Consider the following 125765-nt stretch of genomic DNA (forward strand, 5'->3'; position numbering starts at 1 on the left):
TATAGCCTACTAACTCTATCGCTGTGTTGGAAAGTAGGCTGTTTAAAGAGGGGGGAGGGGGGTTGTGGTTCTTTCAGTCTGGGCACTCAAATGAAAACATCACAGAGTAGAACCTTTGAAGGGACTCATTCTACGAGAACTGTTGCCCCAGAAGATGTCAAAGTTAGGAGGAAAGGAAGAAGGCGGGACTAGTATGGCATCTGTCTCCCCTCCAGCCACAAAGTAGACTTCAGCTTCTCCGATTCAGTAGCTTCATGAGAGTTTCTGCATAACTCCAGCTTGAAATTCTATGGGGCTGTGTGTCTAATTTGGTTCCCAGAAATATGTAGTATCCATCATACCTAACAAATACCATAGAAATTGATAGAACCCCCCAATTAAATGTTCTCTTTTATAAGTTACCTGGTCATGGTGTCTTCACAACACTAGAACAGTGACCAAGAGAGGTGCCAAGGCTTTGGTGGGAGATTAATAACAAATTGTTCAACTGTAGGATGTATAAAATGAGTGATTTTTTAAAGTCAACCAAAAGACAGTAAACTACAAACAAGTGCAGAAAGTTAGGAATAGAGCATTTAGGTCATTTTTTTTTTTTTGGCTTTCAAATGCTTGTTATTAAAATTGTAGCGTGCCTAGCTGATGAAGTATTACACATCCAGTAAAAATTTAGTGATACCATAGAAATTTATTTATAGAAAGAGGAAAGTAGATATTCATCTACTTTATTAAAATGTCGGCAAAACAACGCAAGCGTGGCCATGAATAAGAATGACATATTTTCTTGGGGTTTGTTTACCATGAATGACTTTTCATCCCTTTTAAAGGTTTCTAGATTGTTCCACTGTATCCTTTATTCTCACAATGAAAATAGACTAAAATGTGACAGGCTATCTAAAAGTACTAATAATGCTCTTCACTAACGGAGAGAGTATGTGTAGATAAATCTATATCAGAAATGCCCTTTGGATTTTAAGCTAAAATTATAATTATATGTAAATATCATCTAATTAACTTGGAACAGACTTTCTCAGGCTTCTACCAAGTCTACAAACCCCATTGTGCTGTAACTTCTGCTCTTTGCATTGTTGTTATTATTATTGCTGTTGCTATCATTTATTCATGTTTTTATTTTGTGGTATAGCATGTTTTATTTTGGTTTTGTTTGTTGGGACAGGGTCAACATGTAGCCAAGGTTGGCCTTGAACCCCTGATTCTCTCCTCTTCACTTCTGGAGTGCTGTACCATAATGCTTGTTCCGTAATACCTGCCTGTTTCTTTTGAGGGTTTTTCTGTTTGCTTGTTTGTTTTTTCGTGTTTATTGAATGATCTTGGTCTGTAGAGTTGCTATCCAATCCCCCCGTGATAAAATGACAAAAGCGTTTGGGAAGAGCAATGTTAAATTCATCTTCCCTTAGATCCTGCTGGCCACATGCGTCCTGGGACTTTTCGTGTTTTAGGGGGTTGTAGTTCAGTAACTGGGGTAAAGTGCATAGGCAGTGGCTGTGTCAGGGTTGTTCATGGTGAAGGAGACCAGAGCAGAGCAACTGCCACTCATCAGAATGGAGAACTCCATTCCAAGGGCCTTGGCGAGACTAACTGAGGGTTAGTCTCAGTTACACTTTCAAGCGGTCAGGCTCAATTTTTATTTAATCCCCGTAGAGTACTATTGGTATATCAACAGTGAATGGACGTAGGATGGTAGCCACTCTCCAGTTTTCTTTTTAAGAAGGAGACTGTAAGGCTTTTCTGGGTTCCAGACAACGCAGTGGGAAGAAGCTGTTTGTTTTTGTTTTTGGTTTTTTTTTTTTTTTTTTGGTTCTTTTTTTCGGAGCTGGGGACCGAACCCAGGGCCTTGCGCTTCCAAGGCAAGCGCTCTACCACTGAGCTAAACCCCCAACCCTTGTTTTTGTTTTTTAATTCCATTAACTTGATTGTGTGTGTAAAGCAGAGGACAGGGGAGCATAACCTAACCTCTGACTTCCAGCTATCAGCCATTGCAGCCGATTTCCTGCCAGGGCCAGCCTCCTCATATGCAAAGGTGGAAGAGAAGGGATGGTTTTTAATTTTAGAAGCATTAGAATATATCTATAATGTGTGTGTGCATGTATGTGTGTATGTGTATGTGTGAGTATGTATGAGTGTGTGTGAGTGTGTTAGTGTGTGTGTTAGTGTGTATGTGTGTGTATGAGTGTGTGTGTGTGTGTGTGTGTGTGTGTGTGTGTGTGTGTGTGTATAGCAGGACAGGAATCTTATATAACTCAGTAATTAAGAGAATTTGGAAAGGTGCTAGAGCTCATTAAAATGAGAAGTCAAAGGCTGTGGAAAAAAGGAATACTCAGCCAGGCAGTGGTGTTGCACACTTTTAATCTCAGCACTCAGAAGGTGGATCTCTGAGTGTGAGGTGTGAAGCCTGGTCTGCAGAGTGAGTCCCAGGACAGCCAGGGCTACACAGAGAAACCCTGTCTTGAAAATCCAAAAAAAATTACATATATAAAGTAGAAAGAAAGAAAGGAGTGAATTTACAGATTGTAACAAGCTGGATTTTTATACAATAAGAGGCAGGTAGAGAATGCAGTAGAATCCTAGGTTGGACAGAATTCATTTGCCTGCTTTAGACATAGTAAGTAGTCATTTTCCCCTACCCATCATTCCACACCCTAGCCCTCAGAACCTCTGATTTATTGTTATGTCAAAAAGGGAACTTATGGCTGCAGATGAAATGAAGATTAGCTCTTTATTGGACTTGATTGTAGGAGGATTACCTGGACCACTCAGATTAGCTCAGTGTAATCACAGGGATTTCTAGGGGAAGAGGGTGGCAGAAAAGAGAGCCCAGAGAGAGTTGTGACTGAATTCAGAACAGCCGACCTCGAGGACAGAGAAATGAGTCTAAGAACCGAGGAGAAAGTGCACAATGACAACTGGAAACCGTAGGGAGTGAGTTCTCCCTGGAGTACCCAGAAAGAAACGGAGCCCAGCGGAAATCTTGAGCATAGCCCAGCCAGCTCTGTAGGACTTCTCTCCAGTAGTACATCAGTGATAAATACAATGTTTGACGCCACCACATTTGAGGCACATTTTACTAGCAGAAACAGAACACTAACACGATAGAAAAGATGTAGTTACCTGCAACTTGGACTTTAAATAGAACACCGAAGGCCCAGCCGGGGAGGCTTATACAGTCCCTAGGACTTCAGTATCTCACTGAACTTATGCTTTGAAAAGTGGCGGTAGGGGGAGGGTTTATGCACAGAGAAACCGGGAAAGCAGATAACATTTGAAATGTAAACTTAAAAAGAATCCAATAAAAAAAGTGGCGGTAGATCTCATTTATTAAGACCCTCATATCAAGCTGCCTTGGCAGAGCCCACGGAGTTTACTTTGGCAGGCTGCTCAGAGGAGGAGGCGTGTCCAGCGAGGTGAGTGACTCAGCACTTAGCAGAGATGCTTTGCCCAGTACGGGGTGGCAGGGTTTATTAATCACCCCTGGGAGTAGGAATGGGCAAATTGATGACTTGACAGTTCAGTAGAACTATCCTCCACATTCCCCAGAAAACCAGGAAGAGCCAAGCCATCAATAACTCTGGAATCAATTCTTGCTCCCTCAGCCAGTTTCTAGGCAAAAGGAATAATGTCCTGTTGTAAAACAACTGCTTCCGTTTGTGGGGTGCGTTCCGCCAAGCTTTTCTTACCTTTGATTAAACTAAGCTGGGTACCCTGGTAACCCTTAGCCTGTGGGGAGGCTTATCAAGTAGGAAGTAACTGGCAGGCATTGAAAAATGAATTAAAAAAAAAACCATAAACTGAAAGTAAAAAAAAAAGTATAGCTTTTGCTTCCTCTGGCATCTATAGCTTGTCTTCGTAGGGACACTGTTGAATCATTCCATTCATTCCGCCTTGGTGGGTGACTGTCTCAAACTTTGCTGACTACGTTTTAGGACAAGTGGCTGGCTTAGGAATTTTGTAGGAATAAACTGGATGCCAGGAGAATGAAGGTTGGATGGTCATATAAAAGCACAGGCAAGGGCACTTTGCATGAGCTGGTCTTTGCTGAGCTGGTGGAGCATGGGATAATGTGGGCGAAACCAGTTTGACAGTGAAGTCACTTTAGGGGAGGCTGAGAGGAGACTAGGTCTCTTTGATGTTCTTTGAACTCTTGATTTACTGGTGACTAAGGAAGGGGCCACCTGCCTCGGCTTTGTCTCACAGTTGCTCTACCATGGAGCCTCTGATTTCTCCTATGTTGGTTTAGGGTTAATTTCTGTTATTGGATCTTCATTGCAGTCATTTTCCTCCTTGACCATGGAGGACACATTCCAAGGTGCTCAGTGGATCCTAGCACTGCAGTTAGTAGTACTACTTAATCCTGTATGTGTTGTATTTCTTATCTTCTTCATACGTAACTCTAATTGAGTTTAATTTATATAGCAGGCATAGTTAAAAAAAATGAGACTAAAATAGAAAAAAAAACCACAAGAATATACCTCATGAGTTATGTGTGTGTTCTCTCAAAATATCCTGCTGCACTGCACTATGTCTCGAGTGCCATGAGGCCCATAGGAAGCTAGGCTAGGTGTGGGGGCCATGCTTATAGTCCCAGCACTTGGCAAGCAAGGGCAGGTGGCACTTTGTGAGTTCCAGGCTAGCCAGTGCTACAGAGTGAGAACTTGTAGATAAAGAGGTGGAGTGTGTGTGTGTGTGTGTGTGTGTGTGTGTGTGTGTGTGCGTGCGTGCGTGTGTGTGTGTGAGACAGAGAGACAGAGAGAGACAGAGACAGAGAGAGAGAGAGACACAGAGAGACACACACACACAGAGACAGACAGAGAGAGAGAGAAGAGAGAGACAGAGACAGACAGAGAGACAGAGACAGAGACACAGAGAGACAGAGGCAGACACACACAGAGAGAGAGAGAGAGAGAGAGAGAGAGAGAGAGAGAGAGAGAGAGAGAGACAGAGAGAGAGAGAGAGAGACAGAGAGAGGGAGACACAGACAGAGACAGACACACACACACACACAGAGAGAGAGAGAGAGAGAGAGAGGGAGACAGAGAGAGAGGGAGACAGAGACAGATAGACACACACATACAGAGAGAGAGAGAGAGAGAGAGAGAGAGAGAGAGAGAGAGAGAGAGAGAGACTATGCCTGAAGATGAAATAAGGTAGATGAGGTAGACAGTATAAGGCGTTATTGACTTGACATTGTGACAGGTCAATACTCTTTGTTTTAAAGTGAGAGGACATCAATCTTGGTCATGTCACTCAAAATCTACCCCCGGAGAGTTTCTTTTTCCTTTTTAAAAACAAAATCCCACATAGCCCAGACTGGTCTTAAACTCACTGTGTAGCGGAGGATGACCTTATTAAACTCCTCATCCTCCTTTTCCCACCTCACCCCGTCCCCTGCCTCAAGAACAGGCATTACAGATGTGCACCGCCACGCCCTGATTCTTTTGGAGTTTCCAATCTAATTTTTTTCGACATGGTTGTCTACAAATTGACTTGCAGCTTCACTGAGTGAAACCTCAGATGAGGGGGATACTGCTGTGTTGGTAATCAAGAGAGTTCCAAGCCCACAAGGTGTATTTAAAAAGGTATCTTGGGGGCTGGAGAGATGGCTCAGCAGTTAAGAGCACTGACTGCTCTTCCAGAGATCCTGAGTTCAAATCCCAGCAACCACATGGTGGCTCACAACCATCTGTAATGGGATCTGATGCTCCTTCTGGTGTATCTGAAGACAGCTATAGTGTACTCATATAAATAAAATAAATAAATCTTTAAAAAAAATTGTCTAAAAAAAAAAAAAGGTGTCTTGGTCCATCAAGATGGCTCCTCAGTAAAGGTAGTTGCTGCCTAGCCTGACTACTGTTACGGGTCTGGGGTTACTCAGAGATTCACCACGGCCATGAATACATTTTAATAAGAAGAGGCTTATTATATAGGTACTGGCCCTCAAACCCAACACCAGGGTTGCACCTGAGAGCTCTCGCAAGCTGCAGCACCTAGCCCGTATCAGCCATGGCTTAGAAAGGCAAATCCCGTTTGAGTAGATGTATTTTGACTAGACACAGGCAGGTTCTGATTTTAATATACATGGCTTGCAGTTGTCCTACTTAATCTTTTTTTGAGCAGAGTTTGATTACAAAAGCAAAAAATAACAGTTACTCCTATGACCTGTTATCTTGCAAGAACAGAATATTTTACGAGCTCAGTCAATTTAAGAATCGTCTTCATTGCCTGGGATAAAGGGGGAAAGGGCTGGCAGGGTAAGGCCTGTGCACCCTGAGAAAGCTGTGTGTGTGTGTGCGTGTGTGTGCGTGTGTGTGTGCTGTAATCACATTTTATGTATGGGTTAGGGCAGGTGTGGCAAAGGTATGGAGGTGAGAGGACAGCTTTCAAGAGTTGGTGATCTGTCCTGTGAATTCTGGGCTCATACTCAGGTAGGGAGAGGGTTAACATTCCACTTAAGGTTTTAATTACTACGCTTACGGTGTGTACAAGTTGTCCTCTGACCTCCATACACCTGCCGTTGCCTGCCTGCCCTGACCCACACATAAAATGTGCTTAATGTAATTTTTTTGAAGTAGAAGAGCAGTGAGGATGAAAACATTCTCTGGGCAGAATCTTGGCTTTAGCATCTTAGCAGAGCAACTTCAGCTCGGACTGTGGACTTAGTGTATTTTCTACTGTCCCTAAATGACCTGGATCTGTATTCATGAATTAACTGAAACCGAAATGGCATCAGCTCGTACGGCTTTGTTTGAGCTTGAGGAAGGACTTAGAAATGAATGTCATTTGCCTTTGACATCTATGCTAGAAGAGATAAAAACACAAGGAGAAAATCTATTATTGAAAGAGGGAAGACTGAAGGTCTAACTTTAGAATAAATCCAATATGTTGTGATCTACTTATGTATAGCTACTGATAGGAAATTCGGGGAGTGCAGAAGAGGCAGAAGGAAATCAAATTCAGCTACTAAGATTAATAAGATCACTGATCTAGTCAACACTAAGTCTTAGAATGAAACCCATCTTGCTGAAAAAAATGGTTTAGAGTTCCCAGGTTTCTAGAACTGTAAGGAAAAAAGAGGGTGTGCTGTTTAAAGTACTCAGTCTGTTGTATTTGTTTTGACATCCCGAGTGAACCAAGATGCACATGTGTGCATGTGTGTGCACACGCACACACACATACTTACACAACACACATACATGGTGAGAGAGGCTACTAGACAGTGATAAGTATTAGAAAATAGGAGACAAATTATACACCAGTAATGCAGAGAAGGTAACATGTTAGCTGAGCTGGGGGTTAGGTAATCTATGCTGGAGATTGTGGGAACCCAAATGTGGACAGTGGCCTGAGAGGAAAAGTTTACAGCATTCTACAGAGCATCCTTTGACTCCTAGGCAGCAGTGACTGGCACCTGGGCTGCTAAGAATCATGGAAATGATTATACTTCTGAGAGAGTAGGAGCGATGCATGGCTCCAAAGTTGGAGTATGAGTTGTACTCTAGATCTGTAGTCAGACCCCTGTCCTCCACCTCTCTCTCCTGTTCTTCTTTTTCCTTTTTCTCTATGCTCTTCTCTGGATCTCAGCAGATGACACCCCTCCCTGGTGTACCTTGATCTAGCCAGACATGAAATCGTGGAAGCCACATTCAAGTCTTCTTTCCTTTTCTTTTCTCCCACACCATCACCACAATCCAAGATTTCATTGCTATCCCTAGTCGTGTGCAATGGCCTCCCCGTGATCTTTCTAATCCTGATGATGTCACACTTCTGCTTAAAGCTGTAGTTTGGCTCTCTAAGTTGCAGGGTTAAGTTCAGAAGTTTTGGCATACATGCAGGCAGAACACTGTATACATAGTAAATCTTTGTAAATATTTTTAATTAAAATATAACTTCATTTCTCCCCTTCCCTTTCCTTCCAACCCCTCCCACACCCCCCATATGATGTTTTTCTTAGCACACCCTGCCTCTCTGTGGTCCAAATCTTTCTTTCATTATCCATTCACAGTCAGCTCACACAGAACTGTGTCGACTATTCTGTTACTTTACATGCTCTGTTCCCTTATTTGGAGCCTCCTTCCCCTTTCATACTTCTCCATTTCCTTCAAGATTTACGGTCAGAATTAACTTTTCCAGGAACCCCTGAGTAACTCGGCTTATGGCCGTATTTTATACAACTTTTGCTGTGATTTCCATTTACTTTACTGTCTCTGAGAAGGTCAGTGCTATATTCATTTTTTTTTCCTCCATGCGTAATGTCTGTCACATTGCTGATTTCACTAGTGCTTGAGCTAGTGAAACTAAACCACAGGGTTTAGTGAATTCCTGTCTGGAGAGATCATAGATATTTCTGACGCTTCTGTATACGGAAGTAGAGAGATTTTTGAGGTTCGGAAGCCAGCAAAAAAAAATTGCCTGAGTCCTGGATAAAACGAAAATTGCCTCGCTGGTTTCATTTGTACATTTCCGTGCCAATTGGCTCTTAGGACAGGTGGAACAAGAAGAAAAACTGCATTTCCCGTCATGCCTCTGGAAACCACTCCCGGTGACTCTCAACGTCCCGCCCGACTCACGCGGAAACGAAAGGATCACTTCCGGTTTTGCAACCCCGGGAATCGGCGGCGTCGATCGGCCCTTTAAGGCCTTATTCCGAAGCTCCGCCTTCGCTTGGGTCTTTCTAGAAAGGCAGCTTTGGTCTGGACCGAGCGGGACAGGTATTATCCGGCCGCGGTAGGGGGACTTCTGCGGCCGTGTGCTGCACGGGGCTGGGAAGGTCCATTCCTCTGGGGGTTTGGGGTTCCAGCCGGCTCGGGAAACAGGTCGGAGGGTTGTCGCCTGGCACTGACGTTTTCCTCTTCTTTGCTGTCGCAGCGTCCCGGGCTCCTGTGTGTCTTCCATGGCAGATACGACCCCGAACGGCCCCCAAGGGGCGGGCGCTGTGGTAAGTAAGCAGCCTGGTGGCCCGGTTTCAGAAGCAAGAGTTGGCGAGGAGCAGGAAGTGTTGAGAGGGTTAGAGCGTTCTAGAAGCCTCTGCCTGCCGGACTGGGGTTAGGGAGTGGAGTGCGGGTGGAGAGGAGCTCTAAGTTTGTTTCAAAAGCGACCACAGGCAGTTCTGGAGCAGGTAGCCTTCACCTGTCAGCTGGGGATATTGGGCCTCCTTGCCCCTTCCCACACCCCGGTTTCCGATCGTCTTCAACCTAAGGTTGAAGCTACCATTTGAGGCAGAGGCTTCAACCCACACGCCTCGGGGTGCGTGTAGTGTTGCCCTTTGTACTTACTTTAGCCTTTTAAGAAATCTTGAGAAGGAGAGAGTGGTGTGTTTCTTCGGTTAGTCGTTTACTGGGAGGAATACTGCCCTTTTGTGAACTTTATAATTAAAGTTAGTTCTACAGTTAGACCCGGGGAATTTTTGTTCTTTAGTCCTTAAGTTGAAGTTTAGATTTTTTTTAAAAAGGCTTTTTACAACACCCCCTATATACATGCATTTACTTTGCTGACCCATTTGGAAATTCTTGCTAACCCACAAATATTTTAAGTATTGTTTTCTTCTTCACTACATTTGGGTAATTTAACATTGATGCATGTTAACCTAATTTGTAGTCCATGGTCAGATTTCCTTAACTGTCCCTTGCCTCTTCCTCTCTTTGGGACGCAGTCATTGCATTTATTTTTTATTTTTATTTATTTTTTTCCGGAGCTGGGGACCGAACCCAGGGCCTTGTGCTTGCTAAGCGCTCTACCACTGAGCTGAATCCCCAACCCCATAGTCATTGCATTTATTAGTCTTATCTCGTTACGCACAGTCAGTCAAAGGAAATTCCTCTATTCTCTCTCTCTGGGCTTTGGAGACACAGCTAGTTTCAAAGGTCTAGACCCGTTTTGCAGAAGGATCCAGAAACTGAAATTTCGTTTTGATTGTGCCCTTCTCAAGACACAAGAACCATTTTGTGTTGATTCTTTCGGGAATTCAGGGGTGATGTTTAAGGTGATATCAACTCACTTGCCAGTGTAAAAGTAGATTTTCCCCTTTATAATTAAAAAGTTATCTGGCCTAATACATTGAAACTGAATAATTTTTCCTCAAGGCTTGAGGCCAAATATCAATTAAAATGTTGTTGTTGTGGAACTATATATATCAGGCAGTTCACTCTAGAAAAACTTAAACCAGCCTTTTAAGCTTTTGTTGTGTAATAGAGTGTATATATATACAAAAGACCTAGATGAAGGGCCAGGCTCATGTTTATAAGTTAGTGTTGCTTTTGCAGAAGAACCTAGTTCAGTTCCCAGCACCCACATTAGGGAGCTTACGATCACCTGTAAGTCCAGCTCCATGGGGATCCTCTGGACTCCATAGGTTACTGTATGCACCTCACACGTACAATTAAAAATAACAAAATCAAATCCTTAAAAGTAGATGTCTGGGGGTTGGGGATTTAGCTCAGTGGTAGAGTGCTTGCCTAGCAGCCGCAAGGCCCTGGGTTCAGTCCCCAGCTCTGAAAAAAAGAAAAGGAAAAAAAAAAAGTAGATGTCTGAAATAGATAATTCAGTGGCTTGTTAAGGAATGAAAACCCTACACAAATACTTAATTTATTAGGGAGTATCCTGTATGGCAGTCGGAGGACAAGTTCTCTGCCTCTGTGGTGGTCTTAGGGTTTAACCTTCAGTCGTCAGTCTTGGGAGTGTGTCCTTTTACTGCTGGGCCCAGCAAATGGATTGTAAAGAGAAGGCTCTTAGCAAACTGAGCATGGAATCTAGATTACATCCTTTCATTTGGCTGCTGCTATTGTCAACTAAATTTAGTACCATCACAGTATCATAGCTGGGTCCAGATAGGATAAACTAGCAGCATATTTTATTCTTGAAATTGCTAGCATGTAACTAAAAGGCATGTAATAAAATACACTTGAATTTTTCCTAAAGAAAACTTTTCATGGACAAAAAAAAGGTGAAATTGCATAAAAGTAGTATTTAAAAACTTGAGATAGATGCATAAATGTGTTTCAAAATCATCTTATTAGACGCACCATCTAGAAACAAAACTCCACCACATTTAATGAGGATATGTATTGTGAGACTCCTTTTACTTTATATACTCATGTATGTTTCCGTATATTAACATCTTTGAGCATTGTAGTTAAGAAAATGAAAGCCTCTTTAGGAATTGGTATGAGATACTTGTTAGTGCTAAAGCAGATTTAAGTTCTTCTTTCATGATAAGCTTAATCTAGGGCCACTGATAGCAGGGTAAAACTTGTATGGAGCCTGTAGGGGATGCAGCGTAATATGATCTGAGAACCAGATAGCATTTCGTACTTGTCAGGCTTATTTCCAGTGCCTCGGCTGTGCTAGGCCCTTCAGAGTGTACATAGACAAATAGTCTACAGACTAATGAGTTCTGTGCCAACTATTGCAATGAGTTTTTGTTATGGATTATTTAAGACAAACCTAATATTTGATGCTTTATTCAGTTCTGAGTCCTATTTGGGTTTGAGATTTCTCTAAGAATAGACATCATAGTTCTCTTGAGAGCCATTAGTTGTTATTTAAAGTTGTTTTAAAGTAGATGGAGCCATTATTATAAATGTTGAAATAGCACAGAAAACTTTACTGTCCCGATTTTTGTTCTGGAGGGGCTTCTCATGCATATGTGTGACAGAGACATTAAGCAGCGTGAGTTTCCAATTAATGATCTACAAAAGCCAATGTTACAAAGGGTGGTTACGCAGTCCTTACAGGAATAAAAGTGCATAATTTGTCCTTAACATTATCTTTGGGCTTAATTTACCCTAATTTTCTTATTTTTTAAATCTAGCAATTTATGATGACCAATAAGCTGGACACAGCGATGTGGCTGTCTCGCCTGTTCACAGTTTATTGCTCTGCTTTGTTCGTTCTGCCTCTTCTTGGGTATGTATCATCAATTTCTGACTCGGTTGTTCAGTCGGCATCTGTGGACTGCTTCTTAGCTCTACAGTCATTAGACTGTCAATGGGATTAAGACCAACACAAAACCCGGTTAAGGCAGCAGTAATCCAGTAATACCAGTCAGGACGTTTTATTTCTGGTTTGTGTGACTACTTACTGAAGATCTGAGGGGACCTAGATGTCTTGGGTTGAGAAGTTCTTTTTAAGCTGACAAAAGAAGCCTGCTTTATCTTAATCAGTTGGATGTATATTTGAAGGACGTTTCCCAGAATGTGGAGTACATTTGTGTAATTTGTTTTCTATTAACAATTAAATGATTTAGGTGTTGTGCAATTATGATGCAATCCACAAAGGAGGAAGAGACGTGGTAGCTGTTGATGTCTTGATAGCTTTTCCTCTGGTCATTTGCAGGTTGCATGAAGCAGCAAGCTTTTACCAGCGTGCTTTGCTGGCCAATGCCCTGACCAGCGCTCTGAGGCTGCATCAGAGATTACCACACTTCCAATTGAGCAGAGCATTCCTGGCGCAGGCCTTGTTAGAGGACAGCTGCCACTACCTGCTGTACTCCCTCATCTTCGTCAACTCCTACCCAGTTACAAGTATCCTTTCAGAGCTGTGACAGTGGGCTTTCTCTGTTGGAATTCTGTCCCCAGAATTTGAAATGTAAACTCTGTAGAGCTGTTTTGTGAATTTAAACTTTATCTCGAATCTCGATGTTCTTGGCTCTTGTCGACCTAGACATTTAACAATTTCTATTCAAGGCACGCACATATACATGAATTCAAAATTTAAATTTTTATTTCATTGACTTAATATTTTGGTGGAAAGATGCAAATTTTATTTTACGTACATATATGAGTATTTTGCCTGTGTATATGTATGTGATCATATATGTGCATGATGCCAATGGAGACCAGAAGAGAATGGTAAAACCTACAACTGAAGTTGCAGGCAATTGTGAATTACTGTGTGGGTGATGGAAATCGAACTCAGGTCCTCTGAACAGCAGCCAGTGGTCTTAATCTCAAGCCATCTCTCCAGTCCTATAAATGTGTTACCTAAAAAAAATCTTTGGCTCACCCAGCTTCTAGTGAACTAGGCACAAAAATTAATCTAGAAATGACTTAGTAAAATAAATAAAGTGAAAGCAGTCTGCTATACGTAAAATAGAAAGGACATTTATGCCAAGTATAGTAGTATAGGCCTGTAATCCTAGGAGGCACAGGGCAGCCAAGGTTTCATAGTGAGACCTCGTCTCAAAAAACAAACAAACAACCTAGCGAGTTGACCCAGCAAATTAATTCTTAGGAGTCGGGAAGAGAAGTACTGAGTGGTGGCAGGAACATAAGCTAGTGGGGTAAGAAATGCTAATTAATTTATAAAAGAAAGGGGGAATTACGGCAGTGTGGAAAGGGGCCCAAAGGAGTCCTACATCTGTATTTGGGCCTTTGTTCTTAATGTGGTACATTGTCCCTGCCCTGTCAGTGACTGGCACTTAAGAATACAAGGGTAGCCTTTTCACCCCTTATCTTTTCTAAATAATTTAAAAGTGACATTGAACCAGGCATGTAATCGAAGCACTTGGAAAATCAAGGCTAACCCGGGCTTCTGTGAGATCCTGTCTCAAAAGCCAAAAATTAGAGAGAAAAAGAGTGACATCAGAAACTAAGATGACTGTTGTAAAGATTTGTGAACTGTAGGCAGTTAGGGATAAATTCCTCATACAAATCTCCTTGATCTCCGTGTAGCCATTTGACAGAGAAGGAAATGGCCTAGGAAGATGAGGTTTGTGCGAGAGCCAGGACGGGAACCCAAGGATCTTGGCTCCTAGCTGAAGGCTGTACTTTGGCATCGCCTGTTACTGAATTAGGCTTCAAGTTTGGCGGTGTCAGAGTTTAAGCTGAATTATTTAAACTTCAGCAGAGTTTCACATGGGCTTTTAAAAGGAGAAGTTTGTAGTTTTCAAGTTTTTAAGGAGTCTGATTCACTAAGAAGTTTTAAACCAGACATGGTGGTGTATTCCTGTAATCCCAGCCCTGGGAGGCTTCAACAAGGAGGAAGGAGAGTTTGAGGCTGGCGTAGGCTACAGGGAAGACACAGGTTTCTGTTTAGATTCTTCTAAGTTTGGGCAGAGATGCTTAGTGGCGATTGGAATGAGGTTTTGGATGCTAAGTAAATTAAGGTTAAAATGAATTTGATACTCAGATTATTAGCATTTAGCAATTTCCATCCATGCCATACCTTTACCTAGACAGAAAAATAGAATGATTCATTTCAAGTGCTGTTGTTATCGCAGAGAACATCTTTAAAGAAAAAAAGGTTTTTATGTATACAGTGTTCTGCTTGCATGTATTCCTGCAGGCCAGAAGAGGGCACCAAATCTCATTAAAAATGGCTGTGAGCCACCATATGGTTGCTGGGAATTGAGCTCAGGACCTCTAGAAGAGTAGACAGTGTCCTTAACCTCTGAACCATCTCTCCAGCCCTGTAGAAAACATCTTAAGGCTAGTTTTTTACCATTCATCATTGATAGTCTGTCATTTATTATTTGACAGGTTTTCTGTTAACAACCTAGCAAAAATTGGAGGAGATCTGTATCCACTGCTTTCTTCTGAAACACTGAATGAAAATTGTATATTTACCCACAGTATAAGGCCATACCATAGGACTTAATATAAAAATTCCTTGCTTATTATAATTAACTTGATAGGACCTGTGGTAGATTTTATGCAATCTGAAATATACAGTCTTTTTTTTCCAAAAAGTAGAGTTTCTCAAAGTAATGGGACTTAAGCCATTAACTTTTGTCCACAGTGTAGATTCATAAAAGCACTGTAGAAGACTGTGTTTAAGATCAAATGGTACACTAGAGAAATGGCTTGGCAGCTAAACGGTCTCACCGCCCCTGCAGAAGATCCAGGTTTGGTTCAAATACCTATAATTCCAGCTCCAAAGGATCCAGTACCCACTGGCCTCCTAAGGCACCTGCATGTGTGTGGTGAACATAGACTCATGCAGGCACACACAGCTAAAAGTAATAAATCCAAAAAAACCAAATGTCTATTGTGGGGTAAAAACTGTATTCAGTCATTTGAGGTGGCCTGCAGTATAGTTTTATTTAGGAAATATTTGTAGTACTTTATTAAAAAGGATTTGACTTTGCAAATGGAAAGATTTAGAAAGAAAGTTACTTCCTTCTAAGTGGCAAAACTTCATTTGATTCAAAGATGAAAGAAAAGCTAAACTCACAGTCAAGTGTTGATTCAGCTTTACTTTGCACATAATACATAGCTATGTGCATGTGTGTGCATGGTGCTCAGAGTCGTAAAGCATGTACACGTGTGAAAGCATGTACATGTGTGCACAGTGCTTGGTGATGTGAGGGCTTTCCTTAATGGCTTTCTCCAGTGAGTATTTTTCCAGTCTTGTTATTTTCATTGCTTCATGCTGCCACATACACTAAGAAGGTCCTGGATGTAAGTAAACTCTTTGTGTCTTTGGCTTGAAGATTGTACGTAGTTGGCATGAGCTTGAGTTTCAGACAGTTTGCCTCAAAAGTCCCTGTGTTCTCCACAAACTTTTGTAGATTTTTTTTTTAGATTTGAAGATTATATGGTTGAAATATAACAAAATTTTATTATTTTATAAAGTATTATTTTATAGAGAAAGGTTTGTTCTTAAAATTGCCTTCCAGTTCCCTGAAGTTTGAAATACGTATGTTCACTAAGGTTTGACAAGTTGGCAGAAATCTCACCTTCACTGTCACTAACTTATGCAGCATAGAACCATGGGAAGTGTGTGTATTGTAACTTTAAGAGTTGTTTTCCTGAATTTTATTTTATTTTTTGAGGCTGTCTCTTTATACAGAGTCCCTGGCTGTCCTGGAACTCTATGTAGCCAGACTGACCTTGACTCACAGAGATCCACCTACCTCTGCCTCCTGAGTGCTGGGGTTAAAGGTGGGCACCACCTTTTTTTATTTCTTTATTTCTCTAGCCACAGGAGCACTAAGGATTTCATAATCTGTAGTGTTAGTTATCTAAAGGTCACAGGTATTTTAACTATTGCTGGACAGTCAGATTTTTGTTACAAATGGGGAGAAGTAGCCACTATTTTTTGTGGGGAGAGTGGAATTTAACTTTTCTGTGGGAAATAAAGAATGACAAAATGTGTTGACATGTTTTGGGTTCTCTTAAGAAACGTAGACTAGGGGTTGGGGATTTAGCTCAGTGGTAGAGCGCTTGCCTAGGAAGCGCAAGGCCCTGGGTTCGGTCCCCAGCTCCGGAAAAAAGAACCAAAAAAAAAAAAAGAGAAACATAGACTAAAGCAGGGAAGTACAACGAGCAAGTTCATAAAAGTTACTTTGAAATCCTTGGCCTTTGGTTGCATTACCTGTTAAATATGCTGATTAAATAGACAGTGAGCCTTCCGTGTTCATTAGTTCTTGAGTTTGACCAACCATAAATCAGAAGTATTACCAAAAATAGCGTCTGTACTATACAGGCTTTTGGCACTCCCTGAGCAGTACAGCGAGACAGTGGCAGAGCTTTTGTGTCACACGAGGCTGTAAGTGAGGCAGAGAGGGGTCACTGTTAGAAGGTGAGTGCATTGTGTGTGCACGTGGTGCCCTGTTAGCGAGCACCCACACACATACTTTGGTGCTAGGGTGACTGACTGAGTTGTTAGAGATGCCTCGTTACCTCTAATGCTTGTTTTCTTTTGTTTTAGGCAAAGGGTTCAAATAGTTTACCTCTGTTGAGATCCGTCTTGGATAAATTAAGTACTAACCAACAAAATATTCTGAAGTTCATCGCTTGTAACGAAATATTCTTGATGCCCGCTACAGTTTTTATGCTCTTTAGGTAAGAATTCAAATATGCTGATTTTGAAGGATTGATAGTAAGTGAGCATAAAGATACCCACAGATTTCACTCACAGAATGTCAGCGCTGCCTTAGAAGAGTCATTGAGGGATTTGTGTTCTCCTGACCCCCAGGGTTTAACAGCCTTTAGAATTATTCTTTGACATTTTTATACACGTGTATATTATTTATACCGCCATGCCACCCCCATCACTCTCCTCTTTTCTCTTGAGATCCTTCCCCACAAGCCCACACTTAGATGTTCGATTATTAATTAAACATATTTGTTAATACTTAATGCATGTGTATAATACATGTGACCCACCTGTATTTCTCTCTCATCCTTCTCAATATCTGTTCCTCCCTACAAGCACCTTCCTGTATTTTTGTTTTGTTACCCACTGAGTTTAGACCAGGGCCATCTGTGCGCCAGAGCTGTGGAACTATCCACTGTGGCATGGCGGGCTCACCAGTAAGTGTACAGCTGAAGAGGATGGCTCCTCTGTCCGCAGCAGCCATGAGTAGCCCAGGGACAAGGACTTTGTCTTATATACATTGTGAATCATCATTTAACTCTTACAAATTAATTTTTGCAAATTAATTTTTGAAAAGTAATTTTAAAAATGCTACATTTAAAAGAGTTTTTTGTCTTAGTTGGGGTTACTGTCACTGTGATGAAATACCACAGCCAAAGAAAGCAACTTGGGGAGAAAGGGACTATTTAGCTCATGATTCCTTGTCATTGCTCACCATCAGGAAGTCAGGCAGGAACCTGGAGGCAGGATCTGATGCAGAGGCCATGGAAGGGCTTACTGCGGCTTCCTTAGCCTCTTTTCTTAAAGAACCCAGGACCATCAGCCCAGGGATGGCACCGCCCACCATGGGCTGGGCCCTCCTCCACCAATCACTAATTAAGAAAATGCCCTAAAGGCCTGCCTACAGCCAGATCTTCTAGAGGCATTTTCTCAACCAAGGTTCTCTCCTCTTGGATGACTATAGTGTGTATCAAGTTGGCATAAAATTAGCCAGCACAGTCTTGAACTCTAGTTCAGTTCATTCTTGGCCATAATTGAGAGGATATTCTTCTCTTAAACTAAAAGGAGACATTTTTAAAGTATAGTCTTACAGTGACAGTTGCCTACAGTTGTGAACATATTTTGTAATCTGGAAATAATGAGTGAATAAAGAAAGTTTTATTTTGAGAGGTAGAATATCACAGCCATGTTGGTCTCTCTATTGATAATTTTGCATTTAATTCTAACTGTGTCCATATCTACCTGGATGCTTTATAGATAAGCTAACAGGGATAGCTAACCTATTGGTTTTCTGGGCCGTGTTGTCATCTATGAACTCATGATTGATCAGAGAAAAAAGCCCTGCACAGGATTTAAATAAGGTCACAGTTGAGTGTGGACCGGATCTTCAGTCGTTGGCTGTGCTGTCCCACATATGGCCTCCCAGGCTGAGGATGAGCACGCATCTCTGCTAAGATAGCGTCCTACAATGAATTCTAGTCAGGCTCTGTCCTCTCTGGTCCACAGTAAGCGGTTTCATGTGTTTGCATGTGTAGTCCATTCAGAAAATACATGTCTGTAGAAAGCATACCTAGGGTGGGGTGGTGGAGGGTGTAGCTTTGTTCTTTTATTGTTTTTACTGTGTGCTGTGGTTACCATAATGCATGGATTATTTGCAGCTTGATTTTCAGTCAGGATGTATTTTTATGATCTATGTGTTGACATCTACAGTTAACGTTTGTTTCTTTGAAAGTATACATTGTTCCTTTGCGTTAGTATGTTCCATTTTATTACTTGGGGATGGATAGTTGTTCGAATTTTTAGTTTTTCAGATAATGATGCAAGAAACACCTTTCTTAGCTTGCTTATACGTGTGTACCACCAGTAGTTTTTTTCAACATAGATATCAGAATTAATTTTTCTGTCTTTGGGCTAAATGCACTTTGTATTTAATAGAACCACATCAGATGTTCCTTAAAATATCAATGAGCTTGTCCAGGCACTGGTCTGTAATCCCAGCATTAGGGAAGCTAAGGCAGAAGATTTCAAGTTCAAGGCCAGCTTAGACTGCATAGTAAGATTCTTGTCTAGGAAAAGAAATCTGTTTACTTGCTTTTCATAATTTTGTTACCAAGTATAAAATTTTATACTTTTTAAGTGTTGACTGACAATGAATTTTTTTTTTTTTTTTGGTTCTTTTTTTCGGAGCTGGGGACTGAACCCAGGGCCTTGCGCTTCCTAGGCAAGCGCTCTACCACTGAGCTAAATCCCCAACCCCCAAGTTTTTATATATTTAACTGTCTCCTTCTGTCCGTCCGTCCTCCCTCCCTCCCTTCCTCCCTTCCTCCCTTCCTCCCTTGTACTGAGGGTTGAGCCCAGGCCCTGGCATTACTTCATAAGCCACTTCATATGCCACTGAGCCACAGCAGCCTCAGTCCATTTTTGGTTGTTGTTGTTGTTGTTTTTTCTTATTTTAAAACAAGGACTCACTAAATTGCCTCTGCTGGCCTTGAACTTGCAACCTGTATCATCTTCCTAAGTAGCTAGCTACAAGCCTGCACCAACAAGACTCACTTTCTTTAGTAATCTCTCTTCATACCTCTTACAGATTTTTCTATAAATTCGTCAGTTCGTCAGTTTCAGTTTTCAAAGTTACTCTTTTCTGAAGGATGTCATACAGGTGAAGGCAGGTACAAGATCAAAAAGGCTTGTCATTGGACAAGAAGGAAGGATGGGTGGGAGAAGAGTTTTAGAGGGAGGGGGAGACTGGAGTGAGGCAGGAGAAGCCACCAGGAGAACATGGAGGCTGATGTTAAGATTCCTCTCTACACATTTACAGGTTGTTATAAAATATTCTTAAGGGATGGATGTGTACAGGGTTTTGAGGTCTAGATTAGCAAATTATATATTATCAGTTGGATCAGAGGTTATTGTGTCGTGTGTTCTTTCATATGGCGATTTAAGTTTAAGAGAGTTTGTAGTAGTGGAGACACTGGGCTGCCGTGGAATTGAGATATACGTTTCTGGCGTGGTGGCAACCTGCCTTGGGAACTAGATAGGTAGAGAGATTGTTGCCAGGCTCAGAGGGAAGCCTTGGGCAGTGTGATATGGGATGGAGCAGAGTGGGTGAGACACTTTGCTGACTGAGGTGAAGCTATCTACCAGATATCTTGGGGCACTATGGTACTGGACCTAGTACGGGGTAAAAGACACCATTTTTTTTATAATTTTACAGCAACACTTTTCTCTGTGAATTCTAAGGTTGCCATATGCTGCTCAAGTTGTGGCTCTCAATAGTACAAGGCTTAGAATGATAGACTAAAAGTTTTCATATATATATTTGTTTAAGACAGGCTCTCTATGTAGTCGACTATCCTGTAGCTTACCGTGTAGACAGGGATGGCCTGAACTCACAGAGATCCTCCTGCCTCTGCTTCCCCGAGAGCTGGGATTTAAGTTTGTGCCACTATACTTGGCTATAAAAATTTTGTTAATAGGTGGTGCTCTGACCTAGACTTTAGTTGGTAAGACTTTTACTTGTCTCTGAGCCTTGAATTTTCTCATTTAAAAGGAGATACTACCCAGCATATGTAAGGCTTTGTGTTTAATTTCTAGCACTGTATTAATTGAAACAGATAAATAACAAATTCATTTCCTAAATGTGTACTGGATGTAGCCACATTTATCAATTATTAGCTCCAAAGCTTATACCCTAAAACATGAAGTCTTAGTTTAGAATTATAATAGGATTTAACCTCATTGAGAACAACTCAGTTGAGCTCATTAAGGCATTTATTTAACACTGTGGACCAAGATATCAGCATCTTAATTGTCAAGAGTTTACCAGAAATATTCTTAAAGATAATTTTTCACTAGAATGTATTCCTTTAATCAACTAGTGTGTGTGTGTGTGTGTGTGTGGTGTTATACATGTGTGTTTTATGTGTGTATAGATGCTAGAGGTTGATATTGAGTGTCTTCCATTATCACCCTCCAGAGTTTCACTGAACTGAGAGCTCACCATTTTGCCTAGACTGGCTAATAGCAAGCCCCAGGGCACGTGAACTCGGGTCCTGACGAATGTGCAGCGAGCACCTTAGCCACTGTTTCTGAGCCCTCTCCCTCATCTGTTACCCTTTGGCTCCCAGCTTGTCCTCTTCCCTCCCAGCCTCTGGGATTACTGTTTACTCTCTTCTTTGAATCCGCTCTCGAGCCACTGCATTTGAGTGCGTGTTTAATCTTTCTGTCTCAGGTTTGTGTACTTTATGTGTGTGAATGTTTTATCTGCATGTATGTGTACTGTGCCTGGTGTCCACAGAAGCCTGAAGAAGCCATGGGACTGGATTTATGGATAGGTGTGAGATGCCATGGACGTATTTTACAAGAGTAGCAAGTGCCTGTAACTGTTGAGCCCTTTTTACAGCCCCACTTGTCATTTAATATCCTGTTGAGTTCCGTTCATTTTTTTCACTAAAGATGATAGTGTCTCATTCTTTAGGACTGACTATCATCGAACCATGTGTGTGTGGTATGTATAGTTAGGACTGTGTGGCACATTCCTTGTCCGTGCATCTGCTGCTAGACAGTGCATTGGAGCCTGTATCCTGGCTGTGATGAGTAGTGATGCAGTAAGCATGGAGTGCACAGGTGACATTGACGCTGCTGCTCTCATTTCCTTTGGATGCTTGCCCAGAACTGGGGTGGCTGGATCCTGAGGTCCTTGCATTATTTGTCCCCTTTCCATGGTGTTGGGACTAGTGCACATTGTCACCTGCCACACACTCATGTATTAGTTTTTCTCTGCATCCTCACCACCACTAGTTGTTTTTTGTTTGTCTGTTTTTTTGGGGGGGGTTTTTTTGCTTTTTTTTCATAATCCCTGATGGATGAATTTGTAAACTGCTTTGAGTAACATGATGTTTTAACAATACTATTTTTCAATGCATAAACATGGAAGACTTCTGGTTTCTGGTTTTGTGTGTATTTAATGTTGTTCATCAGTATTTTATAATTGTAATTACTTTATAAAGTTTATTTGTCTTTGGGGATCAAGTCCACAGCTTTGACAGGGCTCTACCACTGAGACACCTTTCATGTGCAACATTATATTACATATAGAATACTTAATAATTTAGTATGTAACTTAAATATTACCCAAACCATAAAATTAAAGTGACCATGCTATCACTACTCTATATGCTGTCTTCATGGCAGACACACTGATTAATAGAGGCTGTATTACTTAGAGCTCTGTATTTAAAGATAAACTACAGTCTGAGTTTATCTTGTACGTGCATGCACATATGTGCAAAGACAGATAATCATTGTAAGTTTGTTTGCTTCTCTTCATTCATTTTAGTTCTTCTCTTCTCTCTTCCCTCTTTCTGCTTCCCTATGTTACTCCCAGGTTTTGGGTTATGAAAGACAAGACCTCGTTTTGTAGCACAGGCTATTCTTGAAGCAGCACTCCCACCTGTAATTATTGAGTGCCAGGATGCTGGTGCTCCAGTCACACTGTTGTGTTTTTTGTTTGTTTTGAGGGGGTTAATCCTCAAACAAAAACCATGGGTGCTTATAGGATGTTTTGTATGGTAAGCGGGTGCTACTCTTAGCTATAGCTTTATTCTTTTTCCTTTTATTTTGATAGGGTTTGCTTTCTTTTTTTTAAGATTTATTTATTTATTTATTTATTTATTTATTCTTTTTTTTTCGGAGCTGGGGACCGAACCCAGGGCCTTGTGCTTGCTAGGCAAGTGCTCTACCACTAAGCTAAATCCCCAACTCCTATTTATTTTATTTTTATGAGTATATTGTAGCTGTCTTCAGATACATCCAGAAGAGGGCATCAGATCTCATTATAGATGGTTGTTAGCCACCGTGTGGTTGCTGGGATTTGAAGTCAGGACCTCTGGAAAGAGTGATCAGTGCTCTTAACTGCTGAGCCATCTCTCCAGCTCCAGCTTTATTTTTATATTAGAACCAGTTTAAATATTCCTAAAAATAGGGAGGCTTGTTACATAATAGTAGGAACATAAGATTTTTGGAATACTTGAAGCTGTAAAAGGAATAAGATAATTTGCACATTATCACATACATATTACATGCTAATATAAGTTAAAGTTGGTTAACAACATAAAGTGTGTTCTCTGATATAATGTTTGGGTGTGTGCAAGAACTAGTACATGCTTTTTTGTCTCACATTCATATTAGTGTCAAGCCTTCAAGAGCTAGTAAATAGTGAGTTATGAGGAGCATTAGGCTAGTTGGTCATTTTTGTGCACTCGTGTACGTATGTTCCGCAAGGATAGATTGTGGAGAGTGTGTTGTAAAGTTTAGAAAGGGCTAAGTTGGATAATGGGAAAATTGGTTTTAATGAATGCTTTCTGTATTTTCTGTTAAAATTTTCAGTTTAGAAAATTGAAAATTACTTCAGACTATTTGTTGGGTAAAATGTACATAACATTAGGTAATAAGCTTCTAATCATGTAAATTATTTTTATTAATAAGTTACTGTACAAATTGTGACTCCCTGCCCTCGTAGATCATTGGCTAATATCAGTCTTAAGTGGGCCAAGGGAGCAGAGATGGGGGTGGTGGGTCTCAGAAGCCCTGTGAGCATGTAGGGAGAGGACACACCAGGACCAGCTGCAGGGAGGCAGATCAACTTTACTTGGGGTCATTCAAGGCCTATACAATTTTGGGCAACTGGAGTAGGAATATCCAGGATGGGCAAAGGTACTGACGGCTTGGGGTACCAAAATACCTCATTAGCAGGGGGAAGCATTTCAGGAATCTCAGGTGCTAGCTGAACGGGTTCTTATCAGAAGAAAGGAAGTTGAACCTGTAACCTAACTAAGGCTACGTGACATTCTTCAGGTAGAGGTGTGGGGGTTTGAACTCCCAGACAAGGTCAGAGAAGGGAAAGCCCTGCCAGTGAAGGGAATCTTCTGTTATGTGCTGAGTTATCCAGACTGTATTAGATTTCTAACTTAATTAGTAGAGTTTTCCCACACAAATTAGAAGAAAAGGTTAAAAATAGTGACTTAAAAATTTCAATTATTGTATATACCTTCATATTTTGCTTTTCTTTTTTTCTTTTTTTTTTCCCCCTAATCTTTTGTTGTTGGGTTTTTTTCTGAGACAGGGTCTCACTATATGACTGTGGCTGTCCTGGAACTCACCATGTAGACCAGACTGGCCTAGAACACCCAGAGAACTCCACCTGCCTCTCCTCCCAAGTGCTGGGATTAAAGGTGTGCACCACTACACCTGACTTTAAAAATTTTTTTTTATTACATTAATTTTTGTCTGTGTAAATGTGTAGTACATGTGTAGAGGCCATAGGTCAACTTTCAGGAGTCAGTTCTGTCCTTCCATCATGTGGTAAGGATTTTGTCTTGGTGGCAGCACCTTACCAGCTGAGCCATCTCTCTGCCTCACATTTTGCATTTTTAGAAGGTTGGCCTCTAAGTTTTTCTCCACCTCGCTCCCGCACCCTGCCTTTTTTTTTTTTTTTTAAGGACAGAGTTCTGTGTAGGCAAGCTAGCCTCAAACTCACTAGACAGCTAAAACTCACCATCTGGCTGCCATCTTTTAAGTCCTGGGATTATAGGTGTGCTGCCGTGTCTGGCTGTCCATTATGTATTTTTCATAGCCAAGATTTTTAAGTTACTAAATACAATATAATTTACTAACTGCTGCTATATGAGTTATATGCATAGTTCATCCTCCTTCCTAGCTGGAGTCTTGTGCGTGCCTGGTACATGCTCCATCGAGCACTGAGCCACGGCCCCATTCCTGACTTGTTTTTAGTTATTTGAATGTCTTAATACAGGTAGTTTTTTAAAGAAAGAATTCCAGACTTGGAGTTTCATAAAAGACACATATACACGCCTCTGGAGGTATTAGAATTATGTTTTTTTAAGCAAGAATACTAATTATTATAGGCTATGTCCGTGTATTAGTCGGTATAGTTTTGAGTTTTTATTTACTCATATAAAATAAACCTTTCTTCATGTGGAGCATTTTTTTGAGCTTTAAAACTTGGGCTGAGGTGCTGGAGAGATGGCTCAGCGGTTAAGAGCACTGACTGCTCTTCCAGAGATCCTGAGTTCAATTCCCAGCAACCACATGGTGGCTCACAACCATCTGTAATGAGATCTGATGCCCTCTTCTGGTGTGTCTGAAGACAGCTGCAATGTACTGATATAAATAAAATAAATAAATCTTAAAAAAAAAAGAAAAAAAACTTGGGCTGAGCAGAGGTAGTGCAGGCCTTTAATCATAGCACTAGGGAGGCAGAGGCAGGTAGATCTGTCAGTTCAATGCCAGCCTGGTCTATAGAGGGAGTGCAGGACAGCCAGGGCTACACAGAGAAACTAGGGGTTCTTTGGGGGGAGGGGTATAAAATTTAATTTTAAGTGGCATGTGGTATGACATATGCATGTAGTCTCAGTTCTCTGAATGCTGCAGTGGGAGACTCAGCATTGTGACCCTGTTTTGAAAAACAAAACATTGAGCCTGCAAGATTAGACAGGTAATGGCACTTGCTTGCCAGCCTGACAGTCTAGAGTTTGATCCCTGGAACCCAAGGAAACATAAAAGGAGAAGTCTGACTTTACAAACGTTACCTCTGACCTTCACACAAAGATACCCACATCACCACACAATCAATCAATCAATCTCTCCCTCTCCCTCTCTCCCTCCCACTTCCCACTCTCCTAAAGTTACCCTCTGACCTTTACAGATACCCACATCACCACACAATCAATCCTCCCCCCTCTCTCTCTCCCCCCTCTCTCCCTCTCTACCTCCCTCCCTCCCCCCTCCTAAAGTTACCCTCTGACCTTCACACACAGATACCCACATCACTACATAATCAATCAACTCTCTCTCTCTCTCTCACACACACACACACACACATCCCAAAAGTTACGCTCTGACCTTCACACACACATACCTACATCACCACAAAATCAATCTCTCTCTCTCTCTCTCTCTCTCTCTCTCTCTCTCTCTCTCTCTCTCTAGCACACACACACAAATAATGAACAATTTTTTTAAAGTACCCATAAAACCCTTGATTTTATCAATTGTCTCTGCTAATTATAGAGGTAATATCTAATATTTTCTGAGTTTTAGTATATAAAACTTTAATATGGATATATTTATAAAAACTTAATAAATAACATTTTGTTCTCTTCTTGTAATTTATACCCTGTTTCCTTTGCTAGAGTGGTTTGTGCCAAGATAAGTCATTGTACTGACCATTTGATAGACATTTTAAGTTGCCTGTAATTTCTGAATATATATATGAACTAGTAGTATGTATTCATCACTCTTGTATTTTTTATTTCAGTGGTCAAGGAAGTTTGCTTCAGCCTTTTATATATTATAGATTTCTAACTCTTCGATATTCCTCTAGAAGAAATCCCTATTGTCGGTAAGCTGTGGCAAACTTAAATCTCTTTTGTTTAGTATAGTGTCCAGATGTAGTATTTATGACTCTTAGAAATTTCTTAACTAATAGTTTAGAATTTAGAAGGAAGAAGTATCTTTGCAATTTAACTTATGCTTTAAAACTAAAAAAAAAAAAAAGGCGTAGTTTTGCAGCAGCCAATCAATTGTTGACTCACAGGCCTCCATCCTGATGAATGCACTCTTATGTTGAAATGCGCTTACTACCCCTACCCCAGCAAACAGCTTAGCAGCACAGGGCTCCCTAGACCTCTTGTTCCTGGAGCTGCAGCTGTCTGCTGTATGCCAGTACCACAGTAGAGAATCGTGCCACATAATGCTAGCCTTACAGAAGATTGACGTCTGAAGTATGCTACTCTGAGTGTCTTCCACTTTTGCAGTACTGGAGGTTAGACCACTCAAGGATAGGGCCATTATCTTTTATCTTTTAAGGTACTTCTAGTGCTTAGGGAATATGTGAAACGTAAGCTCCATTTCTTAAGGACTTTCTTAGTTGAAACAAAGATGATATGTAAAACTCACGAGTCATTTTACAGTAGCCTCTCCGTAAGCATACTGTAGCTTCCTTTACTTTTGTTACATGAGATTTAAAAAGCTCATAGCTATGCATGGTTCCAGAGTGCTCTGGAATCTGGCATTCTCTGCACTCAGGAGGATCCCAAGTTAAGGCACAGTGAGCAATCAAAATTATCCCTGAGGATCTACCAAATTGACTTCTAGTCCAGTGTACATCATTTTGTATATGATGTGTATGTGCGTATACATGTGTAGTATGTAATGAAGGGTACTTCCTGAGTAGTATACGTCAGGCAAGCAAGGCCACTTAGCAACACAGCACTGTCAGAAACTACAGCAGGAAACTGAGTAAGATCACACAGATTGTGTGGGCTCTTGGATAGGTTTTAATATGAAAAGAGCTAGTTTGATCAGTATCCAAGATGTAAGTAATATTCAGTGAGTGTGCTCCATGTACTCATCATTAACTTCACTACAGCATTGAAACTCCGAGTGTCCAGAAAAGGTGTGAGAGAACATTCACTTAAAGAAACTGTAGATTACCCATGTTACATAATTTTTCAGTTCTTTTTAGAATGATTTGAATTTGTCTGTTAAATGTGAAAACTGACTAACAAAGGAAAAAAGAAATAATCCTTTTTAGATATAACTATACTTTTTAATGTTTTTATTACTTCTCTACTCAAAAAGATACTCCTTTGGGTTTCTATGATGAGAAGGGAGTCTTCATGTTACCCTGGCTGGCTTTGAAATCCTAGGCTCTCCACCTCCTGCACTAGCAGCTGAGGGCTAGGACTGACAGGTGTGCATGGGTCCACCTTTAGTTTATTCCCTACGGTGTACTCGGGGTTCATCCTTTACTAAATGGTTTGGGCTCTGTTTGTTTTGAGACAGGCTCTCCTCACTGTGTGGCTTTGGCTGTCTTGAAACTTACTATGAGCAGCCAGGCTGGCCTCGAACTCAGAGATCTGCTTGCCCCTGCCCAGCAAGTGCTAGGATTAAATGTGTTCGCCACTTCGCCCAGCTACTTCTTGAAATTCTTTTTGGTCAGCTTTTTCTTCTGCATTTCTTAGCATTGTTTGTATTGATTGCCTTTTTCTTGTGTTTCTAAACAAAACTATCTTACCTTACAGGAACTTGTTTAACGAACTGAGGATTGTTGTTGAACACATTATCATGAAACCCTCCTGCCCGCTGTTTGTGAGAAGACTGTGTCTCCAGAGCATTGCCTTTATTAGCCGACTGGCACCAACAGTTGCGTAGTTTAACATCTAGTTAAGCTGTGTTTAGAAGATTAGCATTATTAGCTGGTAATTCGGATAGGGGTCCTAAATTACAGGTCTAACACTGACCTCAGTTCAATTTACATGATTTATATCAATGCATCTCAAGTCAAAAATAATAATTTTCGTGGCATGTTAAATCAAGCCTTTAACACTTTGTGAGGAAATTTTACTGTCTATTACTGTCTGTGGTTACATGAGTTGTGTTTAGTGATGAATGTTCGTACATTGTTTTAGATGCTGCTGCACCTACATCATGAAGTACATTTATTTCTTTTAAAAAGAATTCTGAAATTCATTTTACCCTAACTATTAACCCAAGTTATGTCTGGAATGAGTTCATTATGGTAATAGATGAGTTCAGTATATTTTGAAACTGTATTTTTCCATTCTGTAATTTTGGTTGAGATTTTAGGAGAAGCACATCTCCCTGAGGTTCAGTTCACATTCTACTTGTGCTGCTTTCTAGGACAGATGTGTTCAGCTTGCACTATTATAAAGAAGTTCTATATGCATTTTATGACCTGTTAAGCTTTCATTTCCATAAACCATCTCTGGCTTTGAATGATGTTTGAAAAGTGGTTTGACTGTAAACCTCTTTTGGATTAGATCTTTAGGGTCATGTAATCATTTACTCTAGACACAGAGATCTACTGACTAACTTTTATAAATGTCAACCAATAGATTATCAGTGTTGCTATAGAGTGTAGAATTATATAGTTCCAGAATGTTGACTTTAGTTTTCTTGGTTTCTTAGGCTTGAAATTTCCTAGCCATGTGCAGCAGCAGTTCAGAGGCCTTTGAAAGGATATGATTGAAGACAGCATGTGATTACACTTGTATGTTCTGAAATAATGAAGAATATTCTGTAGATTACATATTTATCCAGCAGATATGATTCAGAGGGTTTAATGGAGAGGGTTATGGGTAAGGTAATTAATGGGGAATGGGCCTGGGGAGTAGTTGAGGGGAGTAATGGGTGTTTGCATAGATGAGTTGGGGGACTGAATGTATAATGCATCTGTGATTGAGACTGTATAACATGTTCAATTCTCTTAATTGAGTTCCCATCTATCCCTTTATAAAAGTCATTCTGATCCTTATTACTTACTGTTGCATGATTGGAAGTACTTAAAACACTACACAATTTTAGTATACAGTAATGTAATGTGGCTTTTTTTTGTACCCAGTTCTATCTGCATGTAATTTGGATTTTTCAAATACATTCATTAGTAACTTATAATATCAGTTTTCTTTGTGTTTAAGTTCCTAATCTACAGAAAGGTGATAGTCTTGGAGTAGATTTCCAGAAAATACTACTTGATAGCTTAGCTTTAACCAGCTACTTTTATATTTTTGTAATATTTGTCCACCAAGTTGGAGAAGCAACCTCATAATATCCAGTTGATTTTTTTTATGTGTGCCTAGCCTCCTTATCACTATGTAATCTGATGGTTTTAAAAATACAACTTTGTAGAGCAATAAAGTGTCTATCTTGTTATGTAAACATACTGATTTCTAATGATGTTTTAAAACATTGTCTGGAATGACATCGAGTTATGGCAGCTAAAGGGATATTTATTTTGAAATGTTTTTTCTCCTACATTTTTTTCCCCTAATCTTGGAACATTTTAGATTTACAACAGCTTCTAAAACAGTACTGAGAGTGCCTGTGTCCCTCTTTCTTTCCTATTTTTATATTAGTATCTTTTAATTGGTGGGACATATATGCAAAGAAAGATATTAACCTCGGATTAACTAAAGTACAGAATGTATTTGTATTTCACCAATTTTTCCATTTGTGTTGTACGTGTGCTGTATTTATACCTGGATTGCCTTTAAGTTTCAAGGCCTATCAGTGAGTTTGTTCTTTATGATAATTGATCCAAAAGTTTCCCTTAGAAGAGCTAATAATGCTGAGTTTAACAAGAATTTTTTTCTTAAAACTGTAATTTCAAATGTTTAGTGATATAATCAAGACTCTTTAATGATATTGCAGAATTTCATAACTTGTACTTGAATGGAGATGTAGATTTGTTTCTTAAGGAAAGGTACAGTATATAAATAATATTCTCATGAAATATAAATAATATTGCCCATGAAAAGGCAAATTTTATAATTTGAACATTGCTAGATGTTAGTTTGCATGAAGTTGTAGTTAGAAATCTTACCTTCTGTGAATATGTACAGTCAGCTGATCTGGAGTCTGCAGTTAGTGTTTCCATGTACACCTATCAAAACCAGGACATAGAATAGTGCATAAAGTGTGTGTAATGAAGGAATTTAACACTGCATAGCTATGCAGTTTAAAGGAAGTTGATTTACCGTGTAGAACATCTAGTGCTTTAGAAACTGGACTAAATAGTGCTTTTGGTTTTAAACCCTGTTGGTCTTCATACAAAGTCTTTGGTTTTCTAACAAGCATTCTATTCCTTCTGTATACTTCATCTCTCACCCAGTTGGCTGTATTTTAATATTTAGGCCACAGAGCAATTTCTTAAGTATAATTTGTATTTAAATTTCCTTGAAATAAAATTTCACTAAGGGAGATGACACTTCTGGAAGAAAAACAAGAGAATTTTAAAGATGAAGTTGAAAAGGAATGTCAAGGCAAGCTAGTAACAAGCCTGAAGTTCTGGAAAATTAGTGGATGCTATTACATAAGAGTTGCATAGTTCTCAGTAGATGATGACAAAAAATTGAATTAGGTTTGTAAGTTTAGTGACTATCCTGGAAAGGAACATGGATACATTTATAGTAAGACAAAGCTAAGGCGAAATCTCTCAACATTTCAGATGGAAAAGTAAGCACCTGTGACTGTGGCTAAAAACACAACCACAACAACAAACGCTCAGCTAGTGTCTTGGAATTTGTATTGATTAACTCACCCAGGGAGAAAATAGCTATGCACAGTCAAGTTTATGATCGATAGGTGTCCCTGTCCCCTTGGATAGTCCCCATTTCACAAGTTGGGTTAGAAGATTATACTGTGCTACGTAAGTGCTTAGTATACTGTAACACTAATTATCTTAGTTCTATGGCCCTTTAATGCAGTAGTGGAGATGTTTGGTAAGTATTTACTATGTGTACTGGGAGATGGGACTGGGGATTGAACCCAGGGCCCCTTGTTCTACTACTGAGCTATATTCCCAGCTTTTGAGTACCCTTTTATAATAGTAAAATAGTCAAAAGAAGTGCACTGTCATACAAGCCAGTAAGACAGGGCTCAGTCTGGAGTGGCATGTGAGTTGTCTCTTCTTTTTGTTCTCAGCCGAAGTCATCCAAGTATATAAATTGTTAAGGTTATTTTTTCCCCTTTGTCAAATGTTCAGAGAAATGATAATTTTTCTCATATAGAGAGATTGAATTTTATTTTTTTTTTCATGATTATTTTGTAGGTACACTAGATAGAATCAGTTAAACTACAATTGAGATTTTTTCCCCCGGTCATATGAAAGCACTTGAGTGTTGGATACTATATCAGTAATACTACCTAGGTTTGAACGTCGGTGTAGTTTATAAAGACAACATCTTCGTACTGCCACTGGGATTCCCTGGATCAGGGGTTCAACACTGGCAGTGTGTTTGTGTAGCTCAACAGACAGTATACGAGAGGCACTGCATACCTTTGGAAGCCTGAAGTTGTTTCTCAGCAGCTGTTTAATGCACATTTTTTTTTTTTTTTTTTTTTTTTTTTTTGTTCTTTTTTGGAGCTGGGGACCGAACCCAGGGCCTTGCACTTCCTAGGTAAGCGCTCTACCGCTGAGCTAAATCCCAGCCCCGACATGGCTTTTTTATAGTTTGACTAAAAGACATTCTTGGAGCAGGTGTCAAGGATATCACAGGAGCTGCTGAGAATTTGGAAGGTTTCCTGTTAATATGGTTTTTGTGATTTTGCAATGGCACTTAAGTGGCTTGATGAATTCTCTCTGTGGCCTTCCTTTTGTGTTGTCCATGCTGTGCAGCTGGCCCACATTGAGTATGAGTCAATGTGGCATGCAAGACAGCATGCAGTGTTCTTTGTGTCCGAAGTGGCTTTCTTAGAAAACCATAGGAAAAAGATTATTGATAGCCGTGTTTGCTAGAGTCTTTGAACGATTGGCTATTGTAGGAGAAAGAAGGGCACAAGGATCACTTCATTTCCCTCCCTCCCTCCCTCCCTCCTTCCCTCCCTCCCTCCCTCCCTTTCTTCTTTCCTTCCTTCCTCTTTTCCCTGAGACAGGGTTTCTCTTTGTAGACCAGGCTATCCTTAAACTCAGGGATCCTCCTGTCTCTGCCTCTGCCTCCCATCTTTTCTAGTTTTTTAAAGGTACATTTAAAAAATAGGTTCAGCCACTAACCTTGTTCATAACATTAAGTTCTAAATGTTTGCTGTGTTGTATAACTTTTAAGAACAATTCCTTTTGGCACTAGTTTTTATCTACATGTACCTGGAAGTTGAGACCAAAAGAGCAAACTCTTGGGCAGGCAACACTTACGATGTGTATATATTTGAACAAATATACAAGGATTGCAGAGATTAGCAATACTCATAAGAACTGTTTGATTTATAAATGTATCACTTCTGGTGCTTGATACAATGGGATCTATTGAGCTAAAAAATGTGTATATATACAGTGGTCAGCACTTCTTAGGAACTTCTCTTGAATCCGTTTTTAATATATTTCACAGGCTGGGGAGTTATATAGACTCTTCAAGGCGCTGTTACCCTGGCTATAAATTTATAAAATAAATTGAAAAATTCATCATTCCTCTGTACTCAAGACCAAAGCACATAATGCTAATGTAGGACTCAGAGGGGAAATACAGTTCTCCTGCATATTTGAGGAAATGTGGAGTCCTTTCAAGAAAATGTAATAAACATAATCATCGTAGCCTGCTGACACCAAGGAAAAAGGCCCCTATTCGCTCTTTCTTTTATGCAGCAATTTGCTGGTCCCTGCTGATCTTCAAATTGGATCACTGTAGTAAATTATCCATGCTGGTACTGGTGAAAGTAAGCCCTAGGTTCCATATTTGTTTTGTGTTCTGCTTAAATCAGCAAGAATGATAAATTTGATGGTGTGAAATTGGAAGTGTCAAGGGCTTTCTTTGGTGACTGCACAAAGTCATGTCTTCACCTGGAACTTATTGTGACCTTTTTTCACTGTATGTGCTACATATGTCTAATATTTATTTCTATACAAATTAAATTGTTCTTTCATCTATAATGTTTTATCTAACATTTTATTGATGTAAAGTCAAATTGTATAATAAAAGTCTTCCTGGATTTAAGCAGGTTTAGAAATGATATGTTGCACAAGTACATCGACAGAGTTCAGCTTTCTTTTGTTTCTAATTGCCTGTGTTAGAAGAAGGTGAGTCCAAATGCTTCTGTTGTCCTCATCCCTTTACAAGTCATAGAGAGATACTGTGATATTGAAGACTGCTCTTAAATGGGAAACCTACATGATAACGGTGGGACCTGGCGAGAGATGACACTGGATAGCTCAGTTGCTTGGTTCTATACATTTTTGTTTCCTGAAACACAAAGTCTGGTGGATGAAGTATTTATACCTCATTGACTCACACTTTACAGTACATCCAAAGTTATCAGTCAGCATCAGATAACAGAAGCACATTTCCCTTCTAGGATCTCAAAGTGGAAGATACTTTCTGTGTTGGTTGAAGAGCCCATACTTTTGCTGTAAGCTAGTTATATAAATTCTTTTCCACTTCAATAATGCAGTCTAAAAGACATAAATATCTGTTTGGGGGCTGGAGAGATGGCTCAGTGGTTAAGAGCACTGGTAGCTCTTCCAGAGGTCCTGAGTTCAATTCCCAGCACCCACATGGTGGCTCACAACCATCTGTAATGAGATCTGATGTCATCTTCTTATATGTGGGTGCACATTCAGATGGCACACTCATACATAAAATAAATAAATCTTTTTTTTAAAAAAGATTAGTTCTATACAAAGGCAATTCTGATAGGTGAAAAATAGTGATTTAATTCCTTATCCATCTATGGGGCATTTAGCTCATTAGTGCAAAAAAAAAACCTCAAGATCCCTGAGTTTGGTCCTCAACTCTAAAGTGGGAGGGGGAGCTCATCAAGAGAGGCTGGGGCAGAAAAGTCCAAGGCAACCAGAGTTAGCTATATAAGGAAGAAAAAACGTTTGGTGACCCTGGAGATAAGTGTCTGGGGTTGGCTAAGCAACAACATACTTCCTTCTCTGTGTGCACAAGTGAGACCCTGGATTTGTTCTTCAGCATTACATGAAAGAGAAGAAAAACTGATTTTCTAAAGTTTTTAAAAATCTATTCTTTCATGTGTGTGGATGTTTTGTTTGTGTATGTATGTGTACCTCATTTGTGCGTGGTGCCTGCGGAGGTCAGAAGGTATCAGATCTTCTGAAATTGGAGTTACAGATGGTTGTAAGCTGCCATGTGGGTGCTGAGAACTGAACGTAGGTGCTCTGGAAGAACAGTGAGTACTCTAACCACTGAGCTGACTCTCCAGCCCCTTCCTAAAGCCCTGTCTGTCCTGGTGGAGACCATTCTGGCTGCTGAAACTCATAAGAGATCTGCCTGCATTTGCCTCCCAAAAGCTGGGATTAAAGACTTGTGCAGCTATACCCAGCTCCATAATTCTGAACTTTGGGAAGACAAGATCAACTCATTCCTTGGTTGAGTGGAGACTGCTGAGATCCTAGAGAAAAGGGGATGTGTATCTTTGGGCTGGGGAGATGAGTCAGTGGATAAGAGTATTTGTTCTGCAAGCATGGGGGCCCAGTTTAAATCTGAAGAGTTCATGTGAGAAGCTGGGTGTGGTTACACACCTCAGATAACCCTGGCACTGAGGGGTGAGATAAGGAAACACCTCTGAGGGGGTGGGCCACCAGCTTGCTCTGTGTTCACTGAGTGACCCTGTCTTGAGGAAATAGGTGGGGAAAAACCAAGCAGGACATCGGCATCCAGCCTCTATGCATGTATGCGCTACTCATCTACCACACGTGTATCTGAGAGCAAGCTTTAATCATACGTGAGAGTTGATAGATACAGTGAAGAGTCATTGCAGAGCGCAGAACTACCATGGCCTGTTATCCCATTTGCTTTCTCTCTTCAGTTTAAATAATTTCACATTATATTCTGAGTAAAAAAAAAAAAAAGGTTATATTTAAAAGAACATCTTGGGGTTGGGGATTTAGCTCAGTGGTAGAGCGCTTGCCTAGGAAGCGCAAGGCCCTGGGTTCGGTCCCCAGCTCCGAAAAAAAGAACCAAAATAAATAAATAAATAAATAAATAAAATAAAATAAAAAAATGAACATCTTAAGGTCAGAAAAAAATCTAATTTACATAGATACTTGAGGCTGGTTGATAGAAATAAGACTTCAGACTTTATAACAATGATGTGCTGGCTGTTTATGTCAACGTGACACAAACCTAGTGCCTAGGAAGAGGAACCTCAATGGAAAAATGCCTCCAGACTGCTTGTGGGCACCTTCTTGATGGAGTGTGACCTGAGAGTTGTAAGCTGAGGTAAACCTTTTCTTTCTCAAGCTTGGTAATATTTTATCACAGCAGTAGGAACCCCGAGACTGAAATCGGTACCAGGAGTGGAGTATTACTTTGGCAGACCTGGCCACTCTGTCTTTAGGAGGATTGTCGGAAGAACTTTACAACTGAGGGCTTGGGAAGCCATTGAGTGCTCAGAGTTTAAAGAGGTATTGTGAGCAGAAAAGTTATGTGGAGAACAGTGCACACAATGAAAGCTTGGCTTGTGATGCTTCAGAGGGAAGTTGGAGAATACCTTAAAGTCTTCATTGGAGCATTTGATATATTGAATTGGGAATCTGTGGTTCTGGTCACCTAGGGCTGAAGAATAGACTGATTAACAAGACAAGTTTCCTCAGGGTCAGCACACAACCTTAGTCTGGAGGAGGCAAGGCTATGGACCATGTACTGACAGCTGAACTTGGTACTATGTAAGAGTCTACCAGGTGGGGGTTAGGGATTTAGCTCAGCAGTAGAGCGCTTGCCTAGCAAGCGCAAGGCCCTGGGTTCGATCCCCAGCTCCGAAAAAAAGAAAAGAAAAAAAAAAAAAAAGTCTACCAGGTGGTACTGGTTTTGGAGGTATGAAAGGGTCATGGAGAGGTCATGGTTGGGGTGTGGCATCATGAGAGGTCATTGATGAAGGTAAAGCCTCAGTTGTGTAGACCCTCAGGATTGAAAGGGCCATAGAGGTAAGTTGAGGCTTGGCACCATGTGTTAAGGTCAGAGTCCATGAAGAGAGCTCAGAAGAGGCTGTTGGTGAAGGTGTAGCCCAGTTGCATCAAGAAGTTCTAGCACTTTGGAGATGACAGTACCATGGGACAAGTACCAAGGACAGCGATAGCTGTGCCGTGGAGCAGGCCTGAGCCCACGGGACAGACCAGCAGTGTATGCTATGGATGGCAGAGCCAGAGAGTAAGGCTCTCAAGCCCTTGGAACCCAGAAACCCATGCTGAGCCTTCATGTTTAAAGACTGGCCTTCTTAAAGTTAGTTTTTATATTGTGATACTAATGTCAACATGACAACCTGGGAACAAATGAGGAAAGAAAAATTACAATTGAGTGGTGGTGTGTGTTTGTGTGTCAGGTTGACAAGGGATCCGCTATGCTGGCTGTTCTTTATGTCAGCTTAACACAAAACCAAACTTTACTGGGAAGAGGAACCTTGGTTTTTTGTTTTTTCAAAGATTTTATTTATTTTATGTATGTGAGTACACTGTAGCTGTCTTCAGACACACCAGAAGAGGGCATCAGACCCAGTACAAATGGTTGTGAGCCACCATGTGGTTGCTGGGAATTGAACTTAGGACCTCTGGAAGAACAGTCAGTGCTCTTAGCCACTGAGCCATCTCCAGCCCAGGTTTTTAAAAATGCCTTCATCAGACTGACTAGGTAAGCCTGTGGAGCATTTTCTTAATTAATAATTGATGTAGGAGGGGCCAGCCCACTGTAGGCGGTTCTGCCCCTGGGCAGGTGTCCTGGTTTATCAATGAAAGCAGGATGGGCAAGCTATGAGGAACAAGGCTGTAGTAAGCCCCTCACCTTCAGTTCTTGCCTTTAGGTTCCTGCCTTGCTGTGTCTTAGTAAAGGACAGGATTGGCTTCCTTCCCTGCAGCTCTGCCCCCTTGGAGAAGTGATTAGAGCAGGAGATTTGCTTCTTTATTTCATTCTCCCCTACTCTAGTTTCATGGAGTTCAACTTTGAACTGCTGATTCTGCCTCCACCTCACAAGTATTAGGATTGCAAGTGCTGTAATTTCCTTAAGGGATTACACTGGGATTCAGAAAGTTTTATTGTGTATGTGTGCCATGTCCATACAGATGGGCACACAGACCTGTACAGTGGTGTTCCTGTGGTCAGATAACAGCTTGCAGGCTTGGTTTTCTCTCTTCCACTGTCTGGGTTCCAGAAATCACACTTCGTCAGGATTAGCAGGCGGTGATGTCACCTACCGCTGAGCTGTCTTGCTGAACCAAGTATGGTATTCAGATTTCCATCTTCATCAAAAACAGTCAGAGGAAGTCCCGCAGATGACGGGAATGCTGACACCCAAACAAGGGAGTGATGCGGAGCTCAGGCACAGAATAAAGTTGAATACTAAAGTAGATGTCTTGCCAGGATTGGTGATACATGTTTGTAATCCATATCATTTGAGAGGCAGAGGCAGGAGACTTGCTGCAAATTTGAAGTGAGGATGGTATATTGAACAAGACCTTGTCTCAGAGACATCAACAAAACAATTTTTATGAACTAGTTAGTAAAGGCACAAAGTTGCACAATCTTTTACTACTTCTGTTATTGAGTGCTGTGGCTACCTGACCTACTGTTAAGTGAGTGGAAAGGGGATTAGAGCGATGGCTCTGAGCGAGCTTGCTGTCACACTGTCTAGAAGACCTGAGTTCGGACTCCTAGCACCCACTTAAAAAGGCAAGTATAGTCTCCAGCACCCATAGACCCTGCTCTCAGAAAGTAGAGACAGATGAATTGCTGAATACAGCCCTAGCTGAAAAAATACTGTGAATCAGATTCAGTGAAAAGGCAGTAAATGGACATTTGATGTCCTCTGGCCTCACACGTGGGCATGCACATGCACAGAAGGGGAGAGACTGAATTGAGCGGAAGAGTACATGTTTAACACAAAGGCACCCCCCCAAAAAAAAAACCAAAGGTTGGCAGGTAAAACTCAGTGGTGTTGTGTTGACTTAGCATGTTGACCAAGCCCTGGAGGTTAGTTTCCTAGCACCAACCTCCAAACCCCCAATACCAAACTCATACACTGTAGATCTAATTTAGCATTCCAATGTTAAAACATAAAGAACATACACGCACAACCAGGAGTCATGTCAGAAACTAGGCATGGTAGCCTTACAGTAATCCCAATGTTTGAGAGGTGGAGGCAGGGGTTCAAGCCTTAGATACATAGCAAGTTTGTGGCTATCCTTGGCTATATGAAACCCTGTCTCAAAAATGTCTGTCAAAAATTATAATTCCAGCATTTGGATATCTCATTTTCCTGGGCCTAATTTCCTCATTTATAAAATGTGGCTAGTAGAAAAAAAAATGAAGATTGCTTGCTGTGGTATATGTGGGAAGCATTTGCGGATGGTAAAGGTTTTTTCATAGGGCTGTACCTACACTCCGCCCCTAGGCTGGGACTTCAGTTAGTAAGGAGCCGCTCTCAAGAGAGAACTCAGATTAATTGGGGTTCCTTCATTTCTATGACCCCTGTGTTTTACTTTAGTGGCAGATGAAGCTCAGGGCTGGACATGTAGCCCAGTGAAATGTTGGGTTGAACATTTGCAAGACTTTGGATTTAGTCTGCAGCAAAAAAGTAAAAAGAAACTAAACTTTAGACCTATTCTAAAATTTTTCCCATTCCAGTACAAAAACTTCTGTCAACAGTAAGGTGTTTTAGCCTGCTGATTCCAGAAATGTATGTGGGAGGTAGAATCCAGAATATGGTTACTTAGTGAAACTTCACACTTGTCTAAAAGGATGTGCTCTCTGCAGAAACTATATCTTTAAAATGAGTGAATGATTAAAAGACATCACTCTTTCATATTCCCAATGAGTACATACGTAGGATGCAGAAGTAGTTTACCAAATGCTCAGAGCTCAGTGTGCCTGGGACATGCAGAGACTGTCTGGAGTTACATTTTTCTGCCTGCCTTGGGAAGACATTGAAAGCCTCACAGCATAGGGAGGCCATGTGATCTGGCCATGGTCAGGGGATCTGAAGCCGGATAGGATTGGTTTCAGTTGCATTTTAATTGTGTGCCTGTGTCTCTCTAAATTGTCATGCTGGCAGCGCATATTTTGGGAGATGATAAGCGAGTCAAACAATTTTAACAGTGCTTTGCACACAGGAACTCGGTAAATTTTGGCTGTCATTCACTGTAATCTATAATTTAGAACAGTTCTGCAAATTGCTTCATTGGATCAGCTGACTAACATAATTTCCTGTACTTATAACCGAGTCACAAAAGCAACAGTAGTTCTATACAACCATAGTTCTATATAGGACTAGATGATAGCTGTAATGATCAATATAATTTCACCTCCTTAGGTTTTACATTTTTTTAATTTCAAAACTTAAATTTTAGAGCTTGCAAACATGGTTGATATTGTGATATAATGATAAAAGTGTCACAGGAACCCATATTTCAGCACTACCTGTGACCTTAGGGAATACATTTAATTGTTTGAAACCTCTGTTTCTCTTGGAAACATCTTAGAAAAAAGTAATACAGGACCCAAATATTAAAGTATGTATTGTAGGTATGGTTTTCTTGTCAGTCCCATTTTTTAGGATATTGATTCTCTAAAGGTTAATGTAGTAACAGAAGGATGGTTTTTAAAAAACAATGGTACCAAAGGAGAAAAAGTATTCAGTAAAATGAGAAGGCCTAATTGCAATAGATATATTTCTCTAGGCTTCATGAAGTTTCTACTCTTCAGTCTGTCTCTCTCTCTCTCTCTCTCTCTCTCTCTCTCTCTCTCTCTCACACACACACACACACACACACACACACACACACACACACACACACTCTGAAACCTGCCCCCTGTTGATGTTAAACCAGTTGGAGGGCAGGAGAGATAGCTCACCAGGTAGCAGTGCAAACATTAGGACTGGAATTCAAAATCCTCCACCCGCAAAGGTGGAGAGCTGGGGCCTGTGCGCCTGTGCCCCGAGCACTGTGGGAGGCAGGACATAAGTAGCTTCCGAACAGTGAAAGTATGGAGAGCAGTGAAGCAGAGCATCTCTCCTCCTACGGCCTCCACGTTTAGGCAGGCGTGCACACCTAAAGCCACCCCGCCACCGCTGCCATCATCACACAACCAGCTGGAGCAGAGAGGGATGACTTAATTCAAAGGTGACTTAAAAGGGAGTTGAGGCTGACAGTGAAGGAAGGAGTACCTCACGGTGACCTAGACTTAGTGGTGGTGTTTGTGTGTTTAGTAGAAATGCAGTGCCAGCCATGTAGGTAATTTTAGGTTTTCTGCTAGCCACATTCAAAACAATAAAAAGGAACTTGGGGTGTAGGTCATTGGTATCGTGTGCTTTGCATTACTATGTAAAAAAATGTTAGGTTCCATCCCAGCACCATAACCATAATAAACATTGAAAAAGTTCATTTTTTTTTTTCCGGAGCTGAGGACCGAACCCAGGGCCTTGGCTTGCTAGGCAAGTGCTCTACCACTGAGCTAAATCCCCAACCCGAAAAAGTTCATTTTAAATGTTTTATTTAACATAATCAAAACATTTCAACAACTGGTAGACAAGCTGATTGGTGTATTTCATTTTTTCCCATTTTGAGTCTTTCAACCTTACAGATGTGTTATTCCTAATGTCATGTCCTATATGAAAGCACTCTTTGGAGTGTCTCTGCTGACTGTCATATCCACATGTTGCTCCTCAGAGCCCAAGACCTCATGGCCCTGAATGGAACGTAAGAACTAGTTGGGTATGTAAAATCAATGACTAGTGCTTTTCAATTTTGTGGTTAGACTACATGACCTAAATATGAAATTATGATTGAACATTCTTAGATTTCTTTTGTGTTAAACTGGCCAACTAAAGACTGTTTTGCTGTAGATTGAATGATGTTCCCCTTACAAAATTAACTTGGATGACCACATAGCAAAATTTCATAAACTGGGTGACTTCAACAGGTTTATAGTTTCCTGCTTCTGGTGCCCAGAGAAGTAAGATCAAGGTTTATTTCTGAGGCATGCATGCATGTATGTATGCATGTATGTATGCATGTATGTGTGTATTTGAAGTTTTCAGGCATCCTGACTGCCTTCGCCTCTTGGAAGGCCAGCAGGCCTGTGTGCTTGAGACTCTCTCATCACCTCTTTCAATGGTAATTTTCTCTGTAAACTCAAGTCTGCCATGTCTTGTGCATAGTAGGGGCACAAGCATGCTGTGGTGTACATGTGGTGTACATGCTGTGGTGTACATGTGGTATACATGCTGTGGTGTACATGTGGTATACATGCTGTGGTGTACATGTGGCGGCCAGGGGACAACCTTAGATGTGGATGCTCGCCCTGCACCTTGTTCAAGACAGGATCTCCGGGGTCCATGCATCTCTAAGGGTTCGCCTGTCTCTACTTCCTAGCTCACACAGGAACGCTACAGTTACACAATCATAGATGTGTACCGCCACAACCAGCTTCGCACTGCTGTAGAAGCACTGGACCCACCTAACCACCTCCCACCTGATATTTATTAAGCAGTTTCTGCATAGTAGTGATAACATCTTGTTTCATACATCAGGTAGTGTGAACTCTAAAACTATCACTGTAGAAGGCCAATAGTGCATCAACTCAAACTGTCATCAGAAGGATTAAGTCAGTAGAGTGTCTCACAAGTCCTCTGTCCCCAAATTGCCAGGTAAACTTTCAAATACACCCAGAATATGTCACCAGCCTCGGTTACCACATGGACAGAAAGTGCATTCATCTCCTACCCAGACTTTATCAGTCGCTTCTTTACACGTCTGCTTTGCCTACCCCTTTGCACGGTTCTGATGTAGCAACCATTGACCTGCTGAATCCTCTCAATATCCCTCCCCCACACAAAATCTTAAGCTTAGCGACTTTCCATGCTGAGCCTGGCTCAGATTTCCATCTGTTTCTAGGACTGCCGCACTGGCCTCAGGATTCTGGACTCCAGCTCTCCCCTCTGCTTCCTTCTGCCCTCTAAATGAGGTGGGGTAAAGGACTACATACAACAGTGTGCAACAAAAAGTGTCCAATTTTCATTTGGCCTAGCAAGTAATAGCCTAAACCCTTAACTGGAAGTACAACCTTGTTGACTAGGGGGAGGGCTGTTAACTGCCTCCCCTCCCCCATGGAAAGGGAATAAGGGTGTGAATCTTGACTGAAGTATGGCTCCCATTATGGATGGGTATTTCTTGGCTAGGGGCAGAGGTAAATTAACTACAAAAAACTTACTTTCATGGAAAAGGAATAAGGGTGTGAGTCCATTCTCAGAAAAAGCAAGGGTACAAACGTTGCTAAAGCAACGTGTGTGGTCTATGCTACGGTTCAAGTTAATAATTCTTTTTTGTACCCTGACCTCTGATTGTAATTCACTTGTCAAAGGCATGTGGACTTAGTAATAATTCTTTGATATTTTATATTTGTAACCTTTGAAAAGAACATTTAACTCTAACTTTTGAGCTTGCCTTTTGTTTCTGTTTATTAGCCTCTTCCTTGGGCCTCTTAGGAAGTCTTCTGGCTCCTTAAAGTTTTTTTCTGTTGTGCAAAGGATCATTGGATGCTTCGTTGAATTTGTTCCCCGTTGTAATGAAGCCAAAGTGGTCAGGCTTGTTTCCCAGGCACAGCCAAGGTCTCATCTTCTAAAGGCAAAAGCAGACCATGCTTTGGCCTCCCTTCTGCAGTATCTGCTCCTAACAGAAAAGAGGGCAGGGAGGGCATTGTCTTACTGCAGTTTCTCTAGAACTATGACCGAAGGTAGACGAGGCACACCTAAGATCAACACCAACACTGGCATGATTTCAGCTGCTTTTCTTTTTAAATCAACAAGCAGAAGAGTAATGTCAGACAAGTATTTCCAATGACAAGAACAGGAATGTTTGGCGAGTTAGGAAAAAGTAAAACAACTAAAGAATGTGTTTATGCTGTTCAAACAATCCCAGCAGTTAGGAAGCTGAGGTCAGGAGTTCCTGCCAGTTCAAAACCAGCCTTAATGAAGAAAAGAAAGAGGGGAGAGGAAAGAATAGGATAAAAAAGGGGGGAAGATAGATAAAGTCTGGGTAGGAGATGAATGCACTTTCTGTCCATGTGGTAACCGAGGCTGGTGACATATTCTGGGTGTATTTGAAAGTTTACCTGGCAATTTGGGGACAGAGGACTTGTGAGACACTCTACTGACTTAATCCTTCTGATGACAGTTTGAGTTGATGCACTATTGGCCTAAGATTTATTTATATTTGACAAGAAAAGGAAGTTGACCAGAAAATGAGGAAGTGCTTTCAAAGTTCACTGTCTAGGATAGAAGTTGGAGAGATTTCATAGAAATCTTATTTTTATCCTTTTCAAAGAAGGGTTAGCTAGAAAAGGAGAAATAAAACTGTGTGGTTTTAAATTTCCACTCCTTTATTCACTACACACTGTATGCACCATGCTATAGTGAACACATAGGGTAATGAGATGAGAGAAAGAATCCCAGTCTAAAGATGTTCACAGTGCATAGGTGAGACAAAGCTCTAACCTACTTGACCAAGACTCGTGGGAGGCACAAGCAGGGAGCTTCCTGGCGTGTCATCTTTCAAACTGTAGCTCCTTTAGCTGTCAGCCCCTTGGTCATGAAAATTTTTGTTGCAGGTACTTAATTTTAGTCCTCATATAAACCTCAGATTTAATTAAAAAAACCTCCCTATCACCTGTTCAGACTAGATCAGTGTTTCATCTCTTTGCAAATGCTCCATTGAGCTCCTGTTTATGAAACAAAACACCTGTGACCAGAATCCCCCACAAGCACTCCCAATAGTGTTGAAGTCAGTGCATAAGAATAACCCTTTCTTGGCTCCGGAGACGGCTCAACAGGTAAAACTGCTTGTTGCATAAGGCTGATAACATGAATCTGACACCCAGGTCTCACATAAAGGTGGAAGATAACTGACACCACAAAGTTGTCCTTTGACCTCCACATGTGTGAAAATGGCACGTGCTGTCCCCATCCTGAGCACACACATGCAATAAAGAAAATTTAAAAGTAAGTCAGAGGAACTGGCAAGATGATTCACCACACGTGATGAATGAAATGACCTGATATCAATCCCTGGAACCCACCAGGTGGAAAGAACTGACAGGTTATTTTCTGCCTTCCAAAGGCACACCGTACCATCAGCTCATCTAAACACATGCACCCATAAGTGTGATTTTAAATAAAAAAGGTAGAGATAGAGGAAGACACCTGATACTGACCTCTAGCCTCTGTACAGTACACACATGCATATAATGTACTTAGGAGAACAAACCCTTTGCATTCTCCTTGCCTTACAACATTGCTTTTCAGAACATACATATTTGGAGTGCTAGGTCCTGAGCCTTTTCATGTTCTACCTCATCCATGCCAATGGAGACAAATGTCTCAGCATCTCTGAAAAAAACGGAGGCTACAACGTGAGACCCTGTTTCAAAAAAACAAAAACAAAAACCCAATCTGAAGAACAACAAAATCCTTGTGCCAATTCTCATTAAATTTTTATAAGCATATATTGATACTATATAAGGGATTTTATTATGGCATTTTATGTGCAGTGTATTTTGATCATATTTACACACCTGCTACTCCCTTGTCCTCTGCCCACTCCTGCTAATCCCTTTCCTTTTTCCAGGGAGTTTTTTTTCTGTTCTGCTTTTGATGTGCATGTGCCTGTCTCTGTGAGTGACATCTAATGAGCTTCCTTGGGGTTGTTTACAGGTGAGTGGTAGAAGTTTTGCTTTCGGGGCTGGAGAGATGGCTCAGCGGTTAAGAGCACCCGACTACTCTTCCAGAGGTCCTGAGTTCAATTCCCAGCAACCACATGGTGGCTCACAACCATCTGTAAAGAGATCCGATGCCCTCTTCTGGTGTATCTGAAGACAGCTACAGTGTACTTAATAAATGAATAAATCTTAAAAAAAAAAAAAAAAAAAGAAGTTTTGCTTTCAAATGTCTCTCCCTCTCCCCATCAACCATTGTGTATAAATTCCCAGGGAAGAGCAGGACCCCCTTCTCTTTCTCTGACACAGTGTTGATGTACCCAGTCTTGTGAGAGTAATCATAGCAAGTGTGAGTTCAAAAGGGCATCAATGATGTCATACTGGAAGTCAGTGTTTCCCACTACTTCCACTTTCTCTGGCTTTTACTTTCAATCCACCCCTTCTTCCAGAATGTTCCCTGGGCTTTGTTTGGAAGGAGTGATACAAATGTTTCTGCTTATGGCTAAGCATTCAATAGTCATTTATTCTAGGTTCTTTGATCAGTTGGGCATTCCTGCAGTCTTCATTGACCATTGCAAAGGGAAGAAAAAACCAACCAGCTGCTCTGTTCAAAGCTGACAGTAGCTACTCCATGTGCACACACGTTCTTATTGAGAAGGCAATTTAATCAGAATATCCTATCCATTTGTTGAGGTTCAGGAATTCGCCACTCAAACCATACACACACCATCTCAGTTAAGCAAGAATAGTTTATTAAATGTGTATCATAATACTGAACGTCTATGTCTCTAAGAAGGAAAAACCTAATTGTGCTATTAGTCTGCTCTCAGTATAGACTTTTTATAGGAAACACCTGGTTCAAAAGTTTAAAGGGCAAGGAGAGGAGCAGTTGGCAAAGTGTCATCAGTTAACCTTTAAGCTGACTGGGTCTGAGTAAGAAGGATGCATGAATGGGAATATCAGGACATTGAGATAACAGAGCATGAGTATTATAATCATAACTTTTTAGCTTATTGGTAGCATTCTTTGGTGTCAGTCACAAAAACCACAGTAAGCTCATATGTAGGTGCAGGAAGGGCTGCCCAGTGGTCAGCTCTGACTCAAGCCATTTTAGATATAACAGTTCATATTGAGCTTTGATTTGATGGATACGTAAAGTTTTGTGGAATTTCTTAAGATTAGCAAACCTCATACAGAACATTCAGGACAAAACCAGGGTATGTGGTCAGCATGTCCTTGAGCCAAGTCACTTCTCTGAGTCAGTGACTGGCAGGCATGTCACGGTAGTAATATGAAATAACTGGCAGGCATGAAACAAAATGGCTACAGTTGGGGAGCGGAGGAGTCAGACCATAATACATTTATCCAAATAGCTGCAAGAGCTTTTCACTAGAGCCTAGGACCTGATAGCCATGAGCTTTTGACCTGCTTAACCTTACCAGAGGTGGATTCCTTCCCCCCGCCTGGGAAGGGAGTCTCAAGTCCACTCAAAGTGGTTGGTTTCCCTGTTTATTGATTTGCACTAACTTTCCATTAAAATTTTTATTTTGTAGTACTTTCGCTAAGCGATTTAGACTCATCTGTAAAACAAGTGGTCAAGCATTCCATTCCCTTCTATTTATTTGGTCAGGCAGGTATTAACTTAGCCCCTGGAATATAGTAGCATAAAACTGCACAGGATTCACTATCCATATATCTAATCTCTATTCCGGGGAACAATAACTTCAGTAGTGGAATTTTGAAAAAAAGTGTACAGGACAACCAAGTTAATTATAGTTAGGGTGGACAAAGAATGCTTAAGCTAAGAGCTGAGCGAACCTGACATGGGATAGTTAAAACAGGCGAATGTGTTCAGGTTTCTTTCTCTCTGGGACCAGGCTATTTGAAAATTGCTCCATTTTCGCGGGCGACTTCTAGTTTTACGCGGGCCTCTAAGAAGCTGAGGTTGAGTGATCAGCAAGGCGACCACGGTGTTGGACAGAGCGGTGCCGAGGGTTCAAAAGGAACGGGGACAGAGACTTAAACCCTGCTTTCTCTTCCTACTTCCCACAGCCCGGAGTCCCGCAGCGCTTCGGAAGACTGTCTCCCAGGATGGGACACGGACTTCCAAATGTCAATCACTCGGTACAGATCTGTTCTGGCCATAAACACCGCCCCCAGCTGGCATATTTCGTCATTTCCGCCGTCGCGCCGCACTACCACGACTTCCGGGTCGCCGAGGCCTCCGGCCGCGGCGTACACATCCGTGTTCGCTGGGGTCCAGTCTATGGAGTCAGTTGGCACGGCAGGCAGCTCGGAGGCAGGAGGCGGTGACCGAGTTGGGGCCTCTGCCCCGCCAGGATGTTTCCGGGCTTGGCCGCCGCCGCTGCGGCGCACAGGTGCAGCTGGGCGGCGCTGTGCAGGCTCGGTGGCGGCCGGGCAGTAGCCCGCGGCCGCAGCCAGGGTGAGTGACAGACCGGTGGAGGCCGCGCCTGGCCTCGGCAGTTGGCCATCCTGCCCTTCTCCAATCCAGAGCCTTACGGTCTCGCAAGGTCCTCACAGGTGGCCCCCGCAAGCCGCGGCTACAGAGCCCCTGCGGGGGCCAGCCGGCGTAGGGACACCCTGAGGCGGACCTCCAGACCCGGGAAGGTCTTAAGGCGCATCGCGGTGACCCAGGGTGACCCAAACAGGCCGTGGGAAATGGCGGATTCCACCAACTTGAAGGGTCCCTTGAGTTCGCCGCCGCAGTTCTGCTGCTGCTTAGGTTGAGTGAGATACTCCTGCGCTGTTCTTTTCCTTAGTGCCGTCTCGTTTTCCTAAATGTCCCTAAATCAAAGAGGATGTCACATATGGATCTTAAGGTGAAGGCTTCTCACAGTTATCGAATGTGCATAGTTTGGGAACAGGAAACCCACAGAACTTTTTAGTTATATCGAACAATGCTTTTGGTGAAACAAGTGTCTTCTGAAACTAAACCTGGGCGCGGAGCGTGATTGAGAGTTTTCATCTTCTTCAGCATCGCTTTCTCAGTCAGATTAAAGTTGTTGGAGAGTTTCTAAAGTAGCATCAAACTCTGTAAGTTCTATTTAGGTTCACCTCCCTTGTTCCCATAGCTTGACACGTCATAGCGTGACGCGGAGGACTCATAGCAGAGCCCAGAAGGAGAGGACAGGACCAAATCCACCAACAACTCGATCCCCCAGATTCTTGGGATTTGCAAAGAGTGTTTCTCAAACATTTAGCCTTCAGAAACTTTGAGTGGAAGGCAAAAGCTTCAGCTTTTTGATAAAGGTTTTTGATAAAAGCTGTAATAGACTCCTGTGCTGATCTGAAAAGATAGAATATATTCATACCTTATTAAAAACTGGCTCCTGAGGTTGCAAATGAATTGATTTCAATAACACTGTTTTGATTTGTTGTTGTCAGTGACAGAGTACTGTAGCTAGTTTTCCCATAGTGGCAGTATGCCTGACTGTCTTAGGAACAGAATGAATCGTCTGTTTCTCTATTCTAGAACTCCATGTAAACTTCGGCCTATTACACAGAAATTCATAGAGTGGTTGTTAAATGTTGTGCCCTGTCATTGTTGGTGAAGTGAGTTGCAGTAGTGTAATTTGAATTCTTATTCTGGGTAGCTGTCACCAGGCTCTTTGTCTCATTCTGCGCAGCTCAGAGAGTAGCTACCTGTCTCTCCATTTAGGACGACTTTGCAGAGTTCTTTAAGATGTTTATTATTACAAAAAGATTATATTTTTACACTTAACAGCCTTTTAGATTTAAAACATCACCTTTGTGGAAGTTACTTTTAGTATTTGAAAACACAGTCAAAACTATGGTTAAATTTAAAAATCATTTGGAGAAAGTGTGCTAGTTAAGTTGGATGCATACCACAAGAAAAACTATCTGAAGCTGGTTTTTTGTTTTGTTTGTGTTAGTTTGTTTTTGTTTGGGGAGGGGGAGTTGGGTATCCAAAGCCAGATGATTTTCTTTGAGAAGAAATAAAGTTTAGTTTCTGCTTCTAGAATGCTTACCTGTCTAGTTAAGTCTTCTAAAGGATAAACAGAGGAGGTCAGGTGTGGCAGTCCATGCCTTTAGTCTCAGCAGAGGCAGGATTTCTGAGTTTGAGGCCATCCTGGTCTACAGAATGAGTTTCAGGACAGCTAGGGCTACAAAGAAAAACCCCATATCAAAAAACAAAATGACAAAAAAGAATAAACAGGAGGAACCCACTGACTGATATAAATAAAGATGAGAAACCTCTGTGAAGCCAAAGAAAACGACAGTATTCAAGAGCCAGGCCACCTCATGCAGTTTTGCATTGTGTGGTAGCCGTATTTTAAAAAGTAAAAGTAGGTAATATACTTTAGCTAGTATATTAAAATATTCTGGCATATAATTTTTTTAAAGAATATTAAGGTGTTTCCCATTTTGTGCTGTCTTCAGAATGCAGTGTGTGTTTCACACAGCCCATTAGTGTGGACTAAGCACATCACTATGGCCGTCGGAGAGTATATATACAGTACAGTAACGGGCCAGGGAGATGACTGAAGGTTAATGAATACATGCAGAGACAGTAATGTTCTACAGACATTAAAACCTTTGTTTCTCAACAATGTATGTTTAAAGCATTTTACTGCTCACTGACTATCTTGCATTGGCTAAGTTTACTCCTTTTCATTCAAAGATTTCTGTTGTTTGTTTGTGTGTGTGCATGTAAGTATATACACATGTATGTGCCAGTATGTGTGTACATGGGAGACAACAGAGGGCATTTAATCACGTGGAGCTAGAATTATTGGCATATGCAGTACTTAGCTGCTAAGCCATATTTTTATCCTCTTAAGATTTTCTTCATGATGATATGATACTCTTTATGGGAGATGCAGGAACTCTCTTGTACTGATTGGCAGCAGAACTGAACACTGTTTTAGGAGGAGGTAGTTATTCTCTGTGTAAAAGGAACTTTAAGAGGTTTGTGCCCTGTGACCTAACAATTGCATTTAAAATAATTTACATAAATAATGTGTATCTTAGTTCACTACTAATACATTGGAAACTTATTTGCAGTTAAAGTATTTATATTATGTTAGATGCTTTTATTGATTTTACCTCCCTCCCCATCTTTTTGAGACAGGGTCTTAACATTTAATGCCTAGGTCAGCCTAGTGACCTCGATCTTGTGGTCCTCCTTCCTCTATCCCCAAGTCTTGGAATCCTAGGCTATTTTTACCTTTTCTTAGCAAATGTCAAAGTAATTAAGCAAGACAGTAGAGCTGTCATCCAAGTTGTAGCGCAGGGAGTTGTCAGTGTGTGCTTTGTTCCCTTTTTCAAAAAAACAAAGTGAGGGTAGCCTTCTTTATGCTGTGCATTAAAACCATATCATATCAGTCACATTCTCCTGGACTGGGCCACACTATCTTGCTTACACCTTTGCTTGCTAGATGAGGTGACAGGATTACCTGGAGTGTTGGCTAGCAGAAGGATACCAGTAAACCGGGGCTACTGAGTGTTAATATTGCACAGACTCATAATTTGACAGTGCTGTTAATAAGATCTGTTATAAAATAAATTGTTCTAACATTTTTATGTGTATAAATGTTTTGCCTACATGTATATATGTGCTTTACAAGTGTGCAGTGCTCATGGAAGCAAGAAGAGAGTATGGGTTCCCCTGGAATTAGAGTTGTAGAAGATTGTCAGCTGCCATGCGGCTGCAGGGAATTGAACCCAGGTCCTCTGGAAGTGTTCTTAACCACTGAACCATCTTGTCAGTCCCCATTAAGATTGTTTTTTTTTTTCTTTAAGATTTATTTATTTTATTTATATGAGTACACTGTACCTGTCTGCAGGTACATCAAAAAAGGTATTTGATCCATTACAGATGGTTGTGAACCACCATGTAGCTATTGAGATTTGAACTCAGGACCTCTAGAAGAGTAGTCCGTGCTCTTAACCACTGAGCCATCTCTCCAGTCCCCCATTAAAATCTTAATGAAGCTCCAGATAGCTTATTGGTAGATAAGTTTTTAGTTTCTATATGGTATACTTTTTGGGTTTTTTGTTTGTTTTGTTCTTTTTTTTTTTGAGACAGAGTCTCTGCACAGCCCTAGCTGTCCTGGAACTCACTGAATAGACCAGACTGGCCTTGAACTCAGGGATCTGCTTGCCTTTGCCTCCTGAATGCTAGGATTAAAGCAATGCACCACCACACCTAGCCTATTATGCACATTTTTAAAATAAAGAAAAGTAAGGTAAAAATTACCTATAATCAGGTAGATTATCAAATACATTTTTAGTGGTTGAAATCATATTGAGTTAGAGTCCCTTTTTCGTGTAATGTAAAGTGGGAATTTTTCCTCATCTAGCAAGCAAAGGTTTGCTGTTGTTTTTTTTAATTCTCTCATATATTACATTCCAACAACAGTTTCCCATCCCTTTCCTTTTCCCAATCTCCACTCCCGTCTTCCCCTTTCCCTCAGATCCACCCATCTTATGCCTCCCTTCAGAAAATAACAGGTCTCCCATGGACATCAACCGAACAGACGTAAGAAGCTACAATAAGACCAGGCACATAGCATCACACCAAGGCTGGATAAGGCCACCTGGTAGAAGGAAAAGGGTCCCATAAGCAAGCAAAAGGGTCAGGGACAGCCCCACTGCACGGTTAGGACTCCCTCATGAACGTTGTGCTCCTCAGCCATAACAGATCTACAGAGGACCTAGGTCAGACCCTCCTGGCCCCCTGACCTGTGAGTCCCCATGAGTCCCAGTTGATTGATTGGAGCAGCCAGCATTCTTAATCATGGAGCCGTCCTTCCAACCATGCAGTTACTCTGATTTATAGTCAGTGCTTTCACATTTGGAGGGAAGAAACTACTGGAATTGTCTCCTAGGTAAGGGGACTGATATGGAGATGACAGACTACAACCTTAACTCAAGTCCTAACCTTAGCCGGGAACAAACCCAAACCCAGGATGTCCGTTTGTTTGTCTCTAGTGCAGATGAAGCATACGTAATAGACTGAATTGTCAGTTTGCAGGGGAGAGAATAGATTGCTTTTGTTATTCTTAGTTTCACACGAAAGCCATATTTTATTTGAAAGCTGAGTAAATAAGGAGTAGATGACAAGTTCGATTAGAGAGAGGGCAAGCAGTAAACAGTAGCAGTGGTTATTAGTCACAGAAGCAGAGTAAAAGCCGAGACTTGTGACTGGCCCTGACTGTCTGTCTGAGTAAGCTGGTAACATGCTGGTAGCTGCAACTTAGATGCACCAGCCTTGGGTGTGCGGCAGTGAGAAATCCCTGTTCAGGCTGACAGAGCAGTAAGTGGCAAACGAAAGACTAATGTTCCATGCATAGCTAATTTCAGATGTCACCTTGAAGGAAGGGTGCTAAGATTAGGAAATATGTTTTACTATATTTCTGTCAACTGGAGTTAATGAATTCAGCAATCCACCCTGTAAGTGATTGATTATGTATTCCATTGCTGGGTTAGAATTATATTGGTGTCATTGAGTCCCATGTGGGCCCATGTAGTTTTTATTTTCAGCCTATAAGCAGTCTTCAGTTGTGTATTAATGCTAACGGTATGCTGAAAGCTGTTGATACCTGAAATACTATTGAAATTCAGAACTAAAGGATGTTTCCAGACAGCTAGCAAGGGAGCTGAGAGATGACTGTATAGTATTAGAAAGATCTGGAGACCTCTACTGGCCAGAAATAAGGCCATTTGAGCATCACTCAACTCAGTGACTGAATTGGAATGAAATATACAGCAAACCATCCTTAAATCTGGAATTGCAGTGGTACCTGCAAGCTAAAACCATGCCACCTCTGCAGTGTGCCAGGCAACACACATACATTTGGAGAGTTGGTGCACTAAGGCCTGAGGCTGACTTAAACTGTACTATTGAAGAAGTAATCATATTAGAAGGCTACAGCTTTAAAACTGCCCAATGAGTAAAGGTTTCTAGTATTCAATAGCAATAGACATTGTCATAAATAAAGGGAAAATTAGATGCTAGATGAGTTTTTTCTTTTACTGTGATCATGACCAAACCCGGGGTCCAGAATTCTGCTGCTGAGGTGCAATCCCAGCCCAGAGTAAGCAACCCTCACAGAGACTTGGTCTCCACTTCCATGGTGTTTCCTCATCAACTGAGTTCACAAAAAGCCTCTGTACTCACTGACATACAGTATGCGTGGAGTAGGCTAGACACTGCTATGGGAATTCAAGAAATAAAATTCAGACTGGAAAACTACCAGGGCAGAAACTCAAATGAACAGCTTAGTTTATTAATATTCAAAGAATGTAAATTGAAAATTTAAGTATATTGTGTAGCTTTAAAAATGGTTCAAAGAGATCTCAAGCTCAGTATGTGGACCTGGATTGGGTCTATTCACATAGAAATGAAAAATCATGTTTGTGACCACTAGTTAAAGACTTTTTTCGGGCTGGAGAGACGGCTCAGTGGTTAAGAGCACTGACTGCTCTTCCAGAGGTCCTGAGTTCAATTCCCAGCAACCACATGGTGGCTCACAACCATCTATAAAGGGATCTGATGCCCTCTTCTGGTGTGTCTGAGACAGCTACAGTGTACTGATGCATAAAATAAATGAATAAATCTTTAAAAAAAGACTTTTTTCTTTTTTTAGAAAGTTGTTATTGTTATTGTTACTGTGTGACTGTCTGAGTGTGTGTGGAGGTATAAGAGCATGTGTGCCATGGCATACTTGTGGACGTTAGGGGACAACATTCTTGAGCTGGTTCTTAGTGCTTTTTCCCATTGAGCCAGCCCTCCCTCCCTCCCTTCCTCATTGTCTCCCTCTCTCTCAGTGGTGCTAAGGTTTACTGTTCAGATTTAGGGATGGGAGGAATGCTAAACCTTGAGGTTACAAACATTTGGCTCTAAATACACATTTTTGGATGTTTTTAGGGAAATACAAATTATCTCCGTAGGCAATTTTGACTTTATCAGTATTGCTGAAAATTTTGTTTTGATTCTTAGTCAGCAGGAAAGGCAAACTAGGTCCCAAGGTTTTTGTCCCTTTTCATGAGCCCTTAATTTATCATCCTCATCCTCATTAATTATTTTTAGTACGGGGTTTCACCATGCAGCCTTAGCTGGCCTAGAACTTGGTATGTAGACCAGGCTGGCCTCACACTCACTGTCTCTGCCTCACTGAGTGCTGGGATTAATGGTATGTGCCACTGTTCCCTGCGCTCATGTGCCCTGATTCCCCTTTGTATTTTCTTAGTCTTCCTATTTTGCCTCAAGAATAACAGTGGCCACAGTGAAGAAGACAGGTTTGGTATGTCACATGCTTCATGTGCAAGAACCCTCTACTGTTACTTCTCTCATTTAGCTACTGTTTATTTTTTAAAAAGATTTATTTATATGTAAGTAGACTATTGCTCTCTTCACACACACCAGAAGAGGGCATTGGATACCATTACAGATGACTATGAGCCACCATGTGGTTGCTGGGAATTGAACTCAGGACCTCTGGACGAGCAATCAGTGCTCTTAACCACTGAGCCATCTCTTCAGTCCCTCATTTAGCTTTTAGAAATAGATGCACATAACCAAAACCACGTTGGACCCTCGTCAATTTTCCAAATAGACTAAAGAATACATTGACAGCAGGAAGTTCCTTTTCCCCCACCCCCCAAATAAATGAGCAGCCTATAGCTTGACTGAGTATTTCTGTTTCCTTGAACCCCTCATGCTTCCCAGTTATCTGCAGGTCTCACAGTGACTTTTATTCCTGCCAGAGTCTCTGAGCCACAAGAAAAGGCTTTTCTTTATTTTACAAGTCTTCTTCCTGCAGAGGACATACATCAGTTAATGTTTTGGAAATTCAGTTCTCAGCAGTTGGACATTGTGCCCTTCTGCCCCCTATGGTGCCAAGGCCCTATCAACTGAGCTGTGGCCCCTGACCAAGTGTCAGGTCTTCAGTGCTCACTCAGTGCCCACCCACTCACTCTTGAGAAAACTGAATTATCTCTAATGATATGGTTGGTTTCATACAAAACCTTACAAAGTACAGATTTTGTCTAAATAGTTCTTGAGTTCTTTGAAAAACTGGAAATCTGAGTATACAAAGTAGTACATAAAAAGTCAGGAGAGTAGTTTATTTTTCTGTCACTTCAGTACAATTGTGGAATCTCTTTTCCTTCTGTGTCAGTCCAGTAAAGCCACTGTCAACCAAGATGCAACAGCTGAAGTGCTTTGTGTCTCTCATTCTCTCAAAGGTTCCATATAGGCCTGGAGAGATGGCTCAGTGGTTAAGAGCACTGGCTGTTCTTCCAGAGATTCTGAGTTCGAGTCCCAGCAGCCTATCTGTAATGAGCAGCTCACAACCATCTGTAATGGCATCTGCTGCCCTCTTCTGGTGTCTGAAGACAGCTACACTGTGCTCGTATACATTAAATAGATAATAAATAATTAAAAAATAATTTAAAAAAGAAATATAAAAAGAATCAGAGAACAGGGATGTCTACTAATAGGATTTATTTATTTGTTGTACTTATTTGTTTGTTTAAAGACATCTTTTTTAAAAGACTTATTTATTTTTATAAATATGTATTTTGTGCATATGTATACTTTTCCTGCATGTACATCTGCACTCCAGAAGAGAGCACCAGACCAGCCTTCATGCTTTCATGTTGGTGCTGGGAATTGAACTTAAGACCTTCAGAAGAGAAGTGAGTGCTCTTAACCACTGAGCCGTCTCTCCAGCCCCAAGATTCACTTTTTGATTGTTATATGACAGGACTAAATCTCCAGCTTGTGAGAAGACGTGGATAATTTTAAGTAGGAAGACCTTTTGACTGTCTTATATCCAGATTCTGCTATTCTAAGAATACATTATACCAGCTTTTTAAAAAATGCAACCAGCATACAAAATAAGAGAGTGTCTGTTATGTACTATGTACTACCTTTTGGAAAACTGAAATGAAAATTTTGCTTGATTTCATATATATTTTTAAAGTTTGGATATCAATATAAATATAAGGGAAAATGAGATATTTGATTCCTGTATTACTAAGGAAATTCAAGCATGTGATTTGTTAAATGTTTGAGATTAAAGTGACTTTTTTTCCCTTAGGATGGAAGAATTTAATGACATTTGAAAGCTTTACATACATGATTCCCAGCATTCACCCGCAAATATCTGTTCTAAATCAAGTCAAGTTGTACTCTACGAATGTCCAGAAAGGAGGGCAGGGCTCACAAACTCCGAGAACTGACAAAGCCCCACCGCTTACGCAAGCAGGTGTGTATGTACTTGCTCAAAGTTTGTATACTTTTCCTCTACACTGGGGAAGTGGAAAATGACTTACTTCTCTAATTACAGTACGTGCCTATAAAACCATCTGAACTGGGGGCGGGGGGGGGCTTGTATAGCAAGCAGTGACCAATAGATGGAAGGTAAGGGCCAGTTCCTGAGGTTATTTGACCTCCACACACGCTTGGGCACACATATATCTGCACTCACAGATACAAACAAACATGCACACATGTGCACAGATACAGACTTAAGCTTGTTTGCATAGTTTGTAAGCATTGTTTACTCTGTTGTGTATGTGATTCTTTTTTCATCCTAATGGTGTTTCCATACTTTTTTTTTTTTTTTATTCTTTTTTTCAGAGCTGGGGATCGAACCCAGGGCCTTGCGCTTCCTAGGCAAGCGCTCTACCACTGAGCTAAATCCCCAACCCCGTTTCCATACATTTTAAACCTTGCTAGGGCTTCGTGATCTGTTTTGTCACAAAATTTGGTCTCTACGATTATGGCACGAAGCTTAGAGTCTAAGTTTTCGCTTTCCCATTTGAAAAGTTTTTCTGAGTGGCCCCAATGTATTTGAAAATATGTGTAGCTTTGATTTCTTGGGTCAGAGTTTATATTCGTATAGATCTATATAGTACTTTAAAAATCTTTAAAAATAGTATCTATAATTTCCATGTTTATAGGGAAGTTAGATATTCTATTATTACTTCAAAGGCCAAAGATGATTAATGTTTAAGTTCCTTTGATAAATACAAAGACCTTAGAATGCCTTAACTCTGACAAATTGTTCTCAACTGATGTGCTATTTATTGGCTAATATTTTATATCTAGTCAATTTTGTAGAACATACATTGGTGTTCTGCTTTTTGTTGTTATTTGTTTATTTCTTTTAAACCTAGGACCTCATACATTATTATTATTATTATTATTATTATTATTATTATTATTATTATTATTATTATTATTATTTGTGTGTGTGTGTGTGTGTGTGTGTGTGTGTGTGTGTGTGTGTGTGTACATGGCATGTGAAGCTCAGGGAACAACTTTGTGAAGTTGGCACTCCTTCTGTCTTTGTGTGGGTTTAGAGGGTCAAATTTACATCATCAGACTTACATGAAAAGTACCTTTGCTCACTGAGACATTTTATTAGCCTGTCAGCATATTTTGTTGTTTTTTTTTAATTTATTTAATTGCATTTTTATTTACATTTCCCGGATTCCACTCCAGAAACCCTCTATCCCACCCCAACCCCTACTTCTATTAAAGTGCTCCATCACCCACCCACCCACTCCATCCCACCTCCCCACCCTGACATTCCTCTACAATGGGGCATCAAGCCTTGACAGGACCAAGGGCCTCTCCTCCCATCAATGCTCAACAAGGCCATCCTCTCCTACATACTTGGCTGGAACCATGGGTCTCTCCATGTGTTCTCTTGGGATGGTGGTTTCATCCCTGGGAGCTCTGGTGGGTCTGGTTGGTTGATATTGTGTTCTTCTTAGGGGGTTGCAAACCCCTTCAGCTACTTCAGTCCTTTCTCTAACTCCTCCATTGGGGACCCTATTCTTAGTTCAATGGTTGACTACAAGCATCTGCCTCTGTATTTGAGAGGTTCTGACAGAACCTCTCAGCAGACAGCTATATCAGGCTCCTGTCAGCATGCACTTGTTGGCGTCCACAATATTGTCTGGGTTTGGTGGCTGTCTGTGGGATGCATTCACATGTGGAGCAGTCTCTGGATGGCCTTTCAGTCTCTGCGCTACACTTTGTCCCCATATTCCCTCATGTGAGTACTTTTGTTCCCCCTTCTAAGAAGATCTGCAGCATCTACACTTTGGTCTTCCTTCTTATTGAGCTTCTTGTGGTTTGTGAATTGTATCTTGGGTATTCTGAGCTTTTGGGCTAGTATCCGCTTACCATACGTGTTTTTTTGTGACTGGGTTACCTCACTCAGGATGACATTTTCAAGTTCCTATGATATTCTCATTTGCCTAAGAATTTCATGAAGTCATTATTTTTAATAGCTGAGTAGTACTACTCCATTGTGTAGATGCACCACATTTTCTGTATCCATTCTTCTGTTGAAGGACATCTGGGTTCTTTCCAGCTTCTGGCTATTATAAATAAGGCTGCTATGAACATAGTGGAGCATGTGTCCTCGTTATATGTTGGAGCATGTTTTAGGTATATATGTCCAGGAGTAGTATATCTGGGTCCTCATGTAGTACTATGTCCAATTTTCTGAGGAGCCTCCAGACTGATTTCCAGAGTGGTTGTACCAGCTTGCAGTCCCACCAACAATGGAAGAGTATTGCTTCTCTTTCTCCACATCCTCTCCAGCATCTGCTGTCACCTGAGTTTTTGATCTTAGTCATTCTGACTGGTGTGAAGAGGAATCTGAGGGATGTTTTGATTTGCATTTTCCTGACGACTAAGGATGTTGAGCATTTCTTTAGGTGCTTCTATGCCATTCAGTATTCCTCAGTTGATAATTCCTTGTTTAGCTCTGGAGCCCATTTTTTAATAGGGTTATTTGGTTCTCTGGAGTCTTAACTTCTTGAGTTCTTTGTATATATTGGATATTAGCATCTATCAGATGTAGGATTGATAAAGATCTTTTCCCAATCTATTGGTTGCCATTTTGTCCTAAAGACAGAGTCCTTTGCCTTACAGAAGATTTGCAATTTTATGAGGTCCCATTGGTCAATTCTCAATCTTAGAGCATAAACCATTGATGTTCTGTTCAGGAAATTTTCACCTCTTGCCCACGTTCTCTTCTGTTAGTTTCAGTGTATCTGGTTTTATATGGAGGTCCAAGGTTGACTTGGACTTGATCTTTGAATGCATGATTTGCATTCTTTTACATGCTGACCTCCAGTTGAACCAGCACCGTTTGTTGGAAATTCTCTCTCTTTTCTACTGGATGGTTTTAGCTCCTTTGTCAAAATGACCATAGGTGTGTGAGTTCATTTCTGGTTCTTCAGTTCTATCCCATTGATCTACTTGCCTGTCTCTGTACCAATACCATACAGCTTTTATCACTATTGCTCTGTAATACAGCTTGAGGTCAGGGATGGTGATTCCCCTAGAAGTTTTTATTGTTGAGGATAGTTTTCACTATCCTGGGTTTTTTGTTATTCCAAATGAATTTTCTAACTCTATGAAGAATTGAGTTGGAATTTTGGTGGGGATTGCATTGAATCTGTAGATTGCTTTTGGCAAGATGACCATTTTTACTATATCAATCCTGCCAATCCATGAGCATGGGAGATCTTTCCATCTTCTCAGATCTTCTTCAATTTCTTTCTTCAGAGACTTGAAGTTCTTATCATACAGATTTTTCTCTTGCTTGGTTAGAGTCACCCCAAGGTATTTTATATTATTTGTGACTATTGTGAAGAGTGTCACTCCCCCTTCTTTCTCAGCCTGTTTATCTTTTGAGTAGAGGAAGGCTACTGATTTGTTTGAGTTAATTTTATGTCCAGCCACTTTGCTGAAGTTGTTTATCAGGCTTAGTAGTTCTCTAGTGGAACTTTTGGGATCACTTAAATATACTATCATATCATCTGCAAATAGTGGTATTTTGACTTCTTCCTTTCCAATCTGTATCCCTTTGACCTCCTTTTGTTGTCTGATTGCTCTGGCTAGTACTTCGAGTACTATATTGAATAAGTAGGGAGAAAATGGGCAGCCTTGTCTAGTCCCTGATTTTAGTGGAATTGCTTCAAGTTTCTCTTCTTGATTGCTTCAAGTTTGATGTTGGCTACTGGTTTGCTGTATATTGCTTTTACTATGCTTAAGTATGGTCCTTGAATTCCTGATGTTTCCAAATTTTTATCATGAAGAGTATTGGTATTAGGTCTTCTAGGAAGATCTGATAGTATTCAGCACTAAACTCATCTGGTTCTAGCCTTATTTTGGTTGGGAGACTTTTAATGACTGCTTCTATTTCTTTAGGAGTTATGGAACTGTTTAGATGGTTTATCTGGTCCTGATTTAACTTTGGTACCTGATATCTGTCTAGAAAATTGTCCATTTCATCCAGATTTTTTAGTTTTCTTGAGTGTAGGTTTTTATAGTAGGATCTGATTTTTTTTATTTTTGGATTTCCTTAGTTTCTGTTGTTATATCTCCCTTTTCATTTCTGATTTTGTTAATTTGGATACTGTCTCTATGCTCTCTGGCTAGTTTAGTTAGGGGTTTATAGATCTTGTTGGTTTTCTCGAAGAACCACCTCCTGGTTTTTGATTCTTTATATAGTTTGTTTATATATATATATTTTTTGTTGTTGTTGTTGTTTCTACTTGGTTGATTTCAGCCCTGAGTTTGATTATTTCCTGCAGTCTACTCTTGGGGGTATTTGCTGCTTCTTCTTTTTTTTTTTTTCTAGAGCTTTTAGGTGTGCTGTCAAGCTGCTGATACATGCTCTCTTCTGTTTCTTTCTGTAGGCACTCAGAGCTATGAGTTTTCTTCTTAGCACTGCTTTCATTGTGTCCCTTAAGTTTGGGTATGTTGTGCCTTCATTATCATTAAATTCTAAAAGTCTGTAGTTAATTTCTTCCCTCCCTCCCTCCCTCCCTTCCTCCCTCTCTCCCTCCCTCCCTCTCTCCCTCCCTCCCTCCCTCCATCCCTCCCTCCCTCCTTCCTTCCTCCCTTCCTTCCTTCCCCAAGTTATCATTGAGCAGAGCGTTGTTTATCTTCCATGTGTATGTGAACTTTCTGTCATTTTTGTTGTTATTCAAGTCCAGCCTTAGTCTGTGGTAATCTGATAGGATATATGGGATTATTTCTATCATCTTGTATCTGTTGAGGCCTGTTTTATGACTGATTATATGGTCAGTTTTGGAGAAGGTACCATGAGATACTGGGAGGGAGGTATATTCTTTTGTTTTAGGATGAAATGTTCCATAGATATCTGTTAAATCCATTTGGTTCATAACTTCTGTTATTTTCACTGTGTCTCTTTAGTTTGTGTCCATGATCTTTCCATTGATGAGAGTGAATTGTTGACGTCTCCCACTATTATTGTGTGAGGTGCAATGTGCACTTTGATTTTTAGTAAAGTTTCTTTTATGAATGTAGGTGCCCTTGCATTTGGAGTATAGATATTCAGGATTGAGAGTTCATCTTGGTGGATTTTTCCTTTGACAAGTATGAAGTGCCCTGTCTTATCTCTTTTGATAACTTTGGTTGAAAGTCAGTTTTATTTAACATTAGAATGGCTACTCCATCTTGTTTCTTGGGACCATTTGCTTGGAAACTTTTTCCAGCCTTTTACTCTGAGGTAGTGTCTGTCTTTGTCACTCAGGTACATTTCCTCTATGCAGCAAAATGCTGGGTCCTGTTTACATATCCAGTCTGTTAGTCTATGTCTTTTTATTGGGAAATTGAATCCATTCATGTTGAGAGATACTAGGGACCGATGATTGTTGTTTCCTATTATTTTTGTTGTTAGATGTGGAATTATGTTTGTGTGGCTATCTTCTTTTGGGTTAGTTGAAAGAAGATTAATTTCTTGGTTTTTCTAGGGTGTAGCTTTCCTCCTTGTGTTGGAGTTTTCCATCTATTACTCTTTGTAGGGATGGATTTGTGGAAAGATAATTGTGCAAATTTTGGTTTTGTCATGGAATATCTTAGTTTCTCCCTCGATGTTAATTGATAGTTTTGCTGTGTATAGTAGCCTGGGCTGGCATTCATGTTCTCTTAGGGTCTGTATAACATCTGCCCAGGATCTTCTAGCTTTCATAGTCTCTGTTGAAGTCTGGTTTAATTCTGATAGGTCTGCCTTTATATGTTACTGGACACTTTTCCTCTTACTGCTTTTAATATTTCTTTCTTTGTTTAGTACATTTGATGTTTTGACTATTATGACTATTTCTTTTCTGGTCCAATCTATTTAGAGTTCTGTAGACTATTTGTATGTTGATGGGCATCTCTTTCTTTAGGTTAGGGAAGTTTTCTTCTGTAATTTTGTTGAAGATATTTACTGGACCTTTAAGAATGGAATCTTCGCTCTCTTCTATACCTATGATCCTTAGGTTTGATCTTCTCATCGTGTCCTAGATTTCCTAGGACCATGGGTTTGGGTTAGGATCTTTTTGCATTTTGTATTTTTTCGGACTGCTGTACCAATGTTTTCTATGGTATATTCTGCCCCTGAGATTCTTTCTTCTATGTATTCTATTGATGATGCTTGTGTCTATGACTCCTGATCTTTCCTTGCTTTTCTATCTCCAGGGTTGTCTTCCTTTGTGATTTCTTTATTGTTTCTATTTCTATTTTTAGATCCTGGATGGTTTTATTCAGTTCTGTCACCTGTTTGATTGTGTTTTCCTGTAATTCTTTTTAAGGGATTTTTTGTGTTTCCTCTTTAAAGGCTTCTACCTGTTTACCTGTGTTGTCCTGTAATTCTTTAAGGGAGTTATTTATGTCCTTCTTAAAGCCATAAAACATCATCATGAGATGTTATTTTAAATCAGAATCTTAACTTTTTGGTTTGTTGGAGTATCCTGGACTTGCTGTGGTGGGAGAACTGGGTTCGGAAGATGCCAAGTGGCCTTGGTTTCTTTTGGTTATGTTCCTGCACTTGCCTTGCCATCTGGTTATCTCTGGTGTTAGCTGGTTTTGCTGTCTTTGACAGTGGCTTGACTCTCCTGCACTCTCAGGTGTGTCAGCATTCCTGGAAGACCAGCTTTCTCCCAGCAGGATCTGGCCAGAGTGGGCTGTGGCACAGGGTCAGCTCAGGGTGCAGACGGAAACCGGAAGGATCCTATCCCAGACTGCTCCAGGAGGGTCCCTTGGAGCAGAAGTGGTAGTCCTACCTGTGCTCTCAGGTGTGTCAGCACTCCTTGGGGACCAGCTCTCTCCCTGCAGGATCTGGGCACAGAGGACTCTGGCACAGGGTCAGCTCCAGGCACAGACAGAAACCGGAAGCTGTTGTTTTGGTTTTTAGTTTTGCTTTTTTAATACTCTTTATTTTGAGATAAGATTTCATTACATTGCCAGAATGGCTGGCTTTAAACTTACAGCAAGAGTCTGCAGCCAGGCTTTCTGCTTCTCAGACAGAAGACAGAACTGGGTGGGGAACAAATATGGCACCTGACTGATGTAGACTCCTTTGCCAGTGTCACGGCACTGCCATACTTAGAATTGGGGTTTCACAGACAATGCCCCAACAGGGTACCTGTCAGTATCTGAGAGGAGGCCTGAGCAGAGGCTGGATTTGAAAATTTGGAAGGATAGATTGTTGCAAAATAGCAAACAGATTACAAAGGAGGGAACCTGAAAGCAGAATTAATGACAGGGCTTCTTTCTTTCTTCCTTTCTTTCTTTCTCTCTCTCTCTCTCTCTCTCTCTCTCTCTCTCTTTCTTTCTTTCTTTCCTCCCCCCTCCTTTTTTTCCCTTTTAATCCAGAGCCTTGAAAGTGCAAGAAGATATTATTTATATTTTCTAATGTAAATAATACTTTTAAAAATGAGTGGACGAACTAATTAGAACTTGGTAATTGAGTTAATGAAAGAAAAAGTCATGTGAAGAAAAATGCCAGTTGTGTAAATGATGTCATTGATTTCTAAAGTCACAAACACAAGGCTAGCAAAATGGCTTAGTGAATAAAGGTAGTTGCTGCACAAGCTTAAGGGCCTGTGCTCAGTCCCCATAATCCAGGTACAGTTAGAAGGAAATAACCAAGTGCAGAGTGTTCCCTGATTTCCACACCTGTGCTGTGGCGTGTGCATGCACTGTCCTCTCCCCCATAATAAAACAAAGTTTAAAAAAATTGCAAATGCCAAAATGAGAGGACATTTTTAATAAAATGAATTGATTTTGGACATCTAACCCTTAGGTACCCAATGTGGTGACCAGTTAAGTGGTTAACTGTGCTATGAATCTGCAAGCCCACTGGTTTCATAATTGCCAGCCTATTGTTGAAACATCCTCTTCCCTGAGCTGGATTACTGCAGTAGTTGTCTCCCTGAGAGTTGTGAGTCTGTTGCTGTGAAGAGAACTCTGGCCAAGGAAACTCTTATAGAAGAAAGCATCTGCTTGGGAGCTTACTTACAGATTCAGAGGGTAGGGAGTGTGGTGGCAGATGGGAAAGCACATGTGCATGGCTGCTGGAGAGGACCTGGTTGGCATGCAGCAAACAGAGAAAGAGATACTGGGCCTGCTGTGGGCTTTTGAAACCTCAAAGCCCACTCCCAGCAACACACCTCTTCTAACAAGGCCACAGCTCCTAATTCTTCCCAAACAGTTCATCAGCTGGAAACTAAGCATTCATACATGTGAGTGTGGCCATTCTCATTCAAACCATCACACCCTGCTTCTACTCTTTCCTTCTCTATCTACTTTCACGAGAGCAGAATGGGCTTTAAAAGTAGATCATATCCCTTCCTTTTAAAGCTTCCCCCTTGACTTCCATTTATCCACGGGACAAAAAAAAAAAAAAAAAAAAAAAAAAAATCAGTATCTTCACTCTCAAAGTACTATACTGTGATGGATATTCCTGGTCAACTTGATTACATCTATGATTAACTACATGGTAGGGCATGCTTATGCGAAATTTTTTTTCTTTTAAATTTAAATCATTTGAAGTGGGAACACCCACTTCTATTCCAGATCTTTGAGTTGGGAAGACTCTCCTTTAATCTGGGCCAAGCCTTTGGCTGGCAGCCTATGTAAAGGATCTGCAAGAAGAAAGCTATCTTTGCCTACAAGCCAGGTCTATTCCTTCACTGGCATTAGAGCCTACTTCTTCTGTATCCCAACATATACTGAAGACCAGCCTCCTGAACTGAACAGCTGTGGCTTCTTGGACTCCATTCTAGACAGACAGCCATTATTGGACTAGTTGGACTATAGCCTGTAAACCATTCTAATAAATCCTCTGACCTCCACATACATATCATAGCACACATGTATGTGCACTCACACGTGTGCCCATATGTGCACATATCATTGATTGGTTAAATTTTTAGAATTGAATATTACTGGTTGGAGGAATAAAAAGTGTAATGAGTCTCTTAGTTCCAGAATTCAGACTGTGCTTATTATAAAGACACAGTAAAGAAAGCGACAGTTGCTGAGATGATACAATTATGGGCAAACAGATCATAGAGTGGGCTTCTCAGGGAAGCCTAAACACAGGAGGAAGTGTACAGTGTCACTTCCACTATATAAAATCTTTAAAAGTTACAGTTTTGGTTTGGTTTCCTTTTTCTCTGCTTAGTATAATAAAAGTTTTAGTTTAATTGTCTTATAGTAGAAATACACTGTCTGTTGACATTTTTATTTTGGACTCTTTTTCAGGATTTGCCTAGGCCAAATTAGACCTTGTTAGCTATCAGATAGACACCAAGTAATTGCTTGATTGAAAGATAATTTATATACTTAAGAGTTTGAGATTGACTTTTGAATAATTCAAATCACATGATAAGTCAGGAATGGCTCATTAAGCAGCAGAGGCTTGCTAAGACATCCTTAAATTTTTAAGAGCATTCAGATGGTTTGAGTTTAGTAAAATTAGTTTTAATTTTACTAATGACAGCAGATGTGTGGCAAACAAATGTCTAGAGACATTCATGGATAGAATATCTGATTATTTGTGGAAATTATGGAGGAGATTCTATACCAGCAATGTAGTGTCAGTTTATTAAGATGGTTGTGGTTTGTAAAATAAGCATTCATGCATGTGTCTGAGCCATTTCTAACCTCCTTGTTTTTGCTTCATAGCATTATATTTATAGTAACATCTAGACAGTTCAGAATGAGAATATTTACAAGTTTCCATCTGAGAGCAACTTATTTTATGTGCTTTGGTTAAATGATCATTGTCGGGGGGAAAGTGGTGTTTTGGAAGCTTTTGACAGCAGATTTCAGTTTAGACAGAATTGCTATGAGCCTGAGACCAGCTTGTTCAGTACCAGATCAGATGCTGTCTCAAACAGACAAAAGAAAATAGCATGATGTTCTAGCTTCCATTTCATTTCATAGGCCTTTAAGAGGGAGAAGACAGAAAAATGATAACTAATTTATAGAGGTAAAGGAGGACTGAGGGAATTGTTCAGACGATAAAGTGTTTCCCATTAAGTGTTCACTGGAGTTCAGACCCCCATAACCCACATAAAGACAGATGCAGTAGAGCATCTATGTTCCCAGCATCCCTACAGCAAACTGGTAGGTAGAGATGGGAGAATCCCAGAAGCTCACGGGCCAGCTTGCCTGGCATATGCAGCAGCAAACAAGAAGAGGGTAGAAGGAAGAATTAGCATCATGAATTGTCTATTACATCTACAGTCACATTAAAATGTGCACATACACAGCACACAGACATCCCACACATGCATTACAAGAGAGTGAGAGACAGAGACACAGAGAAAGACACAAACACACACACAGAGAGAGAAAGACAGACAGACAGACACAGACAGATAGTCAGATTGAGAGACTGAGAGAGCACGTGCACACAGTTTTTAGAATTTGAGACAAACAAGATTCTTCAATTACAATGACTTTGAGCTAGTTGGGAATGTTGGCACATGTGTTAATCTTAGCACTTAGGAGACAGAGGGAGGATCTCTGAGTTTAAGGGCAGCCTGGTTTACACAGTAAATTCCAGGACAGCCAGAGCTACTTAGTGAGACTTTCTCAAAAAACCAAAACCAAACAAACCAGAAAAAAATCACTACATTTGGACTACTGAGAAGGATAAGAAGAAAGGAATCCACCTAGACATCTTGTCTAGGGAAACCAGGTTAGTAAAACAGACCAAGAAACAATTCAACCTAAAAGTTGGCAAACAGAGAAGCCAGTTGTTACTCATTTGAAACAAACATTTTATATCAACAGTATGCAGAGACCAAGGGAATGATAGCTTTGGAGTCATGTACCACACTAATAAAAATGTCTTAAGTTTCGATCCTTTCTCCTTCCATTTCTAAAATATCACCTGTGCAGTTACAGGACCCTTCGCCTGTTTCCTTATAAAGAGGAAATTGTAGTTGTGTGACTTTGAGGGACATTATAACCTCTTTGTGCTTCAGTTTCTTCAGGTAGAGATAATGAAGCCTCTGCTAAAATGGTTTGTGGGAGTAAATATAGTAATGCACACAGGTCCATGGGATGAGCACACACAGGGTGAATGCTGAGTAGATGTGGGTACGCATTGAGCTATGATTAAAACATGGAATTCTAATTGAATGGGTTCAGGTTATAATAAAGAAGATGTTTTAGGAGTGAATGAGGTTTTTATTACAAAATATACACATACATTGAAAGATTTTCCAAGTTAGAAAATAAAATTAGAATCTTGGAATTTAATTATCATGCTAAGAACGTTTTCTTTTTGATAATGTCCTTCTCAGATTTGCATTTGCCATATGAGTCTATGTCATTTTCAGCTTTAGTACCTTGGTTTTTTGGTTGGTTTTTGTTTGTAAGAAGAGGCTGGGGATACTAAAGAGATGGCTTATAGTTAGGAGCACTTACTGCTGTTGTAGGGTCAGTGCCAGCACCAGTGTCAGGTAGCTTCACAACCAGGGGATGTAATGCTCTCTTCTGGTCTCCATGGACTCTGCTGCGTGTGGTGTAGCCAGACTCACACAGACACATGCACACACAGGATTCATAAGTAAAGCTTTTACAGCGAGGGAAAGGAATAGGTTAGCATACTTGTGTGTTCTAGATTATTTAGTTTTGTCTCTTTTTGAACTTTGTTGCAGTAGCTTTCTGTGTAGTCTTAGTAGTTTGTCTGCTTTTTCATTAAGTTATGTTGCTAGGTTTATCCTGACGTGGTGTGTTTGTGTGCTTTGGTGATTTTCTAAAGGATAATTACAGCACAGACTGTTGAGGCTGTTGTGTGAATTAAAGAAGTGACACCACACTGGTGTCTGGCATACAGTGAGGGCCTAGACAAGATAGCCATCGTGAGGTTTGCCTCACTGCTTATAGAAGAAAACAGTGCCACTGTTCTTTTGCTGATGGGCAATTGGCTGGTTGCAGTTTCTAAAACAACACAAGTGCTGCTGTGAATACCATGTGCGAGTATTCGGTTGTCCTTGTGTGAGGATTTCTTGATTCATTGACCTGGAAGACTTACTGAGTTGTAGTTCTGATAGGCATTGTGCCTGTTCCCACCAACAGCCATATTCTCTCTCTTTGTGCTTCTACCAAAATCACGTGTTGTGGTTTTTCATTTTCCCCAGTGCAATGGTTGTAAAATACAATCTTTGGTTTCATTTGGATTCTGCTAGTGAAATAATCACCTTTTCCTATGCCTAATGGCAATGCATATTTGTGTTTCCATGCAAGTTTGTTCTAGTGCTCATTTTAATGAACTTTTTCTTACTCATCTGGAAGAAGTTTTAAAATAGTCTTGATACAAATCAAACTCTGTTTGTTGGAAATAATGTCTCCCAATTTGAGACATTATTTTCCTTCCTTTAAAAAAAAAAAGAGGTTTTATTTGTGCACTCTTGTGTGCATGCAGGTGCCCATGGGAGCTAGAGAGGGTGTCAGATCATCTGGTGTTTGAGCTATGGCAGTTATGAACCACTATGTGCTTCGTACCAGATTCTGCAGAGCAGCAAGGCCTCTTTTTTTTTTTTTTTTTTATTAACTTGAGTATTTCTTATTTACATTGAAAGTGTTATTCCCTTTCCGGTTTCTGGGCAAACACCCCCTAATCCCTCCCCCTCCCTTCTTTATGGGTGTTCCCCCCATCCTCCTCCCATTGCCGCCCTCCCCCCAACAATCACGTTCATTGGGGGTTCAGTCTTAGCAGGACCAAGGGCTTCCCCTTCCACTGGTGATCTTACTAGAATATTCATTGCTGCCTATGAGGTCAGAGTCCAGGGTCAGTCCATGTATAGTCTTTAGGTAGTGGCTTAGTCCCTGGAAGCTCTGGTTGCTTGGCATTGTTGTTCATATGGGGTCTCGAGCTCCTTCAAGCTCTTCGAGTTCTTTCTCTGATTCCTTCAACGGGGGTCCCGTTCTCAGTTCAGTGGTTTGCTGCTGGCATTCGCCTCTGTGTTTGCTGTATTCTGGCTGTGTCTCTTAGGAGTGATCTACATCCGGCTCCTGTCGGCCTGTACTTCTTTGCTTCATCCATCTTGTCTAATTGGGTGGCTGTATATGTATGGGCCACATGTGGGGCAGGCTCTGAATGGGTGTTCCTTCTGTGTCTGTTTTAATCTTTGCCTCTCTATTCCCTGCCAAAGGTATTCTTGTTCCCCTTTTAAAGAAGGAGTGAAGCATTCACATTTTGATCATCCATCTTGAGTTTCATTTGTTCTAGGCATCTATGGTAATTCAAGCATTTGGGCTAATAGCCACTTATCAATGAGTGCATACCATGTGTGTTTTTCTGTGATTAGGTTACCTCACTCAGGAGGATATTTTCCAGTTCCAACCATTTGCCTACGAATTTCATAAAGTCATTGTTTTTGATAGCTGAGTAATATTCCATTGTGTAGATGTACCACATTTTCTGTATCCATTCCTCTGTGGAAGGGCATCTGGGTTCTTTCCAGCTTCTGGCTATTATAAATAAGGCTGCTATGAACATAATGAAGCACGTGTCTTTTTTATATGTTGGGACATCTTTTGGGTATATGCCCAAGAGAGGTATAGCTGGATCCTCAGGCAGTTCAATGTCCAATTTTCTGAGGAACCTCCAGACTGATTTCCAGAATGGTTGTACCAGTCTGCAATCCCACCAACAATGGAGGAGTGTTCCTCTTTCTCCGAGATCCTCGCCAGCATCTGCTGTCACCTGAGTTTTTGATCTTAGCCATTCTCACTGGTGTGAGGTGAAATCTCAGGGTCGTTTTGATTTGCATTTCCTTATGACTAAAGATGTTGAACATTTCTTTAGGGTGTTTCTCAGCCATTCGGCATTCCTCAGCTGTGAATTCTTTGTTTAGCTCTGAACCCCATTTTTAATAGGGTTATTTGTCTCCCTCTTGGTCTAACTTCTTGAGTTCTTTGTATATTTTGGATATAAGGCCTCTATCTGTTGTAGGATTGGTAAAAGATCTTTTCCCAATCTGTTTTGTTGGTTGCCGTTTTGTCCTAACCACAGTGTCCTTTGCCTTACAGAAGCTTTGCAGTTTTATGAGATCCCATTTGTCAATTCTTGATCTTAGAGCATAAGCCATTGGTGTTTTGTTCAGGAAATTTTTTCCAGTGCCCATGTGTTCGAGATGCTGCCCTAGTTTTTCTTCTATTAGTTTGAGTGTATCTGGTTTGATGTGGAGGTCCTTGATCCACTTGGACTTAAGCTTTGTACAGGGTGATAAGCATGGATCGATCTGCATTCTTCTACATGTTGACCTCCAGTTGAACCAGCACCATTTGCTGAAAATGCTATCTTTTTTCCATTGGATGGTTTTGGCTCCTTTGTCAAAAATCAAGTGCCCATAGGTGTGTGGGTTCATTTCTGGGTCTTCAATTCTGTTCCATTGGTCTATCTGTCTGTCTCTGTACCAATACCATGCAGTTTTTATCACTATTGCTCTGTAATACTGCTTGAGTTCAGGGATAGTGATTCCCCCTGAAGTCCTTTTATTGTTGAGGATAGTTTTAGCTATCCTGGATTTTTTGTTATTCCAGATGAATTTGCAAATTGTTCTGTCTAACTCTTTGAAGAATTGGATTGGTATTTTGATGGTGATTGCATTGAATCTGTAGATCACTTTTGGTAGAATGGCCATTTTTACTATATTAATCCTGCCAATCCATGAGCATGGGAGATCTTTCCATCTTCTGAGGTCTTCTTCAATTTCTTTCTTCAGAGTCTTGAAGTTCTTATTGTACAGATCTTTTACTTGCTTGGTTAAAGTCACACCGAGGTACTTTATATTATTTGGATCTATTATGAAGGGTGTCGTTTCCCTAATTTCTTTCTCGGCTTGTTTCTCTTTTGTGTAGAGGAAGGCTACTGATTTATTTGAGTTAATTTTATACCCAGCCACTTTGCTGAAGTTGTTTATCAGCTTTAGTAGTTCTCTGGTGGAACTTTTGGGATCACTTAAATATACTATCATATCATCTGCAAATAGTGATATTTTGACTTCTTCTTTTCCGATCTGTATCCCCTTGACCTCCTTTTGTTGTCTGATTGCTCTGGCTAGAACTTCAAGAACTATATTGAATAAGTAGGGAGAGAGTGGGCAGCCTTGTCTAGTCCCTGATTTTAGTGGGATGCAGCAAGGCCTCTTAACTGCTGAGCCATCTCTCTCGCACTTCTCCCCTCCCCCCCTTTTTTAAAATGGGATCTTTTGTTGAATGGATTTTCTGAATTTTAATTTACTGAATTTTTCCCCTTTAAGTTGCTTATATCCTGCTTGCAAATTTTCTTTCTGAGCATATGGTGTGCTGCTGTGATTTCATCATTCAAGGAACTTCAGCAGAGCACTGTAAAATGGAGCCCATTGTGGGCTGCGTAGTGACCCCTGATTCAGAAAAAGAAAGGAAATCCTTTTCGTTTATAACAGTTTCTGGGGTCTACATTTAAATGTGTTGGCATTTGAATTTGTAAGTTTTGTTTTTTTCTTTTTTTGTTTGTTTGTTTGTTTGTCTATAGTGGGAGGTAGGCACCTTTCTTTTTACCTTCTACCTTTATTAGTGTTTTGGGGGGGTGTGATTGGAGGTACAGTTGTCTAACGCCACTTAAGAGACATCTTTTTTCTCTGATTGTTGCGTCTAAAACAGTGGAAGAACTCCTGGTGCCTTTGTTTCTCTGTTTTAAATGCACCTACACTTTGACCATTGGCTGTAACATCTCACAGGTTTGTTTTCCCCTTTAGAACAAGTCCTTTTGTCAGACTTCTGAAAGGCTTTGCTTTGTCTTTAGTTCTTGAAATGAGTCCAAGCCTTTTCTCCTGTAGTGTATTAATGAGGGGTAAGTAGCTTTTAAGAAGTTTAGTACTTTTATGTTTTATAGGATAAATTAAAATAGTTTGGGATAATATAATTGTTAAATAATGCTTGATTAAATTGATAAGTTATAGTTTTATTTGAAAGCAACTCTTCAATATTAAGCTTGTTTTGATAAACTTTACAGAAGAAAATATAGGTGCAGAACTCAAAGCTCCACTTAAGCAAGATCCTCTCCAAGTCAGAGGTAAATATATTTTATTAATGTGTTAGTATGTGGGTATGAATAAATATACAGAATTTCTGTAGAAGTCTTTAACATTATTCTAAGCATATAGTTATAGCTTGCTTTTAGATTGGGCATACATTTTTATTCTATTTATATGATACTTTATGCTGAAGTTTATTTTGCATTTTGTGACAAGTATTTTAAAAACCTAAAGAACCACAGTCATCAGTTTGCTTGATTATTTTCAGAAGAGCAGTGTTATTAAGGAGTGTGAGGTTAATACCTTCAGTTGTAGTGTGTGTAGATGTAGGCGGAGTTGGCTGGTTTTTTCTTATTTTCTCCAAAGCAGCCAATTCATGAAGTCATAGCTCTGTGGGATTCAGAGCACTATGGTGTAGACAATACAAGGCTCAGTTTTGGCTCTGACATTTACTAGCTGTCTGATCTAAGGCAATTAAACCCCTTTGACATTTAGCTCACTTCCCTATAAGATGGTAAAAAAAAAAATAAAACTTACTCATCAGAATGACTTTGAAGATTCTGCGTATAAATGGTTAGGTAATGAAGAATCACCAGCATTGGACTGCATGTGTGACTTGCTTGTGATTGCAGCCTGTCAGAGGCTGGAGCAGGATCCCACCTCACATAGTGAAGCCTCTAAGAAAGAAAGTCAGTACTGGATAGCAGTGACCACCACCACCACCATCATGTTCTGGACTGGGATAGGCCAGCAGAAGTTACTTAGCTATTTTGAAGGATTTTTTTTTTTTTTTTTTTTTTTTTTTTAAAGAACTAATCCTTTTAAGGAGAGAGATGATTTTCCTTTCGGTTCCAGGATAGCTCATACCCAGATTTTTAGTTTTAGAGTAATGGAAGTAAAGTTCCTTAGAGAATTGAAATTCAGACAAAAAGTAAGGCTATTATTTCAGCATCAATTAGAGATGAGCGATGGAGAAAAACACTAGATTTATGAGCCATCATAGTTTTCTATTCTGGGGGAGACATTTCCTTTTCCTTGATACCATCTTATGTATCAGGAAAAAATAATGTGTCTATGGAATTCTACAAGCATTCATCTTCAGGAGGGCTTTCAGTGTACTTACATATTTCTTTATGTTCCTGGTTTAGTCAAAGCAGTCCTTAAGAAAAGGGAGTATGGATCAAAATACACTAAGAATAATTTCATCACTGGAGTAAGAGCAATCAATGAGTTCTGCCTTAAGTCCAGGTACAGTATTTCTTTCAGTTGTACTCTGCAAATGCTAGGCAAGTGCTCTACCACTGAGCTAAATCCCCAACCCCTGTTCTTTACATATCTTAAAAGTGCCTGTGGTTATGTCCATAGTACAAGTACTCATGAGGGAGTTGTAACACCCATCCAGCTAGTGATCAGGCCTGACCCTGCTAAGTTTCTGATGAGACGCTGTACATTCAGGGTTGTATGTAGAGAAATGGAATCTGTGTACCATGTTCTTTATCAGTGATACTTTTTTTTACTGTCCAGTATATACTTTATATTAAAAGTGCTATCTTTAAACTGATGTTTAGAATCGATCCCTTCATTCAAGATGGGACTCAGTGTAATTGTTTACTGTCCTTAACCTATAAGCTTATAAGCATTTTCTGAATAACTTCAACACTTTTATATCTCCAGTGATTTAGAACAACTTCGAAAAATCAGGCGACGAAGTCCCCACGATGACACTGAGTCCTTTACTGTGTTCTTGAGGTCAGATGTGGAAGCAAAGTAAGAACAGAATTCCTTCACACCAGAGTGCATGCTAGATTTGAAGTTATAAAAGCATCGTAAACAGAATCTTTCCTTGTTGATTTTGTTGTTTGTTCTTAGTTGTCATCTACTTGTTGAGTACACATAGCCTTACCAGAACATTTGTGGATAAGTTTATGTGAATTGCTTAGCTTTGAGTGCCTTTTTTGTATGCTTTCTATATATTTATACTTATATTTATTCATTTATACTTAAGTATAATCATAATAAAGTAAAGAGTCCTTGGTGTTGACCATGTATGTATATTTATACATAGAGCTCTGGAAGTTTGGGGAAGCCTTGAAGCTCTTGCCAGAGAGAAAAAATTGCGTAAAGAAGCAGAGATAGAATACAGAGAACGTAAGTATTGTTAATTCAAGTCTGGGTTTGTTGGGACATAACATACAAGAGCAGTGCTCCTCCTAGCAGGCAGTCTCTCTTGCTAGCACTTTCCGCTTTACTCTGTTGCTGCAGCAAATGCTGGTTTCACCATGGAATTATTTTAAAAACAGAATCAATTTGTTTTTCTCTTGATAACTTTCTAGGTTGGTAGCAGGAAGTAGAAGGAAACACTTTGTAGTTTCTGTGGGACAGCAGTAGTAATGTTACGGATCTATGTAAAGATCGCCATCATGATAGTGGTAGCACTGCTTTGTTACAGACAATACTGACTCAGCCACTACATTCATTTACTCATTGATTCCTTCATTCAGAAAATATTTCAGAGTCCTAACATGAATAAGAAACTCCTTCAACTACAGACATACGTTAAGACTCAGAGAAGTGAGTTTAGTGGTTTAGAGTTTAGATTTAGGGCAATATAAAATTTTACATGATTTGAATTATATATTTAATTGATACAAAAGTATTTTACATATTTATGACTCAAAAAAGAATGTAGTTTGATTTCCCAATACCCCCAAAGAACAGAAATATAAAGAATGATTTTATTTTCTTTCCTAAAGCAATTGTTATTGATAGTTTGGTTTTATCCTTTCAGAATATTTCTAATACATTTTAAACTCTATATACACACTTTTAAATAGATTCCTTTCATTTATTTGAATGTGTGCATGTCTTCATGAGTGTATGCATACAGGTGCAGGTATCCTCTGAGTACTGAAGAGGGCTCCAACCTTTGGAGTTGAAGCTAGAAGCAATGTGAGATAGCTAATGAATATGGATGATAGTGCTGGTATCCAAACTCTGCTTCTCACATTCTTAACTGCAGTGCCATCTCTCCAGCACTTTGTATGTGCACAGTTCAACGTCATCTAAATGGGAAGGTACCATGTGTATGCATACACTTGGACATCTTGTTCTTCATAGCTATCACCATAATATCTGTGGCAAGAAACCTCCTGGATACATTACTTCAAAGGAGGGGGATGGTCAGGGTCTCATATAACACAGGCTAGCCTCAAATTTGCCGTGTAGCCAAGAATGACCTATTCAGGAACCTGTCAACGACCTATCCAGTGACCTATCCAAGAACTCCCAATCCACCTGTTTCTACCCCTGAATGCTAGGATTACAGATGTGTGCTACACCTGACATGGTTCTGAGAAGTGAACTTTGTAAATGATAAGCAAGCATTTTACCTACTGAGCTACACTTTTAACCATTTAATATAATCTTAAAGAGAATAGTTGTATTAATATAATTAATTACTGGTTAGTAAGAGTGTATATGATCTATACTACTCATCTTCTGATTCCTGTAGGGCTGTTTAGAAACCAAGGAATACTAAGAGAATATGGTGATTTCTTGGGAAACACAAAGGTAAGGATATCTTTTTAATATTTTGTGTGTATTTAACAAACTTGGTACATGTGAAATGTCTATGATCATAATCCAAGAAATTCTAGGAAGTCTTTGATTATAATCTATGATTTTTCTTGAGCACATTATAATTATCTGAACTTCCATCTTCATTTTTAATTTTCTTGAGATTAACATTGTGACATGAGTTTCCTAAGATTCTTAAGCATATATAGATAAATGAGGATGTTTGCTTAGGTTTTTAGCGGGATTTTCTGTTTCTTTCATATCTTACATCTGTCATATGCGTACACACACACATACACACACACACACACACACACACCCCTACGATGTATATAAAAACACTTAATAGCCTTTGTCTTTACTCCTACTTCTGACTCAGCATTGAGACTGCTGGCTCTCTGCTTTTGCTCAGGAGGGCACCCTGGAAAAAGGACATTACATAGCTAGTTTGATCGTTCCTTATCATGCGCCTGAACACAGTCAGTGGGCGCTGTGTGACTCATTAGTACACTCTCCTCTGTAATCTAGCTTAGTGTACGCCTTTCCCCATTCCCAAGTTCCCTTCAGCCTTACCTTTTGCCTCAGTACTGACCCTGCTTCATACATCACTGACAAAACAAAACAAGTGTACAAGTGGTTCCTAAGGTAAAGTGGCTCACTTTGTAACTTATCAGCTTGATAATGTGGAATCATAAGCATGGCTCTTCTGTTTCTAATTTTCATGTAGTGTTAAGTAAGTTATAATCAATATTTCACTAAAGTGGGCTTCGTTCTAGATGATTTTACTCAGCGTTAGGTGGATATAAGGGTCCTGAATACATTTGAGGCAGGCTAGGTACACTCTGGTTAGCTTACATGGCTTAAGTGCAGTTTCAATCTACATATTGTCATTTGCAGTGGTTTAGAAACCTAGTCCTATAAGTCAAAGACCATTGCAATTTGATGGAAGGACCTCATGTTTTCATCATCAGCTTTCCAGACTTTTATCCACACATGCTCTTAAATACTATTCTTTCTACGGAAAGTTTTCTTTCCCTATTTCACTTCCTCTTGTCTCTTAAATTCAGTCTAATTGAGTTTTCATCCCACTGAAATGGCTCTTACCAAAGACACAAACCATACCCAAGATTTCAAAGTCATCAATGTCCAGAATAGACTTCCCATTTCAACTTGGCTAGGAGGGGTCTTCCATCAAGAAGTTAATGGTGGGTATGTTGATGGTTCCGGCATTGAGGAGGAAGAATTAGGGGGATCTCTTTGTGTTCAAGGTTAGCCTGGTCTACATAGTGACTTATAGGTTGGCCAGGGTGTGCTTGTTCTTGTGTTCGTTCTCTCTCTCTCTCTCTCTCTCTCTCTCTCTCTCTCTCTCTCTCTCAAAAGAAAAGAAGAAGTTAATGCCATAGTTAATGTTTGGCACACCAGCACTTGGAAGGCTAAAGCACAAAGATTACCACACATTTGAGCTTGCAAAGGCTACAGAGAGAGACTTTTTCTCAAAACAAACCAAAGGCTGCCTATGCAAATTATCTTTTGTCTGGGCTGCATTTGAGACTTGAGTCCCGTTCACACAGTTCAGAACTGGGTTAGCTGACCACTGTAGTTGGTCTTAACTCAAGCTGCCCCTCTCTCCATGCTGACTCTGGTTTGTTCCTGAGCTCTTTCTGAGTGCAGCCCTCAAGAGCTGTCTGAAGGTTGCAGACTTTTCATGTCTCGGGAGCTAGAATTTCTGCTGTGTTGCAAGCTAAACTGTCACTTGTTACAGTGTGGAATAACTTGGGCCGGTGACTTAGGCTGCCTCTTACATCTGTTCATAGGGACAGTCATGTTTGCAGAAATTGCAATGCCATCTTTATGTTTGTTACTTTGTGTGCACTCTTCCTGTTACACTCTCTGTCTCATGGGAACTCTAGCAGCAAGAACTAAAGTCACAGTGTCCTTGGTTTATCAGACGCATTCTCTCATCAGAGCAGTAGTGCACCCTCTGTAATCTTCTGCAACGTCCCTTTAATCCATTTCCCCTTTAATTTGTTCTACTTTCTAATCCCCTTCCTTGGGATCCTGACTTTGTGAGGAGCCTTTAGAGCCTTGAAAATACCTTTATCTCCTGAGTAAGTTTAGCCCCACAGTCACAGTATCGCTCTGAATGAAACAGTGCTTCTTTGAGCATTTGTGTTTCTTTCCCTGGGAGTCCTGGCGTCTGCTGTAATGCCTAAAACTTAATATTTACTTATTGCTTGTGCATATGTGTGCATATGCCGTGGTGCTACTGTGGAGGACAGAGGACAATTTGCAGGGGACTTTCCTTCTATTAACTGGGGAAAGGCTTGGTGACAGTTCTTTTTTTTTTTTTTTTCCGGAGCTGGGGACTGAACCCAGGGCCTTGCACTTCCTAGGCAAGCGCTCTACCACTGAGCTACCAACCCCGCCCACACCTCCTTTAAAGAGACATTTGGATGAAGAGTTTAATAATAAGCCTCCTTGATTAGAGGTTTTGAGAGAAGGTAAATATTGTGCTGTGTCAGACCCACTGCCTACTCTTCTTCTCTGAGAGACTTTTCTGGTCTTTGTTCTTTCTTGTCTTACAGCCACGCTCCAGAGCGTTCTCAGTGTTCCTTAAGGGACCAGGAAAGGTGGTGATGGTTGCTATTTGCATGTGAGTTTTCTAAAACAAGGCTTTTAAAATAGAATATATACCCTTTAATTTGTGTTACCTTGAATATACAAATGTATTGCTTGGTGGTCAGCTGCACATAACTGACTGTAGCTATTACGTATTTTAGAAGGAAGTTGACCTGTGTCATGCATGGTCCAGTGAAATGATTTGGGAAGGGTCCAGGTCCATTTGGACATTTGTATTGGGTTTTGTGTATTTTTGAAGTGGATATGTTTGCCTGAAAATACTAGTTGGAATTTATCAGACTTGAGCTTTTAAAGTTATATTGTCCATCATGACTCAGGTTATAGCTACTACTTAACTTTGGGAGAAACTTAATGTTTTTATAACTAACTTTTTTCTCCTCTGGCTTCTTGATTCTTATTTTATTTACCTTTTTTTTCCAGCTTATTATTCATTTTAGGCTGTATAAAAGCATTAATTTTGTAATTCAGTAGTTTTTTCTTTCTTAAAATGCATATTTTTAGGATAAAATTTTATGAAATTATGATAGAGTTTAGAAGCATATATGTGATCCTTGTAGGATTAGAGCATTAGACTAGAGAAATGCTTGTCCAGTAAATACTAAGGATGATAGTATCTAATTAGAATACTTAGAACAGTGGTGTCCAGGTTTCTGCTTGGACAGTGAGGAAATGTTACTCTGACAGGAGTAGGACAAGAAGAGAGAGAAAGATATTTGGTTTTTAGTTCAAGGTATCTCTAAGAGTGTCTGTCCTTGAGTAGATGGTCAACAGGGTTAGTTCTGTTTGCTGGGAGAATAGGGGTAATAATTATAGCCTTCCTTATGAGAAATGTATGTAATATATAAACTAATTAGTATCGTATCTAGTGCATAATATGTCCTCGATAAGTATTATTGTTAATGTATATTGGTCTCAAGCTCAAGAGGAAGACTTAGAGTAGAGATAGAAAGTTGTGAATTATAAGTCTGCAGATGATAATTAAAACCATAGTGTAGGGCTGGAGAGATGGCTCAGAGGTTAAGAGCACTGACTGCTCTTCTAGAGGCCCTGAGTTCAAATCCCAGCAACCACATGGTGGCTCACAACCATCTGTAATGGGAGTTGATGCCCTCTTCTGGTGTGTCTGAAGAGAGCAACAGTGTACTCGCATACATAAAAATAAAATAAAGACCTTAAAAAAAAAAAAACCAGAGCGTAGTTAAGATTACCTGCTGGGTAATATATGTAGTGTCAGAAATTAAAAGTCTGCAACATATAGCATTGCCTCTTACTTGTGTACTTAATGGTATTATAATTCCTACTTTTCATATTTATACCTGAACTGTAGGAAGTTGCTTTTAATAAAATCTAATATAAAATCAGTTAACTTTTGGTAGAAAATATTTTAATTCAAACATAATGCTAAATTGTTTTCTTTCTCCCTAGTAATGGCTTAAACTGCTTCTTTAAATTTCTTGCCTGGATTTATACGGGTTCAGCAAGTATGTTCTCAGAAGCTATACATTCATTATCTGATACTTGTAACCAGGTAAGAAGAAATACTTCATTCATTTTAAGTTAATTCTTACAGGCTTTAGTCAGAAAGTTATCTGTAAAAAAATATTCTGCAGTTGGCTTTAAAGAAAATGCAAGTTTTTAATTTGGGCATTTAAGAACAATGGCTTTGTATATGTGGGTTCTGCGTCTGTGCTTCCATATCCTCGCAGTCAACTGTGGATTAAAAATACAAGGAAGATATGGGCCTGTTACACACACCCAGCGCTCAGGAGGAAGAGGCAGGTAGATCCCTGTGAGTTTGAACCCAGACTGATCTGTATTATTTAGTGAGTTCCAGGGCAGCTGGGGCTACACAGGAAGACCCTGTCTCAAAACACACACACACACACACACACAGTGCGGCGGAACACTGTCTACATTGTACAGACTTTGTCCTTATCTTTTTTTCTTGTTTTAAATGTTTGTTCATTTTGTGTGTGTGGATCTTATGTCTGCATGTATGTTATGGGTGTCTGATGTCACAAGAGGGCATGAGCTCCCCTCAGACTGGAGTTACAGAGCCTCCATGCAGGTGCTGAGACTCACACCCAGGTCCTCTGGAAGGGTAGCCAGTGCTCTCTTAATGGCTGAACCATCTCGCTAGCCCCATTCCTACCCCTGTTATTTCTAACAAGAGGGTTTAACAATAACGTACATATAACTTTATATTGGATGAGACGGGAAGTAATACACATGCAATTTTAAACTAGGAGAGATATTTGTAATTAGTTGAAAATCTATTTTATATAAAAAACTAAAGCATTGAAAATTTAAGTTTACTGGGCTTGGTGGCCTACACCTTTAAGTCCAGCACTTGGGAGGCAGAGGCAGAGGCAGAGGCAGAGGCAGAGGCAGAGGCAGAGGCATCTCTGTGAGTTCGCGGACAGATCTGTTTTACAAAGTGTGTTCCTGGACAGCTGGAGCTACATAGTAAGACTCTGGAAAGAAAGAAAGGAAGAAGAAAGAAGGGAAGGAGGCGCCTAATTTAAGTCACCTCAAGTGGCTGTGAAACTAATCTTTGGTAATGAAGGACAGCAGCACACAGAAGAACAGCCTGGTCGCAGGCTGACTATGAGTAAAGCTAGAGTGCTATTGACTGGTTAGCATACTTTCAAATTAGACTACTAATTTGAATTCTTTCCCATGAAGATTTAAAAAAAATTAAAATAGCCTTTAAAGTCTCTTTACACCAAATTGTGAATACTTAAAACCTAATCCTTTGTAAAAAATACTATACAAATTTTACTTACATATTTGTGTCTCATTTTAAAGTCTATGTTATCCTTTCCATATTTATTTATAGAAGATTTATGTTGGAACAAATTTGAGAGAATTTTCAGTGAAAGGTACAGGTAGAGGAATGGATATTGAAGCCTGCTATTTTAGCTCAGTGGTGAAGTTGGTGATTAGTAAGTGAGACGCCCTGGCTTTGGTCCCCAGCCCTGCCCAACCAAAAAGAACACTGAAGATAAAGTTTAAGGAATAATAAAGAACAAACAGAGCAGTCTTCTTTACAAATTAACCATAAGAATACATCCACTGTCAAGTAGACTAGAACCTCTGTAAAAGTAAAGGGAGAGGTAAGCAGTTACTGTTAGGGCTGGCAATCTTTACCTGGGGTTTGACTTCTTTTTTGTGGGTCTTGTCTATGAGGTATGTGTGGGTGTGCATGGTATGTACATGTGAGGAGCCAGAGGTTGACATAGGTGTTTACCTTAATTGCTTTCCATCTTATCTATTGAGGCAAGTCTCTTACTTGAGCACAGAATTCACCAATTTAGCTAGATTAGCCAGCCAGCTTATTCCAGAGTGTCTCAGCCTCCCAGGGGCCACGGTTACAGGATAGCTGTCATTACCCCCACACAGCATTTAGGTGCTGGGTATCTCAGCTCCAATGCTCATGCTTGCATGGGAAACACTTTACCCACTGAGCCATTGGTAAATACTTAATAACCACTTTCAGTGTAGTGTTATTCCAGTCAGTCACGGTGTTAAGTACAAGGAGAATAAATGGGAAGGGACATGTAAAAACAGCCTTTAAGAGCTTAAAATCTTAAGGACACAAGGATAAATAGTTATGAAAAAAATGAATAGTTTTAGTATTAATTTTTAGAACATTGGAGATAAATCTTAAGTTCTATAAAATATTGTCCTACTAGGTTTATTATTGCCGTGATGACAAACAAGTTGGGGAAGAAAGGGTTGGGGGTTGAGGATTTGGCCCAGTGGTAGAATGCTTGCCTAGCAAGCGCAAAGGCCCTAGGTTGGTTCCCAGCTCAAATAAAAAAAAAAAAAAAAAAAAAGGGGAAGGGAAGAAAGGGTTGATTTGTCTTACACACCTTGTAGTCCATCACTGAAGGAAGTCAGAGCAGAAACTCAAACAGGGCAGGAACTGAAGCAGAGGCAGTGGAGAGGAACTTTTTATGGGCTTACTCCTTCTAGCTTAATCATCCTTTTTTATAGAACCCAAGACCACCAGCTCAGGGTTGGCATGGCCTACAATGGGCTGGACCCTCCCCCATCAGTCACTGATTAAGAAAGGGCTCTTCATACTTGCCTACAGCTCCAGCTTAGGGAGGCATTTTCTCCTTGAGGTTCCTTCTTCACAGGAACTTGTATCAAGTTGACAGAAAACTAGCTAGTATAAATGTATGGGTTTTAAAGACTTTGATAGCTTTTAACTGAAGGAATAACCATGAAAAATTGAGTAAAAAGGTCAAGTTGCAGAATATTATGTCTACAACTTCTTTAACCATGAATGACTCATAGAGATTGAATTTAGTCTTTTGCTGCATCAACAATAAAAACCTAGACAAAAAATATAACTGCTCTCAAACATTCAAACAGAAACAGAGACCATACTTCTGAGATGAGATGTGATTTCTCTCTGTCTTTGCTTAGAAATACCTTTTGAGTAATGGGCCAGAATGAGAAATAGCAGAGTTCCTCAGAGGGAAAAGCTATGTAGTAAAAAAAGAGTACATACTCTGCATAGGGATCTTCTTGAGTGTTTGCTGGATGTTAAATTGCCCAGTATAAGCTCACGTACATACCGATCAGTACTCTTCAGGGACATACATAGAGATTCTCCAAAACAGAATCAAGTGAGCTCAAGCAATATATAAAGGTCATAGTATAGCCAAGTAAATCTTGTTCTGAGAACGTAACGTTGGTTTAACAGTCAAAATGAATAGATACAAAGCAATTTACACTACCAGCAAACACAGGATGACATTTAAATTTTCCATATTATAATAGAAATAATAGTATCACAAAACATTAATAAATTTGGCAAAAGGTAGACAAAACTTTTACACTGCAGCTGTAAACTATTATGGAGAGTTTTAGAAAGATCTAAAAAAGGTCTGGGACATTGCTCAGTGGTGAATGCTTGCTTGGACTCTGCAAGGCCGGAGGTTTGATCCCCAGGACCACTGAGGACAGGGAAATAGAATGGGAAAGCGTTCACTGTGGGTAAGATTGTGATCTGTAGACCGAATGCCTCCCAGTCATTCCAAGCCTCATGAGTAGTTAGTTCATCTAGCACTTTCCCATGTCAATACGGAAAACTGAACTTTGGGCTTGCTATGTTAAACTGCTCTGGAAGCCGTTTGTGGGGTTGACCATTTATGTTGCATTTCCTTGCTGATGGAATTTTAGATCCTGTGGTTATTGCCTTGGTTTGTCTTGGTATGGTGTCCTTGTTGTGAGATGGGTCTCTGTGCAGCCCAAGATCCACTCAAACTTGAGTCTCCCCTGCCTTACACCTCTTCATGTGAGTGCTAGGGACATGCCCAGCTGTCTTTCACGTTTTATCCTTTTAAACAATGTAGTTTTGAGTCCCCTTGGTTTATCTGTATTTTTCTAAGTCCTGAAACTAGGATTTCTTGGCCATTTATGTGCATCTATGATTCCTTGGTTGCTGTTCTCTCCGTCATCCAAAGTGACTTACTCACTGTGTTCTCCATCTTGGTAATGAGTACTTACTGCTTGCTCTTCTCCATAGGGTTTGCTAGCACTGGGCATCAGCAAGTCTGTTCAAACACCAGATCCTTCTCACCCGTAAGTCATGAAATAAAACCAACAATTTCAGGGATTTGAAATTATGTAACATCAAGTTGTTCAAGATTTGGCCATTGTCTTTGTAGCGAGTAAAGTGTAAGGGTCAAAGTAAGTTCAAGGCATAACTTGAAAATGGAAATGAAATTACTTTTATGTTTTCTAATGCACCCTAGAGATGGTCTCATATTTGGTAATAATAAAATACTTACCCTAGGGTTCCGTTTTACTTTGTTTCAAGGAATATATTTCATCTCAAACTTAGCTGGCTACATAGTCTAAATTTTGATGTTAGCCTTTTACAGTGCATATTTCATACTCTTTCTTTAATGCTTTTATTATCATTGAGAAATCTTTTGACAACATTTCCAAGTTAGGTATTTGTGAAGTGAGGTTTATGTTAAGAGTATATGCAGTGCGCGCGTCAGTGTCCTGAGGCAGATCTTTAGCTTAGTTGCACTGTCAGCATCCACCCCAGCGTTTGCGCTCCTTACTTCCTGTTATTTTAACTAGCTCCATTAATACAGACTGATCAAGTTAACTAGCTCCATTAATACAGACTGATCAAGTTAACTAGCTCCATTAATACAGACTGATCAAGTTAACTAGCTCCATTAATACAGACTGATCAAGTTAAGGCAAAAGATGCACCTTTATCTCTGTGAAGATGTCCATTTTAGTGCTTTACAAATACCTTTTCTTACTTGAACCTGGGGCACTACTTTTCATAATATAGCAGCACATTTAATGTTTTAGAGTTATAAGTTATCTCATAAAGAGCAAATGTTAACTAATTGCACATCTACTATGTTTTACTAAATCTTGAAAGAAATGTTTTCCTTACTGATTTTCTGTACCAAAAATTTAAATAAGGGGGTAAAAATTTAAAATTTTATGTTCCAAAAATTGCTTAAGTATTTTCAATAGCCCATTTTAGCACTACCTAGTACAGTGACTGAGTTTGGCTAATAATAAAGGAAATTTAGATATGGCAGCCACACGGTACTTAACGTACCTGGCAGTGCAGGTCCACATAACACAGGTTCTCAGTAGGAACTCACAGTGCAAGCCAGCCTGGTCTACACAGTGCAGCTAGGGCTACACAAAGACATCTGGTTTCAGTGCCCACCGCCAAACAACAAAAAAAAACAAACCTGAAAGAATAAAACTCAGAATCCTCAGTGCCTTCAAAAGACGTAAGATCCGCACAAGTTAATTTATTCATCAATTCAAATCGGCATTTGGTTGAGGTTACTTTGGAGAAAACTTTAAAAACAATTTTTTTCTAAGTCAGATTTGTAGAACATTGTTGCATCAGTAAACTGGAATTCTCTTTAGGTAGACTGTATCTTTGCACAAAGGTAATTCCAGTAATAATTCCAAATTCAGAATCTCTGTTTGAATGTCTGTACCAGAGTGTAGTCATGTTTGAGGTTAGAGTGCATTTCTCAGGAAACATTTCTACTTCTCATGTCATAGTTTTCAAGTGTCCTGGGAGTGCTGTATTGGTACTTAAAATAATACAAAGTAATGGTTCATTTTGACCAAAGATAGTTAGAAAGATAATTGATGTTTTCAATATTATCCATGAAAACTTGCAGAAAACTGAATTATTGGTTCAGTTGTGTGATAAACTCTTCAGAGCCAGCAGTAAGTTTCAAGTTCAAGATTAAGAAATGAAATTATCGGTAACATTTTCAAAGATCTTGTATTTTTCCCATTTTGTATATTGTTTTTTAATTAAAATTTGAACTTAAGGGGTTGGGGATTTAGCTCAGTGGTAGAGCGCTTGCCTAGCAAGCGCAAGGCCCTGGGTTCGGTTCCCAGCTCCGAAAAAAAGAAAAAAAAAAATTGAACTTAAATAGTATTTAATATATAAAACTATACCAATTTATTGTCTAAAAATGTTATTAGATTGACTTATTAAAGGATTTGAAAGTTAGTATTCATTTTTGCAAACTATATGATCTTTTTATCTTTCAGGTATGGCTTTTCAAATATGCGCTATATTTCTTCATTGATTAGTGGTGTTGGTATTTTCATGATGGGCGCAGGACTCTCTTGGTATCATGGAATCATGGGATTGCTTTATCCTCAACCAATGGAATCCCTTCTATGGGTGATCTTCCTTTCCCCCACTCTCACTTTGGAATCCTGTGACTTAGTGGAAACCTTTGCCATAGTGTATTAGAAGACAGAATTTGCCTCTTGGCTGTGTCACACAATTTAGTTAGTTGTGGTTTTGTTTTACACACGAGTGTTTATGATCTCTGAATCCACATAATTGGGTGATTTTAGACAAGTTTTACTTACTTCATGTGTATGGTTGTTTTGCCTGCATGTGTGTCTGCACCACATGCATGACTGGCACAGACCGAGGCAGAGAGGATGCTGGCTCTCCTGGGACTGGGATTCCATCAGCTTTGAGCTGCCTCGTGGGTGTTGGGAACAAACCCAGGGCCTCTGATAGAGCAGCCCGTGCTTCTAACTGCTGAGCCCTCTCTCTAGCCCTTAATTTGGTGATGTTAAGCAGGAGGCTCTCCATAGGATTTTTTATTAAGCACATCCTTTTTAATTAAAAGCTTAGGCAGTTTTACAGACTTTTCTAGAGATGCTTTTGAAAAACAAAAAGAATTCCATGCACTTCGAGTGCCAAGAGTGGTATTATATTAGTAATTACAATTTCCAGTCACTTGTCATAAGTGACTACATTTAATGGTAAAGCAAAATGAAACAGAGTTTTTGTTTGCTTTTTGTTTTTGTTTTTGTTTTTCCTCTGAGGTCTCCATCAGGAAGGTCTGCACTGGGGAATGGGAAAAGGAAGATGGTCACATTTAGTTTTGTCATACCAGGGCTCTTCTGATCTCGGCTGTGCTGGAACAGTTTAACTGGGCAGGGAAAGACAAACACTCACAGTGTGCTCACTGGCCTTTGCAGATCCTTGAACACTGCCTGTCTTTCATGGACACGCTGTTTGCCTTGGTTAGACTCCTTGGGGCCACACAGACAGGTCATATGCTGTCCCCTCAGCTTCTGTGTCACGGGATAATTTCAGGCATGTGGCAGAAATACTTCTTAGGCATTTCAGAAGACTCCAGCTCAGGTCCCTATGCTAAGACCTATGTGCGAGGGATTTTACTTTCTGTGGGGCACTGTGGTTTTTTCTCTTTTCAGCCACCCTCAGTACCCTTGCCTGCAGATTATGTCAGATACAGTTTGCCATACTCGCCAAACTCTTGGGTGGACTTATTCAGCCTATTGAGCAATCTCAGCAACTCAACACATTGATCACAGAAACATTCACCTTCGGCCTCCTTACTCTCCAATTTGTCTTTATTACGGCTAGGTGTAAAGTCAGGGTGTGGTCTGATGGTCACAAAGAGACCCCTACCTCCTTCTGAAAGCCCCAACAGATTAAATACTTTATTCTGCTGTTCGAACATTCTAGAATGAGAGTGAACTTAGAACTTTTGAATTCTAGAATAGTATATAAGCAGTCTTATTTTAACATTCTATTACATATTTATGTAATAACAAGTCAGTTAAACTAGTCTTATTTTGGGGTTGGGTATTTAGCTCAGTGGTAGAGCGCTTAAGGCCCTGGGTTCGGTCCTCAGTTCTGGGGAAAAAAAAAAACTAGTCTTATTTTGTTTCGTTGTTGTTTGGTTTGCTTTGACACCCAGACTGGCCTTGAACCTTTGAATTCCAGCCTTCTTATTCTCCTGCACTCCCTGTGCTGGGATTACAGGCAGATACCACCATGTCTGGCCCTTTTTTTTTTTCTTTTTTCTTTTTGAGATTTATTTATTTATCCTATATGAGTACACTGCAGCTGTCTTCAGACACACCAGAAGACAGCATCAGATCCCATTACAGATGGTTGTGAGCCACCATGTGGTCATTGGGATTTGAACTCAGGACCTCTGGAAGAGCAGTCAGTGCTCTTAACCACTGAGCCATCTCTCCAGCCCTCCTACTTTGTTTTTAACCATAACCATTTTTTTTAACATTTAGTGTAATCAAAGGGACAAGATTTGCCTCTACTATTCTGAACTTGTTATTAGCCCTTTAATAAGCACAGCATCTTGTTGTCCTAGCAATATCTAAATTGAACAGCATCATTTGACGGGCCAGAGCAGTTTTGGAATTAGAGAGTAACTGTAATTGCAGTTGTGCTGAAGTGTTCATCTGTCTTGTCTTTGGGTACATGAGTAGGACCCCATGGAAGGAGGCACTTCGTTAGCTAATGGACTCAGAGGACTGTAAACTTGCTTAATAGGTTTTGCTTCAGGGTCCTTGACTTGGGGCGCTTTTCTTTTTATTAGAAATTTTTTTCCTTTTATTTTTGTTTAATTAAAAAATTTTTTTCAGAGTAGCCCTAGTTGCCTTGGAAACCACTCTGTAGACCAGACTGGTCTTGAACTCAGAGGTCCGCCTGCCTCTGCCTCCCAAGTGCTGGGATTTAAGGTGTGAGTGACTGTACCTGGCTTGGGTCCATATTTTATTGTCTCCTGTTTCCCAACAAGATCCTTAGTGTCTAGCTTGACTTAGAGCTTCTATTTCAGTTCTACTAGATATTGCAAATTTATATATGAGCACTGTCATGCTTTCGTGAAATACTTGGTCCGTTATTTGTTGTAATGCTTGTCTTCCAGGCATATTGTATTTTAGCAGGATCTTTGGTGTCTGAAGGAGGTATGTATGTCACAAATACTGATTTTCAGTCTAGCAATACATATTCAACAAGACGTTCGTTACTGCTTGCCACATTCTCTTAATTTGTACTGTGGAGTTAGGAACCTAAGCTCCATCTGCTTTTCTAGTAAAGTCTGGTAATGTTCTGTGGTTGCTGTAATGGATGAGGGCAAGGGGAGTTAGACTGTGTCTGTATTGCCTAGACCATTGGAAATATAAAGGCATAATGGCACTGATTTTTTAAATTGGTATTTAGCAGTATTAATCAGAAGCACAATTAATCAGTATAATAATTTCTACAGCCAAGGCTACAATGAGAAACCCTGTCTTGAAAAGACAAAAAAAGAAAAAAAATCTAAAATACATCTTCAACAATTTTGTAACATATTTTCTAATATCAACATAAACTGCCTAATTTAATGTTCTTTATCCTTAAAAGATTATCATTTACTATACTTGGTATTCCCATCTGTCTTCGAAAGACATCTGTTTACTTATGTACTGTACACCTACCTACGTAGATGTCTGTGAGTGAGCGTGTGCATGTTTATCAGTGGGTCCTGCACCCGTGAGCACGCATGCAGAGGCAGAAAAAGACGCAAGATTCCTCAGAGCTGGGCTTATAGGTGTTCGTAGAATGGGCTGAGATCTGAACCCCCTAAGTCAGTTCCTCATCCACTTTAAAAACTAAATATAATTTCTTATTGGCAGGTTGTAATTATACATATTTATGTGATTTTCCTTAATTGATAGACCTCCAGGGGTTGGGAGGATCAAGTGACTGTGCCTAGTGGGCGTCTGCTCAGCAGTGGCCTCTCAGGTGACAAAGGCTATTGCTGTAGTAATTATGGGTGTCCAGTATAATGTTGAAATAGGAGATCCATTTTGTTATAACAGTTCATTTGAAGTGGTGGTGACTGGTAATCCGAGCCTTCCTTGTCACTAACTATGATGCTGCTAATGCTTATTTATCTTTAAAGTTTGGAGACATGAGATTTCTTCCTTGCTGATAGGATGCTTTTCTTTCAGCAACACTTCTTGTTGCCATAAATGAACTTCGCAGGAGCGCTCAGGCCAATGGGACAACATTTTATAAGTATGGTATGTAGTTCAGAACCAGATACTTACTTCTTTTTATCTGCTTAAAATATGTAGTGCTGTTGCTTTGTTGCTAACAGAAGGGACAAAGCACACCTCACTGTCTTCTCATAAGACAGATCAGCACTGTTAGAAAGAGAATTTTGAGCACAGGAATGTTTTCTCTCTGGACTTAGGTGAGCTGTTACATTTCTGCATATGCCTATATAATTTGGAAAGATTGTATAAGTTATTAGCACTTAAGATTAAAAAATAGGGTTTTAAAACTATGGTCTTTCATACATTCTTGTGCTGATGGGTACTTATTGAAATGACTTCTATTGGGTCAAATTACGTTTTCTGAAGTTTTCTTTCTTATCTGTTGCCCCAATGATTAAGTCATGGAGAGTCGTGATCCGAGTACAAATGTTATTCTATTGGAGGACACTGCGGCTGTCCTAGGAGTGATGATAGCAGCTACCTGCATGGGCCTTACCTCCATAACAGGTAAACAGATCTGCAACTACACATGGCTTTCTTCTACTACCTAATTCTCTGATATATGGGAAGTTGGTCATATCACTGAATAATTTAAGATTATTATACATTAATTCCATACTAATTTTTTATTTATTTGTATGGAACTGGATATCATCATGTTTAGCCTGATTCAGGCAAATACTACCTATTTTCTTTCATCCACAGAATCTAGGGGTGTGTGTGTGTGTGTGTGTGTGTGTGTGTGTGTGATGTTGAAAATAGAAAAAAACATTACCTGAGAGGAAGAGCTATTAAGAAGGAAGGGGGAAGAGAAGGTGGTAGAACGCGTGACTAGAAAGCAAAGGGAAGGCGCTGTTCGTCAGGAAGGAGGGGGTCCGCAGGCAGGCTGGGCGGGTGACTAAGGAATGCTGTACTGGATGGGTATGAAGATTAATTTCCTAATCTAACTTTAAAGTTTAGTGGTAAGATATTTGGTCAGTAAAAGTATGCAGATTTTTCTGAGTTAGTGTTCATATGTCCAGATGAGAAGTGTTGTAAGCCATGGTAGTGGTGAGTCAGAGCTGTGGTCCCTCTGAACTCTAAGCCCCTTGCCTATGACAGTATGGCTGCTGTTTACTAGCTAATGTCACAGGTCATTAATCTAGTGTGGAGACTTTAATAAATATGTACGGATTGGAGTTCTTAGTCACCTGTCTTCCTGCTCCTGGCACCAGGTATTCATAAGTTCATAGGCATTAATTTTCTTCAGGTCCTTTCCTGCTCATTTTGGTAGCTGAGTAAGTCTGTTGAGAACCAAAAGGTAAATTGGAACAGAAAGTTCATTTTGTTTTTTAAAATGAGAGCCATTTGAGTTCATTCAGCTTGTGGTGTCAGAGTCTCCAACGGTCTTAGTTAGAATCTAGGTGAGCTGCGGCAGCATTCTCCACTGTTGACTGTGACCTGAAGGAGTGTTCAGAAAGTCTCAGTTGATGACCTGGCTGACCTTTACCCTCCTATTCATCATAATTGTTAATGAGCAGTTCTCTTTCTCTGGAGAAGGGGTTCCTGGCTCTCAGGACCAGGGTGACCTAGAACTCAGAAGACACAGGTCTGCCTCGCCTCCCAAGTACGGGATCAAAGGCTATGCTGCAGTTTGTGTTTTAAAAGGCAATAGGGCTATTGAGATATCTCAGCAGCTTAGGACACTTAGGCCAAGGCTGATGACCTGAGTTCATTCCCTAGGACCTGTGTAGTAGAATAAAGAACCAGGTCCCCTCGATAGTCTCCTGAGCTCCATACAGACACTGCGGTGTGCATGCATGAGCACACACAGACACTAAAGTGGCTCGGTTTGGTGTTCTAAGAAACCTTCTTGAGGCAGTATTTCACTGTGTAGCCCTGGCTAGCCTAGAGCTCCCAATGGAGGCTCAGCTGCCTCAGGCTCGCAGAGCTCTACCTAGCTCTTCCCCTCAGTGCTGGGGTTAAAGACCTCAAACACCATCATGCCCCAGCTAACTTTGTTTTGTAGAATAGGAAAAGTATTAGCAGTCATTAACAGAAGTAACTAAAGGAACCAGGAATGAATTTCAAATGTCTTTGTTGTTTGCTCTCTAAGGCTCACTGAAGTAATGGGAACTATTTTGGTTTCTTCTGGGATTCTTGTAGGCAATCCATTGTATGACAGCCTGGGTTCCTTGGGTGTAGGCACCTTACTAGGTGTGGTCTCGGCATTCCTCATCTCTACCAACATAGAAGCACTCCTAGGACGATCCATCCAACCAGAGCAAGTACAGCGGCTTACCGAACTTCTGGAGAGCGACCCATCAGTAAGGTCAGCCCTGACTCACGATGTCCTTTGGGTCACACACACACACACACACACACGGTGAACTGTTCCACAAGGGAAGAATGTATATGTAGGAAACTTATAAAGGTTCCCTCACATACAAGTTCTCAGTCTGTCTGCCTCATGGATCAGTCCTAGATGCTGTAATGAAGATAGATGTGCTTGAGTGCACTTGCCTTTCTAAAGCTTCCAAACTGTGGCCAAAATAAATCTTTCATCTTCAAGTTGTTACCTTTGATTCAGGCAAATACTGCCTACAGTGATAAAAAACTAATAAACAGGATTATCTGCTCAAACTTTAAAATAGGAAGGTCTTTAGTTTGTTCTCTGGTCTGGTTTTAGACTGTTTCTGTTGCTATAACAGGATACCAGAGAGCAGGGAATTTCTAAAGATAAAAGGTTTATTTAGCTCACAGTTCTGAAAGTAGGAAAGTTCCCAGTCCAGCAGAGCTTTCTGTCTGCAGTTAGAAGGACATAAGGAACAGCTACATTAGAACAGAATTAGCCACTGCCCAAGGATTGAGCAAAGGAAGACACATTGCACTTGGTGAGGACACAGTGCAAACGCATGAATAAATGAGATAGCGCCTTACCAAGCCAGACAGACTTTATTTTTTTACTTACTGAGGACCGAACCCAGGGCTTTGCACTTGCTAGGCAAGCGTCTTACCACTGAGCTAAATCCCCAACCCAGACTTTATTTTTAACCTGCGTGTCCTGTAACTTTATAGCCATGGAGTCGTCTCAGAGAGTTGATAAAGCTTCTTTGTGTGGATCAGGAATCCTGCACTCAGTTGCTCGAGATCATTCAGGAATTAGAACCCATTGTTCTGATAGCAGTCTTTCTTAAGGTGGCATTCTAGCACAACTCTGTTTTTAGGACCCTGGCTTTATTTCTGATGTAGTCTATAAAGGATGTAAATTGGACTGATCGCAGATAGAAGCTTCCTCAGTTATTCCCTGGGAACTAGGGTTGGAGGAAAGCAGAGCAGTAGACGCCTCATCTGCTCTCCCTTCTGGGAGGCAGAGAGGTGCAGTCAACTCCTAGGCATGAGGTGGAATGGAATGCAGTGTGGCAGCCCTGGTCTGCCTTGCACTAGCTGAGTAATCCTGAGAAAATCACTTCCGTTAGCAGCTGCCTTAGAGTCTGTGCTCTGTGTGGTGCTGAGCGTGTGCTTGGTCACCATTGCCCTCATTAGTCCTGTGGATCAGTTTCACTCTAACCATAGCTGTGGACTGTGTGAAGGCCCTGCTTGACAACCCGCACAGGAGCTGCTAGCACACTGTGGTGCAGCTGTGCATCCGCCCTGGTTTGAGCCTCAGCACCGCAGAGGAAGCGTGGTAGGAAGGAAAGTTATCGCACACTCAAAACAACTGGTATCAACCAAAGTTCTGGTTTTATAAATGTTGGGAAATTGGTAAGTGGGTATATTATGGGAAGGTTTATAAGATTAACGTGATAATATTTTAGAAAAACACTTTAGGATTAGTAATACAAGTTTTATACGTCACATATATATGTAATTATAAAAACAGTATTTATTATGCTTACACTTTTGAATGGTATGCACACAGAAACCAAAACATACAACCTGCCTGAGAAGGTGATGAGCTCAGCAGCAACGTTTTGCTGCACTCCAGGGGAAGCTGGGTTCTCTGCTGTGGAAGGATGGGTTTGCTGCCTTAGACTTCCATGCACGGTTTGTCATTCTTCACAGGGCAATCCATGATGTCAAAGCCACAGACCTGGGATTAGGGAAAGTCAGATTTAAGGCAGAAGTTGATTTTGATGGACGAGTTGTTACAAGATCATATTTGGAAAAGCAAGATTTTGACCAAATGATGCAAGTAAGTTTGGCATTTATCATTCTCTTTAGTAGTGCATATCTTTAAAGTCTCCTTTTGTCTCTATGGTCTTACAGTCACTTCAGCTATGAACGTCTTAGTTCCCAATCCCAAGGCGGATAGAGAACTTCATACTTATAGAGAGTCAGCAGAGATGGACAAACCGAGTCATTGAGTTGTTAATGCTTGTTACATGTGTGGTGTAATTTACTCTCAACAGTCTTGCCTGGTGACGAAATAACATTTATATCCTAACATACAGGCAGACTTAGACAACAGACTGATTAGCCTGTCTAAGATTTCAGAACCATACACACGAAGTCACATGAATCTGATCTTTGACTCTTCTAGACGTAATAAGAACGTCCATGCTTTCTTACTAAGACTACAACCCTGCACCCACCCACTTCACTGTTTTGTTTTCTATGGATTGAGTTACCAGAATCAAAAAACAGTAAGTAGAAAATTCCAGAAATAAGCGTAAACTTTAAATTGCCTTTCTAAACAGTTGTTAGTTCCCAGGCCGTGAACTATCTCTTCCCCTAGCATATCCAGTCTGTATGTGCTGCCCAAGATGAGCTGGTGGGGGGGAGCAGCACTGCTCACAAAACTCCCATTTCAGGTGTATTATACAGTTGTATTATTAGTGTTAATCTTTTATGCCTAATTAATCAATTCAACTTTATCATAAGTACATTTTTTTTTGTATATGAAAAAAATGTGACTGGAGAGGAAGCTCGGTAGTTATGAGCACTAACTGCTCTTCCAGAGGACCCAGGTTCAGTTCAGGTAGAATCTGCATGGCAGCCACACTGTCTGTAACTCCAGCTTCAGAAGATCGACACCTTCAGAATGTGTGTGTGTGTGTGTGTGTGTGTGTGTGTGTGTGTGTGTGTGTGTGTGTGTGTGTGTGGTTTAGCAACCTATGGACCTTTTATCAAAGATAAAAGTGAAATGCTGTAATTTAAGAAATAATTTATAGAAGCCAGCAATAACAGAAGAAATGTTGCTATTTGGTTTTGTCAGATCTTAACATTTGCTATGAAGGTTGAGTATCCTTACAGAAAATACCAGGGACCTTATTTCTGATTTTCCAAATCCTTTTTTTTAAAAATATTTGCATACATTGAGTGTTCTTAATTTAAAAGTCAAAGGCTTGGTGTTTTGGCTTCATTGTAGTTTGTTTCTTTGTTTGAGATGTGGTCTGTTGTAGCCTAGGGTGGCCTTGAACTCACATGTACCTCAGGGTAACTGAACTCCTGAAGCTTCTGCTGCTTCTCCCTAGTGCTCCCTAGTTGCAGGTGTACCACCGTGCCTGGGGTGTGTGCTGGGACTGAGTGATGCGGGTGTGTTTCTTACACGTGTCTAGGTCATGTGTGCAAGCCTCCTTAGGGTGGGTGGGAAGGATATGGTCTGGATAGCTAATGTGTGAAAGCCTCCTTAGGGTGGGAAGGATATGGTCTGGATAGCTAAACTTACAAAAGATAAAGACTGCCAAGTGCTCACTCTTCCGCTTCCTCAGATAACCACAGATTAACTTCCAAAGTCTGTCCATTCCTCTCCCACATTCAGGACAGCACTTTCTGTTGCATCATTTGGTTTGTCAAGATTCACTGTGTAGTCTCACAAGTCTCACTATGTCAGGCTGGCTGGCCTGGGACTAGCTATGTAAATCAGGATGGCCACTAACTCAGAGAGCCCCTAGGCATGCCCACTGCACCCAGAGACCTTGAGTGCTCCCTCCTCTGTCTTTACTCCAGAGCTGAGATCCCTGGGACTATGTCCAGCTCTTCTATGCCATTTATCTCATGCAAAAAATAAAATCTTTTACTCTGGTTTGAGTTGTTTACTTCCTAGACTGAAGCATAGGTTAGCTGTTTGTATCGTCATGGAAGATCACTGACCTAGCCATTCGTGGTGAAGGTCTGCCTTACCGTTAGCTTGCAGTGCTCACCCTGCCTAGCATTCTTCTGAGTTGTTTAGAAACGGGATTCAGAGCCTTGACCTGATTTTCTTTTTCATTAGGTTTAATGGTGCTACAAATTTCGCATATACCACTATAACTTTAAAATTCTATTTTTCTGCTTTTGTTTTCTTTATAGGAAATCGAAGAAGTGAAAACTCCTGAACAATTAGAAGCCTTTATGCTTAAACATGGAGAAAATATTATTGATACTCTAGGAGCTGAAGTAGACAGGCTTGAGAAAGAGCTGAAAGTAAGATCTTTTTGTCAAGAAGTTTTCTCTGCTAACTGTTTTTGGAGTGCTGATTCCATGTAGACACCATTCTCAGTCCGTCAGATGTACACGTGTGTACTCTCTTTACCCCATGACAGTTTCACAGGGATTCATAATGAGCTCAGCCAGGAAAGTGGAGAATATGGTTTGAACCTCTTGAATTCTTATCACTGTTCTTCCTATCGGCCTCTAAGATAGTAAAAAGTACTTTGTCTTTAAATAGAAAATATTTTAATGCAGGATGGTGGTGTTGCAAGCCTTTAATCCAAGCACTTAGGAGGGAGAGGCCAGCCTAGTTGGTCTACAGAGTGATTTCCAGGACAGCCAGAGCAACACAGAGAAATACCCAATGCTCTCCCCTCCCTCTCTCTCTCTCTCTCTCTCTCTCTCTCTCTCTCTCTCTCTCTCTCTCTCTCTCTCTCTCTTTCTTTCTCTCTCTCTCTCACACACACAGGGCATTAGGGAAGAGGAGGAGGAGGAAGTAGAGGAGAGGAAGGAAAGAAAAATAAGGTAAAATAAAAATTCTTAAAAAAAATAAAACCGTCAGATGTTAGTCAAAGAATTAGAGAAGTTAAACATGCCCGTACATTACTCTATGCTTCCTGTTTTGTTGGACGTAAGTCCACTTTATTAGCTCGTTACTAGTAGTATTGCTTCATATATTAAAAGAAAAAGGAATTATCTTCACTTTATGTGATAGTAATTTGCCTGCATGTATGTGTGTGTCTTTGTGTACCATATAGGGACAGTATCTGCAGTGGCCAGAAGAGGCCATCAGATCCTCTGGTACTTGGTACACAGTTGTGAGCTACTATGTGGCTTCTTGGAACTGAACCTGGGTCCCCTGTAAGAACAAGTGAAGTGCTCTTTAACTACTAAGCTCTCTCTAGTCACTTACTTGATGGTTTTTTTTTGCAGAAAATGGGAAGTATTAGAAGCTGTAGCTGGCTTAAAGAAAGCTGGATCCCCTTAGATGTCTCTGTCCAATCTGTAATGCTTTTGATAGTTTTGATTAAAGAATAAGAAATGAGTATTATTTCACTGTCTCCTCTGGCCAACCTGAGTTTAAAAAAAAAAAAAACAGCTTAAATTTGTTTGTTTTTAAATATCATTTCATTGGAAAGAACATTCAAATAGTTGATTATATGATGTGGGCCTTTAATCCCAGCAGACATAGATAGATCTCAGCCTAGTCTATGTAGTGATTCTGGGACAGCCAAGGTTACGTAGAAAGACCGGGTCTCGAACTAACAAACAGAAACACAACAACAACAAAAAGCACACTGTTAAGTTTAATGTAAGCCACTCAAACAAGCACTTGTCCAGGTCAAGCCTAGGAATTGCAGTGAACATTGGTATGATTACAGTTGGCACTTCACTATCAGTTATATTTTAGTTGTGTGTGTGTGGGGGGGGGAGGCTAAGGACAAACTTATTTTAAAAACTTAATCCACTTTTTTTCTTCAAAGAGATTTATTTACTTTATGTGTGAGGGCTCTGTCTGCATGTACACCTGCAGGTCAGAAGAGGGCATCAGATCCCATTGCAGATGGTTGTGAGCCACCATGTGGTTGCTGGGAATTGAACTCAGGACCTCTGGAAGAGCAGCCAGTGCTCTTAACCGCTGAGCCATCTCTCCAGTCCACTCTCCACTCGTCTTTGGCACAGACTTGCCCTAGACCATGTGGACTACCAAACTATATGAAGCAGTGCTGAAACATGTTCGTTTGCATTGGTACTGTTTTGCAGTAACTTTCTTTTCACCATGAAAAGGGACATTAGGATTTTTGGTGCTTCAGTGCTTGACATACGTGAGAACTGTAAAGCGTGCTTGTGTTAATACGTAAGCATTCGGAGGCAGGGCTGCCTGCTGCGTCTTTTATAGTATATTCACATCGATCCCTTTCTTGTAGTTAGCGTAGTTTCTTGTAGTCGCTCCAGTCAAGTTATCAGAAAGGATGGGGGTAGAAATAGGAGGGAAGGTTTTGTTTAGCTATGAATAATGTGAAAATATTTTTCTTTCCAGAAACGAAACCCTGAAGTTCGGCACGTGGATCTTGAGATCTTATAGATGGAGGAGTGAGTCACATGGGCTGTGGCGACGTCTTCCTTCCCACTGCAGGGGCCAGTGCTGTCCAGAAGCTGAACCTTTCCAGATGGATGGGATGTCTTTCCTGTGCTGAGCAGTTGACCAGACCACAGAACTCAGACTCCTCTCTTCTAATCATGTCTTTGTGCTCCTGTAGGGACATTGGCTGCTTAGGTGACCCACAGTCTCATTTCAGCCAGTCCGCGTTGAATCATGAAATCATGTTTTCTTTCTTAACATGGTACAACGTGTCCCTGGACTTGAATCTAGGTTACAACTAAAAAGATTGGTCCATGCAAGTTCTGATCTTGAGTATTCTGACTAAACCTCACTGTGTGGATTTTAAACAGTCACTGTTTTGAAGGCCGTCCTTCCTGCCCCGTTGGTTTTTGACCTGAACACTGAGAGGGGCACTCTCTGACTTCATTATCTGCGGAGGTCCATTCCAGAAGCAGCCCAGTTACTGAATGGAATGAAGACATTTCTGCATCTTCCAGATCATAGTAGTTGCCATTTTGTAAAATTCCTTCTCTCTCTTTTACCTTTTTCCTTATTTGGTTTAATTTTTGTAACATTACAGACATAATCTTAAATGTCTGACTTTTTTTAAACTGGCTTCGGTGCCATTGTGTTTATTTACTGGGAAATAATGCATTGTAAATGTTTTAACATTCTGTAAAATGGACTAGAAATATTTATAATTTTATAGGCAGGATAACGTTTTGTTTTTAATTTATTTAAGAGAAGGCACTACTTGTGTAAATCTGAACTATGGGATACCTTTTGCTTTGAGAGAGCAGTAAATCGCTTAGACTGAAACGTGTGTGGTGGTTTTGTGTGCTCTCAGAGCCAACAGTGCACCTGATGGCTTGTAGTTCAAGTGGGCGGTTAGCATAGCATATTGGCTGTAACACGTTATGGAAGCAGATAGCTCTCTGGTGACTGAGATGTTGAGGGGAAGATCGCTCAGTCAGTAACTAGAGACTCGGTGAAAGCTGCAGCTGTCTGCCCAGACAGCTCATGAGCTGTGTGGGAGTGGCAGCTGCCCTGTTGGGGAGAGTAGTGGACGCACAGCCCTCGCACCCCTGTGAGCTCAGGAGCTCCAGACTTTCTGAGATGGAAGTTTGTGTACTATAGAAAACTGTAATGTGGAAACAAAAAATAAATCTCTGATTAAAGGATTTGTAACGGTAGTTTTCATCAGAAATGACACTTGGTGGAAAATAGTGAGCATCTGTGTGTGCAGCCATAGGGAGCCTGCTTGTTATTCTTACCTTAGTTCTGGTGGAGCAGGGCCTCTCTGTGGAGGTCAGGCTGGCCTGCGACTCACTACATAGAGGACACTGGGGCCAGCCGGATAGCTTGTTAGGTAAGAGTGCTGGCTACCAAGCCGTCCAACCTGAATTTGATTTCTAGGACCCACATGTGGGTACAGAAAACTGCCTATTCCACTTGTGTGGTGTGGTATGCCCCCCCCCCATATATGTGATGAAATTTAACTTTTTTAAGGAATAAAATTGCTGAAGCACCCGCCTAGCATGTGGAAAGCTGGGGCTTGACCCACAGCCAGCAGCAGCTCCCCAGCGCACGCAAGTAACCTAGAGCTTGCTTCCCTGTTCTTCCAGGTTCACATCCCTCACTGCCTAATAACTACTGACCTGACTTCTTGCTTTCCGGTTCCGCCTGGCCTTCCATGCTTAGTATTCACTCCCTGCCACTGGCATATGGGAAAGAGCTGGCTGTGTCCAATGAACTTAGTAAAACTCTTTTGAAATTTTCACAAAATTGGATAACGCTAATTAAATCCTCAAAGCAGATATCCAGAAGTTATTCCAAATAGCATATTTTTTTTAGGACCTAAAGAAGTGCTTGCCTGTGAGGCACAAAAGGCTTGAGCTGAATTCTTCAGAGCTTGTGTAATGCTGGGTGTGCTTCCACAGGTCTGCAGTCCCAGTACTCTTGTGAAGTGGGAGGCAGGCACAGAGTGTCCTAGAAGCTCAAAGACAGGTGGGCTTGATGTGCACAGAGGTCAGAGGTGATCAGCAGAGTGACTGTCTCAAGGTGGACTGCAAGGACCAAGATTGACCTTTGACCCCCTCCCCATACATATTTGTACACTCTACTCGTATGACTAAGTGCATATGTGCATACATATACAGAAAGACCAGTTCCTCACATTTCTTTTAATTTTTGAATCTGATTTGGGTTAAGCATATAACCTTAAATAATAACTTGAAAATATGTCTTTCTTGTTGTAGTAGTTTAGGAGGCTTCATATAAATTGGCATAAAAGGATGCAGCATGTCTGGAAGTGTGTGTGAAGACAGGAAGTGGATGACCCCATTTCTTCCTCTGAACTAAAGCCAAATTACAGTTTTAAACCAGGACCAATGAGATGATTAGATAGAAGGACTCACTTGCTGCTAAGCCAGATGACCTGAGTCCGTCACTGACACACACATTTGTGTGCTTAAATGCTATGGACCAAAGCAAGACTTAGGTAAATATTTAATTAAAGAAAAACAAAACTAAGAATTTAGAAAACGAGACCTTAGTTTTTAAGAAAGATGCATAAATTATCCAAGTTTTAAATTTCTTTTTAAAAAAATTATAATCTTCCAGCACGCCATTAATCCCAGCACTTGGGAGGCAGAGGTAGGTGGATCTCTGAGTTCGAGGACAGCCAGGGCTACACAGGGAAACCCTGTCTGGAAAAACCAAAACCAAAAGAGCAATTAACTTATCGATTGATGGGTGTGTGTGTGTGTGTGTGTGTGTGTGTGTGTGTGTGTGTGTGTGTGTGTCTGTGTGTCTGTGTGTGTGTGTGTGTGTGTGTGTGTGTGTGTGTGTGTGTGTGTGTGTGTGTGTGTGTGTGTGTGTGTGTGTGTGTGTGTGTGTGTGTGTGTGTGTGTGTGTGTGTCTGTGTGTGTGTGTCTGTGTGTGTGTGTGTGTGTGTGTGTGTGTGTGTGTGTCTGTGTGTGTGTGTGTGTGTGTGTGTGTGTGTGTGTGTGTGTGTGTCTGTGTGTGTGTGTGTGTGTGTGTGTGTGACTGTGTGTGTGTGACTGTGTCTGTGTGTGTGTGTGTATGTGTCTGTCTGTGCATCTGTCTGTGTGTGTGTGTGTGTCTGTCTGTGCATCTGTCTGTGTCTGTGTGTGTGTGTCTGTGTGTGTGTGTCTGTGTATGTGTGTGTATGTGTCTGTCTGTCTGTGTGTGTATGTGTGTGTATGTGTCTGTCTGTCTGTGTGTGTCTGTGTATGTGTGTGTATGTGTCTGTCTGTCTGTCTGTCTGTCTGTGTGTGTGCGTGTGCGCGCCCAGTGCATACGCATTCCAGCATGGAAATCCGAGCACAGCCTTGCAGGAGTTGGTTCTCTGTTTCCCCCTCGTTTCTGAAGCACTGTAATACTAAAAATTATGTTCATACCTTCTGACAGGATTTGCCATTCATTATCCTACATATAAATGTTCTCTTGGCTTCACAGCGTTCAGTAGTGACGGTGAGCTCATGCAGGTGAGGCTACACCTCGTGTTGGCTACAGCACAATTGCTACATATGCAAGCTGTCCTGCCTCACTGGTGGCCCAGGAGTAGGCTGGGATTACAGACCTGAGCCGCCAGTCACTTTTACATGGATTCCAGGGAGTGGAACTCAGGTTATCAGGTTCGTGGGGCAAGCACTTTTACCCTGTGGGCCATCTTGGCAGCCCAAGAAATCCTTACTAAATAGAATGTCTTGGTGGCCAGGAGTCTCCATTGTCTCCATTGTGAATGCTAAGGAACCCCTGAATTAGAATCAGTTTCCTAAGGTTAATCCCAATCCCCGTTTCCCCTCCCCCATACTCAAATATCCCCATCCCCTCAATCACCCCGAGAGTTTGGGGTGCACGGCTTTTCAGTGCCGCTTTGATATTTTGTAACTGGGTGATGCTTTTGCTAAAAGTATCATGGCATACAGAGACGCTTCAGAGAGTGGCATGGGCATCTGGAGTCCGTACTATCCTCTCAGATCACATTTGTGAAGCCTTGCTGACATTTCTCTCAAATGTGATGACCCCCAATTTGCCAAACTGTCAGAAGTCAGTGAAGCGAAGAATTGAAGGTACAGCGTTCATTCAGAGATTGTTGGCCCCGAGTCCCTCATCCTGCCTCCGAGATGGAACTTTGGAAAGCATATATATTGAAGATTCGTCTGACTCTTTTATACGTGCAATTTTTAAATTTCATTCCTAGACTTGGTTTTATGGGAAAAGGAAATTTTCATCTCTATTTCATTGTGTTTTGTCTGTCTGATTTGACTGACAGATTAAAAGAGTCCCAGCCTCTCCGGATTTACTTTGCCCATAATGTGACAGGTAAGTAAGAGCAACCCACCTCTTAATTGGGATCCCCCCCCCCCAAATAAATGAATGGCTTTTGAACATGTATCCTTTTTTTCTTAACATGTTAAAGAGCTAAAATACGTGATGTCTCGTTTTACCCTAAAAATGATAGTCACACCTTCTAACAATCTGTCATTCATGATCCTTCTTATAACTGTTCTCTTGGTCTCACAACATTAAATAGTAATTATTAGCATATGGCTAGGACATATCTTACGTTTGCTAGAGTACAATGACTGTCGTGGCATTTGTAGGGAACACTCTCCCAGCCCAAACATTCTCCACCTAGGAACAACTGATATTACAAGTATTTGGCTTGGCCTGGGAGGACCTCAAATATGTGTTCACACATGGACTTCCTTCCTTTGTTCTACAAGGGCTGTAAAATACCGTATACCAGCGAGCGCTTGTCCTTAAAGAGTTCTCAGCAAGGCTGCAGAGGCTCAGTTTCTTAAAAGCACTCACTGCACATCTGCTACGTCAGCTACGTCGTCGAGCTGCTCACAGCCATCTGTAGCCTCAGTTCCAGGAGCTTTGGCTCCCCCTGGCCTCTGGGCACATCGTGCACACGGACGTTTCATACACACGAAAACAAAGCCCTTCAAAAGAAAAATTAGAATTCAAAAATGAAGAACCCTCAACCAGTTCCCCATTTTGCGTTAACTGAGAGTCACCCCATTTCCCAGAGGATTATGCTGTGTTCTATGGTAGCTCCCAGTAGCAGGACATTGTTTAGGTGAACTCCAACTGCATTGGGCATGGTTTTATGTGGCCTGCTGCCACTGTGATCACTGGCCAGTGTGGTGCAGATACAGAGCACTTCTCTTGGCACAGGCAGTCCCTTCGTATGTCTCCATCACGGTGACGTCACCCTAATCTCTCTACTGTCTGCTGTTTGTGGCACACAACGGAGTAGAACCTAACCTGAGGAGGAAATTGTAGCTTTTTGTCTTAGTTGGGATTTCTCTATGTGAAGAGACAGCACGACCAAGGCAGCTCTTATAAAAGAAAGTGATTGTGGTGCTTACAGTTTGAGAGGTTAGTCCATGATCACGGGGGAGCAGGGGGAGCAAGCCACAGTGCAGGGGCAGTAGCTGCAAACTTCACATCCCACTCCACAGTCAGAGAGCTCCTGGGCCTGGTGTGGGCTTTTGAAACTGCAAAACCCACCCCTCGTGTCATACTCCCTGCAACAAGGCCACACCTTCGAATCCTATTCTGTCTTAAATAGTTCACCAACTGGGGACTAAGGATGCAAATATATGAGCCTATGGGAGCCATTCTCACTGAAGCCACTACACTCTTCCCCCTTGTGTCTGGATATGTGGTATGCGAATGTATGTGTGCACATGCAAAACGTGTGTGCAACACAGAGGCCTCAAAATGACATTGGGTGACTTTAGTTGCTTTCCATTTACTGAGTCTCTTACTAAACTCAGAGCTCACCAACTATGGCTAGTCTAGCCTTTCAGCTTGTCCCAGGGATCCCTGAGTGTTGGGGTTACAGGTGTTCTTCCAGCCTGTACAGCTTTTACGTGGACACTGGGAGTTGGAACTCTGGTCCTCACTTGCAAGGCAAGCAAGTACTTTATCCACAGAGCCATCTCCAAGCCCGGCTTGGCTCTGACAAAATTGTATTGCTATAACTAATTAGCTTGAGGACCATTTAAGGACACCAACTAGTGTTATTTTGTACAAGTAAATTTGTCATTTCGAAAATGAAACATTTGAACTCCCACCTCTGGTTCAGTCTAAACATTCAGGGACAAATGGGTCCTAAAAACTGTTCCTGAGCTCTCCAAAATTCCTGCCCAGACTGGTAAATTATGTGACTCTGAGGGTTCGTGTCAGTTTACTCAGTGCCCACCCAAGCATCGCCAAAAAGCCTTCACAGGTGAAAACTGGAAGTCAGTGTGCCCAGGTAACTCAAAAGGAGTTTTCTGTTTCTAAGAAATGAGCTCTTGAATGTTGTGTAAATTAGTCTGTGCCTGGAGGAACTCTCAGCACAGTGAAATGCTGCTGTTCTGGACTGAATGCTGTCATCTGCTCCAATAAATCCTATTCAAAGAAATGGACTCTCAGACCCTCCTGGAGCTCTGATGGTCAGGTTGAGGTCTGTGGAGCATTAAGGGGTTGGTCGTCTTACCACTGCAAGCACTCGAAGAACAAGGAATCACTTGGATAGATCTGAGTTCCTTTTAAAACATTTTAAGTTAGAGGCTGGAGAGATGGCTCAGCAGTTAAAACTGTGCCCCAGCCAACCCAGATTTAATTCCCAGCAACCATCAGATTTGCGTTGCTGTGTTTTACCTGCTGACACTTCTCACTGGCCTATTTTCTGTGTTCTATAAGAACCCATCTCAAAATTTACTGAATAGTGTGTTATACAAGGTTCCAGTTTGGAACCTTCTAGAAGGAAGTATGATGGTAGTATTACCAGCTGCATGAGCAGACTCCTTCCTGATGGTCTAGGGTATGGCATATTGGTCATCTCGCCTAAGAACCATGTAGCTGTGGCCTTTGGCTTTCTTGGGGGGCCCCTAAGGCCATGCAGTTGTCAGCACATCACAGACCAGTGATGTGTTGGGAGATGTAGAATCCTAATCTGAGCTCACTTAGTAGCATCCTGAGCAACTCCTATAAATAGGTGTTGGCTTTTCTGGATTCACCTATGCTTCCTCAAAGAGCATGGCCAACCAAATTCCTTGAATTTTATAATCATAACACTTATTACTCATTTAAGAAAACATACTAGAGGGGCTGGAGAGATGGCTCAGTGGTTAAGAGCACTGGCTGCTCTTCCAGAGATCCTGAGTTCAATTCCCAGTAACCACATGGTGGTTCACAACCATCTGTAAAGAGATCCGATGCCCATTTCTGGTGTGTCCTAAGAGAGCATCAGTGTACTCACATAAAATACATCTTCAAAAAATAAATAAATAAATAAATGAAAACATACTAGAGCAGTGATTCTCCAATCCAGAGCAAAAAGAAAAAGGAAACATTAAAAACACATATGTGGGGGGTTGGGGATTTGGCTCAGTGGTAGAGTGCTTGCCTAGCAATCACAAGGCCCTGGGTTCGATCCCCAGCTCCGAAAAAAAAAAAAAAAGAATAGGGGAAAAAAAAAACACATATGTGGCTCTCTGCTCCTCCCTGTTCTAGAGACAGCCGCATCTTCTCGTGCAGTGCCAGCTTCGTCTCATAGACAAGATGGTGAAGGTCGGTGTGAATGGATTTGGCTGTATTGGGCGCCTGATTACCAGGGCTGCCTTGTGCTCTGCGTCTGGCAAAGTGGACATTGTTGCCATCAATGACCCCTTCATTGACCTCATCTACATGGTCTACATGTTCCACTATGACTCTACCCATGGCAAGTTCAACGGCACAGTCAAGGCTGAGGATGGGAAGCTTGTCATCAACGGGAAGCCCATCACCATCTTCCAGGATCGAGATCCCGCTAACATCAAATGGGGTGATGCTGGTGCTGAGTATGTCATGGAGTCTACTGGCATCTTCACCACCATGGAGAAGGCTGGGGCCCACTTGAAGGGTGGGGCCAAAAGGGTCATCATCTCCGCCCCTTCAGCCGATGCCCCCATGTTTGTGATGGGTGTGAACCACGAGAAATATGACAACTCCCTCAAGATTGTCAGCAATGCATCCTGCACCACCAACTGCTTAGCCGCCCTGGCCAAGGTCATCCATGACAACTTTGGCATCGTGTGAAGGCTCATGACCACAGTCCATGCCATCGCTGCCTCTCAGATGACTGTGGATGGCCCCTCTGGAAAGCTGTGGCGTGATGGCCATGGGGCAGCCCGGAACATCAGCCCTGCATCCACTGGTGCTGCCAAGGCTGTGGGCAAGGTCATCCCGGAGCTGAACGGGAAGCTCACTGGCATGGCCTTCCGTGTTCCTACCCCCAATGTATCCGTTGTGGATCTGACATGCCGCCTGGAGAAACCTGCCAAGTGTGATGACATCAAGAAGGTGGTGAAGCAGGCATCTGAGGGCCCACTAAGGGGCATCCTGGGGTACACCGAGGACCAGGTTGTCTCCTGCGACTTCAACAGCAACTCCCACTCTTCCACCCTTGATGCCGGGGCTGGCATTGCTCTCAATGACAACTTTGCAAAGCTCATTTCCTGGTATGACAATGAATACGGCTACAGCAACAGGGTGGTGGACCTCATGGCCTACATGGCCTCCAAGGAGTAAGAAACCCTGGACCGCCCACCCCAGCCCAGCAAGGATACTGAGAGCAAGAGAGAGGCCCTCAGTTGCTGAGGAGTCCCCATCCCAACTCGGCCCCCAACACTGAGCATCTCCCTCACGATTTCATCCCAGACTCCCATAATGACGAGGGGCTTAGGGAGCCCTCCCTTCTCTCTTGAATGCCATCAATAAAGTTCGCTGCACCAAAAAAACAAAACAAAACAAAACAAACAAACAAAACACATATGTTTCCGAGGCTGGCCTCCTTTCTGCTATTCTCCTGTGTGTCCTCTGCTCACATGCACTTCCTGAAATGGTCTGCACACACCTATACCACCTGCCTTGTTGCTTCAAATGTTTATTCCATTGCTGCTTCGTCAGTGACGCTTTTCCCGTACCAAACAGCAAGCCCTCTCCATCTCCCACCTCCTGCGTCTTGTCCTTGCTTGGTTTTTGGCCCTGGTACTTCATGGTTTCCTTTTGTTGATCCACACCAGAATGTGAGGTTCTCGAGAGCTGCCCCTGGGGATGAGGTATTGTGTAACTGACCAAGCTGGAATAATACCTCATGCTTGATGGTTGGCTCTAGAGGAGAGAAGGAGGAGGAAAGACACACTATGCAGGACTGCACAGGAAGGGAGCCCTGCAGATGGTCACCAGACAGTGTAAAAATAGACTATCAAATCTTTTAAATGAATTCACACTAATTTTCACATGGCAAACTGTCTGAAGACAATCCAACATGCTGATGATGCATGCGCAATTCATGATGGAGGACGGTTTTGTAGTGGATATAAAGGATAGCCATGCCCTTTGACCCCATCTTTCCACCTCTGAAAGCATGGCTGTTAGGATTTGGATATAAAACGGCCCCCAACCACTGTTCTCTAAAAGATGCCCCTCGCCATGTTGGTGCTATTGAGTGTTGATTGGATCATGGGGGTTAGATGGCTGTTAGGAGGTGGGGCCCAGTTAAAGGGGCAGGCCACCGGAGCCATGCCTTTAAAGAGAGTGTCTTGTCTGGCCCTTCTCTGACACTGCCTCCTGTCTTCCATGAGGTCAGCTACCTTGCTCCTACATGCCAGAACGCTCTGTCATAATACCCCAGAAAGCAATGGATCGAGCCGACCACAGGCTGAAGCCTTTGAACCCATCAGCCAGAATAAACCCTAACCCCACTTAAATTGTTTCTCAAGTATTTTTGTCACAATTACCAAACAGCAAGATCTAATGAGAGACTTTTGTCAGCCTGGAAAGAAAGCAGTTTAGTAAGACAATGCAGTAACCCTCTCTCCTTGTGGCTTGTTTTCAAGGGGTTTTGTTGCTTAAAATAACCAAAAACATTAAATGCAAAATCCCAGAAGGAGACATTTCACATTGCAAATTGTCTGCTGTTCTGAGTTCATGATGACATCACTCCCCTGCCTCACCCCACTCAGGACGTGAAACTTTACTTGGATGCCCATGTCTAACCTCCACCTGCTCTTTAGTTGCTGAGTGACAGCTCAGCTATCACAGCTGTGGCACTGTCTCAGTTCTGGTCAGGTCACCAGTTTACTTGACAACGGACAGGTCCAAGGTCCAAGGGTAGGTTATGCCTGGAGGCCTATTAAGCTGTAGTGTTGAGTGGAGTGTAGTAGCTCACATCTGTAATCCTCTTGGTGAGGACACTGGGGCAGGAGGATTGTCTGTGCACCAGTGAGATGGATCTCTTTCCAAAAACAAACAAACAAACAACAACAAAAACCACAATGTAGTTCTCTCATTAAGTATTGCGACACTAAGCGTCAAACCCAGACCTTTGCTTATGCTAGGCACATGCTCTACCAGGGAGCGGTATCTCTGCCTAGTGATTATTTTTGGTAGATTTCTTTTTTCAGATTTCCTTTTTTATAATGTATTGTTTGAAATTATAATTACAACATTTCCCCTTTTCATTTACCTCTCCATCCAGTTCTTTTCATGATTCCTCCTTTGCTCCTTCAGATTCATGACATTTTTCTTTAATTGCCACACACACACACACACACACACACACACACACACACACACACACACACAGAGTCCTAAATACATAACTGTATATACGCTAGGAGCTGGTCACGTGGTATCGGGTAACCAATTGGAGGTCTATTCCCTGAGGAAGATTGTTTCTCCTACTCTCAGCTCTCCTGAGTTGTCTGGAGTCCTAGGCTTGAGGCCATGAGCTCTCTTCCTGCCGTGTTAGCCTGTCTTGGCAGCGCCGTTGTTCAGGTCTTGCTTGGGCATCTGTGTTAATGAGACTTTGCATTTCTAGGAGACACAATCTCTCCGTACGTTTTCTGTTCTCTGGCTCTTACAGTGTTTCCACCCCCTCTTCCTCAATGAAGGTGCAGGAATTACGTTAGAGATTCTCAGTTGGAACCACACCATCTCTTAGTCTCGGAGTTTCCATCAGTTGTGGTTTTCTGTAATTGCAAAAAGAAATTTCTTTCCAGAGGGAGGAGAACTACATTTATCTGCTAGTGTTAAGGATTATTCGTTTAGGGGTTGGGGATTTAGCTCAGTAGTAGAGCGCTTGCCTAGCAAGTGCAAGGCCCTGGGTTTGGTCCCCAGCTCCGGAAACAAAGAAAAGAAAAGAAAAAAAAAGGATTATTTGTTTAGACATGTCCACCGCCACGGTCTTCACAATAGCTGCTGATGAAAACATGGTCCATCTAAACCATGAGACACTATTCAATTAGAAAGAAAACACAATCATGAAATGAGAATGTGGCTGGATGCTACCAGGAAAGGTCACAGGAGTGAGGTAGCCCAGACTCAGAATTTCCCCTTCTCTCTCGCCTGTGCTCCCTAGCTCCAAGTCCTCAGCTCTAAGTACAGAAAGCAGAAGAGTAGACAGCGCCTGGTGGGGGGGGGGGCAGAGTGGACAGCGCCTGTGAGGGGTGGGAGAGAAGACAGTGCCTGTGAGGTGTGGGAGAGTGGACAGCGCCTGTGAGGGGTGGGAGAGTGGACAGCGCCTGTGAGGGGTGGGAGAGTGGACAGCGCCTGTGAGGGGTGGGAGAGTGGACAGCGCCTGTGAGGGGTGGGAGAGTGGACAGCGCCTGTGAGGGGTGGGAGAGTGGACAGCGCCTGTGAGGGGCGGGAGAGTGGACAGTGCCTGTGAGGGGCGGGAGAGTGGACAGCGCCTGTGAGGGGCGGGAGAGTGGACAGCGCCTGTGAGGTGTGGGAGAGTGGACAGCGCCTGTGGACAGCGCCTGTGAGGGGCGGGAGAGTGGACAGCGCCTGTGAGGGGCGGGAGAGTGGACAGCGCCTGTGAGGGGCGGGAGAGTGGACAGCGCCTGTGAGGGGTGGGAGAGTGGACAGCGCCTGTGAGGGGTGGGAGAGTGGACAGCGCCTGTGAGGGGCGGGAGAGTGGACAGCGCCTGTGAGGGGTGGGAGAGTGGACAGCGCCTGTGAGGGGTGGGAGAGTGGACAGCGCCTGTGAGGGGTGGGAGAGTGGACAGCGCCTGTGAGGGGTGGGAGAGTGGACAGCGCCTGTGAGGGGTGGGAGAGTGGACAGCGCCTGTGAGGGGCGGGAGAGTGGACAGCGCCTGTGAGGGGTGGGAGAGTGGACAGCGCCTGTGAGGGGCGGGAGAGTGGGCGGGAGAGTGGACAGCGCAGCTGTGAGGGGTGGGAGAGTGGACAGCGCCTGTGAGGGGGGGGAGAGTGGACAGTGCCTGTGGGGGGTGGGAGAGTGGACAGCGCCTGTGAGGGGTGGGAGAGTGGACAGCGCCTGTGAGGGGCGGGAGAGTGGACAGCGCCTGTGAGGGGCGGGAGAGTGGACAGCGCCTGTGAGGGGTGGGAGAGTGGACAGCGCCTGTGAGGGGCGGGAGAGTGGACAGCGCCTGTGAGGGGGGGAGAGTGGACAGCGCCTGTGAGGGGCGGGAGGTGGGAGAGTGGACAGCGCCTGTGAGGGGGGGAGAGTGGACAGCGCCTGTGAGGGGCGGGAGAGTGGACAGCGCCTGTGAGGGGCGGGAGAGTGGACAGCGCCTGTGAGGTGTGGGAGAGTGGACAGCGCCTGGAGGGGCGGGAGAGTGGACAGCGCCTGTGAAGGGCGGGAGAGTGGACAGCGCCTGTGAGGGGCGGGAGAGTGGACAGCGCCTGTGAGGGGCGGGAGAGTGGACAGCGCCTGTGAGGGGTGGGAGAGAAGCAAGGGAGGGACGAGCGAGCTACGAGTGACTTGAGAGGAGAGATGGGAAAACAGGTGGGACTTTAATTGGGGAGGGGGTGGGAGATAAATACAGAAGAAAGAGGGAGGTGACAAAATAAAGACATCTGAAGAAGTCATACGGGACATCATTCATCTACCTAAGATTACATAAAGGTTACATATAATACATACGAGACTCTATATACATATTAGCTTAAATGGCATCTTCCTGTATGGGCTAACAATTCTCCCCCAAGAGCCCTAGCTTATCTAATAAAATCCCCAACACCAGGCAGGAGGTGCCTTTTGAGTTGTTGATCGGGGTTCTCCATGAGGTTCTCCAGACATAGACTGTCATGGTTTGTATGTGTTTGTCCAGGGAGTGGCACTATAAGGAGGTGTAGCCATGTTGAAATAGGTGTGTTACTATGGGTGTGGGCTTCAAACCTTGTCCTAGCTGCCAAGAAGTCAGCCTTCTGCTAGCTGCCTTCTGAACAAGAGGTGGAACTCTTAGCTCCCCAGTCCTACATCTGCCTGGATGCTGCCATGCTCCTGCCTTGATCATAATGGACTGAACCTCTGAAACAGTAAGCCAGCCCCAATTAAATGTCATCCTTATAAGAATTGCCTTGGTCATGGTTTCTGTTCACAGCAGTGTCGCGCCCAACCTTGACCAGCAAGGAAGACATGACCAGCGAAGATCTTCAAGCAGTTTATTCAGGAACCTTGTAAAAGCTTCTGACCATGGGGAACCCCCACACCACACTTAAATAACTAGCGCTGGCCAATCCTAGCAAGCCACGTGGGGATAGCGGATAGGCTGTATCTATGCGGAAGCGACCAGGCTGAGCAGGCCTAGCCACATAAGGACTTGTTTATCTCAGGGAGCGCTCACCATCGGGAAGGTGGAAGTTGGAAACCGGCGCCATCTTTGGGACGTGGGAACTCGCAGCTCCCTACACAGCAGTAAAACCCTAGGACATAAACTATTGCCCTCGGTTGCCTCCCAGAGGTGGAAGGTAAGTATTGCAGAAAAATAAATCGTACTTCAAGGACAGAACCCAGAAGCCCCAGAGCTGGAACTGACCGGAAACTCACTCCCCGAGGACTAGCTTTCATGGCACCAGAAGGCACCATGCTGCCTTCCAAAGGAGGGAAGCAATCAATCCGTCCTATACCTCTCTATGATGCCCATCAACCACAACGATGATCACCAGAGGACGTGAATCTAATGCCACAATAGTAGCACACTATTGGCAGAAACCAATCGCCCTCTAATTGATCCGAAGACCTGCTCAACAAGACAGAAACCATTCCTGGTTCCGGAAACCCAGCCCACTCCCCGGGGCTAGTGAAGTCCTGGATCTTGGGGGAGAACCCACAACCATCACTTGGTGAAGCCAGCATAATTCCTGGCTACACTCTGAGTAGGTTTTTCCTTTTACTTTGTTAGACAGGCGCCATGTTCCAGCTCAGGCTGACCTGAAACTCGCTCTGCAACCTTTTCTCACCGCGCCCACCCTAAGAGGTGGGATTACAGCCATAAAACACCAATAAGGTCAGTACTTTTCATCTCTTCCCACCGGAAGCATGATGTACACAGAGGTCGGGATTCTCTGAGATGTCCTGAGGGTCTTAGGAGATAACTCCCACAGATGAGGAAAAAGCACCTCCTCACAGCCTTTGGAAGTCTCTGTTGGTCTCACGTGTAGTGCAGTATACGCAGAGTGCGCAGTGGCAGGTGGTCGTGACCGAGGCAGAACAAGGTACACTGGACAATGCAGCGTATTACTGCTAAGTTTCGGAACTGAGCTAGGATGCCAAGAAATACTTCAATAAATATGTATTAGTTTTTTCAGTTTTAAAACGTGCATGAGATTTGGGACTAGAGATGTGGCTGAACAAATGGCAGTCCTTGATGCTCTTGCAGAGGACCTGAGTTGGGTCATAGCACCCATCTTGGGTAGATTATGATACCAGTAACTCTGTCTCTGGGGATCAAATGTAGCCTTCTGGTCTACATACACCCTCACATACATGTGTGCATATCTGTACACAGCCAGACACACTGATATATAAAACATTTTTAAAGGTTCCCAGGATTCCTTTGTAAACAAAAGTACTACAAAACTAAGGTGCATTATTCAAAATTGTCCCAATTTTGTATATAGGAGATGGAAAAGAAAAGTATTGAGCATTAAACTTCTTACATATATATCTTCCACTTCTTTTTCAGATCTATAGATTTCATAAATGAAATCTTAATAAGAAAGGACAGATTACTTTTCATCTGGAGATAATTAAAGACATTTGAGTGTCATAAAACTAAGAAGTTCGGAGCCTTAGTTTTGAACTCCTTTTGCTCAGATGAGGAGCGAACCTTCTCAGGAGAGAAAGGGAACGTGTGTTTAAAGTCTGAAAACTTGGTCCCTGTACCATAGGCTTGCCCAGAGAACTCTACTCCTGCTACCGGCTGTGTTTGCTCTCCACTGGCTTGCTGGTCATGTCTGGTCAGGTGATGCACCCTTAATCCAGAGTGCCCGTTCTCATTGGCAAACTACCTGCAGTAATGTTTACATTATGATTCATATCAGAAGCAAAATTACAGTTATGAAGTAGCAACAAAAATAATTTGATGGTCAGGGTCACCACAACATGAGGAAGTGTATTAAAGGGTCGTAGTGTTAGGAAGGCTCAGAACTGACGCTCTGGAGGGGCTGGTGGGGTGCACTGTTGTTCCTCAGAATTCCTCTTTCTTGTTAAATAAAACAAACTGTCCCTCAACACTGAACAGATGGACAGCACTGGCCATGTATCTGTCGGGTCTGGAGAACTGCAATGGGTTCCATTTTGGAACAATGCTGATAATGTCTACCGTAGCTCTATGTATTTAGCCTGTTTCCTTCAAAATGTGTCGTCAAGATATTGCTTCTTGGTAGCATTCTGAATTGTGATTTATCCTATCTCAGTAGAGATATTAAATCAAAACCCCCCAAACCTGTTTTTTTTTTTTTAAGATTTATTTATTTTATGGATGCGAGTACACTGCTGCTCTCTTCAGACACACCAGAAGGGGGCATTGGACCCCATTACAGATCCATCTCATGGGGAGGGGAGGCACCAAAGCCTGACACTATTACTGATGCTATGTGGTGCTTACAGATAGGAGCCTAGCATGGCTGTCCTCTGAGAGGCTCTACCAGAAGCTCACTGAGACAGATACAGATGCTTACAGCCAGCCATTTGGCTGACATTGGTCATCCCTATGAAGAGTTAGGGGAAGAATTGAAGGAGCTGAAGGAGATGGCAACCCCACAGGAAGACCAGCAGTCTCAACTAACCCGGACCCCTGGGAGCTCCCAGAGGGCAGACACAGGCTGATCCAAGGCTCCTGGCCCATATGTAGCAGAGGGCTGCCTTGTCTGCCCTCAGTTGGAGAGCATGTGTCTAATTCTTGTAAGAGAATTGAGCCCCAGAGAAGGGGATGCAGGGCATGGGGACCACCCTCTCAGAGGCAGGGGAGGGGAGATGGGACGAAGAACTGTGGGACGGGGGACTGGGAGGGAGACAACGTCTGGAATGTAAATAAATAAAATAATCAATAAAAACAATACAGATGGTTGTGACCCACTATGTGGTTGCTGGGAATTGAACTCAGGACCTCTAGAGGAACAGTCAATGCTCTTAACTGCTGAGCCATTTCTCCAGCTCCCCCAACCTGTTTTTATTGTCATTTCTTTTACTGGATTTGAGATGTAGCTTTTAGGTGGTTTGGTATTAGAAGGAAGGAAGGAGGATGTCAAAGTCACGTGGAAGCGGTTCAAAGCTGTGCAGGCGGTTCTACGTGATCCAGAATTTCCCCGCTTATTCCAGAAGGGAAATGGAGTCGCAGCTGCTTCTCACCTTATTTGTTTGGTGGAACTCACACACTGCCCAAGCCTGTCTGGGGTCCTCCAAGAAATCTCCAGCTCCCTTCCCTTCTCTGAGACCCCTGGGACATGTAGTGTCCTGCAGCCTGGCCTGGTGTCACAACAGAACCACCATGAATGCTTGCACATGTCTTCAGATTACAGGGGGAGTCGTTCAGTCGATGTCTCCAGTCCACATAAACTGTGCTGCAGCCTTCTTGGAGGTTTACATTCTGACATAATTCTGGAATTAACCTTTTCTACATAAGGACAGTCATTATTATCAGAAAAGAAATCAAATCTTGATCTTCATTCACTATTTCATCGGTATTGCAAATTATGTCTTTTGAAGGACCAGCTAGAGCCTTGCTCCTCAAACTTTACCCTGCTTAGAAATCACTTGGGAATCCCGTTAAAGGGACATTTGCAAGTTTAGTAGCTGAGGAGGGAGCCTGTGTCCCATCAAGCTCTTGGCTCATGCACTGTGCTTTTGGTACCAAGGACTAAATTTTCCATGTCTGGATGTCCAGCAGATGCAGGAGCCTCGCCTCTCCTTCAGTAAATTCAGATCCTGTACAGATCCTGATTGTGGTTGTAAAAGAGAAACATTGTTATAAAGAAAGGCCATCATGACTTCTCTTAATGTGTGGTGTGGACAGCCTGAGATGAACATTGGCTTTCGTTCACAATCTAAGAGGTACGAGTCTGGTCAGCTGACTCCATTGCTTTTGAACCTAGATAGAGGCAGACTGTGGTGGTGGAGAACCAAAGGTGGGCAGTTACTTGCTTCTCTGTTACTTTTATGACAACGGATCCTTCCCCCAAATCCATAAAACTCGGAGTGTAAGTGGCTTAACCCATCAAACATGCACGCCCCAATCACATTCTGAACACTGACTCATGTATCGGGTCCAAGCCTTCACATATGAGAGCTTCTTTTGCCTAGAGGGGCAGTTAAGATCCAAATTCCAACAGGAAGGCATCCTTCCCTCCTTTATTTGGGAGATAAGAATGTGAGTGTTAAAAATGTCAATGGTGTTTTTAGCAAATACCAGATCATTGTCTCCTTGCCTGATCCCCCCAAGCAGGAGAGTAGCAAGAGCCCATCCTGACAGCCGGCATAAAACGTATTCTAACAATGTTGCCATTTTCACCGCTGCCATTTTCTCGGGCCTGTTCCGGTTGATGGCAGTGTTCTGCTCCGATCCTTACTGTTTAAAAAGAGACTTGATGAAATGATGGGTAGCTTCATCTTCTGAAGATAAACTTGATTGTTTTTTGGAAGCAGTCAAAACTAGTGAATCCAAGGCTGATGAATTTGGTGGATGAGTAAGCAGGTTATTTTCTTTTGGGTTAAAAAGAAGGAACGCTGTGATCAGATGCGTGCTGTGTGTGGATTCTTTTCATAGCTGGCTCCCCAGCCATTTCATGAAAGGGATTGCAAAGGAATCCATAGACTCATGGATGAACGGGTGAAGGCACATGCTACCAGGCCAGACAGCCTGAGTCTGATCACTAGATCCTGCATGGTGAGGGGAGAGAACAGACTTCCATAGTTGTCCTCTGGTCTCCATGTGTGCACACTGATACAGAGAGACCCCCCTCCCAACTAAACGGATGTAAAGAAGAAATCGAAATAAGTTCATGTTCCTTCCAGGTAACTGTTATTAGAAATAGTCCACTCCTGCTGGGAGAGGTTCCAGCCTGCTGGCTCAGTCAATCTCAACCCTTTATCGCCTTGGCTCATTTTAAGTCTTCTTAGTCAATAAGCAGGAACAAAGGGCTAGGGTGGAGCTCACCAGACAGAGTGCTTGTGTAACGTGGACAAGGCGTGAGCTTTGACTCCATACATTAAGTATGGTGGCTGAGGCCTGTAACTCTAGAACTTGGGAGGCAGAGGCAGGAAGATCAGAACTTCAACATCATCCTCAATTATACAGGGAGTTCGAAGATGGCCTGGGCTACACGAAACTGTCTCACAAATAAAGTGTGTCAGCCAGTTGGTGGCGGCTCACACCTTTGATCCCAGCACTGAGGAGGAAGAGGCAGGAGGAGCTCTATGAGCTCAAGGCCAGCCTGGTCTGCAGAGGGAGTTCCATGACAATCAGGGCCACAAAGAGAAAGAAAAAACAATGTAAAATGGAACTTTGTTGACATTCACACTAAATGGTCTAAACAGTCAGCAACAGAGATCATCAGATTAAAACAAGCTCTTACATGATGTCTATAAAAACCACTGTAACTTACCCTACCGTAGCACCAAGGTACGATTTGAAAGCCTGGGCATGGTGGTACACACTTGTAATTCTAGCACTGGGGCAGTAAAGACAAGAGGGTGAGGAGTTCAACACTAGCTCTGCTACATGGTGAGTTCAAGGTCAGCCAGGGCCACGGGGGCCTGTCTCAAACAAAACAAAACAAAACAAACAAAACCAACCAAAAAAACAAAAACCCAAAAAAGCTAAAAGCAGGAGCTGGAGAGATGGCTCAGAGGTTAAGAACACCACCTGCTCTTCCAGAGGTCCTGAGTTCAAGTCCCAGCAACCACAGGGTGGCTCTTAAACATCTATAATGAGATCTGGTACCCTCTCTGGCCTGCAGGCATACATGCAAGCAGAATGCTGTATATATAATAAATAAAATAAATCTAAAACAAAACAAAACAACCAAACAACCAAAGAAACAAAAAACCCCAACCCAAACCAAAATCAAACCAAAAACTTTCTAGGGTAGGAGGTGGGTGAAGAAAAGAGAAAGGAAGAATGCATATAGTACTATCAGGAAGGGTACATTTTTTAAATTATCAGGGATAAAAATTATCCTCAAAATAAAGGGGTTAATTCTTCGGGAGAACAAAGCAATCCTAAATATTTGTCTGAATGCAGGATCTCATAACACATGGAGCAAAAGTTATGGAATTGAAAAGAGAAACGGAGAAAATCCCAAGACGCCCACATGCAACACTTGGCAGAATAAGTAAGTAGTCAGGAAGTGTACGGGGGCACGGGATGAGCGACACAGCCACAGGCCCTCGTCTGACACCGCCAGCACCTTCCCTCCCAAGGCAGCCGCCTTCTGAAGGGCGAGTGGAAATCTGCCCATGCAGACCATCTGCTTGGCTATGAAAACAACTCTTAATGAAATTAACAGGGCTCGAATCACACCAAATATGTTCTTTAATCACAAGGGATTTGAATTAAAATCCTATAAAAACCCGAAGAAATTAAAATAGGCCACAGTAGCAGCATAAAGGATAGGGATGGGAACTTGAAGGGCAGTGTGAGACCATCACAGTGAGAGGGCAGACTTCACGGGGTTAAAGATGTCCACTGTCAGTCAAAACATACAGGCGTGCACGCGGACACGCAAGAACACACACACACACACACACACACACCTCGGACATGCGAGAACACACACACACACACAAACACACACACACAGACACACACACACACAGACACACACACACACAGACACACACACACACAGACACACACACAGAGTCCAACTCACACACTGAAGAATTGCTGTGAGTTCTCGTGCCTGTTTTCTGTCAACATTTAGAGACTGGCCCCGTGGCTGTTCACTGCATCCTCAGGACGGTGAGCAGTTTCTTCTTCCAGCACAGACTGCAGGCTCTGAAGCTGCTATCAACCGCCATAACTGCCCACCACACAATGGTAGTAGCCTGGCTTAGCAACCAAGCAGTCCTTTAAACATGAGCATGCTTGGAGCAAAAAAAATTACATATATTATATATGTGTGTGTGTGTGTGTATGTATATGTGCGTATGTGTATGTGTAGTATGTATATGTGTGTGTTTATATGTGTATATGTATATGTGTATATGTATATATATGTGTATGTGTGTGTGCGCGTGCGCGCGCTATTTTTAGAACAGTTGTGGGTTCGTTGAATAAGTTAAAGAACTAATTAGTAACCTGTAACCTCCACTGCTTTGCCCCCACTTACAAGGCTTTAACCATTATCAACAGCTCATTTTGGGATGAAATTCTTGTCCCAACTAACGGACTTACACTGACATGATGTTCATAAACATAAATTTACTTTAGGGCTCACTTCTGCTCCTGTGCATGATGACATAGCTCACCCGTCCTTCCTTCCTTGTACTGTGGAGTGAGCCTTAGGTCCTGCCCATGCTAGGCAAGTGACTTACCACCAAGATGTAACCCAACCTGGCCTTGACCTTGCCGTTCTCCTGCTTCAGCCTCCCAAGTTGCTGAGGTTGCAGACCCACCCGTCCCCACGCTCAGCCTCCATCATAGCTCCACACAGGAATCTCACTTGCCCCGAGTGTCCTCTGACCCTCTACTCATCCCTGCCCTTCTCCAGATCCTCACAACTCCCAACCCATTTCCTGTCCCTGTAATCCCGACTTTTCCAAGACTGTCTTCTCTCCTGCCATGTCCTCTTGTGACTCAGCGGCTTATTCCCATGGTCATACTTCACTATCCACTTTTTTTTTTTTTTTTTTTTTTTTTTTCTGGAGCTGGGGACCAACCCAGGGCCTTGTGCTTGCTAGGCAAGCGCTCTACCACTGAGCTAAATCCCCAACCTATCCACCACTTCTATTGTGGGGTGTACCACAGCTTTGAGCTATTCAGCCTCGGACGGCTGCTTGATAGGCCCAAGGTTAGGAAATTAAGAATAAAACCACCACAAACGCTTGTGTAAATTGTTCTGGGGATGTAAAACTTCAGTTCCAGGGGGCTAATTATCAAGTGTTGGGAATCGAACTCTGATCTTTTGAATGAGAAGCAAGTGCTTAAGAGACATCTCTCTAGCCCTGTAGACTGTGTTTTCCAACATAGATATGAGTATGTATCACTTTAAAATATATTATTTTGATTAATTCTTTGACAGTTTCATATGAGCATACAATATATTTTGACCACATTAACCCCCTACTGCACTCCCTACTCCACCCTCTCACTCTTCCCAGATCCCCACCCATCGTAACCTCTCACCCCATCTCTCAGCGTTTTCTAGGCCATAAGACAAGCTATGACCAGTGTAACTACAGCCTGTTGTGCGCTAAGGCACCCTCATATTAGTTATGAGCTGTTTATGGAAGAAACCAAGCCATGCCGCCTGGCACCAAGACCTGGCATTTCAGGGGCCATTTGATTTTCTCTAAGCAGAGGCCTCAGGGTTGATCCCAAGTAGAGACGGTTAAAAGGTATCCTGTGCATCTACAGTTACAGGACTCTTCCTGTATCCTGTCCACCTTATTCCTGGAGATAAACATCTGGATTCACAGGACCAGGGCCAGAGAGTGACCACTTGCACAGAAGTTTGGAAGAAAAAGATAATAATGAGACAATGATTATTGTCTAGTTGTTTGTAATATATATGTTAAAGATCACTCACACACGCACACACGGGTGGCATGATTTTAAATTTTAAAGGTCCCCCAAGGGCTGGAGAGATGGCTCAGTGGTTAAGAGCACCCGACTGCTCTTCTAGAGGTTATGAGTTCAATTCCCAGCAACCACATGGTGGCTCACAACCATCTATAAAGAGATCCGATGCCCTCTTCTGGTGTATCTGAAGACAGCTACAGGGTACTTATATATAGTAAATAAATAAATATTAAAAAAAAAAAAAAGTCCCCCAAGCATTTTCCTGGTTAGGTACTAACTACTTAGGCAATGGAGACAGCTGCTCACAGAACGGATACCACGGCCCAGGGTGAAAGTTCAGACTTCATCTGCTCTCTGCTGGAAGAGGGAAGAGAGCCAATCCAGGAAGGGAACGCAGGGAGTGGCCATGGCAGCGCCTGCGGTGGATGCCTGTTGACAGTATAAATGGGCATGCTCGTCTGGCTAAAACAAACCAAAAAATTGAGAAGGATGCTCCCAGCAAGGAATAGTTGTCCTTTAAGACATTCCCTTGTGTCTTTTGTGGAGGATGTGTCGCTTTTTAATACTAGTGATTCTCTGAGACTGAGGCATGGCATAGTTTTGAGATGGTCTGTATATCAGAGTTTAGGATTTGCGGGGATCCCCGAACTGTTTCCTCTTGATTATAACACACGGCTGTTTATGAGCAGAATTTCTGTTTATGGAGAGTCTCAGCCATGTCTTTCTGATGCCCTTATTCTGGATGGCAGTGTGGGCATAGCATTGTAATATTCTAGAACACCATTTTTTTTTTTTTTTTTTTGATTTTTTTTTTCCGGAGCTGGGGACTGAACCCAGGGCCTTGCGCGCTTCCCTAGGCAAGCGCTCTACCACTGAGCTAAATCCCCAACCCTTAGAACACCATCTCTTGCTACAATAATGCATTCTTATACTATGTGCAAGTGCTGAAAGAAAAAAAATATTTTATTTATGTGAGTACACTGTTGCTGTCCTCAGACACACCAGAAGAAGGCATCAGATCCATTACAGATGGCTGTGAGCCACCATGTGGGTGCTGGGAATTGAACTCAGAACATCTTAAAGAGCAGTCGGTGCTCTTGACCACCAAGCCATCTCTCCAGCCCATGTTGAAAGAAATTAAACACCATAGGATAATGCCCAAGGAGAAGAGGTCGTGGCTGTGGTGAGGACAGTACACCTAGTACAGCCCTGGGTTCAAGCCCCAGAGTGAAAAAAAATGGCTCTTCTCAGAGAAGGTTCTGGTAGCATTCCTAACACGGGACCACAGAGTAAGTCTTTAAGAAACCTCAGAGGTGGGGTTGGGGATTTAGCTCAGTGGTAGAGCACTTGCCTAGCAATCGCAAGGCCCTGGGTTCGGTCCCCAGCTCCGGGAAAAAAAAACAAAACAAAACAAAACAAACCTCAGAGGTTCTTGGAAACCCTAGTGTATTCTTTCATGTAGGAAAAGGGTCTTGACCTTCAAAGTCAGAATTAGTCTCATTTCTGTCAAGTTAGACTAACTCCCAGCCCGGAGACCCTCAGCAGCGTGGAGCACAGCTATTTCTCCCTCCTGGAGTTGCTTCATCTCTAGCTCCTCAGACAACAGGGGTTGGTGCAGCTTCGCTCCATTCTGAGGCCTTCAGCCAGGGCTCCAGTGTGGAGGGCTCAGACCCACCATCTCCCAGGCAGGTGGCTTCGACCTCCTGGCTCAGACTCTCCTCACCACAGATATGGGTACAGAAGCCTGGTGGGAAAGCTTGTCATGGTTGACAAGCCAGAAGAAGCTGTACAGACAGCTGGAGGCGTTTCTGTTAGTGGCTTAAGAGTGGAGGGTAGGCAGCAGGGAAGAGTGAGGAGCGGTCTCACTTCTGACATTAGTTTAGGGGTCTGACTACTACAGCTTAGCTTAGGTTCTGGAAAGTATTTGAACACACTTAAGAGAAAGCACAAGAAATAGATCCGTGCTGATAAATACAAAGAACAGAAGGAAGTCCCTGCTAGTGATAGAGTCCAAGCGTTCCAGACAAGTGGGTGAAGGGGACTGCAGTCGGAATGCAGCCTTGGGAGGCAAGGGAAAATGGGAGACACTCAGGAGACATTTAGTTAGCTCATCCTTAGGGACGGGGCTGGGTCATTTTGTTCAGCATACAGTTTAGTATACAGCATGGGTTTGGGAAGTTCTAGAAGTTTCTGAGTTTTGCTTCTTATGTCATAGTAATAATATTTTTTCAAAATAGAAGATTGCTACTTTTCTTCCTGTGTAATTTCCTGTTTGCATGTTGATGATGTTTGGGGAAAAAATAGCTTCCAACTTTTTACCAGGGTTAGACACGTCCTTATTAGAAAAGTTATGGTTCCCATGGATTCTGGGGGCTCATAGGGATTCTCTGCTTAGGTTCCCTTAAGGAGATGCAGTACATGTCTAGTTTGGGCTTTGATGTTCTGTAGTTACAGAAAGAAACACCTACCCAGAATGTATGAGAACCCAAAAGGCAATGAGCACAAAATGGTAAGTCCCATGGTCAGTGCAGTTCTTTGGTTTTGTAATTGTGCTGAGTACGCCTCTGTGTTGCCAGCTAAGAGAGAGTCTTCACACAATGGGTTTACACAAGTAGTCAGAAGCACACAGTGCAGTCAGACATACCACACACACACACACACACACACACACACACACACACACACACACACACAGTTAAGTCAGACACACCACCAAACATAGAAACACACACATATTCACACAAACATACTAATATATACCAATACACACAGATATACACACACATTCAACACACAGAGATGTAGTCACAGTGAGACACTGGCACACAAACACAAACACACACATTCACACATATAAACACAAGACATACATAACCTCCTAAGACACAGAAGCAAACACATAGGTACACTCACACACCTTTACATACATAACTACACACACAGTTGAGTCTCACAGACACTCACAATGGCACATATCCACACAAGACAGACATACACATTCACACACATGAACACTCTCGTATGTAACACAGAAATGCACACACATGCACAATCATATACACAGACACACATTTTGTGGCACACACATTCTCACACACAGACATAAGCAATCATACACAGGCACACAAATACATACTCAGGCATTCTCACACAGAAACACAGAAACAGACCCCACAAAAACAGACTAGAAAATAAGACATTCTTATTGCTTGGTCCCCCTCTCTTAGCACGATCTGAGTTTTTTCCTAGACTCTAATGGAAAGTAAAAAGTGCTTTAAACCTCACTATTAAGGCGGAACCTGATTAGCAGAAACACCCGCCGTATAGTTACAATGTCTTTATTCCTCCTGCTGCTACCCATTCTAGTCCACTCGCACTAGTGATGCTGTTTGAGGCAGGGACTCATTTAACACAGGCTATCCCAGAGCTCGCCATGACATTGAGCTTCGGCTCCTGAGTGCTGGGATTGCAAGGGTGGATGTACCATGAAGCCCGGTTTACGTAGTGCGGCGCTCGCACCCAGGGCTCCCTGCATGCCAGCCCAGTGCACCTCAGCCCTCATTAGTGGTATTCTGTAACAGTCTTGTGTTTTGACAAATATTAATTTTTTTACAAACAAAAACAAAACAAAAACAAACAAACAAAAAACCAGGGAGGGGAGATGCCATGAAACAAAAGCAACCTCTGTTCTTTTGTGTGAGTGAAGGATGAGTGTTTACATCAAAGCTGTAGCTTGAAACCATGATTTGACCCAATTTGTTAAAAACTGACAACTGTTAAGTACAAGAATTAAGACTTTATTTCAGATACATTTTATCCCGCCTTACTTGTTTAATCAAAGTAGCAGCCCCACCCCACCCTGCTTTCATATCATCTTTCCGTACTTGCATTTTTAATTGTCAAAAAGTGCAAGCCTGTTGTTTGGTGTGAAGGCACATATGCATGTGCTCTGTGTCTGTGCGACGCTGGGATCTTCTCAGGTGCCGGCCATCATATTTCTGAGACAGGGTCTCCCGGTGACGTGGAGCTTTCTAAGCAGACTAGGCTGGCCAGCAAGTCCCTTGGGGTCGCCTGTCTTTGTCTCCCTAGGGCTGAGAGTGCAAGCATACTCCTTCATGCTTGGCTTTACAGACGTTACGTGTATCTGAACGTGTACACGAGTGGATGTGTGAGAGTGAGGACTGTGCCCAGAGCTGAGGAGAGCGTGTCAGATCTCGGGGAGCTGGAGTCACGAGCGCCTGCGAGGGTGTGGTCTGATGTGGGTGCTGGGAACCAACTTTGGGTCCTCTGCAGGAGCAGCGGGGGCTCTCGTTCCAGCCCCCCCTGCCTGCCCTTTTATGTGTGTTCTGGGGACGTTATTGGCTGAGTCCAGATTAGCTGCTTTGGGGTGGGGGTGGCATCGGCACAGAAACTTGCTGTGTAGTCCAGGCTGTACTGAAGTTTCAGCAATTCCCACCCTGCCTCAGCTTTCTGAGCACTGAGATTACGGGGAGAATTCTTTGAATTCAGACTTCAAACCCCAGTGTATTTAAAAATATATTTAAAAGCTTTGAAAAAAGGATTTTTAAACAAAATCATCTCAGTCTTCAAACTGTGATTACCACGAGTTAACAAGCAAGTCTCACAAACCCCACTCCTGCATTTATGTAAAGGAAAGACAGTTGGAACGCAAGTATTTTATCAGTAACACGATTGAAAACAGGTTCTCTAGTCTGTCCACACGGACAGTGTCATTTTGGTACTTTACAGACCAGCTGAAGTGACCCCACCCCAAGGACACGGAAACACTAAAATGCAGTACACATGGAAAGAGAAAATTCAGAACTTCGAAGACAGAGAACAAAACTTGAAAATGCAGTTAAACAACTATTGACTGTGGTGTTTTTAACTCTTGACAAGTTTAAATAAAAACATTTTAAAAATGTTATGTGCATTTGCATGCGCCTGTGCCTGTGCATGTGTGGGTACTCAAGGAGGCCAGAAAAAGGCCTCAGAATCCCCTTGAACTGGAGCTACAGGTGGTGTGAGCCGCTTGGGTACGGTGCTAGGAACCAAATTCAGGTCCTTGCACGAGCAGCAAGCACTAACGGCCGAGCTCTCTCCAGCTCTGCCCGACGCACATTCCCTAAAGGCGGGTCTCACTGTGTTGTTTGGCATATTTCTTTACCATCAAGGCTAATTCTTATGTTG

At 41.8% G+C, this 125765-nt stretch overlaps 2 protein-coding genes and 1 pseudogene across 5 annotated transcripts; all 3 read left to right on the forward strand.

Moving 5' to 3' along the window:
- Positions 1 to 8591: 8591 nt before the first annotated feature.
- Tmem33 (transmembrane protein 33) lies at positions 8592 to 30463 on the forward strand. Of its 2 annotated transcripts, XM_032916183.1 has the most exons (8): positions 8592 to 8947; positions 11819 to 11913; positions 12343 to 12530; positions 15340 to 15407; positions 16660 to 16793; positions 26165 to 26248; positions 27933 to 28053; positions 28840 to 30463. In XM_032916183.1, exons 1-8 carry the CDS (start codon positions 8903 to 8905, stop codon positions 28843 to 28845), a joined length of 741 nt encoding a protein of 246 aa, XP_032772074.1. In that variant the 5' UTR covers positions 8592 to 8902; the 3' UTR covers positions 28846 to 30463. The 2 variants fall into 2 exon arrangements, with proteins under 2 accessions (XP_032772074.1, XP_032772072.1); XM_032916181.1 differs by lacking the exon at positions 28840 to 30463 and having other exon boundaries at positions 27933 to 28234.
- Positions 30464 to 47274: 16811 nt separating this feature from the next.
- Slc30a9 (solute carrier family 30 member 9) lies at positions 47275 to 99695 on the forward strand. Of its 3 annotated transcripts, none has more exons than XM_032917161.1 (18): positions 47275 to 47523; positions 56171 to 56338; positions 72413 to 72472; positions 73583 to 73682; positions 74109 to 74201; positions 74500 to 74582; positions 75946 to 76004; positions 78596 to 78663; positions 80076 to 80178; positions 84193 to 84248; positions 86229 to 86364; positions 88901 to 88940; positions 89970 to 90041; positions 90417 to 90524; positions 92163 to 92328; positions 94062 to 94191; positions 96291 to 96404; positions 98452 to 99695. In XM_032917161.1, the coding sequence occupies exons 1-18, from the start codon at positions 47421 to 47423 to the stop codon at positions 98494 to 98496; spliced, it is 1704 nt and encodes a 567-aa protein (XP_032773052.1). In that variant the 5' UTR covers positions 47275 to 47420; the 3' UTR covers positions 98497 to 99695. The 3 variants fall into 3 exon arrangements, with proteins under 3 accessions (XP_032773052.1, XP_032773053.1, XP_032773054.1); XM_032917162.1 differs by having other exon boundaries at positions 72416 to 72472; XM_032917163.1 differs by lacking the exon at positions 47275 to 47523 and adding an exon at positions 47673 to 47920.
- Positions 99696 to 106104: 6409 nt separating this feature from the next.
- On the forward strand, positions 106105 to 107112 carry LOC116912254 (annotated as a pseudogene).
- The last annotated feature ends 18653 nt before the right edge of the window (positions 107113 to 125765 follow it).

Source organism: Rattus rattus, chromosome 11, assembly GCF_011064425.1.
Source record: "Rattus rattus isolate New Zealand chromosome 11, Rrattus_CSIRO_v1, whole genome shotgun sequence".
Classification (NCBI taxonomy): Eukaryota; Metazoa; Chordata; class Mammalia; order Rodentia; family Muridae; genus Rattus; species Rattus rattus.

What these genes read in the sequence shown, in the direction of transcription:
- Tmem33 (XM_032916181.1), top strand. Translation starts at nt 8,903, where the DNA reads ATGGCAGATACGACCCCGAACGGCCCCCAAGGGGCGGGCGCTGTG. An exon ending in CAACTCCTACCCAGTTACAA is followed by an intron (nt 12,531 to 15,339) that starts GTATCCTTTCAG and finishes GGCTTTCTCCAG; the next exon opens with TGAGTATTTTTCCAGTCTTG. An exon ending in ACACTAAGAAGGTCCTGGAT is followed by an intron (nt 15,408 to 16,659) that starts GTAAGTAAACTC and finishes CTTTTGTTTTAG; the next exon opens with GCAAAGGGTTCAAATAGTTT.
- Slc30a9 (XM_032917161.1), top strand. Translation starts at nt 47,421, where the DNA reads ATGTTTCCGGGCTTGGCCGCCGCCGCTGCGGCGCACAGGTGCAGCTGG. An exon ending in CCCACCGCTTACGCAAGCAG is followed by an intron (nt 56,339 to 72,412) that starts GTGTGTATGTAC and finishes TAAACTTTACAG; the next exon opens with AAGAAAATATAGGTGCAGAA. An exon ending in ATTTCTTGGGAAACACAAAG is followed by an intron (nt 76,005 to 78,595) that starts GTAAGGATATCT and finishes CTTGTCTTACAG; the next exon opens with CCACGCTCCAGAGCGTTCTC.